The sequence below is a fragment of the Pelophylax lessonae genome, assembly GCF_965119305.1.
Source record: "Pelophylax lessonae genome assembly, chromosome: 10".
In the NCBI taxonomy this organism is placed as follows: Eukaryota; Metazoa; Chordata; class Amphibia; order Anura; family Ranidae; genus Pelophylax; species Pelophylax lessonae.
The window spans coordinates 163,068,008-163,212,186 of NC_138777.1; the positions used below are offsets into that span (position 1 = coordinate 163,068,008).

The following is a 144,179-nucleotide window of genomic DNA, read 5'->3' on the forward strand; positions in this document are numbered from 1 at the left end:
CTTGGTACATGTAAAAACAGTTAAGAAAATGAAGAAAATTATGAGAATTACAGGAGTACCAGGTAACAGTTAGATGAGAAAAAACTATTAAAAGATATATATATAAAAAAGAAAAAAATGATTAAATAAAACACAGCATACCCAAACCGCCTACCCCTAATGGGAACTATCTGTAAGCGGATTTGGTTACCGTGTACTAATGTTTATTAGGGATGGGACATTGGAACCAATTGATCTGAATTATAATGGAGATTTAGATATCACATTTCTTTGTGTAGCGGGGTTAAACATGCCTAAAGACACTGTTTGATATGTGGGAAGGAACTAGGCTCCCTCTAGTGGTAGCTGCATGGAATTTCCCGGGCTGTGACTTCCTTTTCACAAGATGAAGAAACTACATCCCCCAGGCTGCTTTGCAAGATCCAGGGTGCACGGCTGCACCGCACGGCACTATGGGGGAGGTTATTTAAAGGAAGAGAGAAGCGCGCGAAGGGGGGGGGCCTTTCTGCGCTGGACTCTGAGGAACCAGCGAGCGAGAGTGAAGGACTGACACTGGATATTGGGCCAGAGCCTTTTAGCCTGGAGGGACGACGTGGAACCGTCCCATCTCAAGCACGAGGCACATTCCTGGAGGTCATACTGCTGTTTGCCGAGACCGGAAGTCATCCGCCAGAAGGACCCCGCGCGGCTGGCATATAGCCAAAGGACTGAGACCGCAGTGGAAGCGCGCGAAGGAGAAACTTCTGTTGGTGAGAGGGCACATGCCCAATAACTGACTTTATCTGCTGAAGAGACAGTTTTATCTACAGATAGCGGTAGCGCAGCAGGAGGTGATAAAACCCCGGGGTTTATCACCATACTCTCTCAGGAGACTCATAGACAAACAATAAGGTCTGAAAAGGAGTCGCCAGAGGCTTATCTCTCTCGCAGAAGTTATTGCTCAGTTACGCAGACACCCTGCGGTGACAACTAACAGCTCGTTGTTTTTTCTCTCTTGATCTTTATTCCTAATCTGGATTACAAATGAGCTCTATTCAATAACCTTGCTAGCGAAGATCAACAAGAAAGAAGAGAACTCTGGGGGAGGGACTCAGATAGGCCCACCTACCTGGTACTGTGTCTAGCCTTAATGCAGGAGGAGTGTGGGGGTATTCTTTTACCTTTTTAAAGCTGTTTTAAATAACCTTTTATGGACTTGTATTGTATTGTATTGTATCTCCCCTATTCAATTTGATACATAGTAAACTAAGTTTGGTTAATTACAATCTTGTGCGTTGTTCCATTGTGTCACCCAGAAGGACTACTATTCAAGAAGGTAACAAGGTATTGTTGCATAGTGAAGTATTGTATTCCAACCTGTGTATCTATTTGATAGTCCAGTCCTATTCTGGGTCAGTTGTGCCTGAGGAGGGATCGAGCCAATTTGATTGGGTTGTTAGGCAGGGTGTAGACCCAATAATATAATCAGCAGCTCCTGCGGGGGTGGTGCTACACGTGGGGGCTCGTCCGGGATTTCTACAGTCCTGCAATACAACCCTCTCAGCCATAGAATCCCCTCCCACGCAGAAATGGATCCTGTCGCTGCTGCTGAGTGGTGCAAGGAAGAGAATGTCATAGTGGAAAATGGCCTGGTGGTTGAAATCAAGGGAGAAGCCTGGACTGAAGAAAAGCTCCTCCCTGTTTTGAGGGCACTATCCACAGACAGGAAATTTTGGGTGATTGACATGAAAACTGACACCACTGTCCCACACACGTATGCACTGTGTGAGTGGAGGAAGGGGGTCCCTGATTATTTCAACGGAAACAGTGTAAAAGCTACTGACCAAACAGAACTTTTCCTGATACATCCAGGAGTTCCTATTGCGGGTCCCTCATCCACCACCCCTGGGGTATCCAGCCAAGAAAAAGGTGTCCAAGAAGGGCATCCTGAGTCATCACCTTTGTCGACTTTTAGCTCAGAACTGTGTGTTGTTCTTGGGGAGATTGTGGCAAAATGTAGTAGGGACTCCTCGAGCTATTTGATGACTGGATATAGGAAGCTCCGGACATTCTCTGGGAAACAGCCTGTGCCTTCAGCAGAAGATGGGTTCGAAGAGTGGTTAGATACCGCCACTCAGGCTTTGGAGGAATGGGAGGTACCAGAACAGCACAAGAAGCAGAGAATCACAGAGAGTTTAAGGGGACCTGCATTAGAGGCTGTACGTAATCTAAAGCTTAGCAAGAAGAACTGCACTGCACAGGATTATTTGGACATTCTGCAAGATGTGTTTGGTCGGACGGAGAACGCGGCTGAACTTCTCTACCAGTTGGACCACTGTTATCAAGAAGAGGGGGAGAAGTTGTCCGAATTCATTAAACGTCTGGATAGGATTATCCACCAGATTCTGTTAAAGAAAGGAATAGACCACCGGAAAATAGATGAGACTCGTGCACGACAGGTTCTGAAAGGGGCTCAACCTTTAGATCCCATTGCCATACTGTTACGAACTCGTCGAGATGGCGGCATTCTAGAATACCCCGATCTGATTCGAATGGTCAGAGAGGAAGAGGTTATGTTGGACAACAAGAAGAAAAGTCGGCAGTTTGACTCAACTGCCCGGGTTGGAGTGATAAGTGTGGAAGAGGGTGACTCTCAAGTTGAACTTCTAAAGACCCAAGTGTCTCAGTTGATAGAAATGGTGTCCATCCTGACTGGTCAGGTATCCACTCTACCCAAGGGGAGTATATCGGAGAGGCCAGATGAACCTGTTAGTCTCAGCACAGATCCAGAGCCACGGCCTGCAAGATTGTTAACTTGTTTCAACTGCGGGGGAGTTGGGCATGTTAGAAGGGTATGTCCCAGCTCAGGAAATGCTGCCGCGAAACCTCGCGAGCCAGCGGGAAACTTCAGAGGACACCGGTGAAGGAGTCAACCGGGTGTCCGCCAGTCTTAAGGGACTCCAGAAGTGGTGCAGGATCAGGGAAACTGAGTCAGGGGGTCAGACCCAAATATAATACCCCCAGTTCTAGACTCCGGGTTACTGAGGGAAGGAAAGTCAATGCACGCCGGGTTCAGCGGGGGCCCAGATCAAGGAAGAAAAAGGAGAAGAGGGCCAGGGTACAGAGAACTGAATCAGACAACCAGGCTACATCAAGAGAATTCCCAACTAACTTGGTCGGGCCCTCCCCAGTGGTCTCGGTTCAGGTGGAAGGAATTTACACAAGAGCCCTCCTTGACACAGGGGCCCAGGTGACTCTTTTGTATAGAGACTTCTATGATAAATATCTTACCCATCTACCTTTGCAGAAGTTGGAAGATCTGGAGATATGGGGTATTGGGACCCAAAGTTTTCCCTATGACGGGTATCTGCCAATCAAGTTGACCTTTGATCCATCAGTGGCTGGTGAAGCGGAAACCTTCGACACCTTAGCGGTGGTCTGTCCTCGTCCACCAGGGGCCAACAAAAGCTCTCTCATCGTAGGAACAAACACTGACCTGGTAAGGCGCCTTCTGATACAACTGGTCCAGGGACAAGATGCTCAGGCGCCAAGGATCCATCCCATGCTACGGCAGGCCTACCAACGATTAGTGTTGGAGCAAGAGACCCCCGCAGAAGGAGTTGGACGACTCTGGAAGCTGGATAGAGCAGAAAAGGTCTTACAGCCAGGAGAGGTGGCCTGTTTTAAGGCTTCTGTTAAACTCACATGGCAACAGCCGGGTCCCTTCATTATCTTTGAATCAGGTCAAAAGGAGAGACAGAGAGGGATAGAAGTGATCCCTGAGGTGATCCCTTTGAAGGTGTTACAGGAAAACCGTGGAAGGGTTTTAGTGAGTGTCAGAAACACCTCTATTACACCAGTGAAGGTACCGGCCAGAGTGCTCCTGGGCCACGTCAACCCGGCTACCCCAGTTGCCCCCATTGATTTCAAAGAAAAGGAACAGGGTGAAGCGGTTATAGAGGAGCTTTGCTCTGGAAACACTGCCCTCCCGCCGGAATGGGTGAAGAGGGCCAAGGCACAACTTGCTCGATGTAGGGAAATATTCTCTAAGGACGAGTTTGACGTGGGATGTGCCAGGAGCGCTACTCATAAGATCCGCCTGAGTGAGGACAAGCCTTTCAGGGAGAGATTCCGGCGAGTCCCCTTAGGTGACTTAGAAGATCTACGTCAACAGCTGGCAGAGCTCAAAAAGATCGGGATTATCCGAGAATCCAGGAGCCCGTATGCTTCCCCGATAGTGGTAGTCCGGAAGAAAAATGGATCTTTGAGGCTTTGTATCGACTACCGAACGCTGAACAGAAGAACCATCCCAGACCAGTATACCACTCCTCGAATCGAAGATGCCCTACAGAGTCTGTCAGGGGCGAAGTGGTTCAGTGTGATGGACTTAAAGAGTGGGTATTATCAGATCCCCATGCACCCTGAAGATCGGGAGAAAACAGCCTTCATCACCCCTGTGGGGTTCTTTGAGTTCAATCGCATGCCTCAGGGGTTGTCCGGGGCCCCTGCTACCTTCCAAAGGCTGATGGAGAGGACCGTTGGAGATATGAATTTGATAGAGGTACTGGTATACTTGGATGATGTTATCGTGTTTGGCAGAACTTTAGAAGAACATGAGGAGAGGTTGGAAAAGGTCTTGAAGAGGCTACATGAAGAAGGTCTGAAACTTTCTCCTGAGAAGTGCCAATTCTATCAGTCCTCGGTCCATTACCTGGGCCATATCGTGTCTGAAGAAGGGGTGGCCACTGACCCGGACAAGCTGGATGCTGTTGCTTCCTGGCCGAGACCCACAAATGTGACCGAACTCCGGTCATTCTTGGGCTTTTGCTCCTATTACAGGAGGTTTGTGGAGGGGTTCGCCCAGATTGCCCGACCCCTAAATGAGCTCCTGAAGAATGAAGAAGATGATGTCCCTGAGTTGGTAAAGCCGGCGAAGTCCACCATAGGCCCCCGGAAGGCTAAGGAATCCATCCAGGATCAGTGGACCCCGGAATGCGAAGGGGCCTTTGTCCAGCTGAAGGAAACCCTAACCACTGCCCCTGTGTTGGCCTATGCGGACCCCACAAAACCATATGAACTGCATGTTGATGCCAGCCGAGATGGGCTGGGGGGGGTACTTTATCAGGAGCATGAGGGTCATCTGCGACCTGTTGCCTATGTGAGCAGAAGCCTATTGCCTGCTGAAAGGAATTATCCTACTCACAAACTTGAATTCTTGGCCTTGAAGTGGGCAGTGGTTGACAAATTGAAAGACTACCTGTACGGAGCTGAATTCATTGTCAAGACAGATAATAATCCCCTCACCTATCTGTTGACTACGGCCAAGCTGGATGCAACAGGACATCGATGGTTGGCTGCCCTCTCTAGCTTCAATTTTAGCCTGAAGTATCGGCCAGGAATCGGAAATAGGGATGCAGATGCCCTATCCAGAAGGTTGCATGTTCCACAGGAACCTGCGGAAGAATGGACTCATTTGGCTCCAGAAGGGGTGCGTGCCCTATATCAGGGAACTGAATTTCGATCCCGAGGAGGGTCAAGAGCAGAAGAGATTGGGGTTTCGGCTATCGGAGTACCCAAATGCTACTGCCAGGTGACCCAAGTTGAAGGGGAGGGTTTGCCCCGGCTGTCCAAAAGGGACTTGCGGAAGGAGCAGTTGGAAGACCCTTTGGGAAAACTTCTCTTGGAAGCTCTGGAGATCCAGAGCCCTGAGTTGCTTCTAACTGACTCCCCTCAGGGGGCCCGTCTGTTGCATAGAGAGTGGACCCGGTTACAGATCAGAGAAGGAGTGGCCTACCGGAGAGGTCCATCTGAAGATCTGGAGGAGAAGTGGCAACTGTTCTTACCAGCTAAATACAGAGAGGGAGTTCTGGCCGCTCTTCATGATAATCATGGCCATCTGGGGCCCGAAAGAACCTTTCAGCTTGTCAGGGACAGGTTCTACTGGCCTTGTATGAGGGCCGAAGTTGAAGGATACTGTCATTCTTGTGTCCGGTGTATACAGAGGAAGACTCTGCCACGTCAAGCAGCCCCAATGGGCCATCTACAAAGTCAGGGACCCATGGAGCTGGTGTGCATTGATTTCCTTTGCTTAGAGCCTGATCTGAGTGGCCAGGGGAATGTCCTTGTGGTAACAGACCATTTTACCAGATATGCTCAAGCATTCCCAACAAGGGATCAGAAGGCCTCAACGGTAGCCAAAGTTCTTGTAGAGAAGTTCTTTGTACATTATGGGTTACCACAACGCCTCCATTCTGATCAGGGAAGGGACTTTGAAAGCAGACTGATCAAGAGACTGTTAGATATGTTAGGCATTCAAAAGACTAGAACCACTCCCTACCATCCACAGGGGGATGCCCAGCCTGAACGATTTAACAGGACTCTTTTGGATATGTTGGGGACTTTGAGCTCAGAGAAGAAACAGCATTGGGGCAAGCACGTAGCTGCCATTGTGCATGCCTACAACAGCACTGTCAGTGATGCTACTGGATATTCCCCTTATCGGCTGATGTTTGGAAGGGAGGCTCGGTTGCCAGTGGATTTGGCCTTTGGCATTTCGCCTGATCATACCTCTTCAGCATCGCATAGAGGATATGTGGACCGACTGCGGAAGAGTCTGAAAGCGGCCTATGACAAGGCTCAGGCCACATCTGATCAACGTGGACTGCGGAATAAAAAAAATTTCGACCTAAAAGTTCGGATCCATGACCTGCAACCAGGGGACAGGGTTTTGTTGAGAAACTTGGGTGTCCCGGGAAAACACAAGTTGGCAGACCGCTGGAAGTCCCAACCTTATGTTATCTGCAAGCAACTGCCAAACCTTCCTGTGTACCAAATTCGGCCTGAAGGAAGTGTGGGTCCATTGAAGGCTTGGCATCGGAACCATTTGCTGCCTCTCTCTGAAGCGGTTCGTATGCCCCCTGTGGAAGACTTGTCAGAGGCCCCTTCGACTTCTCGCCGGTCCAGACCAGTTACCAGATCTCAGACGACGCTCCCAGATGAGGGAGAGGGAAGTTCTCCATCTGAAGATTTGGAAGATGAAGAGGAGGTACCCGACTGGTTGTGGTCATCTCAGTTGCCAGAACCCACACCTGCCTCCCTGTCTTCATCTGACTTGGCTGATAGAGGAGCCCTTCGGGCAGAAGCCCCTGAATTCATACCCTTTCATATGCTTCCAGAAGAAGCAGCTGAGGATGAAGATCCTGAGGAGGAGGTTGCACCCTTCTCTGAAGAAGAACTGACCTCTCTTGAACCATCAGGTTCCTCTGTGTTGGAACATGAGGAGGGGGACATTGAAGAATCCTCAGAAGTGCCTGATCCTAGCACCTCTGAGAGCATGCCTCCACGGGAACAGAGGGAAAGGAGAGTCATTCACCCACCTAAGAGACTGACCTATGATCAATTGGGTGAATGTTCGGAAGAAGCTGTTTTTACCTCCAAAAGATCTCCTGACCAGCCTAGTTCCTCCACTGTAGATTTGGTGGGGGACAACCCTAGCTCACCCCCAGGCACAACTGTACAAGCCACCCAAGTTTTGGGGGGTCTGTGAGAGATCATGAGAACAAAGTATTGAAGTAGAAAACGTTTGCATTTAAGTTTGTACATAAGGATATTGGGTTTGGCCATTATAATAAGCACAGTTTTTGATGTTCACAATTTGGTTTACTTTGTGAGTTAATGTTTGCGCACATTTTGTTGCTCTGACCTCACTATATGTTTTTTTCTCTTTCTCACCTTTTGATGTTTTTTTTTCAACACAAACTTTAAGATGTAAGTGTTTAAGAAATTGCAAAGGCACATGTGCTTTTTAAAGGAGCACTATATAAAAGCACTAGAAATCAGCACTATATTAACACTGTAGAAATCACTTATTTGTTTATTAATTGCACTTTATCGTTTTACTGTTGCACTGCTATTAGAATACAAAATTGGATGTATTCAGATTGACTTATTTCAGCAAAATGTTAATGTTTTTGTTGTATAATGCCAACCTATGCACTAGGGTACATACTGTTGACCTCTTTGGGGACCAAAGTTTCTCAAGTGGGGGGAGTGTGTAGCGGGGTTAAACATGCCTAAAGACACTGTTTGATATGTGGGAAGGAACTAGGCTCCCTCTAGTGGTAGCTGCATGGAATTTCCCGGGCTGTGACTTCCTTTTCACAAGATGAAGAAACTACATCCCCCAGGCTGCTTTGCAAGATCCAGGGTGCACGGCTGCACCGCACGGCACTATGGGGGAGGTTATTTAAAGGAAGAGAGAAGCGCGCGAAGGGGGGGGGGCTTTCTGCGCTGGACTCTGAGGAACCAGCGAGCGAGAGTGAAGGACTGACACTGGATATTGGGCCAGAGCCTTTTAGCCTGGAGGGACGACGTGGAACCGTCCCATCTCAAGCACGAGGCACATTCCTGGAGGTCATACTGCTGTTTGCCGAGACCGGAAGTCATCCGCCAGAAGGACCCCGCGCGGCTGGCATATAGCCAAAGGACTGAGACCGCAGTGGAAGCGCGCGAAGGAGAAACTTCTGTTGGTGAGAGGGCACATGCCCAATAACTGACTTTATCTGCTGAAGAGACAGTTTTATCTACAGATAGCGGTAGCGCAGCAGGAGGTGATAAAACCCCGGGGTTTATCACCATACTCTCTCAGGAGACTCATAGACAAACAATAAGGTCTGTAAAGGAGTCGCCAGAGGCTTATCTCTCTCGCAGAAGTTATTGCTCAGTTACGCAGACACCCTGCGGTGACAACTAACAGCTCGTTGTTTTTTCTCTCTTGATCTTTATTCCTAATCTGGATTACAAATGAGCTCTATTCAATAACCTTGCTAGCGAAGATCAACAAGAAAGAAGAGAACTCTGGGGGAGGGACTCAGATAGGCCCACCTACCTGGTACTGTGTCTAGCCTTAATGCAGGAGGAGTGTGGGGGTATTCTTTTACCTTTTTAAAGCTGTTTTAAATAACCTTTTATGGACTTGTATTGTATTGTATTGTATCTCCCCTATTCAATTTGATACATAGTAAACTAAGTTTGGTTAATTACAATCTTGTGCGTTGTTCCATTGTGTCACCCAGAAGGACTACTATTCAAGAAGGTAACAAGGTATTGTTGCATAGTGAAGTATTGTATTCCAACCTGTGTATCTATTTGATAGTCCAGTCCTATTCTGGGTCAGTTGTGCCTGAGGAGGGATCGAGCCAATTTGATTGGGTTGTTAGGCAGGGTGTAGACCCAATAATATAATCAGCAGCTCCTGCGGGGGTGGTGCTACATTTAGGTAAGTAGAAGCTCTTGGGTTGTTTAACCAAATTTGCCATTTCTTTTTAAATTTAAATTCATTAGTAGATGAATTTTTGTATGCTAAAAGCAGTGTTATTGTTCAAATTGTTAACTTAAAATTCCAATAAAAAATGACTTAAAAAAAAAAAACAAGGAATTACCTTTAAAGCAGTGGTGGGATTCAAAAATTTTAGTAACCAGTTCCGACTTTTCCAGCAGAATGACTAGCATGCCCCCCTTTCAATGCACACTGACCAGCGTGTGCCCTTTCAATGCACAGTGACCACAGCATTGCCCCCAATCATTGCAGAGTGCCCACAGCATTGCCCCCAATCATTGCAGAGTGCCCACAGCATTGCCCCCAATCATTGCAGAGTGCCCACAGCATTGCCCCCAATCATTGCAGAGTGCCACAGCATTGCCCCCAATCATTGCAGAGTGCCCACAGCATTGCCCCCAATCATTGCAGAGTGCCACAGCATTGTCCCCCAATCATTGCAGAGTGCCCACAGCATTGCCCCCAATCATTGCAGAGTGCCCACAGCATTGCCCCCAATCATTGCAGAGTGCCACAGCATTGCCCCCAATCATTGCAGAGTGCCCACAACATTGCCCCCAATCATTGCAGAGTGCCACAACATTGCCCCCAATCATTGCAGAGTGCCCACAGCATTGCCCCCAATCATTGCAGAGCGCCACAGCATTGCCCCCAATCATTGCAGAGTGCCCACAGCATTGCCCCCAATCATTGCAGAGTGCCCACAACATTGCCCCCAATCATTGCAGAGTGCCACAACATTGCCCCCAATCATTGCAGAGTGCCCACAGCATTGCCCCCAATCATTGCAGAGTGCCCACAGCAGGAGGACCCACTCCCTGATTGGCCAGGAGGAGGATCCGTGTGACAATAGTGAATTTTCATTCGCTATTGTCACAGAATGGGTGGGCTCGGGGCGCACTGCACTGCTCTGCTCCCCGGCCGTCACGGTCAGGCGCGCAGCTTAGAGGGAACAGCCGGTTCTGCGAACCGGTGTGAACCGGCTGAATCCCACCACTGCTTTAAAGTGATATTAAAGTCTCTCTCTTTTTTTTCATGTTATACCTACCTGCTCTGTGCAATGGTTTTGCACAGAGCAGCACCAATCCTCCTATTCTGGGGTCCCCCACAATATTATTATACAGATTTATATACCGCTGACAGTTTATGCAGTACTTTACAACATGGGGCAGACAGTACAGTTACAAGACAAGACAAGACAGTTTACTACACACAGTAAACTGCTTCTACCCCCCAGAATTGCCTCCTTTCCCGCTGCTGCTACACACATTAAACTGCTTCACTCCTACCCCCCCCCCCTCCGCACCAGCCACCACTATCACAGTAAACTGCTCCACTCCTAAAACCCCCCTCACTACACACAGTTAACTGCTCCACTCCAAAACACCTTACCCCACACTAGCCACCCCTACACGCAGTAAACTGCTCTGCTTGTAGGTGGATAGACTTTAACGCTTCCCCAGCTGAGAAAGTTTGTGGTATTTGTGTTTCCTGGTTCTTTTCTTGGCATGCCTTCCTGAGCCTGACCCACGAGTTCTGTGTATTTTAAAAGGAACAGTGGTATGTACCCAAGGGGCTCATGGACTCACACGCTCGCGAGAAGCTGTTGGTACCGTTGCATCCATCCTGTTGGGCTGCTGACTATGCTAAGTGTGGAATGTCAATTAAGGTACATCTGCCCTAAGAACCCTGCCTGAAGGACCTCTTGGGACCCGCAGTCCACCCTGAAGATACCAATCCTGGATATTACCATCATGGACTCTGCCAAGAATGGACTCTTTCCTGTGCAGGTATTCTGGGGCAGCCACAAGCCTGAGTTAGGGACTAGGGTGTTAGGGAGGCACTGCACTCTTTGTTGAACTATTGTGTTAACTTATTCTTCAGTAAAGTTTTTGAAACTCTGCCTTTGCCTGGTCTCAAGTTACTAAAGGAGAGTCATGCAAGTAGCCGGCACATATAGTTTATAGCTCTGGTCCTCGAGCACGTTGGGGTATGAAGAGAGCCGTAAAAGAGTTAATACAGTGTGAAGATACAGTGGTTACCAAGGGTAACAAAGGTTTCTTTAGCAGCCTGTCCTAAGTGTGTACATGTGGCAAGTGAGACAGCTTCTAGAAGGTGTAGTTGTTGTCAGCACTCTCTCCGCAAGCAGGTCCGCCTCCCATAGTACCAGGAGCAGATCAGCGCTGCAGGGGTCCCCAGCCTGTGCACAGGTATAGAAGAGGAAGAGTTAGGTGACGTGCATGCATGGAGTCAGCGCTAGATGCACTGCGGGGCTCCATACCATTATTGGGAGTGAGGTAATGGTGATATGCTGGACTGGTGGAGAGGGCAAGTTCTCTTTATGTCCCTCCTAATTAATTGCACAAATGACCGTAGTGCTGTACATTACATCAAGACAGTTTAATAGAGATCAGTCATCTGCTTTATGTAAATGTACCCCATGTGTAAGGCAGTGGCCCTATCCAAAGTGTCTAGCGTAGCCCAGAAGAACCCACACCGGGGCAGGCCTGTCTTAAAGATGTGACAACTCCCCTATCACCCTACCTTGCCTACATGCTACTAACCCCCCTGCTCCCACCAGCCTGCAGATTCTTGGTCTGTGAAAGGTCGCCCCTTTTTGATGACTCATTGCGCTCTATCTCAATCTTGGGATATGTGATGATGATACCCCAGGAGTCAGTGGGACTAAAACTACGTCATTCGCCTAGGTGATCAAAGGAAGAAATAGAGGGGGGATACTGAAGAATTAAGGTATTGAACTCAAAAAAATGTTTTATTTAATGTTTTAAGGTAAAAAAGCTTTAGCCTTTACAACCATTTTAAATAAAAACTATTATTTCAAAATAGAGTAACAAATGGAAAAACCTGCAACTATGAGCATAAAGCTGAACTCCTGGAAAGCTAACTGTCCTCCTTTGCAGTGGGGCTGTGCTTGCACTGCAGAGGTTAACTGCTTGTTTATGCCTATTGAACATGGAAAAGCAGATTTGCTTACCTGATCCTCTGCTCCTGTAGGCTTCTCTACAGTGCTAGACGGGTCCCTGAAGTCTCCTCTCCTCATACTCTGGCGGTCTAAGGTTCTTTGTCATCAAGGCCAATGCAGGGACCATAGCCAAGGCACAGAGAGAGAATCCACCAATGGAGCATGGGGGGAGTGCTGTGTGTCAACGGGAGCGGAGGATCAGTTAAGTAGAAATGCTCTCCCAGGCCTCCAGCCAGCTTCAGAACCCTTAACTTTCCACAGTGCCTGCCAGCTCCCATACAGCTCTTATAACCACCATTTAAAGCCTGCCACGAATATTACCATGGCACCGTACAGTGCTATTCTCACAGGAGGGGTAGCTATGTGTTGTGTTGTGTTAAAATTTAAGCAGCATGTTGCTTTCATTAGGCATCGATGTTTGTCAGCCACCTCCATTGATTTCAAAGGTAATGCTCTATACCTGCACCTTAACAGCACCTACAGCATTTAAAGCATGTTAACCACTTGCCGCCCGCCCGCCGTCAATTGACGGCGGAGCGGTGCGACCATTATCCTGGGAAGACGTCATATGACATGATCCCAGGAATGCAGGGCAGGCGCGCGATCGCGTGCGCGCCGCCCTACACTGCCGCTGTCGGGGTGTCCCCGGGACACCCCCCGTCACCGGCAGGGGGGAAACAGCCAATGGGCGTGGCTGTTTCCCACGTGATCGGCTGTGTTCCAATGACACAGCTGATCACAATGGAGGCGCCCGGGAGATGACCGCCCATGCGCGATCGGGAGCGCGCAGCGCGGTCATGTCGGTGGCACTGTGTTCCGTAGGAACACAGCTGTCACCGGCACTAGTAAACAGTCACTGACAGTGACTGTTTACTATGTGATCGGCTGTGAATCCATTCACAGCCGATCACAAAATGTAAACAAAGAGCAGTAACTCAGTGTTACTAGCTCTTCTCCCCTCATACAGTTTCCAGTATGAGGAGAGCAGAGCTAGAAATAGTGAGTTACTGCTCTGTACACCTGTACAAATGTAAAATCACAGTAAAATTACACTAATAAAGGTCCCCACACAGTCCTCAGCCCCCCCCCAATGTCACCTGTCACCCAACAGTCACCTCATCAGTGCCCAGAAATTGACACCCATAACGTTCACATTTGAGCGCAGCGATCGCGGGCAGAGTCACCGCGATTCTGCCCGCAATCCGGAAATCATTTCAAATTGCGGGACGCCTGTGCGTTGCCCGTGATTTGCAATAGCACCCCAAACGCTGTGCGATGTTGCCGCCATTTCCGCCTGCCGAATCGCGGTAACATCGCGCAAACATCGCATGACGCCCAAAAAAGATACAAGAGCTTCTTTGGGGCGTCATGCGTTGTTTGTGTGATGTTACCCCGATTCGGCAGGCGGAAATCGCAGCAACATCGCACAGCGTTTGGGGTGCTATTGCAAATCACGGGCAACGCACAGGTGTCCAGCGATTTGCAATGATTTCTGGATCGCGGGCAGAATCACAGTGATTCTGCCCACGATCCCTACGCTCACATGTGAACGTAGCCTAAAGTTCACCGGTCACCAGAGACTGCCATCAGTACCGCCGTGCACCATCGCCCGTCACCTGTCACCCATCAGTGACCATCGCCCGTCACCTGTCACCCCATAAATCACCGTCACCTGTCACCCCATCAGTCATCGTCACCTGTCACCCCATCAGTCATCGTCACCTGTCACCCTATCAATCATCGTCACTTGACACCCCATCAGTGATCGTCACTTGTCACCCCATCAATCATCGTCACATGTCACCCCGTCAGTGATTGTCATCTGTCACCCCATCAATCATCGTCACTTGTCACTTCATCAATCATCGTCACCTGTCACCTCATCAATCATCATCACCTGTCACCTCATCAATCATCGTCACCTGTCACCCCATCAGTCATCGTCACCTGTCACCCCATCAGTCACCTGTCACCCCATCAGTCATCGTCACCTGTCACCCCATCAGTCATCGTCACCTGTTTGCCATATACATGCAATCACTTACTGACCGCCTAACGACTATATGCGTCGGCCATTAAAAGCTAAATACTGGGGTTATGGCAGCAGATAGCTGCCATAACCCCGGTATTTTTTTAAACGGCGGGCGGTCGGCTTTCAGATAAGGGTGGTCCCAGTGGCGGATTCGCCGCGGAATTACCCTTACGGTGCAGGGGAAGAGGTGCCCCCCCCTCCTGCCGCGTCCCAGACGTTTTCCCAGCTTACCGGACCCGCCGGCAGCGGGGAAAACTATCCGGTCCCGGTGTTCCGTGAGAATTACCTACCCGTGAGAAAAACCTACCCCTCGTCACTTCCGGTTCACGGCACTGTATGGAATGCAGCGCTTACATTAAAACAGCGGGGCTGCAATACGAATCATCTCCGCTCGTGTGCCTGTCACTTCCTTGATCTCGGCAACTAAATATAAAAGCGGCGGCGGGTGTATGTAAACATAAATCACGGAGACGCCAGCCGCTTTTATATTTACTTGCAGAGATCAGGGAAGTGACAGGCACACGAGCGGAGATGACTCGTATTGCAGCCCCGCTGTTTTATTTAACCGCCGCGTGGGTAGGTTTTTTCAACGGTACACTGTGCTATTTCCATACTAGTGCGCATGCGCACTAGTCTGCTCCTCTGTTGTCCCTTTAGGTATCCGGCCCTGTGAGCATGCGCACTGCTGCGCTGCTCAGCTGTTCCTGGCCGGAAGTGACGGGGGGTAGGTAATTCTCACGGGGTAGGTAATTCTCACGGAACACCGGATCCTCAGAGACAGGAAGTCGAGTGAGGGCAAGATGGCCCTCACTCGACTCTATGGTCTTGGAGGACCGGAGCTACGTCAAAAGACCTAGCAACCGGTTTAAAGGGCCGCTTTTTTTTTTTGCTTTTTTTTTTTTCCTCTTTCAACAATTTTTTTTTTTTTTTTTGCTTTTTTAGTGTAGTTGTGAGGTGTGAGATCTTTTTGACCCCAGATCTCACAATAAAGAGGACCTGTCATGCCTATTTCTATTACAAGGGATGTTTACATTCCTTGTAATAGGAATAAAAATGATCAAAACATTTTTTTTTTAAACTGTGTAAAAATAAAAAAATAATAAATAAAATAAATAGGAAAAAAAAAATAAATTAAAGCGCCCTGTCCCCGTTAGCTCGCGTGCAGAAGCAAACGCATACGCAAGTCCCGCCCACATATGTAAACGGTGTTCAAACCATACATGTGAGGTATCTCCGCGATCGTTAGAGCAAGAGCAATCATTTGAGACCTAGACCTCCTCTGTAACTCTAAGCTAGTAACCTGCAGAAATTTTTAAAATGTTGCCTATGGGGATTTTTAAGTACCAATGTTTGGCGCCATTCTGTGAGCATGCGCAATTTTGAAGCATGACATGTTGGGTATCTAATTACTCGGCGTAACATTATCTTTCACATTATGGAAAAAAATTGGGCTAAATTTACTGTTTTCTTATTTTTTAGTTCAAAAAAGTGAATTTTTTTCAAAAAAATCGCATTTGGAAGACTGCTGCGCAAATATGGTGTGATAAAAAATATTGCAACGATCTCCATTTTATTCTCTAGGGTCTCTGCTAAAAAAAATATATAATGTTTGGGGATTCCAAGTAGTTTTCTAGCAAAAAAAATGATTTTAGCTTGTAAACACCAAGTGTCAAAAATAGGCCCAGTCTTAAAGTGGATAAATGGACAACTTTGTGTAAAGCGCTACTTGGATGTTAGGCCTATGTATGTGGCCAGGCTGTGAAAAAGTGTTACACATGTGGTATCGCCATACTCAGGAGGAATAGCAGAATGTATTTTGGGGTGGAATTTTTGCTATGTACATGCTATGTGTTAGAAATATTGCATAAATGGACAGCTTTGTGTAAAAAAAATGTGTTTTCATTTTCCTTCCACATTTTCCAAAAACTTGTGGAAAAAAATGACATATTCAAAAGACTCATTATGCCTCAAAAATTATACGTTGGGCTGTTTGCTTTCCAAAATGGGGTCATTTTATGGGGGTTTCCATTGTCCTGGTGCTCCAGGGCCTTCAAAAGTGCGATAGGTTGTCAGGAAATTATATGTGTAATTTATGCTCCTACAATGCCGGACGCTGCTACTTGGATGTTAGGCCTCTGTATGTGGCCAGGCTGTGAAAAAGTCTCACACATGTGGTATCGCCATACTCAGGAGGAGTAGTAGAATGTGTTTTGGGGTGTAGTTGCAAGTATACTTGTGCTGTGTGAGAGAAATAACCTGTTAATACGGCAATTTGTTAAAAAAAAAAAAAAAGAATCTTCATTTTGCAAAGCATTGTGGGAAAAAATTACAACTTCAAAAAACTCACCATGCCCCTTATTAAATACCTTGGAATGTCTACTTTCCAAAAAGGGGTCATTTGGGGGGTATTTGTACTTTCCTGACTTTTTAGTGTCTCAAGAAATGAGATAGGCCTTCAGTACATCTGGTGTGATCAAGTGTGATCAATTTTCAATGATTCGCACCATAGCTTGTGGACTCTGTAACTTTCACAAAGACCAAATAATATACACTTACTTAGGTTATTTTTACCAAAGATAAGTAGCAGTATAAATTTTGGCCAAAATTTGTGAAGAAAAATGACTAATTTGCAAAATTTTATGACAGAAACAAAGAAAAATGCGTTTTTTCACAATATTTTCAGTCTTTTTTTATTTATAGCACAAAAAATAAAAAACCCAGTATTGATCAAATACCATCAAAAGAAAGCTCTATTTGTGTGAAAAAAAGGACACAATTTTTGTATGGGTACAGTGTTGCATGACTGAGTATTTCTCAGTCAAAGTGTGAGAGCGCTGAAAGCTGAAAATCGGTCTGGGCAGGAAGGGGGTGAAAGTGCACTGTAGGCAAGTGGTTAATGAAGTATTTGTAAAGTGTTAACTGGGCATTGGAGGAGAGACAGTGGAGGCTCCTGTATCCCAGAATGCAATGAGAAACAATAGAAAACTAGGACAGAGCAGCTCCAGCCACTTCCTGTTTGTTCAGAGAAGCTGTGTGGTAACGCAATTTGCTTCTGTCTGCAGGCAAAATTATCAACCAGCCATCAGCACTGATAGTGGAAAAGCTTTTTGTGTCAACAAAGTTGAGCTGGACCAAGCCAAATGTCAAAGAGATCAAAGAATACAAAAATGTCTACTATCACACCACAACCTAACCACACCTCAATGTAGATCATTTCCTCCACATCACTTCCCTTTTTATAAACACAATGAAAATATGTTATAAGCACATCATAAACGCTGGAGGCACGTTAATGAGATTTGGTTCATTCTTCAAAATCAGCACACACGTGAACAAGCCTTTTTATACATTTATTCGGAGGTGTGAAAAGTGTTTAACACACGTGGTGAAAATTATTCTGCTGAAAATCTTCTCCAAAAAATAAGCAGGCCAATCCTAATTCCAAAATGCTAGTGTAGCACTTTCCCCTTGAGGACTGCTGAATTCTTCACCTTTTTTTGGGTCCCTCTGGGTTACCGTTAGCAACTGCACGCACAAACTTAACACTTTACTTTCCAGCTCAGTCAATGATCAGTCTAGAGGTTGTAGTTATTTTTGTTGTTTTATTTTAAATAGGGATGGAAGAAGGGATAGAGTGGGATACTCCAGAATTAAACTATTCACAGTTGATTAGGACTCCTATTTGAGGAAGCTGCAGATTCACCTTGCCACTAGATAAATTTAAGGTAAAGTCTATGTCATGAAACTTGATTGGACAACTATCTTCAGGGTACTCGCCTAGCACTCCCTTTCATTCCCCCAGTTGACACCCGTACTCTGATTACTCTACTCCGGGGTGGCTCCTTCACAGGTCAGGCCCTTAGACATGGTCCCCTGTACTCACGATACTGTTTTTCCAGGTTCTCCAGTGTCTCAACCCCTCTAGTCAGCTCTCCTGGACCTCTGGGTTCAGCTCCCTACTTCTGGTTCACTAGGCTGACTGCCTGTGACCATGTGCCACCAATGCAGAGGAGGAGACAGCCGTCACCCTACCTCTGGGACTCTGCTCACCAGCTAAAGACCCCAAGTACATGTGCTCCTGACTTTTATACCACACTCCAGAATGCACCGAGACAACCAGTCTGTGCCAATCACTGAGGCTGTATCAAAGCCTGTGTACCCATTGGTCAGGTTTTCTCTATTGTCCAATATGCCTCCCTATTGGACCAGTGTGAAACACTCCCTTAGACCAGATGAATCACACACTGAGCACTATGAGCAGACCTAACTCACAGATCCTGCTCTCTGTTAAGCAGAAGCAATATAGAATTCCTCTGCTGCTCCTCTGATAGGCAGACAGAGCCAAAACTATACTCACTCTCTAGCACCTACCTAGGAGTGTGCTACACTAGCAGGGGTAAGCTCGAGTCCCTGGTCTCAATAGGTAGCTAATTTAAATTCAGATTGGGCATTGGAATAGTAACTGAAGGAATAAGTTCCTAGTCATCCTAAGAAGAGCTTGAATACATGATCTCTAATCTCTGCTGCTGTTCATTATATCACTACAGCCCGCCTTTACAATCCCAGGCAAACTTAACAATTCTGTTATTTTGCCTTCTTTAGTGCTGCCTGTCGTATGTACAACAGTCTTCTCTGTCGAACTGGTATTTTGTTTTAGTTATCTACTTACACATCAGTTGTTGCCAGTGGTGCATGTCCAAGGACTTCCACTTAGGGAGTGTCATATAATAAAGATTATACCCTTTTTGGGGGTTCCTGGGGAAGGCTAGATAGTCCTTTGACCCTATACCTTGAAGAGTGCCACATATTGAAAAAACATACCTTCTTTTGGGGGTTTCTGGTAATGACTAGACGACCCATAGACCCCCATGCCGGGTCCTCCAGTGGCTGACACCCATAAGAGTTTGTTTGGATCACAGATCCCACTGGCCAGCCTCTACCTGATACCTTGCAACACCTGTCTTGCTGAATTTAGCATCAAGTAGCAAGATCATAAAGTCCAGGTATTTTTGAGACTTTTTGTTTATTTGGATGGTCCCTAAGCTCGTTAGCAAATTATAAAGCACCTAATTAGCTAATAGCATCATTGTCACCTTGAATACTGCCATCGCCACAGTACCATGAAAAATCCAAGCCCCTTTGGTGTTTTTCCCAACCCAAATCCCCTGGGTAGGTTTCCTTTAGATCAGTCCAAAGTATTCCTTTTCTTTGCTATCCATAGGGGCTCTAACTTTTCTACCTGGCTGAATGCTAACTGAAAGTAGTTTTTATTTGTCCTTCCTTCTAGAGAATGGGACAATACCCCTACATCTATTTTAAATTTACTTGCTCAAAAAAAAAAAAGATTTGATGTTAAGGTAACCTAGTGATCTGACCATAGCTATAAACTCTCTACAGACTCTCAAAAATCTAGTGCAAATCCCAACTTTGTGAAAGTCAGTGTTTGCATAGGGCTAAGGATTGTTTCCCCCATGTGACAATGCACGGCCCGATGATAGGTTAATGTATCATAGGAAAGGGGAGAATTGTTGATGTGTGCCCAATACCTTGAAGTACTATATTCTTCTAAGAGAGCAGACTCGGTATCCTGCATGCATTGCTTTGTCTTCTGCAGCCAGCTTACAGGTTCACACCTGAGTGTTTCTCAGCTCGCAAAACGCTCATCTCTGAAGTCTCAAAATGCCCAACAAGCAAAACCCCATTCAATTCAATGGCCCCTGTTCCCATATGAGTGTTTTTTCACCTGAAGCAAAATGCCTGAAGCTCAAAAAAGTACATGAGCTTCTTTTTTGGCAGATTACAAGCGTTTTTGTTAGATGTCAATGCCTGCTTCTAAACACCTGCAAAAATCGCCTGAAAAAAAACGCCTGAAAAACGCCAGAAAAACACCAGAAAAGACTATACACTGAGATGTAAATGAAGCCTAAAGTAGAAAATTACTTTTTATGCCCTTTGCTATAAATAACACATGACCCACAATACTTGTGCACAAGTTAAATTTAAACTGGTTGAAAACTCTTACATATACACAGTAAAGTGACTAGCATCAGATGATTTAAACAAATTAAACAAATCCTCCTACATAAGTTGTACCTGTTTATTGGCAATTTGGCAGTCATCCGTCCTTTACAGCCATTCAAAGTCCAGAATTTACACAGGATCTCTCAGCTCTGAAAAGCAGGGGGCGGGGATCTGAAGTCTCGCAGTGCAAGTCTAAGTCAGGAAAGCTATAAACCCTGGTTGGAGAAAGGGACACAACTGCCTTCACATAGTACATGAAGAACATGCAGAGCTGAGAATATCAGTCAAAGGCTGTGTGCTGGAGCTCTCCTCCCCCGTCACCTTTTTTTTACTCTCGGTATTGACAAAACCTGTCAGAAGTGACTCTTTCAGATAACAGAAAAATGAGGCAGCAGAGAGAAATTAGCTCAGTGCTTTTGCATAGAGAAAAGTACACAGTATGGAAAGTTGTGCTTTGTTTATTTGATGTCTGAGGTATATAATCCACTTAAATGAAATCACTAGTGTGGAAAAGCCATTTACGGTTGGTTATGCTTCACTACCCATTTAACTTTCTTTTCATGCCTGCTTATAAAGGCACTAAAGGAAATTGCAGAACATGCATTTATAGGTTGAGTGAATAAGCATGTACAGGTTGGGGCTAACAGGGAATCTTGCAAAAGTTTGATCCAATATAATCATGAGCACCATTATAAAATTGTATAAATACACAGAGTCCAGCACACTCCAAACGGCAACGAGACCTTGTCACTGATGCCTGGGGAAGAGGCCACTAGTGGCCTTGGAATATTTTGAATATTTGTTTTTAGATAAATTTGGTGTGCTGGTTGTATCCTGTATTGCATGATAAAACGAATCACATATAAAAATGATACAGATATGTGGTTGGGGTTAGCTGTAAAGCTGCGGCTTAAAGCGGAGTTCCGGGCACAAAATCAATCTTTTTTTTTTGTGCCTGTACGCTAGTTCTCCTTCACCTGAAAAGGAATTGGATAGTTAGGTTTTTTTTTTTTTTACTCACCTTGTAATTGAAGATCGAAAATACTCACCTTAGTGTACTTCCTCCCTCAGCGCCGCGGCTCCGCTGTCACTTCCTGTCTTGCGATGATTCCTGGGAGCTGAACGTCATCGCTCCCAGGAATCAATGCGACGGCACCGGCCCCGCTCGTCACTTCTGGGGCGACGCCACATTCCCCTGCTAAACAGCTTCTGGGCATGCCCAGAAGCTGTGGAGGAATGCGGCGCCGCACCGGAAGTGACGAGAGGGGCCGGTGCAGGCGCATTCTGGGAGAAGAGGACCGCGCCGGCTTCAGCTGCCCACAAGAGAGATGGCAACGCTGTGGAAGAAATTTTATAAGTGAGTTTTTCTTCTTGCAGGTAAGTGCGAACCAGGACAGATCAGAGGCTAGCCATTGTGGAATGTACTAGCCCTGACTGTCCCGGGGGTATGTTCACTGAAAAATATTTTCTGTGCCCGGAACTCCGCTTTAAAGTAAACAGGCAGGACAATGTTATTTCTTTTGATTTTCTTTTTCATTTAACCAATAGTCAGTAGTTAAAACTATACGTTGTTTTCCCAAAGCACTATAGACAGTAAGGGAAGACCAGAGATGTATAGTAACTAAGTAGAACTACTTCACTACTGTACTTAAGTACCGAAAGGCGGTATCTGTACTTTCCTGGAGTAGAATTTTTTTCTCCTACTTCCACTTTTACTTCACTACATTTTTTCGATGATTTCAATACTTCTACTCTGATATATTTTTTTTTTTTGTGCTGCATAGTTACTCGTTACAATTATAAAAATGACCACTGCCAGAACAGTAGATGGCAGGTTTCATGAAGTTAAAAAAAATGTGTATAATATCATGTGTAAATCAGCGCATACAAAAATAAATGCTACTGTATGTATAAATAAAATGGTCTACATATCTGCTGTTAAGGGGAAAGAGAACCTCCCCCAACCAAGGAGAGTCACAAGCGTACATAGACCTTTTTTCTGGTAAGAGGCTGATTTTGCTTTTTTCACTGGAAGTTGAGAGCACAGGTTTTGCAGTTTTGTTTCACTGGAAGAGTCTATTTGGATATTATTTTGCACTTACCTTCATCCGCCGGGTAAGGGGGAAATCCACAAGGTGGTGGGAGTCTGCACCTATTATTTGGAATAGCTCCTGTTTGATTCCTGCACCTTTGAAAATATATTTATCTTGTTTTGTCACATATATATGGTATTATGGCATTATATATATGGACTTTTTATTGACTTTGATTTCATACACTCTTCCTTTATTTCATTATTGGAATATATTGTTGTATATCACATTGGTTTATATATGATTTTGCGCACCAATAAGCTGTGGAGGAAAAAAAACATGCAGGGAAGAGAAGGAGGGATGCTTTAAAGGGGGAAGGGAGGGACATACTTTATCTGTTTTGTTTACAAAAAGTTACAGCCAAAGGAATTGTGATTGTCCTTTAGGGTAATCATTTGAAATAATAAAAAACAATATGATCTTCAAACTTTTGACTTCTTTCTTTAATAACTACATAACACAGTTTTTGTACTTGTACTTTTACTTTCAGTACTTGAGTAGCAAATTTTTTTTTAAAAAACTACTTGCAATACTTAAGTACAAAAAATGTTGAACACTTTAGTAGTTCTACTCAAGTCACTTTTTGATAGAGCACTTCCACTTCTACTCAAGTCATTTTTTGATCGAGCACTTGTACTTTTACTCAAGTATGGGTTTCGAGTACTTTATACAAGCGTGGGGAAGACACATCCAACACAATGCAATCCAGCTACAATGCAGGATTGACTTAGAGTTTGGTGCTACAGGAGTACCTCCTTAAACATCTGTCTGTATGACTCTTTAAAAATGGCTTTCCCAAAGGGATGCAGTGCTAGCAGAATGGTACACAAGGATGCAGACAAGTGGACAGCATCAAACATCCTTCCCCAACCAAGAGATGGTCTCAAGGAGGGTCCACAATTTTTCCCAAGCTATTGTTTTTCCTCTGGAACATGCTCATAAGTCTAAGACTATGCTTTCCCCAGCCAGTGGTAATCTACCCCTACCTCAAAAATTTCCATACTGTGTGCACGCCAAAATGAGCCAGCAGGTGCTATAAATAGCCTCTTTGAGTTCAAGATGGCTGCCCCAAACCTTGGGAAAGCTCTTTGTTCAATCATACACAGGCTCCCCCAATATGGCCACTGCAAACAGTGATTCAGTCCTCTGCAAGGTTTCCCCAGCACCAAATTTGAGCAACAATGTGATTGTTGTGTTCACTTCTGCCAGCTAATGCAGAGAGATGGGTACAGCGGAGGCTGCCAGTGCACCATCCCCTTACATATAGGCCCTCAGAGCTACATAAGAGTAGAAAGTATTTAAAGGATAGCTAACACCTCTTAGAACACAAAAAATGTGTAATAAAACTTTTTAGTTCTGTGTTGTTCAGGAAATCTTCTAAATCAGGGTTTGTTATTGCTTTAAAGTGCATCTCATTTATCGATTCTAGTGAATGGTGGAGATGCAGCTTTCCTATATTTTATAGAGAACAGATGCTTTTGTTAATGCATGCATTTTGTTACTAAAGGGATCAAAATTGTCAGGCAAAATACCCCATTAATTTTGATAGAATTCATCAAATACCCACACTGTTGCTAGGGAAACAGCACAAAGGATTTGATTAATTGCAAACAGTCAATGGCTGAAGCTTTAACTGGCTTACCTTTCATTTACAGCATGGCATCCCACAGGAAGGAATTGTCTGCTGAGCACAACATTTGACAAAAGCAAACAGAGGCCAAAAGAGTAAGATGCATACATAATATTCTTTTCCCTCTTCTGTTTGTTACTATGAATGCTATTTATATGAATAGTGTACAAGTAATCACTGGGTGTAGAATGTATCTGTGGTAGTGATGCTTATTTGTTCTGTTATTGTATATTTTAAGAGCTATATAAAATGATTACATAGTTCATTTATGTATTTTTTTACAAACACACCAGGATATAACATAATATAACATAGGCTTCCTAGCTTTAATATTGGTAAAGATGTCTTGTTTAGTAAGCCTGAGCCCTTCAATTTCTAGGCTGCAACCTAAGTGGAATAAATCATGTCATCGGTCATCGGTCTCACTGTATACTGTAGTGATTGACCAATATTGGTTTTTCGTTGCCGATGCCGATACCGATACCAATATTTTGGCAATTGAATATCAGTATATTTTTAGCACTTGACAGGTACTGTTATGGAGGGATCTGGGGGTCTAAAAGAACCCAATCCCCTCATCTGCCCTTAAAAGCATTCAAAATGCCAAGTTTGGCTGTTTTGAATGTAATATGTAGGATATCATGAGCACATGTATATAAACAATAATGGAGCCACATATTTATTATATCGTCGGGAACGTCGAAGTGAGAGCAATTCTAGGGCCATCATTTTGTAACATGCTGGTCAGAGCTTTTTATTTTTTATATTTGAACCTTTTTTTATATTGTACAGCTAGGAAAACGTATGTTGTATCTGTTATATTGTGTTGATTTATGAAAACCTTACATTTGGAAATGTACCATTGTTGCACTTTATTTATTGTTAGTTTATTTTTCTTTATTTTCTATAATAAACATTTTTTTTTGAACATAGTGTAGAGAAATTCTGTGACGAACACACATGTAATGTGGGCAGTGCCAGATGTAGGTGGGGCTTTGTGTGGATGTGGCATGAGTGTGGGCGGGGACACATGGGTCCCCATGATCTCTTATTGCCTGGGGGCCCCATGAGTTGTCAGTCCGCCCCTGGTGACAAACACGCATAGGGCAACCCATTCACTTCCCCACATGCGATACATAGAATTGCGTGAGAATCGCCCAAACGAAATAATGAGACGTAATGCGAGTTCCCGCTACAGGTAGTGTGTATGGTTCCTTAGTGAGTAGCAAAGCTCCTGGAATTGTACCTGATATGTATATGCATAATGGATAAGGAATAATTATTTGGCATGTGATTCTTTTATGACTGGATATTCCTTTTGAACATGTTACACTGAAATAAGCATATGGTGTTCCTAATCTGAGGAAAGACGTGATCTAAAGCTTGCTTATGGAACACATATTTTGATGTATGAGATGGATATTGCTTGTTAATTATTTAATTAACCACTTCAGCCCCGGAAGATTTTACCCCCTTCCTGACCAGGCCCTATTTTGCGATTTGGCACTGCGTTACTTTAACAGACAATTGTGCAGTCGTGCGACGCTGCACCCAAACAAAATTGACGTCCTTTTTTTCCCATAAATAGAGCTTTCTTTTGGTAGTATTTGATCACCTGTGCAATTTTTATTTTTTGCACTATAAACAAAAAAATGCGACAATTTTGAAAAAAAAAAATTGTATTTTTCACATTCTGCTATATGACATTCTCAAAAAAAATGTAAAAATCAATATTTTTTAACATTTTAGGCCAATTTGTTTTCTGCTACATATTTTTGGTAAAAAAAAATTGAATAAGCGTATTTTGATTGGTTTGTGCAAAAGTTATCGCGTCTACAAACTATGGGAAAGATTTATGTCATTTTTATTGTTTGTTTTTTTTTTACTAGTAATGGTGACGATCTGCAATTTTTTGCGGGACTGCGACATTGCAGCGGACAGATCAGACCCCTAACTGACATTTTTGACACTTTTGGGGGTACCAGTGACATTACTACAGTAATCAGTGCTAAAGATATGCACTGTTACTATAATAATGACACTGGCAGGGAAGGGGTTAACAGTATAGGTGATCAAGGGGTTAAATGTGACCCTAGGGGAGTGATTCTAACTGTATGGGGGTTGGGCTTCTGAAATGATCACAGAGACATGTGATCCTATATAGCAGGGTCACATGAGCTCTGTGATCATCCCAGGAAGAAGGACGGTCCTTCTCTCTCAGCGGGGTAAGATCGCGGGTGTCAGGCGACAATCTGAGCCACCTGACACATGCATCAGCTTCCCCGCTGACTAGCGGGGGCAGGGGCGCGCCGCCAGCAGCGCGCTCTCGCCCCCTAGACTCCCCAGAGCGAGCGCTGTACATGTACGGCGATTTGCCTGGGAAAGGCTGCATTTATAAATTAGTGGAGTGCGGCACCCTTGGATTATTTAATACATACTATATATTGTATATATACACAGTATATATATATATATATATATATATATATATATATATATATATATATATATATATATATATGTATATATATATAGTTATATACTGTAGTATTGGGACACCTGCCTTTACACGCACATGAACTTTAATGACAACCTAGTCTTTGTCCGTAGGGTTCAATATTGAGTTGGCCCACCCTTTGCAGCTATAACATCGTCAACTCTTCTGGGAAGGCCGTCCACAAGGTTTAGGAGTGTGTCTATGGGAATGTTTGACCATTCTTCCAGAAGCGCATTTGTGGGGTCAGGCACTAAAGTAGACAAACGACAAGGAATGGCCCTGACAGAAATAAATCCACTGATATCAAACGAATGTATAAGGTTGTTATACAATTGTAGATTCTAATGGTATATCATCTGTAGGGTAGGGTAGGGGAGCAGAAGCGGTCTCCAATATGCAACAGAAAAAGAATAGGACAGGCGCCTCTATGTGCAGACTGTATAAGAGTTTAATAAAACACACAACAACTAAAACTCACACTTGGAAAGATAGATTTAAACACATCTGTGTAGTGAAGCAACCGGTGATCAGTGACTGCAGTGGTCCACTCTGAACGCCGTCTCTGCTGGGTCTGTCACTTACTGGATGATAGGGAGATGGTAAGATGGCGGAGAACTGGTGGAGAGGGCTGGAATGCACTCTGGAACGCACTGCAAGCCCAATGACGTCACCGGCGTGCTAGTTCGTGATTCGCTTTGGAGCATGCGCACACAGGAGCAAATAGGTTCACGGTCCTTACTCACCTTGAGACAATGTGTTTTTCGAGGGCATGTCCCCCTTTATGAAGACTTCACTCAGCTGACTTATCTGATATGAGCGGCAGTGGGACTACTGTGCTTATTATAATGGTGGGTTGAGAGGCATTTCCTGGCTGTATATACGATTCTACAGGTGTATCGCACTTTCATCAGGGGCGTTTTATGAAATCAGTGGGCCTGTGTGCAAGATCATAAGTTGGACCCCATTTCTTGATGAAAAATTAACAAAACAAAACAGCTGTGTGCTTAGTGCAATTCAGGAAAAAGATGGGCATGGTTTTCATTGTGCCAGGGTTGTTGCTAGTATTCTTTTTTTTTTATTTTTACTTTTCCTTTATTTCTTTTTCTTATACCCAAAAGTGATAAATCGTATACAATTCAATATATCCATACATTCATATTACAAAAGAAAAAAAAAAAGAAATCCTTATTCCCTTCTCCCTCCCCAGCCCCTTCCCACACCCTTCCGCCTTTCCCCACTCCATATTTTACCAATTACTCTATCTCTTCTACCACCTTCCTTGTTTTCATACTCTCTCTCCTCCTCTTTCCACTTCTATTCACCCCTTATCTCCACATATTTCCTCGGTCTTTTAAATTCTACCCATTTTTCCCAGGTGGTGTTAAAACTCTCTGATTGATCTTCCTCACAGCTACTTAGATATTCTTTTTTATAAATATACCACTCCTTTATTATGGGAGTTTCTGGGTCTCAAAATTTTTTTGGTATTGCCCCCTTTGCAGTATTCATCAAATGGGGCACCACCGTGCTTCTGTATTGTTTTATTGGGCTGTTTGTTTTATGACATAGGCATACCCATGGGTCATCTTTGATCTCTATACTCGTGATCTCTTTTATATACTGTGCACTCTTTGCCAATACTCCCGTATCTTTGGGAACTCTCACCATATAAGCACCATTGTGCCCTTCTGATCACACCCTCTCCAATACAATGGGGATTTTTCTGATAGATATTTGTATGCTTTCACAGGCGTTATATACAGCCTAGCCAAACATTTATAGTTCATCTCTATCGAGTTTATATCTACCGCCGTATAGTGGACACCTCTCATAACTTTGCTTAATTGTTGCTCCTCCAAATGTGATCCCAATTATTTTTCCCTCTTTTCAGTGAGTTGCGGAATTCTCGGCTCCGCTATCTCCGTAAATATTTTTTATATCTGAGAAAAATTATGTTTTTACTTCGTCTGCGAATTACACAGACATTCAAATGGAAGGAGTCCCTCTTCTGACCTAATAGGCTGAGGTAATGTTGTTACGAAGTGTCTTAACTGGAGATACTGCCATTCATTCAAAATCATTCATTCCTTTTTGTGTTTAAAATCTTGATCTAAACATATCTTTCTCTTTTTCAATATATCCTTTATCTGTGCATTTTTATTAACTATCCGATCACCAAATTGTGTCCCATTTCCCAGTAAAATAAATATTGTACGCGTGAGTGTAATTTACGGTGAATTCTACTCCCATTTTGCTTGTCTATAAATTAAGTCCCAAACCCTAAATGCATTTCTAGTCAGCTCATGTGTATTTACATCCAACTTTCTGTAGTTATGTAGTATCCAAATGTTATCACCCAACCGTGTTTCGATTTTTACCCATGATTTATCACTTCTTGCTTTCCCCCACTCCACCAATCGTGATATTACTACGGCACTATAATACTTTTTAAAATCTGGTGCTGCTAATTCCCCTTGTGCTTTATCTTTATTTAGTGTTGAGAACTGTATTCTCGGTTTCTTGTTCTGCCATATAAACATTGAAATTATTGCTTTTAATGTTTTAAAGTAATTCTCTGGGATTTACTGTATATTGGTAACATTTGAAATTTATACAGAATTTTCGATTCTATCAACATTTTTACCATATTAATCCGTCCCATTCATGGGGGTGGTTTTATTGTTATTTTTTAATTTCTGCTCTAATTTTGTTCAATAATGGTATGTAGTTTGCTTGATATACATTTTTTGAGGATGAAGTTAAATTTATCCTTTCTCTTCTTCATGGACTCTATAATCTGCACCACTATTTTTGTCTACCTTTCAGATATTTTTACTATTTGTGCTTTCAAGATCTTTGTTTATTGTGCTTACCATGTTGATCGCATTGACATGTTATGTTTCTGTTATACCATGTTTCTTCAATAAACTTTTTGGAAAAAAAAAAAAATAAATAAATTTATCCTAAGATATATATATATATATATTTTTTTCTTATTTTTCCAAAAGCTTTATTTATCCCAAGATATTTTAACTCTTTATTTCCCCAGGTAAATGGGAATTCTCTTTGTAAGGCTAGTTCTTTCTTGTTCATATTTATGTTTAAGATTTCAGATTTTATTAATTTTTAAATGTAATAGTGCTCCATACCTTTTAATTTCTTTTATTAAGTTTGGTAATGTAATTTTTGGCTTGTATATATAAAACAAAATGTCATTGGCATATGCTGCAATTTTATGTTCCATATCTCCCATCTTTACCCCTCCTATGTCAGCGGTGTTCTGTATGTTTGCCAAAAGAGGCTCAAATGTCAACATGAATAAGAGTGGGAAAAGCAGACATACCTGATTTGTTCCATTATGCATCTCCAACGGTGCAGACAGAGTTCTATTAACCACTTCAGGTCCGGAAGGTTTTACCCCCTTCCTGACCAGAGCAACTTGGCACTGGTAATTGCGCGATCATGCAACGCTGTGCCCAAACAAAATTTGTATCCTTTTTTCCCACAAATAGAGCTTTCTTTTTGTGGTATTTGATCACCACTGGGATTTTTATTTTTTGCGATACAAACGGAAAAAGGTGATATTTTCTACATTTTGTTTTAAAAAAAATCCAATAAACTACATTTTTGTCATACATTTAGGCCAAAATGTATTTAGCCACATCTCTTGGGTAAAAAAAATTAAATAAGCGTATATTTATTGGTTTGCGCAAAAGTTATAGTGTCTAAAAACTATGGTCCATTGTTGTAAATTTACGCATCTTTTAGTTTATGACTGCCTATCACATTCCTTGAGGTGCTTAAATTGAAGGGCAATACAATCCCCCCAAATTACCCTTTTTTTAAAAGTAGACACCCCAAGGAATTTTCTGAGAGGTATGTTGAGCCCATTGAATATTTCATTTTTTTGTCACAAGTGATTGAAAAATGACAAAAAAAAATGTTTACACAATTTTTATTTATTTATTTATTTATTTTTTTACACATAGTTATCATTGGAATGATATATTGCTCACACATGCCATGGGTATATGTGGAATTACACCCCAAAATACATTCTGCTGCTTCCCCTGAGTACTGGGACACCACATGTGTGAGACTTTTTGGGAGCCTAGCCATGTACAGGACCCCGAAAACCAATCACTGCCTTTAGAATTTCAAAGGGCATAAACTGCTCATGTCACCTTCTCACTACCTATCACAGTTTCGGAGGCCCTGAAATTTCAAGATAGCACAACCCCCCCCCCCACCCAAAATTACCCCAGGAAAATTAGACACTCCAGGCTATTTGCTGAGAGGCATGTTGAGTCCATTGAATATTTTATATTTCGCCACAAGTTTCGTGAAAATTTCCAAAAAATTGTATTTATTTATTTTTTTACACCGCCCAAAACCCTTCCCAAAATGACTCAATTTTGGAAATTAGATACCCCAGACTATTTGCTAAGAGGCATGTTGAGTCCATGAAATATTTTATATTTTGCTATAAGTTTGGGGAACATGACGAAACTTTTTTTACATAAAGTTGTCATTTAAATGTTATATTACTCACACATGCCATGGCTATATGTGAAAATACACCCCAAAATGCATTCTGCTGCTTCTCCTGAGTACAGGAATACCACATGTGTGAGACTTTTTGGCAGTCTAGCTGCGTACAGGACCCCGAAAACCAATCACCCCCCCCCCCCAAAGTACCTCTTTATGGAAAGTAGAAACTCCAAGCTACAGTATTTGCTGAGAGGCATGTTGAGTATTTTACAGATCTCACTTTTTGTCACAAAGTTTTGGAAATTGAAAAAAGAAAAGATTTTCGCTTTCTTTCTTCATTTTCCAAAACAAAGGAGAGCTGAAAAAAACTCCCCATGCCTCTTCGAAAATACTTTGGGGTGTCTACTTTCCAAAAAGGGGTAGTTTGGGGGAGTTTGTGTTATCTTGACGTTTCAGGGCCTCCGAAACTGCGATATGTAGTGAGGAAATAAAATGAGCAATTTACTCTTTTAGAAAGCCTGAAGGCGGTAATTGGTTTTCGGTGTCCTATACTTGGCTAGGCTCCCAAAAAGTCTCACACAAGTGGTATCCCTGTACTCAGGAGAAGCAGCAGAATGTATTTTGGGATGTAATTCCAAAAATATCATTTAGTGACAACTTTGCGTTAAAAAAAGGAAAAAAATGTGTGATTTTCGCGAAACTTGTGGCACAACATAAAATATTCCATGGACTCAACATGCCTCTCTGTCATGGTCTTACCTTCTTGCTGTTCTCCTTCGTTTGACATGTGCTGGCGGCCATCTTGGTTTCTGGGTTTCTTGTAGCCTCCCACCCTGCGGCTCCTCCTTCCCACTGGGAGGAGCTGGATGCCTAGCTCATATATATAGGAGGTCTGTGGCTTCAGTTCCTTGCTTGGTCCTCCTGTGTTCAAATGCTTCTAGACTGCTGCTGCTTCTGGTCCCTGATCCTGGCTTCGTCTGACTACCCTGCTGGTTCCTGATCCTGGCTTCGTCTGACTACCCTGCTGGTTCCTGATCCTGGCTTCGTCTGACTACCCTGCTGGTTCCTGATCCCGGCTTCGTCTGACTACCCTCCTGGTTCCTGACCTCTGGCTTCGCAAGGACTCTGCCTCGGTTTCGCCATCCGTTTGGACTTCTGCTTTATAGCTTGATTTTCAATAAAGCCTTCTTATTTTCACTTATCTGTTGTTGTACGTCTGGTTCATGGTTCCGTGACATTAGGACCAAGCCATGAATTCTGACGGTACAGGGCCATCCTCGCTACCCACGCTGGTTGCCAGACTTGATCAGCAGGATCACCTGTTGGGTCGGTTCGCCGTGGCGTTGCAAACCCTGCTTGAACGCACGGCTCATTTCGCTCCCGTTGCCGATGGGTCGGTTGTCGCTCCTGGGCCCGCTCCTACTGCAGCTCCGGTTGTTGCGCCAGAGTCTACCCCGACACCTGTTGTTGCGCCTGCGGTGTTTCGGGGTATGATCGGTTCTGCCCCCCCTTCCACAGCGCTTTGGGGGAGAGCCAACTCAGTGCCGAGGTTTCCTTAACCAGGTGGGCATTTATTTCGAGTTGCTGCCACATGCCTTTCCTACTGAGAGATCAAAGGTGGGCTTCTTAATTTCGCTGCTCTCGGACAAGGCCTTGGCCTGGGCCAGCCCTTTATGGGAGAACAACAATCCGGTGGTTGCCGAGTTTTCCGGTTTTGTTGCTTCTCTTCGGAGGGTATTCGATGTGCCGGCTCGTTGTAAGGTTCTGGCACTCTCAGTGCCTCCTATCACATTTATTCCGGGTGATTTCCATCTACCTAGACAGAAGAAACACATATAGGTGTGTTTCCCTTTAAGGCTGAAGCTGTCATCACCCAGCGCCAGACTAGATGGCTATTTAGGGCGTCGGTTCTCACTCACATGTGTTCGTTCAAACACCAGTACCTGGATACTAATCTTGCTTGAAGCTTCCATGCTTGCAAGCTCTCCTCGCTGACGAACCTCGCTGCGCTGATCCCTGCATCCTGCTACTGGATCATCCGCATCTCCTGAGCGATCCTTCGGCTATCGCTATTAGTGCTAAGTACCCCACAGGGGAAATCTCTATAGACTTGTACTAGGCTTACACTATTTAGCTCTGCATAGCAAGGACTGTCTTTTACATCTGCATAACTAGATTGCTAGCTCTTGAGGCTACTGCTACTATTTCCTGCACTGGGTTGATCTCTCCTGTATGCACCTGCTACTCTGTCATCTGTTATCATACATGATCGCTAACCCTTCCTGCATCCATCTGCACTGTCTCACCTCAAGTGTCTGTCACCTACCACTTCCACTCAAACCTATCCCTAAGACCTTTATCATTGTCTTACCACATGTATATAAAGTCACACTAGGAACCAGCTTAATTACTGTGTGTATTTACTGGCTGAAATAAGACCTTCCATACATGATGAGTCATTGAGGTTGGGATTGGTATCTCAGCATATCTCCTACATGACTACTGACGTGGAACTACTTCTGCAGCTGAAAATCCACACCTTATAAGAAACTCAAGGAGCGTTACAGATTGAACGAACCTAAAAAATGGATTCAGCAGAAGTAGCCACTCAGGTGACACAATTAAAACAGCAGGTATCTGCGTTAATACACGCACTTGCTGAATTGAAAAACGACAATCAGGCTCTGTCGCAGCAGGTAATTAGACTGACACAACTTACCTCTGCACAGTCTCCTGAACCCACGATAAATCCCCCTTTGGTATTTACAGGCGATCGCAAAAAATTTCGCGAATTTAAAAACGCATGTGAGTTACTTTTTTTGCTAAAACCTCGTACCTACCTTACTGATCACATTAAGGTTTGTACTATTATTTCTTACCTATCAGGCGATCCTCGAGCCTGGGCAGATTCTCTTTTTGAAAAAAACGACCAGCTTCTCAACTCCTATGCCTTGTTCCTGGCAGAGCTCACTAGCCTATATGATGACCCCAATAGGCAGAGTACTGCCGATCTTCAGTTAAGATCCTTGAAACAAGGAAGAAGGCCTGTAGAAGACTTTGTCGCAGAATTCAAGAGATGGACCCTTGATTCAGGATGGAATGATGCATCTCTGAAAACCCAATTTAGGCTTGGCCTATCAGAAGCCGTCAAGGACGAGCTCGCCCGAGCAGAGATGCCAGAAACCCTGGATACATTGATACAACTCAGTATCACCATAGATAGAAGACTACGAGAAAGGAAGTCTGAAAAAATGGAAATGCCATTATCCAGTTCTTCTCAGAATTCAGCTATTGACCCCACTCCTAAACCCGCTCCAGGTAACCACAGACCCTGGCTACCTAAGGAAAAAAGGAGACCTAGTAGATATGGTGATCCTGCCTGGTCATGGTCCGAGCCTGCCTCAAACAGTCGACCTTGTCACTCTGACACATCCCATTTGGACCCTGATCCTACAGAGATGGATGAGGAGCCTATGGAGATTGGTGCCATACATGCTAGGTTGTCCTCACAAGAAAAAAGAGATCACAGGAGAATCTGTGGCCTTTGTTTTTATTGTGGTGAAGGGGGACATTTCATTACATTCTGCCCAACCAGACCCCATAGGCCTAAGGCTCTCCCAATGGAGGCCAGGCGAATCCGAAGGGTCTTCCCTGAAAAACAGCCTGGAAATTATCAAGGCTGTTGCCAGCCCTGTCCCCGTTCTATATCAGTGAAGGACACCCAGAAATTAACAAATATTGGAATAGATATTCCTTCAACTCCAGTGAACTTTATACCACGTTCAAAAAACCCTCCTGTACCACCTCCTGAGGATACTCCTATTTTTGCAAGCACATTTCTGGCTTCCGATGAAAATACAGAGATTCTTGCACCTGACTGCGTACGTGCTTCTAATGGCACGGTGGTATGTAGGAAGGATCTGAGGATGTTTGAAGAAGCATTGGTTGCTAGGTCTACTAGGATTACTTCGGATGGTTATGCGTCCGATTCTAGTGAGGGGTCCATGTAGCAGACACCCTAACAACAAGTGATCCGATTCTCATCGGTTACCAACCTGATCCGATTTTTATATCGGCAACAAGGGATCCGATTCTCATCGGCTACCAACCTGATCCGATTTTCATATCGGCAACAAGGGATCCGATTCTCAGATCGGTTACCAACCTTATCCGATTCTCGTATCGGCAACCAGTATTATCCGATTCTCATATCGGCAACCAATTTTTTTTTTCTTCCCGATTTTCATATCGGCAACCAGTCTTATCCGATTCTCGCATCGGAGACCAGTCTCATTCCGATTCTCATATCGGCAACAAAAAAAAAAGAGAAATTTTTTTTTTCCTTCCGATTTTCGCATCGGCAACCAGTCTCATGTGATTCTTATATCAACAACCAGCCTTAGAGGCCTTCCGGAGCCGGCCTTACGGGGGGGGGGTAATGTAAGGTTCTGGCACTCTCAGTGCCTCCTATCACATTTATTCCGGGTGATTTCCATCTACCTAGACAGAAGAAACACATATAGGTGTGTTTCCCTTTAAGGCTGAAGCTGTCATCACCCAGCGCCGGACTAGATGGCTATTTAGGGCGTCGGTTCTCACTCACATGTGTTCGTTCAAACACCAGTACCTGGATACTAATCTTGCTTGAAGCTTCCATGCTTGCAAGCTCTCCTCGCTGACGAACCTCGCTGCGCTGATCCCTGCATCCTGCTACTGGATCATCCGCATCTCCTGAGCGATCCTTCGGCTATCGCTATTAGTGCTAAGTACCCCACAGGGGAAATCTCTATAGACTTGTACTAGGCTTACACTATTTAGCTCTGCATAGCAAGGACTGTCTTTTACATCTGCATAACTAGATTGCTAGCTCTTGAGGCTACTGCTACTTTTTCCTGCACTGGGTTGATCTCTCCTGTATGCACCTGCTACTCTGTCATCTGTTATCATACATGATCGCTAACCCTTCCTGCATCCATCTGCACTGTCTCACCTCAAGTGTCTGTCACCTACCACTTCCACTCAAACCTATCCCTAAGACCTTTATCATTGTCTTACCACATGTATATAAAGTCACACTAGGAACCAGCTTAATTACTGTGTGTATTTACTGGCTGAAATAAGACCTTCCATACATGATGAGTCATTGAGGTTGGGATTGGTATCTCAGCATATCTCCTACATGACTACTGACGTGGAACTACTTCTGCAGCTGAAAATCCACACCTTATAAGAAACGCAAGGAGCGTTACACTCGTGCTGCCTCTGCTGCGAAGCTCCTTATGTCCATCAGACAGGGTTCACGATCCGTAGCTGAATACGCCATTGAGTTTCGTACCCTGGCAGCAGAGGTGGGCTGGAATAGTGAGGCTCTGGTCGCTGCTTTCTCTCATGGTCTCTCGGATGCCTTGAAGGATGAGGTTGCAGCTAAGGACCTACCAGTGGAGCTCGAGTCTCTTATTTCTTTCTTGATTTTGATTGACACCAGACTCAGGGAGAGACCTTCCTTTAAGGAGAGTCTGCGGAGGCCTCCTAACAGATTGGCGCCTACCTTTGCTGTCCCACCCGTGCCTCCCTCTCCTCCCACGCCTCCTGGGGATGACTTGGCTGGGGGTGAACCCATGCAGCTGGGCTTTGCTCGCCTGTCCGAGGGGGAGAGGGTACTCCGAAGACGCGAGGGTCGATGCATGTACTGTGGTCTCGGTGGGCATTTTCAGTTGGCATGTCCGAACCGTCCGGGAAACGCTCGCACCTGAGATCCTGTCGGGGGCAGATCTTGGGTGGAGTCTCCTCGTCCCCGGTTTCCCGTGTTGACAAACCACTGATCACTGTTGTCCTCTCCTGGGTCGGGGGCTCAGTGACGACCCAGGCGTTGGTGGACTCTGGTGCTGGTGGTTTGTTCATTGATAGTGTGTTCGCTGCCGCCAATTCCATTCCTTTGCAGGCCCGAGGATCTCCACTGGCTCTTGAGGCGATAGACAGCAGACCCCTTCTGCCGCCACACGTGACTCATGAGACCCTTCCAGTGGGGATAGCCATTGGTGCAGTTCACAGAGAGTCGGTCTGCTTCCAGGTTATTTCGTCTCCACACTACTCGGTGGTCTTGGGGTACCCCTGGCTCCAGAAGCATAATCCGACTTTCGATTGGAGATCGGCCGAGATCCTCTCGTGGTCACCGCAGTGTGGGGCTAGTTGCATCCATGGTCCTGTCAAGTTGCTGTGTACTTCCTCGGACTCTCTGTTGCCTCCTGAATACGAGGAGTACCGGGATGTATTCGATAAGGTGCGCGCGGTTGCCCTACCTCCGCACCGCCCATACGATTGTGCCATCGAGTTACAACCTGGTGCCGTTCCTCCTCGTGGCAAGGTCTATCCACTGTCGGTAGCGGAGAATGAGGCCATGGAGGAGTACGTGAAGGAGGCGCTTTCACGCGGACACATTCGCAAATCCTCGTCCCCGGCAGGGGCTGGATTTTTCTTTGTGAAAAAGAAGGGCGGTGAGTTGAGGCCTTGCATCGATTACAGGGGTCTCAATCGCATCACGATCAAGAACGCTTACCCGATACCCTTGATTTCCGAGCTGTTCGATCGCCTTAAAGGGGCCACGGTCTTTACCAAACTCGACCTGAGGGCGGCATATAACCTCGTAAGGATCAAGGCGGGCGATGAGTGGAAGACCGCGTTTAACACCAGGACCGGTCATTATGAATCCTTGGTTATGCCCTTTGGGTTGTGCAATGCGCCCGCAGTCTTTCAGGAATTCATTAACGATGTTTTCCGTGACCTGTTGCAGCAGTGTGTGGTGGTCTATTTGGATGACATCTTGGTATATTCTGAATCCATGGAGACCCACATTCTGGATGTCAGACGAGTGTTGCAACGGTTACGAGAGAACAAGCTGTTCGGTAAGCTTGAGAAATGCGAATTTCACCGATCCCAGGTAACCTTCTTAGGTTACATCATTTCCGCTGAGGGGTTCTCCATGGATCCTGAGAAGGTTTCGGCTGTCTTACAGTGGCCCCAGCCCAGTGGTCTTCGCTCCCTGCAGCGCTTTTTGGGCTTCGCCAATTATTATCGGAAGTTCATCAGGGACTTTTCCATGCTAGCCAAGCCTCTCACGGATCTGACCAGGAAGGGCAGTAATCCCCAGGTCTGGCCGCTCGAGGCCATCCGAGCTTTTGAGGCTCTAAAGTCCGCCTTTGTGTCGGCTCCGATTCTGTCGCATCCCAACCCTGGGTTGCCCTTTGTCCTCGAGGTGGACGCGTCTGAGACGGGAGTAGGCGCCCTTCTGTCTCAGCGTAGAACACCAGAGGGTCTCCTGCTTCCTTGTGGGTTTTACTCCCGGAAACTGTCTTCCGCGGAGTGCAACTATCAGATTGGTGACAGGGAGTTATTGGCCATCGTGCAGGCCCTTAAAGAATGGAGGCACTTGCTCGAGGGTTCGGTGGTTCCGGTCCTCATCCTGACGGACCACAAGAATCTGACCTACCTTTCTGAGGCCAAGAGATTGACACCACATCAGGCCAGATGGGCTCTGTTCTTGTCACGTTTTAATTACGTGGTCTCCTACCTACCCGTTCCAAGAACATCAGGGCGGATGCCTTATCACGGCAGTACTCCGACCTGTCCAGGGAGGAGTCGATTCTGACTTCGGTCATACCTCCGAATCAGATCCTGGTCGCCATTCGCACCAGCCTGACCTCTCCCCTGGGTGAGCAGATTTTGGCGGCTCAATCTGGTGCTCCCTCTGGGAGACCCAACGGCAGATGTTTTGTGCCTGAGGAGTTGCGCACTCGGTTGTTGCGAACCTACCATAACTCCAAGACCGCGGGGCATCCTGGAAAGAATCAGCTGTCCTGGGCTGTTTCACGTCTGTTCTGGTGGCCTTCCCTACGTTCCGACATCGCCGCATATGTAGCGGCATGCTCCGTTTGTGCCCAGAGTAAGTCCCCTCTGCACCTTCCGTTGGGCCTTCTGCAACCCATAGCCACCGGGGAGCGCCCATGGTCACACCTGGGGATGGATTTCATTGTGGACCTCCCTGCATCCCGAGGCAATACGGTCATTCTCATGATTGTGGATCGATTTTCCAAAATGTGCCACTGTGTTCCTCTCAAGAAGTTACCCTCTGCACAGGAGTTGGCCACGATTTTTGCCAGGGAGGTCTTCCGGTTGCACGGTCTGCCCAAGGAGATTGTGTCGGATCGGGGGAGTCAGTTTGTGTCCAGGTTCTGGCGCGCCTTTTGCTCCCAGTTGGGGATTCATCTCTCCTTCTCCTCTGCCTACCACCCTCAGTCCAATGGGGCCGCAGAACGATCCAATCAGGCCTTGGAGCAATTCCTTCGTTGCTATGTCTCCGATCACCAAGACAATTGGGTTGACCTCCTGCCTTGGGCTGAGTTTGCCAGGAACACGGCGGTGAACTCTTCCTCTGGGACTTCTACCTTCATGGCCAATTATGGGTTCCAACCTGCCGTGTTACCGGAGGTATTCTCTCCCCAGGATATTCCGGCTGTGGAGGATCACCTTTCCGTCCTACGTGCTTCTTGGGTACAGATCCAGAAGTCCCTTGAGGTCTCTGCGCAGCGCCAGAGACTCCAGGCTGATCGCAGACGAGCGCCTGCTCCTTCCTACCAGGCCGGAGACCGTGTATGGTTGTCCACCCGCAACCTCAACCTTCGAGTGCCCACTCCCAAGCTGGCGCCTCGCTTTGTTGGTCCCTTCCGAGTGCTTCGCAGGGTAAACCCGGTAGCCTATGCCCTTGCGCTTCCTCCTGGCATGCGGATCTCCAACGTGTTTCATGTCTCCCTGTTGAAGCCACTGGTGTGTAATCGTTTCAGTTCCTCGGTTCCTCGGCCCCGTCCGGTCCAAGTGGGTAATCGTGAGGAGTATGAGGTGAGCAATATCCTGGACTCACGCCTGGTCCGCGGTCGGGTGCAGTTTTTGGTTCATTGGCGTGGTTATGGTCCAGAGGAGCGTTCCTGGGTTCCCTCCGCAGATGTCCATGCTCCTGCCTTGCTCCGAGCCTTCCACGCACGCTTCCCTCAGAAACCGTTCTTTACTCCGCGGAGGAGGGGCCCTTGAGGGGGAGGTACTGTCATGGTCTTACCTTCTTGTTGTTCTCCTTCGTTTGACATGTGCTGGCGGCCATCTTGGTTTCTGGGTTTCTTGTAGCCTCCCACCCTGCGGCTCCTCCTTCCCACTGGGAGGAGCTGGATGCCTAGCTCATATATATAGGAGGTCTGTGGCTTCAGTTCCTTGCTTGGTCCTCCTGTGTTCACATGCTTCTAGACTGCTGCTGCTTCTGGTCCCTGATCCTGGCTTCGTCTGACTACCCTGCTGGTTCCTGATCCTGGCTTCGTCTGACTACCCTGCTGGTTCCTGATCCTGGCTTCGTCTGACTACCCTGCTGGTTCCTGATCCCGGCTTCGTCTGACTACCCTCCTGGTTCCTGACCTCTGGCTTCGCAAGGACTCTGCCTCGGTTTCGCCATCCGTTTGGACTTCTGCTTTATAGCTTGATTTTCAATAAAGCCTTCTTATTTTCACTTATCTGTTGTTGTACGTCTGGTTCATGGTTCCGTGACACTCTCAGCAAATAGCTTGGGGTGTATACTTTCCAGAAAGGGGTCATTTGGGAAAAGGGGGGGGGGTTGTCCTGGCATTTTATGTCAAATATTAGAATCTTATGCCACACATCATTTACTCTTCTAACCACTTGAAAACCAAGTCTGTTTGACAGTTTTTGTTTACATAAAAAAAATATATTTTTTTTGCTTGAAAATTACTTTGAACCCATAAACATATATATTTTTTTTTGGGAAAAATTTTTTTTTTTGAATTTTAATGCACAAAAACACACTAAATTATAAAATATAACCTTATGCCAAGTACATAGATACCAAACACAACAATGCTTTAAAATTGTGCACGTCCGTGTAGCAGCGACAAACTACATACATTTTTAAGAGCCTTCACAGGTTACCACTGGAGATTTACAGAGGAAGTCTACTGCTAGAATTATTGCCCTCGATCCGATGTTCACGATGATGCCTCACATGCATGGTGCGTTTGCCTTTGCACGCGAGCACGGGGGGCGGGGGGGGGGGGTTCGATCAGGAGTGGTTTCATTTTTTTTTTAATCATCTATTTTATCCCCTATGATAGCAATAGGTAGTCAATGGCGCTGTTTATATCCAGCGAAGCTGAAGTAATGAAATGCTTGTAACTTCCGGTTTCTTAGGCCAAAGAGATGATTGGAGCCATTCTGGCAGAATAACTGGATTATTAGGTTCCCCGGTGGGACAGGATAGCCCGTAAAAACCATGGAAGGTGGGGGGAGGGAGGAACGTCTCATCGCATTGCTTGTAAAAGCAGTCTAGCAGCTAATTAGCCCCTAGGATTGCTTTTACATGAAAGCCGAGCACCGGCTGAAGAAAAACGATACCAAGATGATGTCTAAACCTTCAAACATCATTCCTATATAACCACTCAAAATCCAGCAACATACCAGTACGTTGCTGGTCCTTGTTGGACATATATTGTAATGTTCTTTTTTTTTTCATGCAGCCTGTGGGATTAACAAAAAAAGAGAACCTAACATTCCCCCATTTACATCGATCGATTGGTGGTATGCCCTCATTAGAATACTGCTCTGCATTTACCCACTTCTAATGATGGGCATACATGCACTGTTCTTTTTTTTTTCGGGCAGCCTATGGGCTGTACGAAAAAAAAGGACCTAATAGATGTCTCTATTCACATCAATCAGTGTAAATGAAGGAATCTCTGCTAGGTAAAGTGAATAAAAATATATGCCGAAGCATAGGGGAGATCCGCCCTCTGTGTCCATCCCATGCCCTATGCTTCGGCATGTATGCTTTTTTTTTACCTGCAGTGGTGAAATCACCTCCTACAGTGCTGGAGTCACGGATTTATGTATCATGAGAGCAAACCCTGTTGCTGTTAAAATAAAAAAAATCAGTGCTGCAGCTGAATAGCGTACCTGCAAAGCAAACAATGGTTAACGATAAAACACAGTTTCAATAAAACATGAACTCAATAAAACAACTTTTTTTATTGCAATCTGTGTAAAAAAAAAGAGTAAACAATTATTTGGTGAAGCATAGGGGCAATCCGCTCCTATGTCCACCCCAGCCCCTATGCTTCACCAGATATGCTCTTTTTTTAAACTGTGGTGGTGAAATCACTTCCTAAAGGGCTGGAGTCGCTGATTTTACGTGTTGTGAGAGCAAACCCTGTTGATGTAAAAAAAAAGCAAATCAGTGCTGCAGCTGAATGGCGCACCTGCAAAGCAAACAATGGTTAACAATAAAACACAGTAACAGTACAGTAAAACAGTAGAATGACATACCTGCAAAGCAAACAATGATTAACAATAAAAGACAGTAAAAGTAAAACATTACAGTATAGCAAAAAATACAGTAAAACAGTAAGAACAATAAAAAGACAACTATTTTTGTCTTTTTTTTTTTTATGTTTTTTTTTGTCTTTTTTTTTACACTTTTATTGTAGCTATAAATGTTCCAGGTTAGGGTCTCTCAAAATGTGATAGCCATCTAACATCTTTCGAGACCCTGTGTGAAAGTGTGCCCTAGACTGTGCCGTGCTGTACCCTATACTAATACTCCACTAGTGTGTGGTAGCGACAGAAACAGTCATTGTTGCAGAGACCAGGTTGGCCAGGATAGGAGGGACAAAAAATAGTGGGTGTCACGCCTATATCCACATTTGCTACAGACACAGCATCTTTTGTGGGGTGCTCTTTGGGTAGGGGTACCAGGGAGAACATCTGGAAAAAAACTCTCATGCAGCTGGCTCACTGCATCTTGATTGGGAAATTGGGCCACAGCACCTTCTGGATACAGAAGGACTGTTATAATCTCTTCCTGGAATTTCAGGAAAGATCCACTTCTTCCTGATGCTTTGTATTCTACATAGAGTAAGCATTGAAAAGAGCCAATAGGAATCGTCATAGCAGAGGGATTTCTCACTTGATAGAGAGCCCAGAATGCTACGCGAAATCCGGGGACGGGGATGCTGACAGGACACCCTGGCGGGAGGCCCAGGTTCACCTGAGTTGCGGAGTCTAAGTGCTAGCTATGGTTCACCAGGGCTCCTGATGGTGGAGATGAATTTGGCTGCATGTTAGCACCATGTCGCGGTCCACAGGATTCCCCTAGCCAGGCAAAAGAGCAGGTCCAAGTCCAATAGCGGATAAACAGATCAGGGTAAGGCAAAAGCGTAGTCAAGACAAGCCGGGGTCAGGGCGGGTAGCAAGCAATCCAGGTCAAAGGTAAGCCGGGTCAGATGATCAAGAAACAGCAGGTACGGACACAGGAGACACAGGAAAGCTGAAGATTAAACAGCAAAGACTCAGTATGGCTGCTTCATTTAAATAGGCCGTTTGGCACCAATGGTAATTTGTGCGTGCATGCACACAAACATTTGCGAACGTGAGAGTGCTTCGTGGGAGCGCCTCTGCTTACGCACATGAGCATTGGTGTTTGCCAATTTGGGGCAGGAAGGTCACCAGTGCACCTGCGCACAGCAGTAAACCCCTGACAAGTATACACACACTTTTTTGTACCAGCGTTTGGCCTTACGGGCAACTAAGTACGGCCCCATCATCTTCATCTTCATCCTTGAAGTTCACCCCTCCCATTTTACAGTTGTAGTCGTGGCATATGAAGAATTGGGTCAGTGGACCAATATTATCGCAACATACTCTTTTTAGTAATACCCATGTTGAGGGATAGGCCCAGAAAGGTCTTAAATTCGGGAACCATTATAGGTTTCCAGCCGAATTGCCTGGCAAGAGTCGAATTTGGGTTTGTGGCAATAAATTGATTAGCATACAAATTGCTTAGGTCCACAATAGATCTGTACAGATCTTCGGTGAAAAACATTTCAAACAAATCAAGGGGAGTAAAATTGTCTGTTTCCACCTGAATTCTGGGTTGGCCAGTGAATGGGGGAAGTACGGGTGCTGCAGAACCTGTAGGCTGCCAATCAGGATTTGCAAGCACATCAGGAAGGGCACTATGGGCTCAAATTCTTGGTGACTGGGGGCCACTACTTGTGCTAGCCACCGCACCAGCTTCAACTGTACTAATGGGACTTGCCACTTCACCGAGTGATACTGCAGTGCTGGTTTATCTACGACCAGGGTGTACTAGGCCACTGGTGCTTGCCAGTTCACCAGAAGGTTGAGCGGCACTAGTACCAACACTCTGCTGCATACAACAATCATGTGGTTGTTGCACCTCAGGAACAGAAGAACAGGGTCAGGTACTACTGACCTTAGCAGGAACCTCTACTCCATTGTCAGAGCTATCTGTCAGGGTGCCGCTGCTCTCTACAGGTTCATATACTGAGCCTGATTCCGACAGTGAGGACTCCCCATCGCTCTCATCTGTCATGCTCAGTATCCTGTAGGCCTCTTCACTAGTGTACCTTACGTTTGACATTTTGTCCACTACATTTACAGGTACCTAGTGTGGCTCACAGGTAAAAAAGCACCTGGCTGTCGAGGACTGTTTAAACCAACCACTTCAAAAAATGAACTGCAAGTGCTAGCAGGATCAGGCCTGACTCTGTTAATGCTGTGGTTTTGTGTGCTGTGTATTGTAAGTGGCAGTGATCTATTGATACTGCACTTGTTTGGGTGGTCTGGGCAGAGGGGTTAAATGCAGGTGCTGGCAGATGTCAGGGCTGATCCTGCTAATGCTGCTTTTTGGGAACACTAAACTGTTGGGGATGCTAGTATAGTTCTGATCAGACCAAAGATATTGATCCATTCAGACACTATACTAGTAATGGAGGTATATAGTGTGTGTGTGTGTTAGCGTTACTGGCAATCAAAGGGTTAAAATCTGACGCTGTCTGGGATTGACCATAACTGACGCTGATGCTGACGCGAACTGGTGTCACCCCTGACACTAATACAGTGATCAGAAAAAAGATCTGTACACTTTACTAGTGACACTGTGACAGAGAGTGAAAGGGTTAACTGGGGGTGATCAGGGGGTTAAACCTTTATTAGGGAATATATGGAAGGTACCCTAAACCTACTGGGACTGCTGCTAACTTTAGCTGAAGCTAACTGGTGTCACCAGTGACACCAAATACAGTGATCAGTAAATTATCTGTATACTGTACATAGTGACACTGTGACAGGGAGTGAAATGGTTAACTGGGGGGGTGATCAGGGGGTGAAAAATGTGCATATGTGTACTGGTGTCAGTGTAGTGCTTGCGTACTCATGGTAGATGCTCTCTCCTCTCATGCTGAAACCGAAAAGGGCTCCAGGAGAGGAGATTGTGTCATTTCCTGTGCCTGTGTTTACATTACATAGGCACAGGAGGTTCTTCCATTGGTCGGAACCGATCACTAGGTCCAGGCCATAAATCATTGGCCTGGACCTGATGACTGATTGGTTCTGAACCGAAAAAGATTGCCGTGGGGTGTGCGTCACATACCTGTAGGTAATTTTGCGCAGCCGGGCCACCCTGCCGCAATATATATGCGGTGCGCTGTCCGGAACTGGTTAACCTTTACCGATGTAGTTGGATGTTTATATAATGTTTTAGTCTATTGGATCATCTTTGGGCCCATACCTACCACTTCTATTGTATTCATCATAAATCTCTAGTCTACCCTGTCAAATGCTTTTTCAGCATCTAGAAACAGGAGTAGCACTGGGGACCCCTCATCTCCCGCTTTTTGCATTAGGAGCAGAGTTCTTATCCTGTTATCCTTTCCTTCTCTCCCTAGAATAAATCTCGTTTGATCTACATGGATCCATTCGGCATCAACTCTTTTAGTCTGGTAGCTAAGATGTTTGCGTATAATTTTGTATCCGCATTTAATAATGCTATAGGTCTATAGCTGGAACACAAGGTATCATCCTTTCCCCTTTTTTGGTATCACTGTGACATCAGCCTGCAGTGATTCTTTACAGTTACAGCATGTAACTCTACAAATTTATCCTCGGGATCCAGATGAAGGTCCAGAAGAGCAAAAGGCAGAGTTTTACGAATACTGGAAGTATACTAACCTCTGGCATGTGTGGTATATGTAGGTGGCGTGATAGTAATGTCCTACCCATGGCTTCCTAAGACTAGGTATCCTGCTGCCAACTAAGTGCGTTTCTTGCAAGATACAGATATCCGGGCTATATTTTTTAAGAAAGTTAAAGAAAAAGACACAATTGATTTTGGAGTTTAACCCCCGGACATTCCAGGAGATTAGTGCCAGGGGGGCCATAGTGGTAGGGTAAAGAATTGTGGACATATCTGGGACTCTGCATCCAGATCCCCAAGGACGATCAAAGGGAGGGATTGGTGCAAGAACAAGCTGAATCTCAGCTCTAGCCCCATCAGCAACACCCCCCAAAAACACATATTACATATTCCTTCTAAAACCAAACTAAAACAAATGAAAAGCAGCAAAAAGAAAATGGTTGGGTACGCAAAATTACCCCCAACCCCGTCCCTCCCTGTGCATCCATTCCAACTCGAATGCCCTTGGATCGCCAAACTAAACATCATTAACAACCAATAGGGGGTGATGAACAATATTCAAGTAGGCAAAACCAATCAAGGCACAAAAGTAACTAGGTTTGTATCAGAGTTGTTGCCAACGGGGCTGAGTGCAAAGGATTATTATCAACGGGCCGAAGTCGGGGGCACCAACTTAGATTGTAAGCATCTCATTTAATAAAAATAAGGGGATATGGTAAACAAAGTCAACAAAAAAGAAAAAAAAAACAAAGGGGAAAAAACCCCCAAAGGCTTATTCAGGAAATAGAACCCCAAGGGGGAAGTCCAGTATAGCAGCATCCAGTCACATGAGGATTCAATGTAGGTAAGATAAATCGCAGCTGCAGGACAGTAAAGGAGTCGTTCAGAATTGAGTCAGGATATGAGGTCGCTCAGAGGTCAAGGAAAACAGCGACTTCTGTGTTAACTGGAAATGGGTGTAAGTACTGCCAGCTTCAGAGCATTCTACAGTTCGATATGTGATAAATAGATATCAAATTGTGCAGGCAGGCCTAGCCAGGCTAAGCTCAAGGAGAAAAAGAAAAGATAAACAGTATAGCAGTACTCACAGAGAGCCCTCCGGTGGGACAGCAGGAGAAATTAATGTCACCGATGGGGCAGAGTATTGATCCATTGAGCAGCCTCCTCAAGGGAAGTAAAGAACCTAACCATTTCACCATCAACCACAGGCAAGCGAGCTGGCAACAACATGCTGCAGTTAACTTCTCTAGTGTGGAGGGACTGTTTAACAGAATCAAAGGATTTCCAGAACTTCTGGGTGTCCACAGAGAGGTCCAGCAAGAACATAAGCCATGCGGCTTCATGGCGGATAATATCCATTTTTCGGGCCTCTCTGAGAACCAGATCACGATCTCTGAAATTCAATAGCCTAAAAATAAAGGTGGCGCCCCCGGGGTTCCGCTGGTGGGTGGCATCCTAGGGGCTCGTTCCACTGCAAACAAGGACGAGAAGGCCGCCTGGGGGAAGAGGGTACACAGTAGTCGCTCAGTAAAGGCCGAAGGCTCAGTGCCCTCTATTCCTTCTGATAAACCGAGAATGCGGAGGTTGTAGCACCGATTGCGATTTTCAGCATCTTCAGTCCTGGACTCAAGATTGCTGCAGAGGTTGAAGGGGTGGGAGGTCAGCCTGTCAATGCTCACTGCTCAGACCATACGCCACACTCTGCATCAAATTAGTCTGCATGGCAGTCGTCCTAAAAGGAAGCCTCTTCTAAATATAATGCACAAGAAAGCCCGCAAACAGTTTGCTGAAGACAAGCAGCCTAAGGACATGGATTACCAATCAGAGACCAAGATAAAATGATTTGATTCAGATGGTGTCAAGCGTGTGTGGCGTCAACCAGGTAAGGAGTACAGAGACAAGTGTATCTTGCCTACAGTCAAGCATGGTGGTGGGAGTGTCATGGTCTGGGGCTGCATGAGTGCTGCCGGCACTGGGGAGCTACAGTTCATTGAGGGAACCACGAATGCCAACATTTACTGTGACATACTGAAGCAGAGCATGATCCCCTCCCTTCAGAGACTGGGCCATACGGCAGTATTCCAACATGATAACGACCCCAAACACATCTTCAAGATGACCACTGCTTTGCTAAAGAAGCTGAGGGTAAAGGTGATGGACTGGCCAAGTATGTCTCCAGACCTAAACCCTATTGAGCATCTGTGGGGCATCCACAAACGGAAGGTGGAGGAACGCAAGGTCTCTAACATCCACCAGCTCTATGATGTCATCATGGAAGAGGAATCCAGTGGCAACCTGTAATGCTCCGTTGAAGTCCATGCCCAAAAATGTTAAGGCAGTGCTAGAAAATAAGGGTGGCCACACAAAATATTGATATGTGTTGAGTTAGTTTGAGGGGACAGCAAATTTACACTGTTATAAATGACACTGGCAGGGAAGGGATTAACTTTTACTGGTGATCAAGGGGTTAATGTATGCCTGGTGCTTACTAACGTGTGTGGGGGGGAGGGGACTATGTGACACAGGCACAGATCGCAGGTTCAGCTATGCCGTATCCTGCAATCTGACCCTGCCTGTCACTTAGGAGATCCGTCCGCTTGTGTAAACTTTTACACTCGATCCCCGAAGATTGGGGATCCCCTTGCCCGACTCCCGCTGTAACTGAATACAGCGGGAGCGAGCCTCCGGCGGTGCGCGCGTGCCGCCCACAAGGGGAGGAGTACATTGACGCTGGACGATAACAAACCACTTTGCTGCAGTAGTACCCATGTGAGCGGTCGGCAAGTTGTTAAAGTGCACGCATTACATCAAGAGAATGCAATAACTTTTCCTCCTCTGACTGAGGATCAGCAAAAAAGGGAGGTAGTACAATGTCCTGATTCAAATGAAAGGCGGACACCACTTTGGGCAAAAAACCTGGGTGTGGACGTAGAATCACCCTATCTAGATGAAAAATCAAGAATGGCTCTTTACAAGAAAGAGCTGCTAGTTCCGATACCCTTCTAGCCGAAGTTATTGCAATCAAAAAGACCAGTTTTCTGATCAAAAGAACCAGGGGAACCTGCCCCAGAGGTTCAAAAGGCTGTTTTTGCAAAACTGCCAGCACCAAATTTAAGTCTCAAGCAGTGGCAGCTGGTGCTCAAAATTTTTTTTTGGGGGGGCGCAAACAGAAAAATGTAATAGGCATTGCTTTGCGGCAAAAAAAGCTGTAAAAAATTGCGTGACTTTGAGGTCGCAAAAGTGTGAAAGGGGCCTTCAGTAAATAAGGTATAGTGTGTCCCCTTTCAATGCAGAGAGACCAGCATGTCCCCTTTAAATGCAGAGTGACCTGCGTGCCCCCTTTCAATGCAGAGAGACCAGCGTGCCCCCTTTCAATGCAGAGAGACCAGCGTGCTCCCTTTCAATACACAGTGACCAGCGTGCCCCCTTTCAATGCACAGTGACCAGCGTGCCCCCTTTCAATGCACAGTGACCAGCATGCCCCCTTTCAATGCACAGTGACCAGCATGCCCCCTTTCAATGCAGTGACCAGCATACATGCCCCCTTTCAATGCAGTGACCAGCATACATGCCCCCTTTCAATGCAGTGACCAGCATACATGCCCCCAATGTAGTGACCAGCATACATGCCCCCAATGCAGAGATCAGCGTGCGTGCCCCTTCAATACAGTGACCAACATACATGCCCCCTTTCAATGCAGTGACCAGCATACATTCCCCCAATACAGAGATCAGCGTGCATGCCCCCTTCAATGCAGTGGCCAGCATACATGCCCCCTTTCAATGCAGTGACCAGCATGCATGCCCCAAATGCAGAGATAAGCGTGCGTGCCCCCTTCAATGCAGTGACCAGCGTACATGCCCCCAATGCAGAGATCAGCGTGCGTGCCCCCTTTAATGCAGTGACCAGCATACATGACCCCAATGCAGAGATCAGCGTGCGTGCCCCCAATGCAGTGACCAGCATACATGCCCCCAATGCAGAGATCAGCGTGTGTGCCCCCTTCAAAGCAGTGACCGGCATACATGCCCCCAATGCAGAGATCAGCGTGCGTGCCCCCAATGCAGTGACCAGCATACATGCCCCCAATGCAAAGATCAGCGTGCGTGCCCCCAATGCAGTGACCAGCATGCATGCCCCCAATGCAGAGATCAGCGTGCGTGCCCCCTTCAATGCAGTGACCAGCGTACATTCCCCCAATACAGAGATCAGCGTGCGTGCCCCTTACATACCTGGAGCAGCAGCGGCGGCGGGCAGCTTCTCATCAGTGTCCCGGCGTTGGCTTCTCATCAGTCCCAGCGGCGCGTCTCCTCCAGTCCTCCTGCTCCTGCCTCCTCCTCGGCCAATGGCATGGGGTTTGCCTTGCGGCCAATCAGGACGCGCTTCCTGATTGGCCAGGAGGAGGATCAGTGTGGCATTAGCGAATTTTCATTCGCTATGTCACACAATGGGTGGGCTCGGGGCGCACTGCTCTGCGCCCTGGCTCCACCCTTTGCATCGCCCTATTAGAGCCTCTGGCTCTAATCAGGTGATTTAAAAAAAAACATTAAGCTCCATGCGTCCGACGCCCCTGCATGCAGATTAGGGGGCCGGACGCATACATGGGGGGGGGGGGGGGCGGCGCCCCTGCGCCCTCCATAGACCGGCCGCCACTGAATCACCGCCATTACAGTATAGCATCTTTAGCTGTATAAATTCCAGTATATATATCATAGCTTGCAAGGCCTTTCTTTAAGAGAATACAGTAGGTGCAAGTACTCCCCCCTTCTGAGTCACCCCTTGCCTCTGTTCCCTACCTACCACAGAGAACTATCCCTTAGCTTCACCCCCTACCCACCTCCCAGTACCACCCTTTTTAGAGAAAACAGAGCCAAGTATTTTGTGCTAGGTCATTTGTATGGAATGTGTTCATAATAACAAGAAAAGCACTAAAATAGATCACCTGCAGCCACCAACAATAGCCCCCCAGCAACAATAGATCCCCAGCAACAATGTATCCCTCCAGTTACGATAGACCCCAAGCAACAATAGATCCACTCCAGCAACAATAGACCCCTGCCAGCAGCAACTGATTTCCCAGCATTCAGCATGCATTGAACCTCCAGCAAGCAATGGTAGACCCCTAGAATATAACAAAAGAAACATCCTGGGCTGAGTGTGTCACAAATCAAAAAAATATTAGTAAAAATGAAAAAAGTCATTCCAACAAAAGATAGCCGCACTCACTGTATTTCACATAGTAATCCAAGGTGAACGCGTAAAAAAATGTGTTGCGCTTTCTAATAAAATATATAAACAATGCATATCGTAGTTCATGTGCTAATAAGTGAAAATGAATTCAAATGAATATAAATATATAAAATATAAAAATGAATTGATGAATTTATATAAAACATTAATATTTCCGGAAATTCATAAATAATGAAACAGATCTGTCCCAAAGAAAGTGCTGAAAAATTTAAGCTGCTCCACTTGTTCATCAGAAATCATCCGAAAATTCTTGTGCTTCCAGTGATCACAAGAACCTTGTTTTTTTTCAGGACTTTCCGTTTCATTCTTTATGAATTTTGGGATTATTTTTTTTATATATATATTCATTGATTCATCACTATGTTTATATTCAAATGAATTCATTTTAATTTATTAGAACAATAGACCCCTCCCTCAATAGTAGATCCTTCTCAGCAATAAGTGACCGCCCCCCTCCACCAATAATAGCTTTCCCACCAGCAACAATAAACCTGTCCCCCATGACAATAGATCCCCCCCCCCCCCGGGAACAATCACAACAATAACCCCCCCACCCAGCAACAATACATCTCCCAGCAGCCAGCATCAATATACCCTCCAGAACACCCCAGAACCCCTTGCCATTGCCTAAATTCAGTGCTAAAGGTCCTGGAACTACGTTTCCCCACGTTCCTGTTGAAAAAAAGCCCTGATAGTTTGTAGAGGCTATAACTTTTGCAAAGACCAATTAGTATACACCTATTATTATTATTATTTATTTTTGCCAAAAACATGTCGCAGAATAAATTTTGGTCTAAATTTGAGGAATTTTGATTATTTTTTTTTTATTAAATATGTTTTATAACAGGAATTATCAGTCTTTTTTTATTTATATAGTATAAAAAAAACAAGAAAAAAAGAAAACAGTGGTGATCAAATACCACCAAAAAAAAATTTACATTTGTGTGACAAAATAATATCAATTTTTTATGCGTATAGTGTGCATGACTGGGCAATTGCCAGTTAAAATGCACTGGTCATGAAGGGGGTAAAACCTTCTGGAGTTCAAGTGGTTAACCGGTTGCCGACCGCCGCACGACTATATACTGCGGCGGTCAGCCCGGCCAGGCAGAGTGACGTATCGGTACGTCACTCGCCTGTCACTGACTTGCGAGCCTACTGCGGGCGGGCGCGCGCCCGCCGAGGCGCGCGCCCGCCGCGGCTCGTTCACAGGCAAGTCAGTGCGTGTGACCGGCGGACTCGATGTCCGCCAGTCACACTGCGATCGCTCCTGTGAAGGGAGAAAGACAGAGCAGCTTGTGTAAACAAGCTGCCTGTCAGTTCTCCCTGTGTAAAAGTAAAGATCTGACCGTTCTACTATGTAGAACGGTTGATCTTTGCTTTTACACCAATAGGAATGTCCCTACACAGTAGAAAGCACGCCCCTAGGACACACTTAACCCCTCCCTGTCCAATAAAGTTAACCCCTTCCCTGCCAGTGTCATTTTTGCAGTAACAGTGCATATGTATAGCACTGATTACTGCAGTAATGTCACTGGTAACCCCAAAAGTGTCAAAAATGTCAGTCAAGGGTCCGATCTGTCCGCCGCAATGTCGCAGTACCGAAAAAAAAATCGCAGATCGCCGCCATTACGCGTTAAAAAAAAAAACACCAAAAATGACAAAAATCTTTCTCTTTGTTAGTAAACGCGATAACTTTTGCGCAAACCAATCAAAATACGCTTTTTGCGATTTTTTTTACCAAACATAGGTAGCATAAAACAAATTGGCCGAAAAATGTTAAAAAATTTTGATTTTTACTTTTTTTTTTGGGGAATTTCATATAAAAAAATGTGAAAAATATTGTTATTTTTGCAAAATTTACGCTCTTTTTTTGTTTATAGCGCGTGATCAAAAAATCGCACAGGTGATCAAATACCACCAAAAGAAAGCTCTGTTTGTGGGAAAAAAAGGACGTCAAATTCGTTTAGGTACAGCGTCGCACGACCGCGCAATTGTCCGTTAAAGTCACGCAGTAAAAAATCGCAAAAAAACCCCTGGTCCTTTAGCAGCCAAATCCTCCGGGGCTTAAGTGGTTAAAGCATAACTTTATCCAGAAAACAAGATAAAAATGAAGGGTTAAAAAAAAAAAAATACAATAACAAATCCAGGCTTTGCTGCAATATTCACTTACAATCCAAAGATTTCCCACACAGCACTATTTTTCTGTCACTAGATGTCCTCAGTTTGATGGCGAGCATCATTCAACCCACTTCTTCCAATCCCAAGGTCATTCTGGAGCGACCCCAGCCTGTGACTGAACAGTGAAAGGAGAAGCAGCACAATAATGAGATCATCTTTCTGTCACTCTGCAATCTTCTCTTTCAGCATGCTTCAATTTAACACATGAACTGATTGGCAACTTTTGCTGTTTCTTTCTGTCACACTCTAGCCCTGCAGATTTATAGCAGAGCACAACCCAATGCTGTAGCACTATTGCCAGCTGCATCGCTGGCATCAGTGTTTTGTAGGGGAAATGGAAAGAAAAGGGGGTTCAATAACCCCCTTTTATCTATGGGATAGTGACAGGTCTAGCTAAAGTAAACTAGAGCTAATTTGGCGGGCTTAGAGTGTGAGGAGACCTTGTTGCTGGGGTAGAAAAGGTCTGTAGCGCTCTGTTAGGTGAGAATAAGCACCAATCAGCTTAAGCCTGCACCTGCAGCTAGGGAGATTAGGTAGCATACCTGTTTCTTCCTGTACTTTCCCGCCTCAAGAGCTCGCCTCAGTGCTATTAAAGGGGACTCATCAGTGACTGGACCTCACATCACCTCACAGAAGTCAAGCAGTGCTGTTCTGCTGTTCCGTGCCTCAGGAATCCATTCAAGATGAGTTTTCTTTGGCGCCTCACTACGTGCAGGGGAAGAAGAAAGAGAAGCATGAATGCCACATTGTCTGGCCTTACCGTCTTCTGCGAGTCAAGCGGAGCCGCCGTGAGCCGTGTCTCATGTGTCACCTGCGCTGGAGCCATCTGCCGGACGGAGCCGCAGACCGGATGACGCGGCCGTCGGAAGAGGAAGAGCGTCATTCAACACCGGAGCCAGACGAGGAGTCGCGGTCGTCCGCGGAAGCGCGCAGGAGCGGCACCCCGGGGCCTTCTACAATCTGCCGGTGCGGCGTAGGAGAGACGCGCACCCCGCCGCTGATTCCCCCCACCCCGCAAGTGCCCGGTTAACATCCAGGCGGACCCTGCTCTCATCACCGGGTGGAAGAAGAGAGAGGCAGGACGACCTCCTCCAGTACCGGACGGCTGGCCGAGTCCCAGGCAGCTTCTGCTCAAGTCCCACAGACGCCAGAGCATCCCTCCCACCGAAGACCAGGTGAGGAAGCTAACCCCCTTCCTGTCAGTTTGCAGGGCTTCTTTCCTTTAGCTCCTGCCAGCTTGTTTTGCCATAGAGGATTTGCAGCAGCTGGGACTGACAGGAGCGGTGAGTCTTCCGCTTTGTCCTCCCCTGTTGTAATTTCAAAGCTGTTACGAGGTTTTATAAATGAATTTAAAGCGGAGTTCCACCCTGGGACATTTTTTTTTATAAAAATACCCCCGGGACAGTCAGGGCTAGTGCATTCCACAATGGCTAGCCTCAGATCTGCAAGAAGAAATACTTACCTTGAAAATGTATTGTCCAGCGCTGCCATCTCAGGTGTGGGCAGCTTGAAGCCAGAGCAATCCTCTTCTGTGTCCTCTTCCGTCTTCTTTGGGCCCACGATGCACTGCACCGGCCCCGCCGTCACTTCCGGTGCCGCAGCATCATCCCTGCACAGCTTCTGGGCATGCCCAGAAGCTGTTTAGCAAGGTATGACGGCGCTTGCACCGGAACTGACGCCGGGGTCGGTGCAGGCGCATTGATTCCTGGGAGCGATGATGTTCAGCTCCCAGGAATCATTGCAAAGCCAGGAAGTGACGAATCGCTGTGGCCGACAAGGGGAGGAAGAGGAAGTTAGGTGAGCATATTTTCTTCTAAACCAGGTAAGTAAAAAAAAAAAAAATTGCGATTATCCATTTGTTTTTCAGGTGACCCGGAGCGAGAAGATGGAGGTAAGTTTAATTTTAGGGTGGAACTCCGCTTTAAGCCCCCATTCACACTAAGGCGACCTGTGAGGCGACCTGGTCGCCTCACAGGTCGCCGTAGGTCGCCTTCCATAGGGAAGCTGCGGACCCGTTCTAATAGGAGCGACACAAGTCGCTCCGACTTAGAAAAAGGGTCCGGAGCTTCTTTGGGGCGACCCGGAGGCGACCACCCTAGACTTCAATGTTATGAAGTCCATAACGGCCGCTCCGAGGTCGTGGCGCGCTGCTCGCACCGCCACCTCGGAGGTCGCGGTGCGAAGTAGCGTCGCATGTATGTGAACGGGGGCTAAGTCTCTTGTGATTGTTTGTGGTACACTGCCTATGCCTGCTGCTGCTGCTGCTGCTTCAGCAGCCTCTAAATAAAAAAACAAAAAAAAACAAAATTAATTTCCCCTCTTGACACCTGGGCGCCATCTAGTGGCCCTTTGGCAATAGGCACATCAACGCCTGATTTAACTGAAATGTGTATATATAAAGCCTTTTGGAAATTACTTTTCTTTATTTTAGGTTTGTTAAATACAGAACATTAATTTTTTCTGTGTAGCACATTGAGAGCGATGTACTTTAGCACAAATAGAATTTACACCGTCAAATTACAAGGCCCTTGTAAAAAAAAATAAAAAATAAAAAAATAATTAAACAAAACATGCCTGTCTATGGGCAGCGTGGTATAACCTTACCTGTTCATTACACATGGCAGGGGGTGCTTTCCTGTATAGTGGTGTATATTGACTGTGCTTTATTGTTCCTCTCTCAATGGCAACAAATCAGCTCAGCTTAACCAAATTAACAGATTCTAGAGTGACTCGAGGACAGACTTTGGAAGTAGACTGCTGCATAAAAATGTAATACATTGATCGCAGTACTCTAGTTTATGTTCAGTATTCAGCATTTTTGTGTAGTGGTCTATGCTCATTGACAAAGTTTGCTAGGTCATGAGTACGTTAGTATAGTGGTAAGTATCCCTGCCTGTAATGCGGGAGACCAGAGTTCGGTTCCCTGATGGGGAGGCATACATTTTAGGCCCAACCATGATAACACCCATACCTACCAACTGTCCCGTTTTTCCCGGGACAATCCCGGCAAATAGGAGCCTGTCCCAGGTAATTTACATTGTCCCTGTTAATCAGGGACAATGTAAATCATTTAAAAAAAAAAAAATATATATATATATATATATATTTTTTTTTTATTTTGTGCCACACAGTGTCGCTCTCACCCCAGCTAGGTGTTGTAGTTCTGGCAGCAGGTTGTCTCTCTCTCTCTTTGCCCGCTCACTCATCCCGTCTGTCGCAAATTTAACGTGTCACCGGAGGCAGGGTGTCAGCATGGTGCGCTTTCCAAAATCCGCCAGCAGGGGGAGGCAGAGCACCTTCTGACAAGCTGGAGGCCTCACACTCCATTAATTACTACTATTAATAATGTTTTTTTATAGATATAATTTTTACACCTGTTAATTGATACATATATATAGTTTTCTAGCTCTAGATAAATGTGTGTACATATCCGTGTATGTGTATGTGTGCGCATATATATATATATATATATATATATATATATATATATATATATATTGCTCAAAAAAAATAAAACAGACCTCAATCCTCAATGGGAAAAATCTCATGCTGGATATCTATACTGGTATGGACTTGGTATGTGTTAGGATAATATGGACTGGGTAATGTGTTAGGATCTATACTGGTATGGACTATACTGGTATGGACTCTGTAATGTGTTAGGATCTATACTGGTATGGACTACACTGGTAAGGACTCTGTAATGTGTTAGGATGGTATGGACTGGGTAATGTGTTAGGATCTATACTGGTGTGAAATGGGTAATGTGTTAGGATCTATACTGGTATGGACTGGGTAATGTGTTAGGATCTATACTGGTATGGACTGGGTAATGTGTAGGATGGTATGGACTGGGTACTGTGTTAGGATCTATACTGGTATGGACTGGGTAATGTGTAGGATGGTATGGACTGGGTAATGTGTTAGAATCTATACTGGTATGGACTGGGTAATGTGTTAGGATCTATACTGGTATGGACTGGGTAATGTGTAGGATGGTATGGACTGGGTAATGTGTTACGATCTATACTGGTATGGACTGGGTAATGAGTGAGGATGGTATGGACTGGGTAATGTGTTAGGATCTATACTGGTATGGACTGGGTAATGTGTGAGGTCGAGGATAAATAAAGTGCAAGGTGTAAATAAGTACAATAAAACCTAATTATACCAGATAGTATAATCATACTTATTTACACCTTGCACTTTATTTATATTTTTGCTGGTCCTTTTGTTCATCCCACAGAAAAAGGAACCATATACATACCGGCTTGTTTCACCATTTGTCACCCCCCTTTAGGGAATCTTTCAATGATGTAATAAGCAAGGATTTAGCATCTATCCAATACTCCACTTTTATGCCCTGGCTGGTGGCAGAAACGGTCGTCAAGTCTGCTTTTCGTTTTCTGCCAGCTCATCCTGATTTATTTAACTCCTTAGGTTTTTTCTTTATGGACCGTTATTATTTTGACAGGTTCCCCCCCCCCCCCCCATGGGCTGCTTCCTTTCATGTTTTATTTTGAATGTTTTTTCATCTTTTTAAGGTGGGCCATTTACTATAAGTCCAAATTTAATGACTTTGTACATTATTTAGATGATTTTGTTTTAGGTCAGGGGGGATCTTCGGACTGTTTGCATCTATTATACCTATTTTTCGATCTGTGCGAGCATTTCAGCATTCCTATGGCGCAGGAGAAGACGGAATGGCTTTCTACATGCATCCAGTTTTTTTTTGTATTACCACCGACTTCATTCTGATGGAGTTCAGACTACCTCAGGCTGATGATGATCCGTAGGCGCTAGGTACGTTTGAGGAAGTACAATCGTTGTTAGGTTTGTTAGCTTTTGTATCCAGGACCATCCCTTCGGTAAATTGTTCGCTAGTAAATCGTATTCTGCCATCTCTAGTTTTAAATCTCCCACAGCTCATATCAGATTGTCTCTGTTGGTATGGGTTCAGTTTCTGATTTATTTTACGGTAGGTCTATTTGGCAGGAGGAATTTATCCTTGTAAAAGATTTTTGCTTTGTGGTTTCGCCACTATCTGGCGCACCTACTGGTGCGCTGAATCTTGGAACAGATGGGTGCAATTGGGTTGCGCTCGCAACAGTTTTCTCCTAGAATTTTTTCCCATAGTGGTTGCCCTAGAAATTTGGGGACATTACTTTAAGAATAGATGCATTATGGTGCGGACCGTTAATAGGGGAGTTATGTTCGCGTTAATTGTTTGCCCTCCAAATCGCCCCCGTGATCAAATTATTGAGGTGTCTCGTATCCAGATGTCTGTTTTTAAATATCTGGAGTAAGGCTACTTTGCCACGTCAGACCCCTTGTCTCGTCTACAGATGGAAAATATCTTTCAGCTGTTTCCCAATGTGGATCGGACGAGTTTTCGGTACCCTGCCAATCTGCGGAACATAGTTTGAGTCTCGTTTACAGCAATATATCTAAATTTCTAATCCCGGCTAATATGGCCGGATATCAGTCGGCATGGTCACTTTGACTGTCTCATTTGCTTTTCCTGGGGGAGCCGCAGGAGCGTTTTTTCTGCACTTTTGGTCTTACCATTTTGAATTTTATTTTGAAACAATACTCTTGGTCTCACATCAATAAGACAATAGCTGGTGTTTCCTTTTTTGGCAAATTTGCGTAATTATCCCCCCCTGTTCATCATTCTTCTCTGTCCGGCAGGTTTTAAAAGGCTACCGAAGGAGTTATTGGCGTCAGGATTCTAGGAAACCCGTTTCACCTAAACTTTTAGAAATGCTGTGTACAGCATCGGTGGCTGTCTGTTATTCATTCTATAAGTCGACTCTGTTTAAGGCGGCCTTTTTCTCTAACATTTTTTACTGCCCTGGGGATTTCGGAGCTTGTGCCTGATGGGAGGTATAAGGATTCGGTTTATTGCTATCGGATGTTTTGCTTTCAATGACTCAGTCAGTATTTATTGCGTGACTTTGAAAACCGACCAATTGGGTGTGGGTAAGTGGATACATCTACATAAGTACAAGGATTCTGTAATATGCCCTGTATTGCTATTTTAAAAATGTTTCTGCTGATTAGGTTCCCCGGCTCCGAAGCTTTTTTCATTTCTCAGTCAGGTAAACCTTTATCCAAGTTTAATTTTAATGCTGTGTTTAAAAAAAAAAAAAAAAAGTTTCTAAAGTGGTCATTACATTCATTTGGGATCGGCCCAGCTACTGCAGCTGCCAGGTTGGGCGTTGATGACTTTTTCATAAAAATTAGTAGATGAAAGTCGAGTGCTTACCTTTTCTTACATTCGCCCTAATTCTCTTTATTGATATTTTAGGACACAGGTTTTCAGTTTGGCTCGTTGGCCATTCATTCGTGCATTGGGCCCGGTCGAGAGCTAAAAGGAAGATTTATACTGAAAATGTTGGTCTGGATCCTCAGGATTTCAAGGTTCAATGGTTCAGTAAGCGGGGCGTGCACTGGTCTGAATTCATTTTAAAGTTTGTAGGTTATTGCAAGTCATTTACCCTCCGGATGTTCTTATGGTTCATCTGGGGGGTATTAACGTCAAAAGCTAAGTTAAATCTTTAGACTTAATTTTCAGAATTAGTGATGTTTTCCAATTCCTTGAGTTGTCCAATCCTCGGATGGTTTTGTTTTCTCTGAAATAATACCTAGGTTAGCATAGTTCCAGAACTCACATCTGAAACCATTGGGAAAGATCAGGAAGCAAATTAACAGGGCTTTAGAAAATTGTTAGGCAGCGCTGGGATTTTTTCCTTTAGACATATTGACCTAGAGGAAGGAATTAGCAGACTGGACAGAAGTGATGACACTCACTTATAACAGCTATTGGTCCAAATACTGTATCTTTAATGCTAATCGTGGCACTTGTGCCGAACGGGCCGCGCTGTGGGGTGGTGACAGGCGGGCGTGAGCCGCCTGTCTGGTGGATAATTGATTATTTATTTGTTTTAACCTGGGCCGTAGTGGCCGGGTTATTTTGAATGCTTTGAATTGATGTTTTCAAGTTAGAAGTGTTTTTTAAAACAAATAATAAACGGCCGCTGCCTTTTTATATCCAACAGTAAATGTGCAGTGTCATCATTTTAGTATAAGTTTTAGAGTATAAGAAGTCCTGTCTACTATCCCATGGAAAGAAAAGGGGGTTCAATAACCCCCTTTTATCTATGGGATAGTGACAGGTCTAGCTAAAGTAAACTAGAGCTAATTTGGCGGGCTTAGAGTGTGAGGAGACCTTGTTGCTGGGGTAGAAAAGGTCTGTAGCGCTCTGATAGGTGAGAATGAAATGCATGGCGGGTCATAGTACCTGCCATGCATGTATGGGGCCGTGGCAAGACCAAAAAAAAAAAAAAAAATGTGTGTGTAAAAAAATGTACTGTATAGAATATAAATATTGCTATTGGTCAAATTACAGATGACAGGATTGGTCAGTTAAAGCTAAAAGGCTATTGGTATTTAAAAAAAAAAAAAAAAATATTTACTGTATTGATTGGAGGAATTTCAATCCTGGAAGTGACAGTTATTCCCTATATAAGGGAGTGAATTAACGGTTTAAAATCAGTGGACAGGAGAGGACCAAGAAGTTCGTTAGCTGTTACCTGGTCATGGAGTCCCTTCTGCGAGAATTGCTGGAGAGAGCCCGTAGCGCGGTAGGCGAGGAGTGGGTGAAGAAATGCCTCTCCATTCCGGTGGATGCCTCCGTCTCTGCTGGTCCTCCGCCATCTTCGTCCCAGGCTTCTTGCGTGTTTCCGGCTCCTGTTGACCCCGGCGATGACGCGGCTTTCGATTGGCGGCCTTCGCGAATGGGATCGTCCGCCCCCGGTGACCTGGATGTGGTTAGCGGCAGTCGTCATTTCCGGGCGACGGCTTCCTCCGGGTCCCGGGATGGTAAATCACAGCGGATCAAGAGGAAGCCTAGCAGATTTGGTCCGGATGTGGTCTCATCGGCTCCGATCCCTGCAGTTAAGAAGAAGAGGGTCGTTGCAGGTAATTCTGGCGACTGTTTGTCCTCGGTCCCTGGTGGGGATAGTGTTTCTTTTTTACAGGTTTCAGTCTCTCCTGTTGTAGGTCGGCCGACTAGTACAGTTCTACCCGGTTCGGTACCGGCAGCGGTGGCCTCAGATTCCTCTTCTGCTAATGTTTCTCTCCCGGCTCCGGTCCAACGGCCTTCAAATAGCGGTGCTGCGGTCAGTGGTGACGCAGCCGTTGCAGGTGAGCACCCTGCTAATGCTATGTTAATCTCTGAATTTGTGCAAGTTATGTCTACTTTTTGTAAGAAATTTTCTAATCCAATGCTAACAAGCGATTCTGCCATAACAAGCGATGTGGGGATGTTAATGAGTTAAATGTTAATGAGTCTGAGGTTCCTGCCTCTCTGCAGGAGGTTTGGGGTAATGTTGCACTGGTGGATGTTTCTCCTTCTGATGCATACGTTGTAGATCCAGTTCCAGTAGCTCATCATGAGGCTTTTGCTGGTAATTGTGGAAAGGTACCTGAGATTGCTTTAAAGGAAGCTTTACCCTGTCCAGTATCTCCTTTAGGATTTCATCTTAAGGAGACGGTTAAAGAGAAAATTTTTAGAGGGGAGTATGTTGACATCCTGTCATTGCTTCCTGGCCTCAAGCTTTCGAAGTTTGACAATGATAAGACGGGCGAGGATAGATCCAGGGTAGCTCCCAGGACATTCCATAATTGGTTACAGGGTTTCTGTATTTATTCCAGTGTGCTGGGTGAAAAGAGACCAGAATTGTGTAGCGGGCTTTTCCAGCACTTGGATATAGTGCTGGAAGCATACAAGAATTTCCCTGGTTTAGGTTGGCTGGCTTATGACGAATCGTTCAGACAGAAGCTGTCCATCCATAAATCTTTGCAATGGGGTGTTAAAGACGTAGGATTATGGCTCAACTTGTTGTTGCCGCAGAAGCCTGCTTTTGTGCCGAAACCTCCTAATTCTGTTACTCATAGAAAAGGTGTTTGTTTTGGATTCAACGATGGCATGTGTAAATGGCCGCATGCTTGTAAATTCAGGCACGAGTGCTCGCATTGTGCTGGGGCTCATCCTGTATCTAAATGCTACAAAAAACAGGCTTCGCTTGGTAGTCAATCGAATGAGAAGCAAATTTTTCTTAAAGGCGGAAACTACAGTGAGCTTGGAAAAAATGCTCCCCTGGCTACGGGTTTACCCAAACCGTAGGTCCGCCGATATTTTGATTCAGGGTTTTTGTTTTGGTTTTTCTTTACCTTCCTTTTCAGGTACAGGTTGTGTAATTCACGACAATCTTCCTTCTGTGGCTGTGCATCCTGACGTCGTCCGGCACAAAATTGCTAAAGAGATTGCTAGCGGTAGGGTTGCAGGGCCTTTTTCTGCTCCCCCCTTTCCTAATTTTAGGGTCTCCCCACTAGGGGTCATAGCCAAGAAGGTGGATGGTGAATTTCGTTTGATACACCACCTGTCTTTCCCGTCAGGAGAATCATTGAATGACGAGATTGATACTGATTTATGTTCTGTGTCTTATGCTACATTTGACGATGCACTGTCCAAGATTAGAAAAGCAGGTTGCTCGGCCTTACTTGCTAAAGCTGACATAAAATCCGCTTTTCGACTGTTGCCCATTCATCCCAATGCTTTTGATTCTTTGGGTTTTTGTTTCGATGGAGAGTTCTTTTTTGACAAATGCTTGCCGATGGGGTGCTCCATCTCCTGTTATTATTTTGAATTATTCTCCACATTTTTGGAATGGGTAATTGTTAGCAAGTCGGGTCCAGATAGTGTACTTCATTATTTAGACGACTTTCTCTTTATTGGAAAGGCAGGGTCTTCCGATTGCATATCTTGTTTTAGGTACTTTGAAAATATTTGCTGCGAATTTGGTGTTCCATTGGCAGTCGAAAAATCAGTATATCCTACATCTTGCCTTGAATTTTTAGGTATTCAAATCGACACGACTGCCATGGTTTTTCGTCTACCTGATTCAAAAATATCTAAAATTCGTTTACTTTTGACTTTTGTTGTAGGTAAGAAGAAGGTCAGGTTGAAATTTATTCAATCTCTTCTAGGTTTACTCAACTTTGCATCAAGGGTCATGCCAATGGGCAGAGCCTTTACTAAACGGTTGTATAGGGCTATTTCCGGAGTCTCTTCCCCTAGTCATTTCATTTCTGTGTCGGCTGACATTAGAGATGATTTATTAATTTGGTTGCGATTTTTGGATTCTTTCAATGGCTACACCGTTTGGCAAGATTGTTTTTGCTCATCTTCTGCTTTAGATTTGTTCACTGATGCCTCCGGCTCGCACGGTTATGGCGTTTACTGGAACGGCCATTGGTCAGCTGCTACTTGGCCTGTCACATGGATAGATAAAGGTTTGACTGGTTGCATAGTTTTATTGGAATTGTTTCCAGTTCTGGTTGCATTGGAGATCTGGGGACTGCAATTTAGTAATAAGCGTATATTGTTACATTCCGACAATAAGGGAGTAGTATTTGCAATTAATTGCTTGTCCTCCAGGTCTCTTCCGGTCATTTCACTTCTTAGATATTTAGTTTTGTTATGTTTAAAACTCAATATATGGCTAAAAGCTAAATATATTCCCGGATTTTCCAACATTATTGCTGATTCTCTGTCTCGCCAGCAGATGGACCGTTTTCGGATTGCAGCTCCCGGCGCGGATCTATTGGGCATTTCATGCCCTTCTCACCTGTGGAATCTGGTCTGACAAAGGTTTCTTCTGCTATTTTCTCTTCCTTGGCTCCTTCTACATGGCGCTCGTACCACGCCGCGTGGCGTATGTGGTCTTTCTTTTTTGTTGGCAGTGATATTCGTAAATTTTCTTTTTCTGAAAAAAACGTTTTGTCCTTTTTGGAATATTTATTTAATAGACAATTTTCTTATTCCCATATTCTCAAGTCTTTAGCTGGTATTTCGTTTTTCGCGAAATTGCACGGTCACCGCTCATGTATGGAAATTTTCTCAGTGAAATTGGCTTTGAAGGGTTATCGCAAGTCTAATATTACCCCTGATAGAAGGCTTGCTGTTTCCCTTTCATTGTTGGAAAATTTGTGTGTGGCCTCCAATTCTGTTTGTTTTTCACATTATGAAGCTGTATTGTTGCAATGCGCTTTTTGCTTGTGCTTCTTCGGTGCATTTCGCATTTCGGAGCTGCTGGCGTCTAAATCATCTGCCATCGATGGTTTAAGATTCTCTGATGTTTCTGTTACCAGAGGTGTGCTTCGCGTTTTTTTGAGGCGAAGTAAAACGGATCAATTTGGTAAGGGGCATTGGATATCTCTGGGGCGATACGAAAATTCTAAAATTTGCGCTGTTCATCGGGTTGAGAGTTATTTGTTAGTCAGGCCTCTTCCATTTCTTCAATTTCTCATACATCAAAACGGTAGCCCACTGACGGTTTTTCAATTCAATTCTATTCTAAAGAAATGTTTAGTCCATTTGAATTTGGGCCATCTTCCGATTTCTGCTCATTCCTTCCGAATTGGCGCAGCTACCACTGCTGCTCAATTTGGTATGTCTGACGATTCTATTAGAAATATTGGTAGATGGCGTTCTTCTGCCTTCAAGTCATATGTCCGTCCTAATTCTTGTATTTAATTGCAGGTTCCCGCAAAATTATTTGGATCGTCGGACATTCGTTCGTTTTTTGGGCCCACAAGAGGGCAGAAGTTCGGGTTTATACTACAAATTTGGGTTTTTCATCATCCTCTGCTTCGCTATTCTGGTACGGTAGGCGTGGAATGCGTTGGCAGGACATCCGTTCTGTTTTTTATGAACTGTGTTTGATTTGGCCTTCCCCCGATGCGGTTATTATTCATCTTGGGGGGAATGATTTAGGCTCCCGAAAAAGCGTAGATTTGTTATTGCATATTAAATCTGATCTTATGCATTTGCAGTCTGTGTTTTCTGCTTGTATTTTTGTTTTTTCCGAAATTATACCCAGATTGTGTTGGTTTTCGGAAGAGCAATTCTTTTTGGAGAAAACACGTGTAAAGGTAAATAGGGCTATCTCTAAATTTATGTCCTCTATGGGGGGTTTTTCATTCAGACATGTGGATTTAGAAGGGGGTTTAAGGGGTTTTTATATATGGGATATGGTTCATTTGTCGGAAGTTGCAAATGACATTTTTAATCTGGACTTGCAATCGTGTATTGAAAGGGCTTTGGGCCTTGTGGTGGTGCCATGCTCGTAAGTTGAGCATGGCTTGTGGGTGTGTTTTTCTTGTATGGTGTCATACAAAGGGTGGTCTGAGTTTTTTGACTGGATCACAGTTATTGCTACGTTAATGTGTATGGTTAGTTCGAGCTTTGGGGCTGAACTAAAGTAATGTAGTTATTAAATATAGTTAATAAAGGGCCAGGGCCCATCATACCATTGCAAGTCCAGCATCGTTTTTGTCTTTATTTAATTATAAAGTAATATGTTTAAATTGTTCTGCATGCAGCACCATGAAATGCATGGCGGGTCATAGTACCTGCCATGCATGTATGGGGCCGTGGCAAGACCAAAAAAAAAAAAATGGTAAAAGGTGCAAGTGATGTTGGGACCGGCGCTACCACATAAATATTGTGTTTGTGCAATTCCATACACTGTATAATTCATATAAAACATATAAAAGTGCATATAGTGCTTAAACCAAAGTGCTGCGTGCTGTAAACCTTTTATATATTCGCATGGGCTGTGCTCAGTGTACCATATAAACACATGTATACATATAAAGTGCTGAGTGCTATTGATAACCACGTGTGTGATTGCGTGCTAAACAAAGTTTGGCGCCAGTGGGTGTACCACCAATTGCACCGTTGCTTACCGCACTCTTAGGATGGTGGCTCAGCACTCCCTGGTCACTAGAACAGAAAACAAGCCTCCATTGCGTAGTATATCCTTGTTAGGGTAAAACAACGTAGCATCCACTCACATTTAGGGAGTTCACTATCAGCTTGAGGTGTTCGCCGGGTCGCTTCCGCGTTCCACCAGCTCAAACCACCGTTCCCGGAAGTGACGTACTGACGTACGCAAACCACGCCCTACGCGTTTCGTCATACGACGTCATCTGGAGCGGCATCTGGACGCTCCAGATGACGTCGTATGACGAAACGCGTAGGGCGTGGTTTGCGTACGTCAGTACGTCACTTCCGGGAACGGTGGTTTGAGCTGGTGGAACGCGGAAGCGACCCGGCGAACACCTCAAGCTGATAGTGAACTCCCTAAATGTGAGTGGATGCTACGTTGTTTTACCCTAACAAGGATATACTACGCAATGGAGGCTTGTTTTCTGTTCTAGTGACCAGGGAGTGCTGAGCCACCATCCTAAGAGTGCGGTAAGCAACGGTGCAATTGGTGGTACACCCACTGGCGCCAAACTTTGTTTAGCACGCAATCACACACGTGGTTATCAATAGCACTCAGCACTTTATATGTATACATGTGTTTATATGGTACACTGAGCACAGCCCATGCGAATATATAAAAGGTTTACAGCACGCAGCACTTTGGTTTAAGCACTATATGCACTTTTATATGTTTTATATGAATTATACAGTGTATGGAATTGCACAAACACAATATTTATGTGGTAGCGCCGGTCCCAACATCACTTGCACCTTTTACCATTTTACTACCTCAGTGGTAGGTTGGGGGCAGCTTACACCACCATTTTTTAGTCCAAAAAGTACTGAAAACTCCATAGCGCTGGTATTTTAAACCCTTTTCTTAAAAAAAAAAAAATGTGTGTGTAAAAAAATGTACTGTATAGAATATAAATATTGCTATTGGTCAAATTACAGATGACAGGATTGGTCAGTTAAAGCTAAAAGGCTATTGGTATTTAAAAAAAAAAAAAAAAAAAAAAATATTTACTGTATTGATTGGAGGAATTTCAATCCTGGAAGTGACAGTTATTCCCTATATAAGGGAGTGAATTAACGGTTTAAAATCAGTGGACAGGAGAGGACCAAGAAGTTCGTCCCTCCCGCCCTCCCTATGTTCATAGTGTTATGAATGGGTGTGTTTTTCTTGTATGGTGTCATACAAAGGGTGGTCTGAGTTTTTTGACTGGATCACAGTTATTGCTACGTTAATGTGTATGGTTAGTTCGAGCTTTGGGGCTGAACTAAAGTAATGTAGTTATTAAATATAGTTAATAAAGGGCCAGGGCCCATCATACCATTGCAAGTCCAGCATCGTTTTTGTCTTTATTTAATTATAAAGTAATATGTTTAAATTGTTCTGCATGTGGCACCATAAGCCCCAATCAGCTTAAGCCTGCCCCTGTAGCTAGGGAGATTAGGTAGCATACCTGTTTCTTCCTGTACTTTCCTGCCTCAAGAGCTCGCCTCAGCGCTATTAAAGGGGACTCATCAGTGACTGGACCTCACATCACCTCACAGAAGTCAAGCAGTGCTGTTCCCCTCCCCCCTCCCCTTTTTTTTGTCGCGGCCAGTATTATTATTTGTAGGGTCACCTTTGCATAATGCAGAGGGGGACGATATTCTATTGGTTTTGTTTAATGATATGTTTTGATTTAAGTTTGGATAATTGATTTATGGATTATTTATTTGTTTTAACCTGGGCCGTAGTGGCCGGGTTATTTTGAATGCTTTGAATTGATGTTTTCAAGTTACAAGTGTTTTTTAAAACAAATAATAAACGGCCGCGGCCTTTTTATATCCAACAGTAAATGTGCAGTGCAGGGGCGGACTGACCATTCGGGCACTCGGGCACTGCCCGAGGGCCCGGAGTCAGTGGGGCCCCATGAGAGGCTCAGTCCGCCCCTGTATGTGCCCACAGCTTAACATGCAGGATAGAGGAGGGTTATGCTCTGAGGAGGCAGTGAGCTTTAGCATCCGTGCCGGCAGTTGATGCAGCTGTATGAGAGGACCCAGTGCTGGCTGGGATCAGAGAGCGATCATGGAGCAATGAGGATGATAGCAGTGACAGGCGCTTTGGCCACCTCTCCCCCGGGGAATTCAGCAGAGAGGCGGGGCCACAGTATGCATCCCTGCCAGTGGGGACAGCCGATGAGAGAGCTGGAAACTGCAGAGTGCACATGGAGTGAAGTCATCTCGGACCTGCATGGTGTGCAGCAGCAGGTCAGTGTGTAATCACAGCAGTTTAGTGTTGTGTCTATAATCACCAGCCAGGCTTAGTGTTCCTTCTTGCCCAGTACCCATCTACAGGTGCTATTTCCTAGTGCACACTGATATCTACTGTATACACTGAGTACTGCTCAGTGTACAGATATCAGTGTTATAAATAGGGAATAGTTATATTCCTTATATGTTACACTGATATCTATATACTGAGTGTTATTCCCTATATACAGTATAACACTTGGGAAAAAATAGTTAGTTTTATTCCTGCGATATGGATCTGTGAAGCACAAAAATCTAGCTGCTGCCCCCACTGCAACTAACCACCAGAGGTCATCTGGTTATAGGGTATTAAATATGGGTGGGTGTTGGCACTGCTAGTATTAAATATATGTGAAAAGATGACTAAACCTTAGTACAAGTGCAGTGGTGGTTGTATTCATATATGTGTACAAAAGATTAAACATGTGAAAAGTGCTGGTGCAATATATATTTTAAAATAATTCAATAAATTCTCCCCAGTGCTAAAGTCCAAGAATGTAAAGGCAACTAGGTGCAGTGTGCCTAGAAGGTAACTACTGTGCAAAGTCGCATATCAGTGAATATTGCACATAAACAAAAAACATGAAAAACATAGAATCCCTCCGTGTGTGGGGCATTCTCTTCCTTAAAGAGGTTGTAAACCCACTTTAAAGTCTTTTACCTATAGGTAAGCCTATATTAAGGCTTATCTATAGGTGCTACAAATATCTCCTAAACATGCACCATTTAGGAGATATTTACAGTGCATGCAGCCGATAACGTCATCGGCACATGCGCTCTGAAGGAACGGCCACCCATCCCGTTCCTTCAGAGCCCTATGCCGTGAACGGCGGTTCCCGCACTCATGCGTGGGAGGGATGTAATCGCACCTCCGGCCAGTCAAATGTCCGGAGGACGCGAACAAGGAAGCAGGACAGCCGGACGTGTCGGACGTCCTGTCGTTGAGCGGGCGACACTGCGGGGTCTTAGTTTAAGGTAAGTACTTCATAATGAGCTAGCATGTGATGAATACTAGCTCATTATACCTTTGCCTTTACAGGTTTTTTTTTTATTCTCATTTTTATTTTTTTTTTGAGGGTTTACTTCCTCTTTTAAAGCGTATGTGATTCTCAAGGTAATAAATAGTCCATACAGTAGTGCTTGGTGACATAAAGTTCATCAAAGTCCCAGAAGAAATCTCTTGTGCTGTGACCGCTCCCTGTGAACTCACTCGTGACCCCCTTGGGGTTACTCTCACCAGATTGCAGGCCCCTTTGCAGGGGCAAACAGCCTTATGTGCATGCTTCTCAGGAATTAGTCCTCTGCCTTCAATAGGAGATGGTGAGCCTCTTTGCAGGTTATACAGACCCGTGTGTTTACCCCACTTAAACGGTTCCACTACCCTCATTTCCTTGCGGTAGTTTTAGCCCCTCATGGATAAATAGAAGAATCCTCCATAGTGCAGTATTATCAAACAATATTTACTTATTATTATATAATTATATTATTTCATATTTATTAAATAAATCGTGCACTTACAGTTTCAGATTGAAACTGTTTACCCCTGCAAAGGGGCCTGCAATCTGGCGAGAGTAACTCCAAGGGGGTCATGAGTGAGTTCATGGGGAGCTGTCACAGCATAGGAAATTTCTTCTGGGACTTTGATGAACTTTATGTTAATTTATTGAATTATTTTAAAATATATATTGCACCAGCACTTTTTACATATTTAATCTTTTGTACACATATATGAATACAACCACCACTGCACTTGTACTAAGGTTTAGTCATCTTTTCACATATATTGTGAAAAAATTATGGACTATTTATTGCCTTGAGAATCACATACGCTTTTAAGGAAGAAAATACCCCACACACGGAGGGTTTCTATGTTTTTCATGTTTTTTGTTTTTTTTGTTTATGTGCAATATTCACTGATTTGCAAATTTGCACAGTAGTTACCTTCTAGGCACACTGCACCTAGTCACCTTTACATTCTTGGATTTTAGCACTGGGGAGAATTTATTGAATTATTTTAAAATATATATTGCACCAGCACTTTTCACATATTTAATCTTTTGTACACATACAGTGCTTTGCGAAAGTATTCGGCCCCCTTGAACTTTGTGACCTTTTGCCACATTTCAGGCTTCAAACATAAAGATATAAAACTGTAATTTATTGTGAAGAATCAACAACAAGTGGGACACAATCATGAAGTGGAACGAAATTTATTGGATATTTCAAACTTTTTTAACAAATAAAAACTGAAAAATTGGGCGTGCAAAATTATTCAGCCCCCTTAAGTTAATACTTTGTAGCGCCACCTTTTGCCGCGATTACAGCTGTATGTCACTTGGGGTATGTCTCTATCAGTTTTGCACATCGAGAGACTGAAATTTTTGCCCATTCCTCCTTGAAATTTTTGCCCATTCCTCCTTGCAAAACAGCTCAAGCTCAGTGAGGTTGGATGGAGAGCGTTTGTGAACAGCAGTTTTCAGTTCTTTCCACAGATTCTCGATTGGATTCAGGTCTGGACTTTGACTTGGCCATTCTAACACCTGGATATGTTTATTTGTGAACCATTCCATTGTAGATTTTGCTTTATGTTTTGGATCATTGTCTTGTTGGAAGACAAATCTCCGTCGCAGTCTCAGGTCTTTTGCAGACTCCATCGGGTTTTCTTCCAGAATGGTCCTGTATTTGGCTCCATCCATCTTCCCATCAATTTTAACCATCTTCCCTGTCCCTGCTGAAGAAAAGCAGGCCCAAACCATGATGCTGCCACCACCATGTTTGACAGTAGGGATGGTGTGTTCAGGGTGATGAGCTGTGTTGCTTTTAAGCCGAACATAACGTTTTGCATTGTTGCCAAAAAGTTAGATTTTGGTTTCATCTGACCAGAGCACCTTCCTCCACATGTTTGGTGTGTCTCCCAGGTGGCTTGTGGCAAACTTTAAACGACACTTTTTATGGATATCTTTAAGAAATGGCTTTCTTCTTGCCACTCTTCCATAAAGGCCAGATTTGTGCAGTATATGACTGATTGTTGTCCTATGGACAGAGTCTCCCACCTCAGCTGTAGATCTCTGCAGTTCATCCAGAGTGATCATGGGCCTCTTGGCTGCATCTCTGATCAGTCTTCTCCTTGTATGAGCTGAAAGTTTAGAGGGACGGCCAGGTCTTCGTAGATTTGCAGTGGTCTGATACTCCTTCCATTTCAATATTATCGCTTGCACAGTGCTCCTTGGGATGTTTAAAGCTTGGGAAATCTTTTTGTATCCAGATCCGGCTTTAAACTTCTCCACAACAGTATCTCGGACCTGCCTGGTGTTTTCCTTGTTCTTCATGATGCTCTCTGCGCTTTAAACGGACCTCTGAGACTATCACAGTGCAGGTGCATTTATATGGAGACTTGATTACACACAGGTGGATTCTATTTATCATCATTAGTCATTTAGGTCAACACTGAACTTCTGGAGAGAGTTTGCTGCACTGGAAGTAAAGGGGCTGAATAATTTTGCACGCCCAATTTTTAAGTTTTTTATTTGTTAACAAAGTTTGAAATATCCAATACATTTCGTTCCACATCATGATTGTGTCCCACTTGTTGTTGATTCTTCACAAAAAAATACAGTTTTATATCTTTATGTTTGAAGCCTGAAATGTGGCAAAAGGTCGCAAAGTTCAAGGGGGCCGAATACTTTCGCAAGGCACTGTATATGAATACAACCACCACTGCACTTGTACTAAGATTTAGTCATCTTTTCACATATATTTAATACTAGCAGCGCCAACACCCACCCATATTTAATACCCTACAGTATAACACTGACATCCATACACTTTGGCAGGGAGAATGCTCCTCAAATTGGTGGTCAGTGGAAAGAATGCTCCTCAAATTGGTGGTCAGCTCTCTCACTGACCCGTCCGCAGGGGAAGGAGGAGGGGACAGAAATGCTGACATACCTCGCTTAGGCAAGGTATGACAGAAGTGGGGACAGGGTACCTTGAAAACACAGGTATCCGCTCACCCCCGAAGGTGCCAAGTGTGGCACCGGAAGGGGGTGGGGGAGAGGAATTAGATAAGCATAGTTTCCACTTTTGAGTGGAACTCTGCTTTCATTTTGGAAATGTACCACTGTTGTACTTTCTTTAATGTAAGTTTATTTTTCTTTATTTTATATAATAAACATTTATTTTAAGCATAGTGTAGAGAAATTCTGTGACGAATGCATGTAGTGTGGGCAGGGCAATATGTAAGTGGGGCTTTGTGTGGGTGAGGACACAGGGGGCCCCATGATCTCCTATTGCCCGGGGGCCCCATGAGTTGTCAGTCCACCCCTATTGCAGTGTCATCATTTTAGTATAAGTTTTAGAGTATAAGAAATCCTGTCTACTATCCCACACATTTCCGCTACAAAATTGCCTGTCTAACATCAGTCTAATTGTAAAATAAAGGCTTGTTTATACATGCAGCTTTACTGATGCCCCTCTGAAAAGTGATCTGTGGTGGATCCTAACATTCCTAACACTCCTAACATATCCAAATGATTGGAAATGGCTATAAGGCACTTTCCAGAAAATGAATATGAAACGTGTAACATTTTTTAGCTTAATATCAGAATACGTTGCTGAACTCAGCAACATAACTCCTTTTGATGGCACACAGTACATTGCCCTATTTATCTCAAGTAGTGTCAGGTGAGTGTGTTTCTTCCAGGAATAATTGATCAAACACTGGATGGACCTCCTTAACCATTATGGCCTCATGCACTCTGGCAGTTTTGCCATCTCTCCTAGATGTCTTTCTTTCTGCAGCAGACAAAAAAAAAAAAAACACTTGTAAATGCGTGTAATGAGTTAGGTGCAACTTGTGCTTGGGTGTTAATTCATTTAATTGTCCGGAATAATTTATTCTTTACATTTACATAAATTAATACTCAAGCACTAAATGCACCTAATGTTATCGTGTGTTTAGATGCGTTTACATGCATCAAGTGTTTTTTCTGTTGAAACGCTTCTGCTTCTGAACACGCTGGTAGTGTTTTTTTTCTGCCCCTATGTGTGCATGGACACCAAGATTAACATGCAGGAGTGTTTAGAGGCAGAAAAAAAGAAATGCTGGACGACCCTAACAGCCACATTAACCTCGTAATGACCGCATTATAGCCGAAAGACAGCTACAGCATGGCTCTATTGTTCTGAGAGAGCATCCTCCCAGAGCCACACCCCCTGCGCATCCCCTGGGGCACGCAGGGACACAGCTGATCACAGATCGCTGCAAGGGGCCAATCGCAGCGGCCCATTACAATTTGATCAGCTGTAAACAGACTTGCCGATTATCAGCAGTCATTTCCTCACGCACTGTCACAGCGTGAGAAAAGGAGGGCCATAACTGGCAGTTCTGACAGGGCACATTTACACCGATTATCCGTGCAGCCCCATCAGTGCCAATCAGTGCTGCCTATTAGTTTATCAAAAAACAGAACATCGACATTCTGGTGTCCATAAAAGAAGACATTAATCATCCACAGGCAATCAAAGAGTAATTAATAGTATTATATAGCATATTCATGAAATACGTGCAGGACAGATAAGACACCAATAGGAGTCTAAGCAACATTGTATATGCAATCAGGTTGTAGCATTACTAGAAATATATTGCAGAAACCTCACTTTAACCAATCCCACCAGGCTTAAGCCTAGAGTATCGATCCCAGGGGGCCCATTGCCTTTCATATTTACCTGGACAACCTCTATGTTGGTACACTTATCTTTCAAAAAGAAGAGTATTGCCCATATGGGTCACCCATTGTTTAACTGAGCGGGGATCAGAGAATTTCCAAAATATTAGAAGTGTTTTGTGGGCCTAAAAAAGAGCACACAAAATAGCCACTCTAGTCAATTCCTCTGGCAAGAGGAACTGAGGTTTGAAAGACTCTATTGAGGGTGGTTAAAACCGCTAGACAGTAGTTGTGTCGTTTCAGGCAGCACCAAAGAAGATGGATTAGGTCTCCCCTGGCATATTTACACTTACAACATAGTGGATCTGGCAGCAGACCCATTTTGTGTAGTTTATAGGGTGTGTGATGGGTTCTCCGCAGGATGTATAGTTGGGGCAGTCTTTGTGAATTATTCATGGAACTAGCGGGCACTGACTCAGGGGCGTAACTACAGGGGTTGCAGGGGTTGCAGTTGCAACCGGGCCCCATGCTCTAGGGGGCCCTGTGCGGCTCCCCTGTACACCTGGATAGGAGGAGTGGCGGGGGCAGCATGTAGAGAAACCACTGCCCTCCTTTTTCCTCCTGTAGCTGCAGGAGGAAAATGGAGGAGATTGGTTCCTCTGTATGCTGCCCCCGCCACTCCTCCTATCCAGTTCACTTGTGTTCTGCTGTCTCTGGGCCCCTGTGTGCTCCCCTGGTCCCCCCCCCTACTGTGCTGCCCCCCCCCCCCACTGAGCTCTCTACCCTCTCCTGCCGGCTGCTGCAAGGGTTGGGTCACAATAGAGAGCCAGGAAGGGGTCGGTAAATATGTTATTTACCAGCTCCTTCCTTTTTCTGAATGGACAGAGTCATAGTCAGTCACATTGTAAAAAAATAAAATAAAATGATAAAAAGTAATACAATTAAAATACCAAAAAAAATAAAAACGACTGACACCAGTGGGTGAACTTCCAGGATCACAAGGGTCACACTTGCGACCGGGCCCTGGCATTCCACCACCATGGGGAGGCCCCAAGATGGCAGGAAGGGGGCCCACTGCAGAACTTGTGAAAGGGTCCCGCTGTGGGACCGTAACAAAGGGCCCCGCAACGAGAGTAAAGGGCCCCAGGATTAGTGGGAAGAGTCCCAGGCTTGAAGGGAAGGGCCCCGGCCAGGTGTCCAGGGGGCCCTTCATGGTTTCCTGCATCGGGGCCCTGAAGGTTCTAGTTACGCCTTTGCACTGATTGTAGGGCCTCCTCCGATTGATCCCCAGTAAGTGGACCTAAATCTGCCTCCCATTTCTGAAGGGCCTTATTAGGATAGTTATCAAGAAAGGGGGCTATTAACATACTGTAGCATTGAGAGATAAGACCTTTAGAAGTCTCAGTAGTTAAGAGCATATTAAAAATTGGAGTCGGTGACAGGCCCCAATCCCCAATCCCCAATCCGCATTACTTTCCTGGGCTCTGATTGCATGCTGTAGTTGTAAGTAATAAAAGTGCATGTAAGGAGGGGAATCTCGCTTAAAATACTGTGAAGGGGAGCAGAGTCCTATTCTGAAAAATATGCGATAGAAGCGTTACCCCCCAAGGCCTTCCACCTAGATCTCTGCTGTAACTTGGTATTTTCTTGTATGAGGCATTACACCAAATAGGACTGTATTTCGTGAAGCCTGCCACCTGTTGTAGTTGTCTAGCTTTGTTCCACGACTTTTGTATAAGGCTATATGTGGGGAAGCATTTATGGGATTTGGCAAAAGCCTGCTACTCAAGGCCCTCTGGGACCGAGTCAGCTCCCATAAATGTGAGCATAATATGTGTAGCAGAAGTTTTTGAGGTGTGGAGGGTGGACTGGGGAGGAGGAAAGGTACCTACAAGATGCTGTAACTGAGCAGCTATGTAATATAACCATTGGTTAGGGAGCTCTAGACCGCCTCTATGCTTGGGGTATTGCAGTTGCTCCAGACTAATTCTAGGCGGGCGATTATTCCAAATCAAGGAGCCGTAAATTGAGTTAACTATTCGGAATGTTCTAAGAGGGATCACTACGGGGGAGTTATGCAGCATGTACAGCAACTGGGGTATGAGAATCATTTTAATAAGGTTAGTTCTACCTGCCACTGATAGTTTCAGCAGGGGCGTAACTACTGGGGTTGCAGGGGTTGCAGTTGCAACCGGGCCCCATGCTTCAGGGGGCCCTGTGCGGCTCCCCTGTACACCTGGATAGGAGGGGCGGCAGGGGCAGCATGTAGAGAAATCACTGCCCTCCTTTTTTCTCCTGTAGCTGCAGGAGGAAAATGGAGGAGATTGGTTCCTCTGTATGCTGCCCCCGCCACTCCTCCTATCCAGTTCACTTGTGTTCTGCTGTCTCTGGGCCCCTGTGTGCTCCCCTGGTCCCCCCCCTACTGTGCTGCCCCCCCCTACTGTGCTCCCTACCCTCTCCTGCCGGCTGCTGCAGGGGATGTGTCACAATAGAGAACCAGGAATGGGTTGGTAAATATGTAATTTACCAGCCAGCTCCTTCCTTTTCTGAATGGACAGAGTCATAGTCAGTGACATTGTAAAAAAATAAAATAAAATGATAAAAAATAATACAATTAAAATACCAAAAAAATAAAAATGACTGACACCAGTGGGTGACCTTCCAGGATCGCAAAGGTCACACTTGCAACTGGGCCCTGGCATTCCACCACTGTGGGGAGGCCACAACATGGCAGGAAGGTGGCCAACTGCAGAACTTGTGAAAGGGTCCTGCTGCGGGACCGTAATAAAGGGCCCCGCAACGAGAGTAAAGGGCCCCAGGATCAGTGGGAAGAGTCCCAGGCTTGAAGGGAAAGGCCCCGGCCAGGGGTCCAGGGGACCCTTCATGGTTTCCTGCACCGGGGCCCTGAAGGTTCTAGTTACGCTTCTGAGTTTCAGGCTACTCCAGATATCGACTTTGCTGCCAAATGTGCACCCCCTTTTTCTAAAGCATAGGGACAATCAGTGGTAGTGGGGAAATATGGATTCCCAAATATTTGAAGGACGAAGCTATGGGGATAGGAAAAGGTGAGGAGACCAGCTATCCCGATCTGCAGTCCAGGGGAAGTAAAACTGATTTTTGCACAATTAATGGTGAGACCAGAAAAGTGACCAAAGGTGGTTACCGTATGCATGACCGCATCTAAAGATAAAGTTGTGTCTCCCAAAAAGATCAGCATGTCATTTGCATACAACATGATTTTCTCATGGAGATCACACGCTAAAAGCCTGTGATATCTGGATAGGAGTGGATCAGGGCAGCCAGGGACTTGATGGCCAAAGCAAATTGCAGTGGGGAAAGGGGCACCCCTGCCTTGTACCCTTACCCAAATCAAAAGTGTGTGAGATCCTATCAGAATTTCTAATGGATGCCTTCGGAGCATTATACAATATTTATACCCATAGGATGATCTTTATGCCAAAACCAAATTTGGACAAAACTGCCCACAAATATTGCCATTAGATACTGTCAAATGCTTTGTTGGTGTCTAGGGATAGTAAGGTGCGGTGACCCATATTTTCCACTGGCGTTTGTATATTTAGGAACAGCCATCTGAGGTTAAGTGCTGTAGACTTGAGTGGCATGAAGCCCTCTTGGTCCGAGTGAATGATGGATACAACAGCCTTATTCAAGGGGAGAGCCAGCACTTTAGCCAGGATTTTTATGTCACTTTGCAACAAGGAAATCGGCCTATATGAGCTTGGATCTAACAGTTCCTTACCAGATTTTAGGAGTAAAACGATAGTGGCTTGAGACATTGAGGGTGGGAGACAGTGAGTATCATAGGAAGCATTGAAAACGTTTAGTAATTGTGGTTGGATAAGTGCCCCATAGGGATACCGTCATCCCTAGGAGCTTTACAGGTGAGGAAGGAAGCGGCCACCTTCTGTAACTCATCTAGTGTCAATGTGGAGTCAAGTTTGGCTCAGTGGCAACGAAACAGTGTAGGCAATGTTATATTTTGAACAGTGGCGGCCTGTCCATTAGGGGCACAGGGGCGCCCCCCCCCCCCCCCCATCCAGCCCCCTAATCTACATGCAGGGCGGCGGATCATGCATGGATTCCAATAGGGGATTTTTTTTTTTAAGCAAGTGATTAGAGCCAGAGGCTCTAATAGGCTTCAAAAAAGGGTGGGCTCAGGGGTGCAGAGTACTGCCTCCTAAGCCCACCCAGTTGTATGGCAATAGATAATAAATATTCACTATTGTCACACTGGTACGGCTCACAGCCAATCAGGAAGAGGGTTGTGAGATCCCTTTCCCGATTGGCCAAAGGGAGAAGCAATCTTACTGGTCACTGGCCAGGAAGAGGGAGGAGACACACAGCTGAAGGATAAGTACAGCGGCTCAGCCATCCAGCACTCCCCGGCTCGGACAGGAGGAAGGAGGAGGTAAAGGAGGCAGGCCATTCGGGGGGGGGGGGGGGGGAATATAGTGTGTTGTTTTGCCTGCCTGTCTGCCGGGCGGCCGTCCTTCCGTTGGGAAGGGAAAGGGTAGGGAAGGAGGGGGGGTGCGTTGGTTTGCCCCCCCCCCCCCCGAATTACGGAGCACCAGCCGCCACTGGTTTTGAAGGTAAGTGTTCAGGTCTGCCCCAGAGTACTGACAGTGTTGCCTGTCCATGCCCATCAGTGCTGCTCATCAGTGCAATCTATCAGTGCCCATCAATGCCGCCTATCAGTGCCCATCAGTGCTGCCTCATCAGTGCCGCTTCATCAGCGCACATCCGTGAGGAAGAAAAATTGCTTATTTGCTAAATTTTTATAACAGAAACTTTAATTTTAAAACAGAAAAGAAAAATGTTTTATTTTCAATATTTTCTGTCTTTTTTCATTTGTTTGTCAAAAAATAAAAAACCCACAGGTGATTAAATACCACCAAAAGAAAGCTCTATCTGTTTAAAAAAAAATGATAAAAATTTAATTTGGGTAAAATGTTGCATGACTGCGCCATTGTCATTCAAAATGTGACAGCCCTGAAAGCTGAAAGTCGGCTTAGGCAGAAAGAGGGTGAAAGTGCCCAGTATTGAAGTAGTCAAAAATTTCCAGTGTGCATGAGGAATTCATTTAAAGTAAATTTAACCACTTCCGGACTGCCCACTGCAGTTTTACGTTGGTACTTTGGCGTTAAATACTGGTGTTTTATTACAGGGCGGGCTGTCGTCTTTCACATAAAAGTGATCCAAGCGGCAGGTTCACCACAGAATCACCTTTTTGGGTGGCGGGAGAGGTGCCCCGCATCTTACCGGTTGTTTTCTCCGCTTACCGGAGCTGTCGGTAGCGGGGAAAATGATCCAGTCCGTCCATTTCCAAGGGAAGGAAGTCGAGTGAGGGCAAGATGTCTCCCACTCGACTCTATGGCCTTGGAGGACCGGAGCAACGTTATACGTCACGTCTTTCCAACGGCCTAAAAGGGCCCATTTTTTTTCATGCTGAAAATAAATTACTTTAACCACTTGCCGAATGACCGCCGCATATATACTGCGGCAGACTGGCTCGGCTGCGCGAACTGACATAGAGGTACATCGGTAAACAGAAGCAGTCCTGGGGGCGAGCGTGCGCCACCGCTGGCGTGCGCTCGCAGCCTATAGGGCAGCAGGGATGCCGATGTACGGGACTGAAGTCACTGATTGCCGCCGGGCACCTGCAATCGCTCCCTGCTGAGAGAGAACACTGGTCAGCTGTTGTAAACACAGCTGATCGTTGTTCTCTCTGAAATGATCTCAGAGCGCCTGTGATCCTCCTATATAGGATCACGGGTCTCTATGGTCATTTCACAAGTCCCCCCCCCCACAGTTAGAAAACACTCCCCTAGGTTCACACTTAAACTTTTGATCACCCCTAGGTAAACCCCTTCCCTACCAGTGTCATTATTACAGTAACAGTGCATATTATTAGCACTGATTACTGTAGTAATGTCACTGGTCCCCCAAAAACTGTCAAAAATGTAGTTAGGGGTCCCATCTGTCCGCCGCAATGTCGCAGTTCCACATTAAAAATCGCAAATCACTGCCATTACTAGTAAAAAAATAAAAATGGTATAACTCTTTCCCCTAGTTTGTAGATGCGATGAACCAATCAAAATACGCTTATTGCAATTTTTTTTATTTACCAAAAATATGTAGCGGAATACAAATTGGCCTAACAAGGATGAAAAATTTTGATTTTGAAATTTTTTTTTTTGGAATGTTATATAGCAGAATGTGAAAAATATTGTTTTTTTTTTTTTTTCTTCAGAATTGTTGCTTTTTTTTGTTTATAGCGCAAAAAAAAAAAAAAAAAATCGCACAGGAGATCAAATACCACCAAAATAAAGCTCTATTTATGGGAAAAAAAGGACATCAATTTTATTTAGGTACAGCATCGCACGACAGCGCAATTGTCTGGTAAAATAACGCGGTGCCGAATCGCAAAAAATGGCCTGGTCATTAAGGGGGCAAATCCTTCTGGTCCAGAACTGGTTAAAGAGGACCTTTCCTGCCTATTTATATTACAAGGGATGTTTACATTCCTTGTAATCGGAAAAAAATCGACCAAAAAAACATTTTTAAAGGGACAGTGTAAAAATAAAAGGTAAAATAAATAAGAAATAAATAATAATACTTTAAAGCGCCCCGTCCCTCCGAGCTCGCAAACAGAAGCGAACACATACGCAAATCGTGCCCACATATGTAAATGGTGTTTAACCACTTGCCGACCAGTCACTGGGACTGTACTGCGGCAAAGTGGCTCGATTCCGTCCAGCGACGTAGACCTACGTCGCTGGACTCCCCCCCTTCTGGGCGGCGCTCGCGCGCCGCCGGAGGCTCGCCCCCGCTGTGTTCAGTCACAGCGGGAGTCGGGCCAGGGGAGGAGCAGCGGCGATCGCCGCCGATCTTCCCCGATCGTCGGGGAATCGAGTCTGGAGATCCGCCCACTTGTGTAAACAAAGCGGGCGGATCTCCTAAGTGACAAACAGAGACAGATTGCAGGGTTCAGCATAACATGCGATCTGTCCCTGTGTCACTCAGTCACCTCCCCCCACACACGTTAGTAAGCACCAGGCATACATTAACCCCTCCCTCTCCAATAAAGTTAACCCCTTCCCTGCCAGTGTCATTTTTACAGTAACAGTGCATATATATAGCACTGATTACTGCAGTAATGTCACTGGTACCCCCAAAAGTGTCAAAAATGTCAGTCAAGGGTCCGATCTGTCCGCCGCAATGTCGAAGTCCCGCAAAAAAATCGCAGATCACCGCCATTACTCGTTAAAAAAAAAAACACCAAAAATGACATAAATCTTTCCCTTAGTTAGTAAACGCAATAACTTTCGCGCAAACCAATCAAAATAGGCTTATTGTGAATTTTTTTTTTACCAAACATAGGTAGCAGACAACAAATTGGCCAAAAATTTTAAAAAATTTAAATTTTTACATTTTTTTGGGGGGGAATTTTATATAAAAAAATGTGAAAAATATTGTTATTTTTTCAAAATTTACGCTCTTTTTTTGTTTATAGCACAAAAAGTAAAAATTGCACAGGTGATCAAATACCACCAAAAGAAAGCTCTGTTTGTGGGAAAAAAAGGACGTAAATTTCGTTTGGGTACGGCATCGCACGACCGCGCAATTGTCAGTTAAAGTCGCACAGTGCCGAATCGCAAAAAGTGGCCCAGATGTAAGATAGCAAAATCCTCCGGTGGTAAAGTGGTTAAACTACACATTTGAGGTATTGCTGCCACCGTTAGAGAGAGGGCAATAATTCTAGCCTCAGGTCTCCTATGTAGCTCTAAACTGGTAACCTGTAGAAATGTTTATAGCGTCACCTATGGAGATTTTTATGTGCCAATGTTTGTCGCCATTCCATAAGCATACGCATATTTTGATGCATGATATGCTGGGTATTTATTTACTCGGCGTTACATTTTCTTTCACATTATAGAAAAAAATTGGGTTAACTTTACTGTTTTTTTATTTTTTAATTAAAAAAAGTGTATTTTTTCCTAAAAAAAAATGCGATTGTAAAACTGCTGCGCAAATACAGTGTGACAAAATATATTGCAACGATCTTCATTTTATTTTCTAGGGTCTCTGCTAAAAAAAAAATATAATGTTTGGGGTTTCTAAGTAATTTTCTTGCAAAAAATATTGATTAACTTGTAAACAACAAGTGTCAGAAATAGGCCTGGTCCTTAAGTGGTTAAAAAAATCTATTATTAGAGACTGCTGTAGTGTCAGCTGCTAGGTGTGTAAGGTGCAGTATCTGTCAATCATTTCAGTGCTCCTGGTGACAGATGTGATGATCTGTAGGATACTGTATACATGGCTGTCATATCTAGGTACACATCTGGCCAAGCCCCATCTCCATCCAGTGTGTCCAGCTGCTTGGTGGTGTACAGGATTTCCTGAGCTCTCCCAGCCTGTGACGTTGCACACCTCCCTTTCTCTGCCTTCTCCCCCTCCTCCCCATGTTCTCCAGCTTCCACTCTCTCTCCATCAGCTGCAGGAGCAGGTTAGTCCTTTTTGCTTTACAATTACTGATCTGCCTGTCAATGTCTAGGTTTCCATCCTCCATCTTTCTGGTCTCATTCCTTCTTCTGATTGTTCTTTTATTTAGATGTCTTCCATTGCTCTCCTTTACCTCTCCCCTGTCCTCCCCTCCTCCTCCTCCTTCTCATCTCTGCATCTGGCTTTCTCTTTGTATTTCTCCATTTCCCTCACCTTGCATTCCTGCCTGCTTCATGCCCTCTCCTCCCTCCTTCTGTCACTGCAACCCCCATCTGTGGGATTAAATCTGCTCTTCTGGATGGATTTCTGCATCCCTGGCCATCCTGCTCAGGATCTTCCATTTTATGTGCTGTACCCCATGCTGCATTGGAGCCCATCGCTCTCTATGCACTGTATAGTTTTCATCACATGATCATCCTCCTACTGACACCCTTCTTGTACTGCTCATCTATAGCCCCATTTTTATTTATTGTCATTGCTGTCATTTCACATCCTATAAATAAACAATTCCTGGGTACGATATCTCCTCTCCAGCCCCATCCTTCCTACAGTTCCATATATCTCAATGTAATTGATTTGGCTCCCTTCTGCCGAATAAATCTGCTTGGCTTCCCCTGTGCTCTGTTTTCCTGGATTCTCATCTCTTCCATTTCTTCCCAGGTTAGGCTTTTTTTTTAATTGCGGTTTTTCTTTTCAGCGCTTCGGTGGATTCCTGAAAAAAAAAAATGCACATGCCATGTATACCAGATTTATGATGAACATGGTCTGTAATGTGAATTATTGTATATCAAGGTGTCCTAAGCTCACCACCCCTGTTACAATTTATGTTGTATAAGGGCCTGCCTAATTGGTTACAGATTTATTGAATAGTTAAAGTCCAACTCCAGGAAACCTGAAAAATCTCCCTTGCAGTTCCTGTACTGTAAGGGTTAACTGCTCAATAAGTCTAGGGACTAAAAACTATAGAATGTTCCCCTCTGATCCAGGGGGGCACTGTCCCTTAGCCTTCTCGTGTCCAATGCAGGGACCCTTGCATTAGTCTTGATGGCATCAAGAGAAGGCACTGCGGGGACCAGTCTAAGGAGAGGATCGAGTAAGTAAATTTACTTTTCATGCCCCCTAGATCTAAACGAGCAGTTAACCCTTGCAGTGTTGGCACAGCCCCATTGCAAGGGAGAATTTTCACATTTCCTGGAGTTCAGCTTTAAGGTGACCATACACTAAACTAGCCTTTTTCAACCAGGGTGCCGTGGCACTCTGGTGTGTCTCCTGGGTTCTTCAGGGGTGCCTTGGCAAAATGGTAACATATTGCTACAGGTTTTTACTTTGTAGAATTACAACTCTGGGCACTGTGCTGGTCAAGCCACTGGCACCCTGACAACCCTGGGCACTGTGCGGGTCAAGCCACTGGCACCCTGACAACCCTGGGCACTGTGCGGGTCAAGCCACTGGCACCCTGACAACCCTGGGCACTGTGTGGGTCAAGCCACTGGCACCCTGACAACCCTGGGCACTGTGCGGGTCAAGCCACTGGCACCCTGACAACCCTCGGCACTGTGCGGGTCAAGCCATTGGCACCCTGACAACCCTGGGCACTGTGCGGGTCAAGCCACTGGCACCCTGACAACCCTCTGCACTGTGCGGGTCAAGCCACTGGCACCCTGACAACCCTGGGCACTGTGCGGGTCAAGCCACTGGCACCCTGACAACCCTCTGCACTGTGCGGGTCAAGCCATTGGCACCCTGACAACCCTGTGCACGTCAAGCCACTGGCACCCTGACAACCCTGTGCACGTCAAGCCACTGGCACCCTGACAACCCTGGGCACTGTGCGGGTCAAGCCACTGGCACCCTGACAACCCTGGGCACTGTGCGGGTCAAGCCACTGGCTTCCTGACAACCCTGGGCACTGTGCGGGTCAAGCCACTGGCACCCTGACAACCAGTGACATCACTGGTTGATAAGGAGATTGACGGGGGTGCTTGCACATCATCCTTATTTACTCCTCTTTATCCCTCCCCATCAGCACTGGGGTCACATTAGCAAATAGAAGAAGAGAAACTGAGGGAGAAGAGAAACCCTAGAATACTAGTCCATACCAGTTTGCAATAGTGGAGGAATAAATCACTTCTAATGTTGGATGGCCCATGTGTATGGATGTTGCTGCCTTATATAAAATATTATTTTAGGTTTTTTTTGTACATTTTGGAATGAAGTGCGTCGAGATTGTGCAGAATTGTTAAGGGTGGCACAACTGAAAAAAGGTTGAGAAACACTGCACTAAACAACCTGAATGTACAATCTCCTTTCAATCAGATGGCCAAGACGGCCATACATAGATCGAAATTCGGCCGGTTCAGTAAGCTGGTTGTACAAAAGTCAATCTACCAACAACCAGCCTGCCGAGATTTTCCTGATCGATCATTACCACCGGCTATAGCGGGCAACACTGATCATTGTATTCTGACGTCGGGGAGCCATGTCAGAACACAATGTCATAGTGGGAGGATTTCCCCATCCACATTGAATATGTGGATGGGGCAATCGGTTATTTTTTTGTTTTTGCTGAACTCACTGGTTGAGCAAAAAATAAAATGATGAATGTATGGACTGGTTTAGGGCCTTACTGATTGGATACAAATGGAATTGGTTGTTTGGGTAATCCTCATATTAGATAGTTTTGGTAAGTGATTGTACAATCAGATTGTATAGTATTTGGCCAGCCTAAAGTTTATTGTGCAGAGATAAGTTTGCAATGTACATGGTGACCTTTAAGCCTGGTACACACCATGAGTGTTTTTATGTCCAACCCAGCGGGCAGCACTATGTGAAGTAAGAACAACGATCTCCCCCGCTGAGCTATTGTGTTCTGACAGGGGGACGGCTGCTGGTTTTCCAGCATGCTCATCTGACAGAAGCCGGCCAAATGTCCTTCTGTTGGACAGACCATCATACACTGACATACACCCCGGATGTTTTTCTTGAACCGGCAAATGTCTCCCGACATGTGGACCATCATGTGTACCATCATGTGTACCTGGCTTTAGGCCTGAAGTTCTTCACTTATCACAATCCTTCTACCTTTCTAACCTTGTCTATATTCTATAAAATATGTTTTTGTCTTCAGAAAGGCCAGAAGTGTTATCTGGTGCAAATTTTACAACTTGGCATCCGCTCAGGAGTGATGAGGAGTTTCCAAAATGATACAAAAAAAAAGTACAAGTTGTAGGAAGAAAGTCGGGTTACATTCAGGGAGTGCTTGTTATCTAGACAGATTCTTGGAAAATAGAGATATGTCAGCCTTGAGATGGATTTTATAGGTGAACTGCTAGATGAAAAACCCACTGTAAAGCTGACCATACACAGAGCAAAATTCCTGATGAACCAGCGGAAATTTGAGCCAGGTGTGGCCCTGTCAGCTTCCTCTGCCCGATATCATTCACATTGAAAGTTAAAGGACCCAGGCTGAAAATCATTGGCCAAACAGCAACTGCATCCAGTTAGATGCAGCTACTGTTTGGATATTCTGACAGGCACCAGTGCTGGCTCTCAGAATAAAATAGTCGGTGGTGGAGAATCATGCATGCACGCTGTTTACTGTGGATGGGCAAATCAATAGCTTTCTCTTGTTCAGCTTGTGGGGCTGAACAGAAATCTTACAATGTGTGGCCAGCCGAAGATTTAACATAGAAAAACTTCAGAAGACAAATGTCCAATGACTTTCTGAATGGCAAGCTACTTGATTGGGATTGGTAATGGCATTGAATATTATCAGTCAAGTGTTGGGCGGAAGTGCACACTTTTGTGCGTTACAAGTAATGTGTAGTAACGCACATAACATGCGGTGTTACATTATAGTATCTCCTCTCCCTTTCTATCAAACTCAAAGGTCACTGGAGGCTCAGGCGGCATGATGCGTGAGAGGATAGCTTTCACCGTCTCCTCGAGATCCTCCGGTCCGGTCGCCTCTGGGATCCCCCGGAGCCGCAGGTTATTGCGGCGGCTCCGGTTCTCGATGTCCTCCATCCGGAGCTGGTGAGTAGCGAGGGCTGCACCGCGGGACGCTTGGGTTTGCTCCAGCGCGGCCACCCTGGATTGTAGCTTACTGACCTCCGATTCTCCCGCCGTCAGTCGCCCGTCTAGCTGGGCCATCTCGCCGCCCAGTTGTTGAAAGTCCCTCTTATGTTGTTCAGCCACCTGGGCCACGATGGACTCCATGTCCGCCCTGGTAGGCAAGGCCCTAAGGAGAGCCCATAGTTCGGCAGTATCTCCAATCGGCACGGTCGGCGAGGGCAGGGATGCAGATACGGGGCCAGCCGCGGCCATAGCGGATGGGGTAGGCAGAGATGAGGAGTTTAGTCCCGGAGAGGAGGCGGCCGGCGACCCCAGGCCACCACGCAGCGTCAGCTGCAAGGCCCGCGGCGGCAGACTGGCGGAATCCGGAAAGAAGGCACGAATAGGGGCAGCCGAGACAGTCCGGGAGGTCGATGCAGACGCCGGCTTCGTCTTCCTCTTTTTATGGACGCTCATAGCAGCTAAATTAAGCAGTTAAAGGCCGAGAAGGGAGGCTGGAGAGCGGGAGCACCAGGAGAAAGCTTCCTCACACCGCCATGTCCAAGCCACGCCCCTCCTCTCCCTTTCTATCCTTTATATCACATGTGTCAAACACAAGGCCCGCGGGCCAAAACCGGCCCTCAGGGCCATTTCTTGTAGCCCTCGCACCTCTCCTGCAGCTGCAGAACAGCTCCAACCCTCCTCCAGACCCTGTGCTATCTGCTTTCCAGCACTGCCTCTAGCTTCTTCCCACCAGAAGCACAAGGTACGGGTGGTGCACTGTAATGTAAGGGAGGATGGGGGACTCATCTTCTGATGGTGGGGAGGCTCCTGACGTCTTATGTAATGGTAGGGCATGCTCTGGACATCTAGTCTTACAAATACAACTGGCCCTTTTGAAGGCAATCATATTGCTGATGTGGCCCTTGATTAAATTGAGTTTGATACCCCTGTATATGGTTCTTTTATCTCAATATGCCGTGACGCGTGTAACATGCATTACTGCTTTTCAGTGCCATTCATTTTGAATGGCACCCCAGTACACCAAGGCAATGTGTATTGGTATATGATTTACTTTGAATGTGAAACGCACTTTAATGCACCACAAAGATGTTAATGGGCCCCTAAAGTGAGACAGGGTTCACTAACAGTAGATATTTTTTGGTGGACAAGTATATGTAAACCCAATTGCTATGACCTCATATATTTTTACATTTTTTGGCTTTCTTTAAAATAATACCCGGTGATCCTGCCATGAAATTCCATGTTCAGTCATTTCCTGTTTTAGGGAGTAAACACTTTTTCCTGGTCTCCCATTTGCCTTGTCACATGGGCTTCTGATGGAGGATGAGTCTAGCTCCAGGGAGGAGCTGAGGATCGGGTAAGTATTTTTTTTGTTCCCCTAGACCAGTGCTCTCATAACTGAGGCCCTTTACCTGCTCTTATCTGGCCCTTGGGCACTATTACATCCAAGGACACCAACAATGGGGCACAATTCCTCCCACTGACACCATGGATGGAGCACAATTTCTTCTATTGACACCAATGATGGGGCACAATTCCCCCCACTGACACCAAGGATGGAGCACAGTTTCCCCCACTGACACCAAAGATGGGGTACTATTCCTCTTACTGACACCAATGATTAGGCACAATTCCTCCTATTGACACCAAGGATGGTACACAATTCTACCCACTGACACCAGTGCTGGGGTACGATTCCTTCCATTGACACCAATGATTGTACACAGTTCTTCCTACTGACACCAACAATGGGGCACAATTCCTTCCATTGACACCATGGATGGGGCACAATTCCTCCCATTGACACCAAGGATGGCACACAATTCTACCCACTGACACCAGTGCTGGGGCACAATTCCTTCCATTGACACCAATGATTGTACACAATTCCTCCTACTGACACCAACAATAGGGCACAATTCCTTCCATTGACACCAAGGATGGGGCACAATTCCTCCCATTGACACCAAGGATGGCACACAATTCTACCCACTGACACCAGTGCTGGGGTACAATTCCTTCCATTGACACCAATGATTGTACACAGTTCTTCCTACTGACACCAACAATGGGGCACAATTCCTTCCATTGACACCAAGGATGGGGCACAATTCCTCCCATTGACACCAAGGATGGCACACAATTCTACCCACTGACACCAGTGCTGGGGCACAATTCCTTCCATTGACACCAATGATTGTACACAATTCCTCCTACTTACACCAACAATGGGGCATTATTCCTCCCACTGACACGGACAATGTGGCACAATTCCTCACCCTGAAACCAACAATGGAACACTATTCCTCCCAGTGATATCAATGACAGGGCACAGTTCCTCTCAATGATACCAATGATATGGCACAATTCCTTTCATTGACACCAATGATAGGACACAATTCCTCCCACAGATACCAGTGATGGGGCATAATTCTTGCCACTAGCACCAATAAAGGGGCACAATTTCTCCCACTGACAAGAACAATGGGGCACTATTCCTCCCACTGACACCAAAGATAGAACACTATTCCTTCCAATGACACCAACAACGGGGCACATTTCCTCCCACTTACACCAACGATAGGACACTATTCCTCCCAATGACACCAGAAATGGTGCACAGTTCCTCTCTTTAACACCAACAACGTGGTATAATTCCTTCCAATGACATCAACGATAGGATACTATTCCTCTCAATGACAATAACCATGGGGCACTATTCATCCCACTGACACCAAAGATGAGGCATTGATTATGCCCACTGACACCAAGACATTTTCTACTCCCATTAGCCACAGCCTGGCTCCTCTAAAGTCTGAAGGACAGAAAACTGGCCTTTTGTTTAGAAAGTTTGGAGACCTTTGCTGTAGATCCACTGCAAGGGATAATTTTTTAGTTGGCTAGAGTTGGGCTTTAAAAAATCATCATTTTTATATATATATATTTTTATGATGAACAGTACTTTAGCTAACTAAATATTATTCACTTATGGCTTACATTTACTTCTAACATGTCACAAGAGAAAAATAAAGCTGTGAAAAGCTCCAAGTTGAAACAATCAGTGGGTCTAGATATACAGTAGTTCACTGAAGTTTAAAGGAATTTTCAACAAATCAAGCTTGGCCCTGCCAAGGTCACTGCGGATACCCGTCAAATTAAAAGATTAATTGGGGGGAGGCGTGGCCTAGCTAGACAATACAAGAAAAGTCCAGATTTTCATATACTGTAACTTCTGCTTCCTATCTCTCTGGATCTACTAATCATTTTCAGCTTCTTCTAATGCATCCTTGTCATCATAAGCTCATTTTTGGCTTAGAGAGTAGAGAAAAGAGGATTGGGTTATTTATTCATTCTTGTAAACCGTAGTGGCAGGAGCAATATTTATATATATATATATATATATATATATATATATATATATACACACACAGTATTCACAAAAGTGAGTACACCCCTCACATTTTTGTAAATATTTTATTATACCTTTTCATGTGATAACACTGAAGAAATTACACTTTGCTACAATGTAAAGTAATGAGTGTATAGCTTGTATAGCAAAGTAAATTTGCTGTCCCCTCAAAATAACTCAACACACAGCCATTAAAGAGGAAGTAAACCCTCCTCAGGAAGTTGTACCTATAGGTAAGCCTATATTAAGGCTTACCTATAGGTACTGTAAATATCTCCTAAACATGTACCGTTTAGGAGATATTTACCTTTAATGCAGCCAGTGACGTCACTGGCGCATGCGCTCTGAAGGAACGGCAGATCGTGCCGTTCCTTCAGAGCCCCGTGCCGTGACCGTCGGCTCCCGCGCGCGTGCGCGGGAGTGACGTCACCGCGGCTCCGGCCAATCAGATGGCCGGATGCCGCGATCCCGGAAGACGGGCGACTATACATGTCGCCCGTCATACAGGTAAGCGGACGGCACGGCGGGGGCTCGTTCTAAGGTAAGTATTTCATAATGAGCTAGTATGCGATGCATACTAGCTCATTATGGGTTTCTCTTTCAGGTTGTAAAGAAGACAAAAAAAAAATTTCTTGGTGTACAACCTCTTTAATGTCTAAACCGCTGGCAACAAAAGTGAGTGCACCCTAAGTCAAAATGTCCATATTGGGCCCAAAGTGACAATATTTTGTGTGACCACCATTATTTTCCAGCAGTGCCCTAACCCTCTTGGGCAGGTTGCCACTGGAGTCCTCTTCCACTCCTCCATGATGACATTGCAGAGCTGGTGGATGTTAGAGACCTTGCGCTCCTCCACCTTCTGTTTCAGGATGCCCCATGGATGCTCAATAGGGTTTAGGTCTGGAGACATGCTTGGCCAGTCCATCACCTTTACCCTCAGCTTCTTTAGCAAGGCAGTTGTTGCCTTGGAGGTGTGTTTGGGGGTCATTATCATTTTGAAATACTGCCCTGGGGCCCAGTCCCAAATGGAGGGGATCATGCTCTGCTTCGGTATGTCACAGTACATGTTGGCATTCATGGTTCCCTCAATGAACTGTAGCTCCCCAGTGCTGGCAGCACTCATGCAGCCCCAGACCATGACACTCCCACCACCATGCTTGACTGTAGGCAAGACACACTTGACTTTGCACTCCTCACCTGGTTACCGCCACACATGCTTGACACCATCTGAACCAAATACGTTTATCTTGGTCTCATCAGACCACACGACATGGTTCCAGTAATCCATGTCCTTAGTCTGCTTGTCTTCAGCAAAATGTTTGCGGGCTTTCTTGTGAATCATCTTTAGAAGAGGCTTTCTTCTGGGTCGACAGCCATGCAGACCAATTTGATGCAGTGTGCGGCTTATGGTCTGAGCACTGACAGGCTGACCCTTCAACCTCTACAGCAATGCTGGCAGCACTCATATATGTATTTCCCAAAGACAACCTCTGGATATGACGCTGAGCACGTGCACTCAACTTCTTTGGTCGATCATGGCGAGGCCTGTTTTGAGTGAAACCTGTCCTGTTAAACCGCTGTATGGTCTTGGCCACCGTGCTGCAGCTCAGTTTCAGGGTCTTGACAATCTTCTTATAGCCTAGGCCAACTTTATGTAGAACAACAATTATTTTTTTCAGATCCTAAGAGAGTTCTTTGCCATAAAGTGCCAGTGACCAGTATGAGAAAATAAGACCAAATGTAACACACCTGCTCCTCATTCACACCTGAAACCTTGTAACACTAATGAGTCACATGACACCGGGGAGGGAAAATGGCTAATTGAGCCCAATTTGGACATTGTCACTTAGGGGTGTACTCACTTTGGTTGCCAGAGGTTTAGACATTAATGGCTGTGTGTTGAGTTATTTTGAGGGGACAGCAAATTTACACTGTTATTCAAGCTGTACACTCACTACTTTACATTGTAGCAAAGTGTCATTTCTTCAGTGTTGTCACATGAAAAGATATTATCAAATATTTCGAAAAATGTGAGGGGTGTACTCACTTTTATGGGATACTGTGTATATATATATATATATATATATATACAGTATATATATATATATAGACACACTATTGTATATATACTCCCAGAAACCTTGCCTTGTAAAACAACCCAATCAGTTTAAAGGATAAGTTCACCTTTTGTAATATGTTACATGTTACACTTATATGTTACAGATGCACTGGCCCCTGCTCCCCTGATCCCTGATCCCCAGTTCTGACTGTTAGCGGGGATCTTCTCTCCCCTACTAGCTGTCACAATCTGCAAAAAAATCACATTGCCCAGCCTCGCCATCCATGTACAGTGTTCTGTAATTGGGAAAACTACAAGGTCCAACAGTCTTTGCGCTGTTGGCTTGTAGTTCTCAATGAGCTGCCACGGCGCTGTTGAGCGCTATGGTAGTTCAAGTCTTTTTTTAATGCAAAAAAAAAAACATGTGCATTTATTTTTATTTTTTTTGGAAACGTGAACTTATACTTTAAAACAGAAATGAAAAGCAAAATGTTTGTGTAGATATAGATAGATATTATAAAAAAATGTTTGCTAAATCTGACAGAAATGTAGCTGTCTAATGGTTGGGGTCAGGGGGCTGCTGGTAATTGTCCAGCTATTGATAAATAAATAATTTTTCCTAACATATAGTATGTCTGAATTTTTTTTTTTATAATTGCTTGATTTCCCTTGTTCTACAGCATACACTGTGGTGCAGGGGAGGCTGGTGCTTCATGGGCTGGGGGGGGGGAGGCAGACCACACCAGCTCGCTCACACACCATACCATCTCATCCCCCCGCCCCTGTCACCTGCTCGCTCACCCTGGACTGAAGTGGAGAGCAGGCGGCAGCGGCTTCCCCCAGCGGCAGCGGCTTCCCCTGCGTCTCCTCCCTCCTCCTCCTCCTTGGCCAATAGCATGGCCTCTCCTTTCTGCCAATCGGGAAACGGGTCTCAGGACCTGCTTCCTGATTGGCTGGGAGGAGGATCCGTGTGATAATAGCGACTATTCATTCACTATTTGTTACACAACTGGGTAGGCTCGGGCCACAGAGCCCACCCTTTTTTGAAGCCTAATCACAGGCTTCAAAAAAACAAAAATAACCCCCATTGGAATCCAATGCGTCCGGCACCCTGCATGTAGATTAGGGGGCCGGACGCATGGATGGGGGGGCAGCGCCCCTGTGCCCCTAATGCACCAGCCGCCACTGCTGTGGTGCTCTACGTTCTAGGTCTTGTTACTTTTGTAATCTCCTTGTAGAAAAAAGGCACATTCTGTGATTCACTGCAAAGACATTTCTTTGTGGCTTTATATTAGCAGGCCTATTTATAGTGGTCATAAACCTCTGAAATGAAAAATGAACAAAGCATATCCCTCTATTCTTTGTAATTGTCTCAATCCAAAGCACCTCGTGTGATTCCTACCTGTCATCTCTTCCTGCTATCTGCATGAGTCACTTCTGACAAGTAATTCAGACACCTCAGAATCCAGCATATAGAAGGTGATTGACAGCGTCAACTGTGCATGTTTCCCTAAATACTTTGTAGAGTGGGGTGTGTTCTTTCTCTCCACTCAGTTCTCAGATTACACTCAGCTCCCTGCTCTGTGCTGTGTGAGGTCAGATCATCATCCCCTGATTGCTAGAGCTCAGAAATTCTGTGTAAAATGTGTACTTGAGGAGGCTGCAGATAAACATGTACAACTTATGTAGGAGGATTTTTTTAATCTCCTTGTTTCATTGGAGGCTAGTCATTTCACTGGGTATACTGTATGTAAGGTTTTACAGCCACTTTAACTTCCTCCCATCCGCGCTATAGCCGAAGTACGGCTGCAGCGCGGACTCACATTTTCGGGAGGCCGTCTTTAAACGGCCTCCCAGACACAGGCTCCCCGGGGGCTCCCGCGAGCGCGCATCAGGGAAAATCTGTGTCGGCCGCGTCCCTTGGACACAGCCAATCACAGATCGTGGTGAATGGCCAATCACAGCGGCCATTCACCACGTGATCGGACCGTCCAATGAGAGATGATCTCATATGTAAACATATGAGATCATCTCTCATCGCCAGCTCTCCTTCCTCACACAGAGACTGCATGTCAAAAACCGGTACCCGTTCCCCCCTCCCCCCTGAAAGGTGCCAAATGTGGCACCAGAGGGGGGGGGAGGAAGAAAATGAGCGGAAGTTCCACATTTGGGTGGAACTCCGCTTTAAACTTTGACAATAAAACCTGGAAGCTGATTGGTTTTTATGCAGCGCTGCACCAGATTTTGCACTCTTCAGTTTTAGTAAATCAACCCCTGTATGTTTCCTGACACCCAGAGCTGTCAATATTTAAAATCATGGTGGTAATGAGAGGGGGATATTTCCTAAACCACAACTAACTTCCTGTTATGAATCACATAGAAACAACTATATATGTTGTTTTTCTGCTTTTTGCCAGCTTTTACAGAGGGACCCATCCACCCCTTAGCATTTTAAAACTGCAAATGGTTTATGGTCACACTTTCCAAAGAAATCACTGGACTCCAGGACAGGTAAGTGTCCTAATATTAAAAGTCAGCAGCTACAGTATGTGTAGCTGCTGACTTTTAATTTTTGGAGGAGGGGGGCGGAACTCCACTTTAACTGAACAAGCTGATTTGCTACCATGCACGGCTGCACCAGATTCTATGTGCACCAATTTTAGTAAATCCTCCTCATTATTTGATTATACAGTGTCATTTCTTTGTGGTATAGTAAGGGTCCGTGTACACGGGACGATGGAAATGGTCGTTTAGGAGCAGTTGGGCGTTTTTTTAAGAAGCCCCTGAACCCATCTACATTTTATCTTATCTGTCCATGTACACCAGGTCGTTTACAGACATTTGCAGGCAGTTGCATTCAGGGACTTTTTTTAGAACGCAATTATTTGCGTTTGAACATGTGTTTCCCGGCGTTTCAAACGCACAAACGCGTCCGAACGCGTCTGAACGCGTCCGAACGCGTCTGAACGCGATGACCCGCGTTTAGCGTTCGCGTTTTTCCATTTTAAAGGGGAATAATTTTTTTGACCTCTAGGAACGCTTCTAAACGCAAACGCCCGCAAACGCCGCTAAACGCCCGCTAAACGCGGGTACAAACGCGACTGAACGGACGTTTCAAACGTCCTAAAAATTTCAGCATTCAAAGGGACTTTTAACAACGTCCCGTGTACATGGAGCCTAAGAACCCATTCACATCTGACCATTATGTAAATTGAAGCTCCAAACACTCAACATCCAAAATTCAATGGTTTTCGGTTGTGCCTGACCATAGTTTCACTTGAAGGCTGTAGCTCAATAAGGTAAATTATCTTCTTCTTACCACTTCAGCCCCAGAAGGTTTTACCCCCTTAATGACCAGGCCATTTATTGCGATTCGGTACCGCATTGCTTTAACTAACAATTGCGCGGTCATGCGACGCTGTACCCAAATACAATTGATGTCCTTTTTTTTCCCACAAATAAAGATTTCTTTTGGTTATATTTGATCACCTCTGCGGTTTTTAGATTTTGCACTATAAACAAAAAAAACAGCGACAATTTTGAAAAAAATAACAATATTTTTTTCTTTCTGCTATAAAACATTCCCAATAAAATTTTTTTAAAAAAATTTATTTTTTTTATCAGTTATGCCAATTTGTATTCTACCACATATTTTTGATTTAAAAAAAAAAATCCCAAAAAGCGTATATTAATTGGTTTACGCAAAAGTTTTAGCGTTTACAATCTGAGGGATAGATTTTTAGACTTTTTATTTTTTTTATTAGCAATGGCGGTGATTTTTAGTGGGACTGCGTCAAATCTAACACTAAGTGACACTTTTTGGGGACCAGTGACACCAATACAGTGATTAGTGCTAAATAATATGCACTGCTACTGTATAAATGACACTGGAAGGGAAGGGGTTAATACTGGGGGTGATCAAGGGGTTAAGTGTGCTCCTAAATTGTGCCTACTAACTGTGGGGGGAAGGGCTTTGTGACAGGCTCACAGAGATCAGTGTTTCAGCTTTAGCTGAGACACAGGATCCCATTGTGCCTGTCTGCCAGGAGAGCCGCTTGCCTTGTTAAATAGGCAGGCGGCTCTCCTGTCACTTCCCTGAAGAATGCGGGAGGCCAGCGGCAATCGCGCCCGCTCCTCCTGCGGTCTGGCTTCTGCTGTGTCTAATCACAGCGGGAGCGGCTCCGGCGGCGCGCATGCCGCCGAGACCACATGCACATAATCATAAACAATATTTGTCCTAACCAATCATGTCAAGCACCAACACCCCAGTAAATATATTTATATAATGTACAAGAGGGAAAAGCGGGGCTTTCCTGGTGCTAGTCTACCCCACTCAGTGTAACAACATTTACAAAAAAATTGTTTTTAAAACATTTAATTTAATCATATCAAAAATATATTAAAATTCAATCCAACACATGATTGATTTATATATCATTATACAACAGTACAATGCAATAGACAGAGATACTACGTATCTTAGGTTTTTTTCCCCAGTAACTAGCTTTTCATGGGCTAAAAGTAATAATAAAAAAACACTGAAGCCTGAGAGCCCATTCACATTGAGGCGACACGACTTCGGGGGGCGACCTGTGAAGTCGCGTGCACCGCTGTGCACCGCAACTTCGGCGCGACTTGCAGAGACTTCACATAATGGAAGTCTATGCAAGTCGCTCCGAGGTCGTCCCAAAGTAGTACAGGACCCTTTTTCTAAGTCGGAGTGACTTGTGTCGCTCCTATTAGAACGGGTCCTGTACTACTCAATGGACCGCGACATACCGCGACTTGTCAGGCTGACCAAGTCGCCTGACAAGTCGCGCTAATGTGAATGGGCTCTGAGTCTCCTGCAAAAACACTTAGAATGCCTGTAAATTGCTGGAGAAAAAAAAAGTGATAGATCTCAGCTCAAGTGTAAATGCAGTCTAAGAAATGACAAGAAAGTGAAAAAGAGTCAGCCCACCAACTCGCAAAAATGTTTCTGTGAAGGCCGTGACCTTTTTTGCAAGTCTGGGCCTGATATTTGCATGTCTGTCTAGCCTAACAAAAACTATAAACAGAGTATTCCAACACAGAAGCATAGCTCCCAACTGTCCCTGATTTCGAGGGACTGTCCCTGATTTCGAGGGACTGTCCCTGATTTTGAACAAAGTTCCTCTGTCTCCCTTTCCTCCTCATTTGTCCCTCATTTCGGTCGAATCTATATAGTTGTATATAAAATGCACTATTTATCTTTCAAAAAGTGTTTCCCCAGTGCTAAACCTTTCATTCAATTTCTAAATTGCTGCATTTGTAAATGTCAAAAGCCAATAAAAAGGAATAATATTGGTTAAAAAAAAAAAAAAAAAAAAAACACTTGTAGATTTAATTAATCTTTATTTTGTATAATTCTCCTTTTAAGGTGGCGTGGCAGGGGGTGTGTCCTATGCCTACATACGTTCGCTTATAGGTGTCCCTCATTCCCATTTCAAAAAGTTGGGGGTTATGCAGAAATAACTTTCAAAAAATACCTGTGTTGGAATATTTTCTTTTGAATGTTTGTTGCCATCAAATCTATAGTTCTAGATTTACATTGACCAGCAAAGCAGCCAGTTATTTCAGATATATAGTAAAAATAATAAGACAAGGGCCCTATGTCTGCACTTTCCTATGACTGGCACCTATTTATTTATGAAGAAACCCTGCAGCCAGAGTAAGGCCCTTTTCACACCGGGGGGGGACTGTGGCTGCCATCATTGCTCAGCAGGGGATCTGCCAGGGGATCTCCACTGAGCAGGTGGAGGATGTGTTCGCTGTGCTTATCCCGAGTGGACACAGACAAACTGCTTTCCTCTGTCCATTTACACATCACTGCCATCCAATCCGATCCACTGGACTATCTGTTTTTGGTGGATCGGGTCAGATTGGATGTAGGCGGGTGTAAACTGACACATTTCTGTTTACACCGGCCACTCCATAGAGAAGAATGGAGGTTCTAATCGGGTCTGCCTGTAAGTTTTTCAGGATCGGAACGTCCATGTGAAAGGGGCCTTAGGAAGCCGTGGCCTGCCTTGCAAACATTACATACAAGTGGTAAGTTACATATAAAATTGTTCCACTGCAGTCCTAGCCTGCGCAAAGCTGACAGTCCTTTACCCTGTTTGTCCTGTTACAGCGCCCAGGTATATCTGCAAAAACTGGCCAGGGTCTTCCATCACAGGAGTGAGCTTTTTCTCTGATTCAAACCCCCTTTGTGTTCTTCCTCTCTCCTAATGCAGTAGCTCTGAGCTCAGCCTGTAATGGTGGAGGTAAGCAATAACGACTAGGCCATCACTTAGTAACGTCCTAGCAATGTCCTGGGAGTATTTCAGTTAGGCTTTAAGAGGTACACAAATGGCCTACACCTATAGTAAGGGCATTATTTAACTTTAGTCAGAGCTGCACAGTTTGTTTTTATCTACAGGCACCCCTTATCTGCATTGGCAGTTTTTGAGAACGAGAGTCCTTTCACAGTGAGGCGCTTAAAAACTGTCCATAAAACGATGTGCGCTTTTGCAGCGCTGCAAGGCGTTTTTGAGGCTTTAGCGGTGCATTTTTTTTTTAAGTGGCTCAAAAACTGCTTCAAGAACCACTTTTAGGCGCTTTTGAAGCGCTTTTCATGTGCTTTTGAATCGCTTCCCATTCATTTAAATGGACAGGGGTGGTTTTGAGGCACTTTTTATTAGCACTCCAAAGATGCTGCTTGCAAGATTTTTTTCACTGCCCCACCAGTGCACCGCCCCAGTGTGAAAGCATTTATTGAGTTTAATGGTAATAGGTTTTTGGGAGCTTTTCAGGTGCTTTTGGCGCCAAAGCATTTGAAAAGCACCTCAGTGTGAAAGGGCTGTAAAGGTGAACTATGAACTAGTCCTTTAATGCAGATGTATCAGACTCAATTTCATTGTGGGCGGCATGGCCCCTTGTAGTCTCCATTAAGAGAGCGTGTGAAAAGTGGACAAGGCAGATGAAACATTGAGGATAGACTGTTGTTGGCTTTATATACACTTTAAAGTGGTAGTAAACTCTGTTTTACCACTTATACCTACAGGTAAGCCTATAATAAGACTTACTTGTAGGACATAGTCATAGTGCATGCCAATGGTTCCGTCAGCGGTCCATGCACTCTAAAGGTCTGGCATATCGCGCCGGACATCCAGAGCCCATGCCATAAACGGCGGCGCTTATGTAGCCAGAGGCCAAGTACCCCGAAGGAAGATCGGGTGAAGATGAAAGCCCTCTCAGCGATGACAGCGTGTCGCTGGAGGGCTTCGTTTTAAGGTAAGTCTCCCATAATGAGCTAGTATGCAATGCATACTAGCACATTACCTTGCAGGGGAATTTTTGTTTTTCTTCAACTGCAGTTTACTACTGTTTTAAATTGTTGTAATTCTGCAGTTTTACCTGTAAAAGCTTTGCTTCATTTTAAAGGCCCCCTGGGCTCTGAAATTTGCTTCCATGTCAACTACCTAACATGATATTATCAGACACAGGGTTTGGAATTTGTTTACATTCCTCTTTACTACGAGGCTTGGTTATGGTCCATTTACACTGGATACATTGGGCAGCCTTGCCTAATGCAGTCCCAAACTCATAAACAAAGCAAAAAGCCTTGTCCCCTATCATGGCAGTTGACCCCACCATGCTGCTTTGACATCTTGACATTGCACACCAGCGTCTATGCTATAGTGTATGCTGCTGGTGTGAATAAGCTCTTAAAATGATACTAAACACACACTGTTTAATTTATGGTCCCTTATTCTGCACATGGATGATTGCATAGTAATTATTTTAATTAAAAAACCCTTTTCCCAATCAATATACAGCTGTCACATGACCCAGCTCTTTCCCAGCCTGTTGCAGGGAAACATAAGCAGGAGGAGCTTCTAGTCCTAGTCACATGTTCAAAAAAAAAAAAAAACAGCCTTTGAGATACAAGTAAAAATAAATAAATAATATCAATAAACTGTTTTAAATAGTAATTAAAAAATATTTTTATATCAAAACTTTATTATTTTTTGGCAACATGGTGTGGGTGGATTTTAGCCGGTCACAGGCTGTGTCATGCCCCTCCAGCCTGTGTCTTAGAATAAGAGGGAGGTGAAGCCTCCATTAATCTACATGTAATATCCTGCCCCCATTGTGTTTAGCTAGTTAGTGGGCATGGAGGAGGAGGGATTGAGTGGGTTGTCATTTACCACTGTGTATACACCCACACGTGTGACTTTATAGTCACATGGGCTGCTCAGATGTGATAGGGAGGAAATGCTTAGCATAGAATCTCACTTAAAACCTGAAAACACCGCTCTGCAAAATCCCTAGCTGAATTGGGGACTTGGACAGAAAGGGGAGATAGAAAACAGCAGGATCAACCAGGTTTTTTGCAGAATACAGAAAATGAATTTCATAGTGAGTGAGTATGAACAACATGTAATACACTATTTATTGATGTTTTTTATGTTGTGGGTTTAGTGACACTTTAAGTGATGCTGTCATGTGCACTCAATAACCAATGAAAAGACACTTATCAAGAAAAATAGCAGCACGATTACACACATATCAGGCTACTTGTCCTAATCAGAGCTTATGTGAAGCATAAACACTCCAAAACTTCCATCAGCACAATCACAATGACTGCAGCGAGAGGGCCCCACATTTATGGGGTATGTCCCCTTTATGGATTCTGATGCAGGGGACAATCCCCACAAATGTGTCAATCCAGGATGTGTGTTGAGGTCACAGTTTTTAGGCTGGTTGGAGTTACAAAGTCCTAATGCTTGTACATTGTCGAAACTTTGCCATTGCACTTTGCATTTGGACTTTGGGATTTTGAGACAGATAAGCTTTTTTTCCAGTATTCAATTGTGAGTGTTTTAAGCCACTTTAAAAAAAAAAAAAAAGTAGCTTTACATGCTTCCTGAGGCTAAGGTGCTCTGATGTGTGTTTATGTTTTTTGTGATTTTGCCATGGCTGGACACGGAAGGATGTTGCCAGGGTACTGCATTCTTTGAATAAGCCAGTGGGTGGTCAGCCCCATTGGAGTTCTGAAATCTCTTGAGTGGACTCATGTAAAACTGCTGAAAAATAATCATAAGTGACATTCAGATGTTTACCTCGGTGGTTAATGAATTGTCCTTTCTATAGCTAGCTTGCCTTCACCAGGCAAAAAGATGCTATTATACATCTGATAAGTATTGGCCATGCAGATTTGTGTGCTCTATTTCAATTAGACTCATTAAATTGAATTTGTAAACCCACATATGTATTTGATTAATACATTTTATTCTTTTATCCAGATATTTTCAAGCTTTTTCGGATACAGATCTGGAAAAATGAGGAACATGAACAAAAAGACCAGTTAATAGACACCTAGCAAGATCAAAGCAAGTCAGGCCAATTCTTGGTCTGTGAAGGAGTATAATCTCATATTTTATCTCATCCACTTGTCAGACGGTAAAAAGAAACTGTGGGCTTTGCTTTATTAAGCCAGGAACTTTTTATGACTTTTATATTTTCCTGCCCTCATCTTGTCCAAAATATTTTGTACTGCCTTGAAGAGGCTGAAACCGAAACTGCAGATTTTGTTGACGGCAGCTGGCACAGAGGATATACACAATGAATGAGGAATGTGGTCTACTGGGTCGAGACCTCTCCAAGATGACTGATGAAGAAATGCTGTCTCACAGCAAGGAGGAACTTGTCAGGAAGTTAAGAGAAGAGGAAGCAGAAAAAATGGCAGCTCTTATTCAAAGGGGTCGTCTTATAAAAGAGGTCAACCGTCAGCTGCAAGGCCACTTGACAGAGATTCGTGAGTTAAAACAAGTTAACCATCGTCTTCAGGAAGAGAATAGAGAGCTGAAAGACCTCTGCTGCTTCTTGGATGATGACAGATTAAAAAGCAAGAAACTAGCTAGTGAGTGGCAATTATTTGGCTATCATGCAGCTAAAGTCTTAAGGGAAGACTTGGGTGGGTACCTTAAAAAACTGTCTGAACTAGAGAGGCGGCAGGATGAGCTTGTGAGGGAAAACACATGCCTTTCTGAAGTTTTTCTGGCTCTAGAAGAAGATGGGGCCACCATAAGGCACCATGCTAGCCCTGTGGCTTCATCAGAGCTTAGTCTTTTACCCTGTGGACCACGAGACTTAGGCGACGGGAGCTCCAGTACAGGCAGTGTCGGGAGTCCAGACCAGCTGCATGTTGTTTGTTCACCTGATGACTGAAAGGGGTTTGGCATACCATTTTGTTGAATGTATATGGCTGTGAATGACAAAGACTCTTGGCCTTCAAAAGGGATTCATAAGGCCACCGATAGGGTGGGGGGGAATCTGGGAATAACAGCTTGGTCTTTTTACCCATACACTCTTTTTCGTGTAAATATTGTACACACAAAAACCTGAAGCCATGTATTCTTTTCTGTAAATAAGCTGATGAACAAATACAGTATACGTACACGACTGTCAGTTAGTACAGTTTCTGCTCTCGGTCGCTGTATATATACAGGTAATAGATAGTACACATTCTACCTTGTCAAAGATCCCTGTAGGTATACATGGGAAAAACAGTACAATCTCTTCTCACAATAAGTGATCTCTGTATGTATACAGGCAAACCATTGTACAATGTCTCTGTATGCATACAGGTGAGTGATAGTTCAGTGTCTGCTCCCATTCACTGATCTCTGTATATTTACAGATAAAATAGTTACATATTCTCTCTACATACATTTTATAGTCTCAGAATATAGTTCTGATGTATCTGAGGTGTGTGTTTTTAATTGCTCATCATATTTCCACATGTTGCTGCTGTTTTGGCAGCTATGCATTTAAATATGTCACAACAATCCTCATCTCCCACTGTACAACAAAATGTACCTGTGTTATTTTCAGTAATAGCCATGACATGGCATCAGTGACACTGACAATGATCTGGTGTGGTGTAAATGGTTGTCTCTGACCAGCAGGGGAGGTGCCTAAAGGTAAAGGGTGATCATACATGGAATAATCTTTGCAAACAATGGCTGAAATTATACCATGTATGGGTTTCCTATGGGGTAATAATGAGTGCTCCTGACTATCATAGGTCAGTGGTCCTCAACCCTGGCCTACAGGGCCCACTATCAGGCCAGGTTTGCAAGATAACTGAAATACATCCCAGGTGATATAATTTGCTGCTCAGTGATTGCAGTACTCTAGTCTGCATCTCCCCAAGGTAATACTTAAAATCTGGCCTGTTAGTGGGCCCTGAGGACCGAGGTGAGGACCACTGTCATAGGTGACCGTGCATCCCCTGTTGGCTGAATTGAGAATATATTTATGTATAGCTGTGATAAATGTGAATCCCAGCACCACAGTGATGGGGAAAAGAATTGGCAGATGTCTCACTGTCTTTTTTTGTTGGTGAGACATGTTCTTGTCTTTGTGCATTGCCAGCCAAATAGATAAGAAATGTCATTGACAGGAAGGCTTCTTTAAAAACATGGAAATGACTGACTGCATTATCTCTGCTCCTTTACTTTTAAGAACAATTAAGGAAATGTGGTGTTGACCAGATAAACCTACAGCTGGCTATATAGGGTTGGTTCACACTTGTGAAGAGAGCTGGTTATTCTTCATAAGCAATGTGCAGCTCTCCACAAGGGCACACAGAAAATAATGGTGTGCCCTGTTCGCAATAACTTGTATCTAATAAATTGCAACATGTCTGCATTTTGCACATCACTCTGCAAGTCTCTGTGCAATCCTGTGAGCTGCCGTGCACAGAAATGAATGGAATGTCTCTTTGTGACATTCTATTAAAGTTTAGGGAAAAAAAAGGGAAATAGTGCCTTGCATTGTAAAAGCACAAGGCACTGCCCCCCTTTGCTGGCAGCTGCGATCACTACCCGCAGAGAAAAACTTAACGATTTTCTCTGCAGGTAATGTGAACCTACCCTCAGAGTTACATGAAATGATATAGCCTAGGCACATATGTGGCATTGGACTTGCAGGTTTAGTATATGTGTAATTCCAGATATCTAACAAACTCTTATGCTGCAAAGGAATAAAATTATGCTCTATAAGTCTTACTTCGTGCCAAGATTCTGCAGGTACCTAAAACCTTAGCATTATGCGGTCTGTCGTGACTAGGGCTGTAAAAAATCCAGGTGCCAGAACTGGGTCATGTCATCTCCGAGATTTCAATTTTTTCCTTTTGGGTGGTCAATATGTTAGCACTACATGCCTTTTCAGTATACGTGCTATAATAACTCACTTTGCCTGGCATGGAGCTCTCCTAAGCAGGCAATGCATGAGAGGATAGAGACAATAAAAACTGACAGCGCTCAGGGGCTATTAAGAATTGGTAATGGAAAATGGAAGCAAGGATTCACACTAGGTATTGGCAATTTATTCATAACATGTAAAAAGATTTGTGTTCCAACTGATGCAAGAAAATGTTACTCCACTGAAAGTGGCTAGGGCAACGATGGATGAATAGGTCCTGGATGGGATAAGCCGTGGAGAAGCGCCAAATGCCATGGCTGCAAAGATGACACTAACTGCAGGAGAACCCAAGCCGGACCTCACCGGCGCAAATGGATGCCGTCACTGGAGCACCTGGGCGGAAGCATGATACCTGGAAGAAGGAAACCACAACCAGCGCGTGGATTGCATGCATCCCTGTTGCCGTGATTATGCGTTTTGCACGCATGTGCTTTTTCAAGTCACGGGATTGAGGACAACCAGAGATTTTAAGTCCAATGTGGGGGAGGGGAGTGGGCAGAGCTTTTGTTATTCTGAAGAAATCCCTGTTTGCTCCTCTGTGGCTTTGTCAGACATCCTTGCTTCTATTTTCCCTTACCAGTTCTTATTAGCCCCTGGGTACTGTCAGTTTTTGTTGTCTCCTTACTTCCAGCATTTGATCCAATGCCATTGGACAGCAGCACAATGGAGCTGTGATTACAACATTGTGCTTTTGCTGCACACATACTCCTAAGTGGGGGACTTACATCAAATAATGCCTGGAACTTAGTCTTTTTAATGCATTCAATTGCCAGTTTTGATCTATGATCCAGTGAGCAGTGCATCTTTGGCTGATCACTCAACTAAGCCAAAAAATGTAAACAAAAATTATTTACCGGTGGACCTCAATATGTAATAAATGTACCTCTTACGGGGTCTAGGGTCCTTCTGTTTGCCACTGTGAAGCACAGGTGAATATTAAGAGGTCAGGGTTATTGAATGTACCATAGCAGTTTTTGTATTCAGAGGCTCCCTGCCCAGAAGGAGGTGTGTATATGGCAGAATAAAGGGATAGTTAGGTAAGGGCTGAGTTTAGGGATACGTTAGTGTAAGGCTTAAGTGTTTTAGGCATTAAAGCTGAACTCTGGGATGCTCCAAAACTTTATCCTAAACTTAACTTCCCCAGCCACAACAAAATTTAGCTGTTTTTTAATCTTACATCTTTTAGCTTAAATCGATCTTTTCTTTTACAGAGATTTTATTAAAGTTTTTCCAATATAACAAGAGAAATAAAGCAGTACAGAAACTAAATGTGCACTTAAAATATCAGTACACATTGTACAAATATTTCTTCCTAAATGCCAAATGAGAGTGGCAACAGTCTAATACTGTAGCAGAAAAGGGGAAAAACAGGACTTACAGAACATCAATTTGTAAGAATAGGGGGAGCATCAAAGACAAAAAGGTCATGTGCGCAAAAAAATGCCAAGAAAAACATTTATTTTAGGTGGCCATGGCCTACCCTGTTCATCTGGAGCCTACAGGAGCTCAACAATAAGGGAGGGAAGCACAAAAGGCTGCAGAGAAAACAGAGAAAGAAAGGGAGCAGGAGAGGGAAGGGAAATAGAGAAGGGTACCCTAGTTTTTTTTTAAGCTGTACCACGTGCAACCTTTGCAGATCTTAAAATCGGGAGGTCATTTGTGAGGGTGGGAAGTGGTCCATTCAGGGCTGCCAAATCTGTTGGAATTTGTCATACTTGTCCTCAAGGATCGCTGTCAGTCTTTCCTTGATGATCGTACCATGAACCCGGTTCTTAACCTCTTCAAAGCTAAAAAGCGGTGTCTTCCAAGACCGTGCTATAGTTTGCTTCGTCACCAAAAAATTGTGATTAGAGTACATTCCCGATGGGTAGCGTCTGTGATAGCTTTATGTAAATGTACCTCCCATGGGTTTCTCCGTAAATTTACCTGGAGAACTGTTTTGACCAATGTGTACACCCTAATCCATAACCTCCAGACTTTAGGACATGTCCAACATATATGTTTCATATCGCCCAAATCTGGGCAACCTCAGAATTAAATCTAGCTTTTAAATAGTTGTGATGTTATCCGTTTACTTTCACAGTGCAAGTAAGACCAGTCGCTACGAGATGGGATTAGTTAGTCACCCAATGTCCCATCAACTGCCTGAGTAAATTATATTGCACTGAGAAATTAGCTTTGTGTTGGGTGGAACTGTGGGCATTGATAGTTGTGTAGCTTGCTAATCACGCCTGGCAGGCATGGATCAAAGGGTCATACTGGAGTTCCTTGACCTGTCAATTACCCGATGCAGGCAATGATGGGTGGGATAGACTAGGAGTCTGAGAAACCAAGGTCTGCCCAGTTCAGCAAGTGCTGACATAATTACACCACTGCTCATGTAAAAGAACTAAATAAGGACAGTTATAAGACCTATGGACCTGGAAAAGTAGAGATCATGGGATACCAGTCCTACGAACAGGAAGTTCATCAGAGTGAGCCATGGAAAGCAGAGAATAAGAAAATGATTATTCAGTGGCTGTAGCACTGTCAGAAAAAAAGCACTCTATATTGATGCAGGGTAAGACATGACATTTACAAAAGTACATTAAGATTTCTGACCGGAGTTAAGTGTTAAGTGTTGGAGGGATAAACGATAAAGCAGAACTAAACCCTTTCATCTTTTACAGCCAAAGAAGCTGCCATCTTAGCAGTTTAATCAGCAGTTGCCTTGGTGCTGCACAAGTGATCAGTTATAACAGCAGCCATTTGATGGCATGACCGTGTGGTTGAGAACACACATGCACATCATAGGTTGAACTGGATGGACTGATGTCTTTTTTTCGACCTCACTGACTATGTAACACAAGCGACTATGACATTTATCATTTACAGCTTGCTTTGAATGTAACTGCTATGGGAAACAGCTAAATCAATGTGTTTCCTTCTGATTCAAGGCCTTTTAAGGGTTCCTTTAAAAACGGATCTAAACTGATCGAATTAATGGTGTTAAATTCCTGGCATGCGGGCAATCCTAACTATCACATTTGCCTGTGCTCTCAATCAGACTTTCAAACCATCAAATAGCTGGCCTTATAACTTATCACATGTGCAACACTTTGGCAGCTGCAGTTTAAACCGAAGATAAGATGGCGACTTCCATGGCTGAAAGGATAGGATGATTTAGGACCGCCTTAAGTGCTAGGGGAGGATTAAAGCAGTACTAAACCCAAATGTTATATATTGCAGCATACCAATTCAGTTGCAGTGGCTGAATTGATGTAATTTTTAGGCTTTTTTTCCCTTTATTTTCACCCTCTGATGAACACGGACAGGGGTGCTTAGAATGGTCAGCTTTTATTTATTTATGTAAAATGTTATCCCAAAAAGAAAAAAGTAATTGTTTAATAAATGTTAGCTGGAGTTCGGCTTTAGATTCGTCCATCTAAATCTGCTGCTACATTTTAACAATGCTGTTGTTATAGGATGGATCTATTGATGGACCAGCAGGTTGAGCTGGGCCATGTTCATATCTTCTCAGGTTTTTTCATAATTTCTTGACATCTTATTAACATTACCACTTATGTGATACTTAAGCTTGCTACACATTATACAATTTTCTTGTACAATTTTTCTTTAGATTTACCAAAACCATATAATATGAGGTCACACCTAAACACTTTCAATTTGTATAAGCAATCAGGAAGGCTCTTGCACGACATAGTTGAAGGTAAATTAAAGGAAACTGAACAAGAAAATTGTACAATGTGTAGTCAGCTTAACACTCTTAACATGGATATTGATCTCTGTCACATCTTTCATTCCCACTCCTACACCTCTCCTCCCCCGCTTTCTCCTATCCCCTTCTCAACAGATTCCTTCCTTTCATGTATTAAGAAATGTCACACCGTAGCTACCTGTATCTCATATACTTTTTGAAAACCTATAAAATAGGGAGTTATCTTAACAATGCTGCTGTCCAAGGGTGGCTCCATTGCTATTTCATATGGCGCTTTTCCACTTTATGGAACCGAACGGTTCGGCTCGCTTTTGTGCTTTTCCACTGCTGGTACCGCATGGTACGGTGTAGGAACGGTTTGGTACGGTACGGCGGCGCTTTTCCACTGCATGGAACCGAACGGTACGGCTCTCAAAAACAGTACCTACTCGATTGTGGTTCCAAGAGGTACCATACCCGGTACCATATCCCACAATCCCTTGCATGCAGTCACTACTAGCCACTGATTGGTCAGAGAATCCCACCCAACCCGTTGTTATCCCACCCACTTAACTTTAGTACTACTTTAGTGGAAAAGCAAACCATACCGTACCGTACCGTACCGTACCGAACCGTTCCAACACCGTACCATGCGGTACCAGTAGTGGAAAAGCAAACCGGGCCAAGCAGGGCCGAGTAGAGCCGAGCCGGTACTTGCAGTGGAAAAGTGCCAATAGAATGGTGACACCCTAAGACTGGAACTGTGTTACTGGCTAGATCAGATCACCAGATGAAAATAAAGGAAAAAAAAGGCATAGAAATGAAAACAAATGCAGCCACCACATTTAAGTACTGCTAAGCTGCAATATAATCCATTTTTGTTTTTAGGTTTGGTACTGCTTTAGGTTTGTTTTTGTTCTTACTGCAGTTTTTTGTGGTTCTTGATACTGAGAGACCCACTCAAAAAATGCCAAGGAATGGCCACTCAAGCCCAGAACCAAAATATTATCTACACACTTTTTGAGAATCTTGAGATAAACTGTCATATACCAAAAGTACACAATAAATATGTGCTGTAATAGGGGGTGCATTATGGTATTGAGCAGGAAATTGTAATCTTCACCAAAGGGACATGACCCATGCTTTGAGCCTGTATTTTTTCAGCTCCCATGATTAAAATGGAAAAGTCTCCTTTGTAAAAGAAAAAAGGAAGAAAGAAAAGCATCTGTTTCCTACAGCAAAGAGAAGCAGAACATGGCTGGTTGCTATGGCAACACAGACACTTCTCTACTTTTCTTTACTCCAGGTTTTATAAATCCGGCTCTTTATGTATGTAAAAAGCAGAGTTCAACTTTGTTACCTGTTAATTATTCTCTGTAGATAAAACGTGTATAAAAGCTTACTTTCTGCACACTTTACACGCATTTAAATAAATATATATTTGGGAATTTATTAAGTGACTACGTTTTAGTAAAAACGTGATTTGTGTTCCTGGTAATTGATTAACAGTGAATGTATGATATTAAGAAATGCGGAAGCACTTTATGGAAATTTAGCCTGCCACTCTCCTTTGCAGTGCCCTCAAGAAGAGATATACGGTAACAGGGTAACCACATTTACATACAGGATGACGGTTTTTTGCCTGTTTGAAAAATGTCTTTCTTTAAATTACTACTTTGCCTTCTCACATACGTGTTCCTCTGTCACGTCACACCCTTTTCCTCTCTCATTGTTTGAGGCTTGTCTTCGGAATTATTAATAGAAAATCAGGAAATGCAGAGACCCCAGCCAGGCTGTCTACACTCTACAACCATGTATAAATTGCATTCCTGCTGATAACTTTAAAGTCAAAATCATTTCTAAATTTTGGGAAAAAAAGAAGGGTTTTTTGGTAGTCAATGTATTTTTTAGGCTTATAGAAAGAAACTTAGAAATGAAACCCAATCACTAAAGTCTTATATAAGCTTTAAAATGAATGTAATTACGAAATGTCTTTTTAAGCATGCAGCTTTTGTTAAATAATACCTGGTGAACATGGTCCTTTTTTTCAGGCACTTCACATTCTGGAGTGACAACTGTCCCCCCCATTGTGCCTCTGTTACTCTGTTAGATGTGCCCCTGGTGATGACTACAAGATGCTGTATTAACACATATTTTACAGACATGGTCTGCTGTTGATACTATGAGGAAGTTGGTCCTCAGTAGGGATGAGCTTGGATTCAGTCCAAACTCATTTTCACCTGAACCCGGAAGGAAGCTGTCAGTGTCAGCCCAACCAGTTGCAGTTTGGCATTTCCTGCCTGTAACTGCATGAACACAAAGGGGTGGGGATTCTCTTGATATCTTTACCTAAAATGGTCATCATTCATAGTTACATAGTTACATAGTAGGTGAGGTTGAATAAAGACAATAGTCCATCCAGTTCAACCTGTGTAGGTGTGTGTGGCAGTAATCATCTCACATAGCCCTGAATGTTCTGATCCTTGAGATGTACATCTAAGAGTCTTTTGAAAGCCACCATACTACCCGCAGAAACCACCTCTTGTGGTAGAGAATTCCACAATCTTGTAGCCCTAACAGTAAAGAACCCCCCACGTTACCTGCGGTTAAAACACTTCTCCTCTAATCGCATTGTGTGCCCTCGAGTCCTCATGCAATCCCTTCGACTGAACAGCTTATTTTCTAAGCTGAGATCCCCATTGAGATATTTAAAAATTGCTATCATGTCCCCCCTCAGGCGTCTTTTTTCAATTCAATGATGTCAGGAACATTCTCGGCTCTTTATGTTAATGCAGCTGTAGGGCAGAGATTGCCTCACCTGCAGCTGAGTGGGCCAGAACAGACAGCTTCCTTCTGGGTTTGGCTGAACATGAATTTGAACTAATCCCAGGCTTCTCCATAGTACTAAACAATGATATGCAGCTGATGCTGATGGTGCATACATGTAGAACGTGGCTGAAAGATAAGATGCATAACAACATGAAAAAAATTTCAAAATAATAAAACCTAATTAATACAATACAGGACACAGGCTAGTTTCTCACAAACCCTTGGTTATAAGCTGCTAACTTTAGTTGATTGAACACTGGAAAAACTTTTGGAATCCCTCCTCTTGGGTGAACCCCTAAAACCCTACCCTACCCCACTCCATGAAAACCACAGTTTTTTATAGTGTCCTGTAGGGGATGGACCTACCTTTATAGAGAAGTTTCTATGCTCAACTAGTTTGTGTTTACTTTCGAGTTCTTCAACCAATCTCTTCACTGCTTTCTACTAAAATGGAAGCACTGCTTCTGGATCAGTGTAACCTCATGGAACTGTCCCCAAATCCTGTGCTGTGGGGATGGCCTGTCATGTTGCTTTGGGCACTGGATCCTGCTTAAGCGCTCATTTCAGCACTTAGTGAAACACGTGTAATTAGCTGGAGGGTGCTATACAGGTCTAGGACAGTGGCCTATTCCTATAGTTTCCAGAACCAGAAGACAACCTACAGGTGTATGGCCACCATGATGGGAGAAGCCTGGATCTATACAGGAATGTGAAAAGGTAAGACAGGTTGGTCCTGTTATTGGACTGTTACTTCAGCCTTATTGCAAGTATTAGATTTAATATCTTCACTACTTGCAATACACTTATTAGTGTCTCCTTAATAATATTCATTATTCAATTAACCTAGCAGGCAGGAATTTGTTTTTGATTTTCATTTGTTGAGTGTTTAAACTTTGAAACTTGGTGGTAAAAATTCCACTTTCAGAGCTTAGTCTTAGGTAGATGACCAGGTGTTACATCACACAACAGGTAACATTATTACAATCAGCTTCTACCTGAACCCCGTAACGTACTCAGGCACTTCCTCCTGTCCTTTTGCCATGAAGACGCTTGACACTTGATTTGCTGAGTACCCCTCTCTGGACACACCTTTATCTGTGAGTACCTCAAAGGGAAAACCCTCACTAAGAGCAATGAAGGAAACCAGGTACAAAGGCAAAAGTTCAGGGAAACATCTGTTCTGTCGATGGCCTGCAAAGCATTCAAAGTGCTCAGAGTGAAATTGCTTCCCTTGCTGGACGTTGTATTGACACCAGTTTCAATCCAGTTCTAGCTCTATCTCTCTATCTCAGGCAAGCAACAGCTATGACTATGGCAGATTTCTCTGCAACTATGTTAGAATTTCTCAGACAACTAATGACCTTATTATCTCAGACATCACTGTCCAGAGCCCAACAATTCCAGGCTTCTTCTCCACCTCCACCTTCTCTAGCTGAGTTGGACATTGAGGTAGACATTGAACAATTTAAACAAAACAGTGTTAGAAGATGTTCCTTCATTCAAGAATTCTACAGACAGAAAATTTGAGATGCTTTTAAAGGCTCTATTTGTGTTTGAAAGTCCAGCCCTGTAACCAGCTATTATTACAACCTCTGTTTGTCAAATAACTGCTAACTGGACTAAGACAATAGATGCTCAACGAGATCCTCTGTTTCAGGATTGAATTCTGGTGGATGGTACCCAGGGTTGCCATTTCAGATGTGTTTTTCCTGATGCATTACCTGAAAAAATACAAACAGATGAATTGCAAAAATGTAATGTGGTAAGGACAGTATAACATTTTCAGCTCCAGTACAAAGTAAGTGGTGCTTTCAAACTTTTCTTACCAGTTCTGTTGTCACTAGATACTCCTTTGAAGTATTTTCAGCCTCAGGCTCCTTTTTTCATTGACTGGCAATTCTGTAAATACCAAAAGCCCTTACACATACTGAGACTCCCCTGCGATATAGCATGCCCCTGGTCATTCAAAGCAGTATCAGCAATTGTTTTTGCAGAGCCTTGTTTTATGGAGCCTGAGTGTGCAAGGATGACACCCTAACTAGTTTTCTTATGATGAAAAAGAAAGAGGTGTAACTGCTCTAGTTCTTAGGGGCTCTTTATACTTCTCTACTTCAAACTAGGACTAAAGACAAAACTTTTTTTCCATTTTGAAAAGAGTAAAGGATTTTTTTAACCCCTGTCAGTTTTTTCGTCATCTGTGTCCCATTGGGAAGATTTCCCTTCATGACCTGTCCCATTGCCAAAACAGAAAATAAGAGGAAGTCCTTCAAAAGCGAGGCAATCCCAGGTTGTCACCGGGGTCACCAGAGCTAGTGTACTCATTGGATAATTTACCATCTATTTCCATATATTCCATGTACCCAAAATTTGTGATTTCACTTTCACTATCAGAGAAAACAATAAACAGAACACATAGAGAGGGTGATTGTCCCTTACAGGGTTCTAATATCTCTACACTCCATTCAGAACAATGGACAAAACCAAATGCCCCTACCGGCTCCCAATATTACTAGAGCTTGGGAGCTATCTATGACAGCTTGGTCACTGTGCTGCACAGAAACCCCAGGTGCTCAGGGCTGCAAACGTATGGCATTTAAGTGTTAGAGCAGCCCACTTAGCCATGGCACATATGCGTTACATGGGCGGCAAAGGTTAGGTTTATTCACCTAAAGTACAAGGGGTATGCTGTAGAATTGCTTTCAGTGGTATATTTTTCATGTATACATTTTGCATTTTGTAATTTTGTTTTAAAATCCAACTGTATGTAGTGTACCTGCACTTCCTAGAAAGTGATCCCACCATGGGAGAGAACAGTAGTAACTGTAAAATACATATACTGTACATATTCTATGTAAGGGCCCTTATTTGGAGGCTGTTCCTACTAATCTGACTCTGGACCTGTCTCGCTTCTTCTTGGATGGGATAGGCCTCTACTTGTCATTGGAGAAACTGCACCCATATTGTGTCACACAACTCCTGGCCTAAAACTCGCCCATACACATATTTCCCGGCCAGAGGCATGTTATTCGGATGGAGGGAATGTCCAGTCTAGTTGCATAACACAACATCCTGACAGAAGTCTCCAGTGCAGAACAATATACCTCTATTACATGAATTCCTGTCGGTTATCTCTTAGTGCAGAACACTCAATACAGCCCCAATGTACCTTTACAGCCATCTTTGTTCACACTTAGGTGTTCCCTCCTTACACATAGGGTGCTTCTACATGGGCCCCGGGGCCATCCACAGGACCTAGTAGATGAAGGTCAGGCAGAGCAACGTTTCTCCATCTGTCCCCAATGAGGGCTCATATAAATGGGCACTATCTCCACCCACAACATTAATATGGGGGGGGGGGGGCTACATATAAAGGGGCACTAACAACTGACAACACATACATTTTATTGAATAGAGCTGCACAGAGAAGCCCCCTCTCCCCCTGGAAAACAATCAGAAAACACACAAAAAATAACCTATGAAATAATAAAAGTATGAAATAAAAAAAATGAATGTTGTATGAAGACCTGACCTGCTCATTCAGAGCTCCACTGTCATGGGTCTCCAGGAGGCCTCAGAGGCTTAGCTTGTAGGACTTTTCAAGGACACCAACCTCTGCGCCATACATGCCAAAAGGATCACCATCATACACAAAGACATACTGCTGGCATGCAGGATTTCCAGGCTATGGGGAATAAACCCTGTCAAGTGGGAGAAGGTCATATGTTTCTCCATACCCAGCTCTGACAGAGGCAAGAGCTTTGAAGAAATCCTGGCAAGGCTAGTATCAGGGTTTGGGTAAGGTGGGGGGGGGGGGGCGCTGCTTTACAAAGACAATGTCACTTCTCCCTGGCAAGGTGACAGATGGGTTGATTTACTAAAACTGAAAATAATTATATCATTTTTTTTTTATATAGGAAAAGGGGTGGGGGGGGGGGGGGAGAGTCCAAAGAGACATTGGGATTGATTTACTAAAACTGGAGAGTGCAAAATCGGGTTCAGCTCTGCATACAAACTAATCAGCTTTCAGTTTTTATTTTTTTTGTCAAAGCTTAAATTGAACAAGCTGAAGTTAGAAGCTGATTGGCCACCATGCACAGCTGCACCAGATTTTGTGCTCTGCAGTTTTAGTAAATCAATCCCAATGTCTCTTTGGTCTCCCCACCCCTTTCCCAATAAAAAAAAAAAATGATTACCAGTTTCTTCTCACCCTCTCCATATTCCAGCGCTGTCCTTAGCTTCTTTGTCTAGCGCTGGCGGTTCTCTTAGGACAAAATGAGAGTCATGTCACTCTGTTCATTTCCTGTGATCCCAGCCTTGAGTTCTACTTATCCACTTGCTGACCAGCTGTCCGCCGCAATGTCACAGTCCCGCTAAAAATTGCTGATCGCCGGCATTACTAGTAATTGAAAAATTAAAATGCCATAAATCTTTCCCCTAGTTTGTAGATGCGATAAATTTTGTGCAAAACTTATTGGGATTTTTTTTTTTTACCAAAAGTATGTGGCAGAATAAAATGATGAACATTTTTGATTTTTACATTTTTTTATTGGTAATGTTATATAGCAGAAAGTGAAAAATATTGTTTTTTTTTTCAAAATTTTCAAATTTTTTTGTTTATAGCGCAAAAATAAAAATCGCAGAGGTGATCAAATACCACCAAAAGAAAGCTCTATTTGTTGGGAAAAAAAGGAAATCAAGTTTATTTGGGTACAGTGCTGCACGACTGCGCAATTGTCCGTTAAAGTAACGCAGTGCCGAATCGCAAAAAATGGCCTGGTCATTAAGGGGGAAAATCTTCCGGTCCAAAGGGGTTAAAGAGGGAGAAATATGGCTGTTATTAAGGCTGAGTTCACACTTATGAGAATTGGATGCAGGTTTCCCCAGATCCAATTCGCATGACAGGAGACTGTGACCGCCTCTCAATGGAGCCGGTTCAAACATCTCTGGGTGGCCACAGAGCGCACTGCAGAAGGGGCCTGTGCGTGTTTGGCTCCATTTCAGGTCTAAATTCAGGCAAAAATTCAGACCTGATTCACCCCCTGCTGCGAGCCGCTCAGCGAATAGTGAACCCGGCCTGAATCAAATCTGTTATTATCTCTAATTGCTAGAAATAGGCTTTCAGATACATACTAGCTACTGTTAGATGTTATTTGGTAGCTTAAACAACTAATAATAATCAGCGCAACCTCTAATTCACCAAATAAAATTAATATATCAAAATTAATATTGTGTGGAGGGAAAAAAACCTGTATATAAATACTGGCACCGTCCCCTAATAGAATAAAAAGAATAAAAAGTGCAAAGTATATTCCAGGTCTCAGAGACACTGGACATTGGGGATTTGAGTGTGCCCAAAGAGACAAGCTAAAAATAGCTAAAAACCATACGTTTTATTTGGTGACAAGATTAAAATGACAAACAAATGTTATACATTAAAATTACTACATGTGTACATGTAATCATACAATACAAGTATTTGAATATTGGATGATCCCAAAAAGGGGGTATGAATCGACGCATTTCACCCACAATACGAGCTTCTTTAGGATCTGATTTACAATATGCATGAGCCTTAAATAAGTAAATAATATATGGTAAGTATCAATTTTTTAATATAAACAAATGAAATAAAACAGATATTACATATACTGGATATACACACAGTGGATTACAAATTAAATATAGGGAAAAGAAAAGAGAACAGGCAAAGAGAGTAATAAAAAAAAGGGGGGGGGGAGGAACGGGAAAGAGGGAGGGGAAGACAAGGATGGGAAGGAAAAGGGGGGAGGGGAGGGAAAAGAAAGGAATGTGAGGGACTATTCTGGGTCAGCAAAAGGGGGGGAGAAGGAAGAACCATATGTATAGTCATAAAGCCTACCTACAAGAAATGTCCACAGAGCATGTATGCAAGGGAATATCCTATTAACCTCTATCTTGGAAGGATAGCGGGACCTCAAATATAGAATCAAATGTAATGTTGGATCTGAGTGTTGAAGATATGAGTAAGGACACCAACAATAAAGTAAAAATCTGGTGAACATAATCAAATAGATAGAAATTAAGAGGGGAAATGGAACAGAACCCTAAATATTTAAGTGTGTGTGGATGCGTCCACATGAAGAGAGCGTGCCAGAAATAAGTATATAGAACCAACACTAACCAAACATATAGTAATCAAGAATCAAAATAGCCAATTCCTATAATTATATTAGATTTACCAGTAATAACCACATGTTTATCACAGACAAAGGGTAAAGTGAAGTTTAACTGATAATCCCTACACAAATGGAATCAGATACAAAAGAGTCCAACATTCATATCCAAGATGGCATAACCTCCCTCTTTCCCGTTCCTCCCCCCCCCCACCCTCTTTTTTTTTCTCTCTTTGCCTGTTCTCTTCTCTTTTCCCTCATCTTTGGTATATTTAATTTGTAATCCAATGCGTGTATATCCATTTTATGTAATATCTGTTTTATTTCATATTGAAAATTGATACTTACTGTATATTGTTTACTTATTATAAGGCTCATACATATTGGAAATCGGATCCTGAAGAAGCTTGTATTGTGGGCGAAACGCGTCGATCCATACCCCCTTTTCAGGATCATCCAATATCCAAATACTTGTATTGTATGATTACATGTAAGCATGTAGTAATTTTAACATACAACATTGGTTTGTAATTTTAATATTGTCAACAAATAAAACTTAGGCCCCTTTCACAATTTTTTTGCCGCGATTTTAATGCGATTTTGACTGGACTTGAAGTAATGCCTATGTCTTTGGACCTCAAATTGCATTAAAATCGGCCCAAAGTAGTGCAGGGACTACTTTGAAGTCATTGCAACTTGAAGTCACATAGATATGAATGGTACACATTGAAAATCATGGAGTACGACTTGTCATGTGACTTTGCAGTCCCAAGTCCCAGGACAATTCGCACAAGTGTGAAAGGGGCCTTATGGTTTTTAGCTTGTCTCTTTGGGCACACTCAAATCCCCAATTTCCAGTGTCTCTTTGATACATGGAATATACTTTGCACTTCTTAAGAATATCAAAATATTAAACACAAAAATAAACAAACAAGTTGCCGCTAACAAAAGTGTTTTCACCTCACTCTTTGAATTATTAAACTCAATATTAGTGTAGTGTGTCCTGTGTCTCCAGAGCCTCATCTGTCCCAGGGCTTCTGTTCCTCAACCTGGCAAACCCATCTACCCCTCTTACCTTATCGCAGGGGCTGTTTGGAACCGCTCACTCGACCTTGCCCATTGGCCACTGATAACTAGGTCATTGAGGCCCGCAGTCACCTTGGCTGCCTCCTGAACACCCAGGGAGCCATCCATCCAGGCGAAGATATCCTCCTACACAGTGGTCTCCCCTGCTGCCTGGCTCTCCTGCAGATGTCATCAAAGAACAGGTCCACCAAATCTGCCACACCAATTCGGCTTCCGTCAAACCTGTCCTCACGGCCTGACACAACCATGTTCAGAAAGGTCCAGGCACTGCTGGCTGAGCTAGAAATGGAATGCGGAGAGACCCTGGTGGAGGCATAGTCAGCTCCACCACCTCAGAATTGTACAGCTACGATCCTAGCATCAATTAGGCAGAGTAAAACCTCTTTCCTTTTGCATATAGATCGCCTCACTAAAGAGTGTAACCTTATACAGAATGACCTAGACAAAATAGGGTGGAGGCTGCCCGAAACTGAATCTACAATTTCAGCCACTGAAGATCCTACTGCCAACCACGCCACCACCATAGCAGATTTGCAATGTACAGTGCAAGTCCTTGTTGCAAACTCAGATGACGCTGAAAATAGGCTAAGGCGCAATAACATCCAGATCCTAGGTCTCCATGAAGGAGATGAAGGCAACCGTCCTGCGGAATTCACAGAGGAGTTTTTTAAGTCCCTCCTAGGCCTCACGGAAAAAACTTTCCTACCTATGTGGTCAAAATAGCCCACCAAGTGCCCATGGGTCATGTTGTCACGGGACCAATCCTAGACCCTTTTTGGTCCACTTTCTCAATTACCAAGATCAGGACAGGATCCTTTCGGAAGCTCGATAGTCCAATACAAAAAACGCCTCTGTTCTACTTTTCCCAGATTTCTCGGCTGAATTGCAGCAGAAGAGGAAAACCTTTAACAAAGTCCGCAGAAGGCTTTGGGATAAAAAGATTAATTACAGCATGCTCTACCCCAGCTGCCTCCGGAGCGGTTTGCTTCTTGGATACTCCTGCAGATGCCGATGATTGGCTGACCACCTTGCGGTAAGAACTACATCTGACCTGGGACTCAGTTCTACACCTTTTATGGTGCATCGTGAATGTCTGGCACTATTATCCACCCCTCTATTCCTTCTGTCATTCACAAGCCTGATGTGCCAATCACTTCCCCTCCTGGTGCGGGGATTGGACTGTGTACTACGATCCATTTAATTTATGGGGGTCCCAATAGCATGGGGTGACCTTCTTGAAAATCCTTGGGTCCCCCCCACCCTCCTGAGTGGCTACTTTTAATACCCTATGTCCACTTCGCAGTACCTTGCCTCCTGGATTTACCAGGTACACAGATCTTTTCATAGCTTGACTTTAAATTCTCATACTACTTTTCCTATATTATTGGAGCTACCTCATGTGCAAATTTGAGCCTACGCCACACCCTCCCTCAAAGTTTTTGCTTTTTTGGTGGCAACAGAAGAAGTAGAACTGCTGCTCGACACCTCCCTGGAGTAACTTCGAGAAGAAGGCTTTGTTAATTGTTACGGGTATAAAACTGACTGGAACTGTTGTTTGGGTCCCCCAGTCAGTAGGGAGTTTTTATTTTGTTGGGTTTACAGGTCAATAGGATGTTTTACTATGTTTAGTAAGTGGCAACCACTTCTACCCTGCTTCATTGGTTTTCCTCAACCTGGTATTTCTGTCCTTCCACACTTCCACAGTACTGCTTATTCCACTGAGTATGGCAGTCCTCTCTCTGGCTTGGAATACCGGCTTCCTCTGCCTCCTGTCCTTGTACATATTACTTATCAATGAATACTTTTATCCTATCCCACTGCTTATTCACAAGCTTGCTCTAGAGCTTAAACTAGTGTCATGGAACATTAGAGGCCCTAAATAATACATTGAGGCGGTCTCTCGTGTTAAAACTCCATAATAGGGATAAGCTTTGAGTTTGAGTTGAGGCTAAGTTCGTTCGTCGAATGACGAACAAATATGCCTCTTCGCGGGAAATTCGAGATTCCCATAATGCACGTGCAGCACGTTATGTTATTGCCCAAAGCATGCACCCTGACCTCATGCTTTGGCCAATCAAATGATCTCTGCGATGATTGGACTAAAGGCAGGCTGCCTTTAGCCAATCATGGCTCAGGGGCCAAATACACTCCCCACACTACATAAAGGCTGCTCGCGCAGCCGCAGCGTGTAGTGTCATTGTGCAAGCGATGAGACAGGGAGAGGCACGCGTGTGAGGCAGGGAGCGAGTAGCTTTTTTTGGTGTTTGTCAGACAGTGCAGAGACATTGCTAGCAGTGTAGGGAGGGCCAGGAACGTGTGTCAGGCAGGGAAGAGATTTCTTTCTTTACATCATATCAGACAGTGCAGTGCCAGTGAGTGATTCATTCCTAGCAGTGTAGGGAGGGCCAGGTACGTGTTTCAGGCAGGGAAAGATTTCTTTCTTTACATCAGATATTAGTGAGAGTATTGTTGATTGGTCAGTTGTAGAAAATTCTATAAGCATCACAGTCCTAAAGGATTATAGATTACATCAGATATTAGTCAGAGTATTGTTCATTGGTCAGTTGTGGAAAATGCTATAAGCATCACAGACATATAGGATTATAGATTACATCAGATATATAGGATTATAGATTACATCAGATATCAGTCAGAGTATTGTTCATTGGTCAGTTGTGGAAAATTATATAAGCATCACATACCTATAGGATTATAGTTTACATCAGATATCAGTCAGAGTATTGTTCAATGGTCAGTTGTGTAAAATTATATAAGCATCACAGATCTATAGGATTATAGATTACATCAGATATCAGCCAGAGTATTGTTCATTGGTCAGTTGTGGAAAATTCTATAACCATCACAGATCATCCTTCTATAGGATTAAAGATTACATCAGATATCAGTCAGAGTATTGTTCATCGGTCAGCTGTGGAAAATTCTATAAGCATCACAGACATATAGGATTATAGATTACATCAGATATCAGTCAGAGTATTGTTCATTGGTCAGTTGTGGAAAATTATATAAGCATCACATACCTATAGGATTATAGTTTACATCAGATATCAGTCAGAGTATTGTTCATTGGTCAGTTGTGGAAAATTATATAAGCATCACAGACCTATACGATTATAGATTACATCAGATATCAGTCAGAGTATTGTTCATTGGTCAGTTGTGGAAAATTATATAAGCATCACAGACCTATAGGATTATAGATTACATTAGATATCAGCCAGAGTATTGTTCATTGGTCAGTTGTGGAAAATTATATAAGCATCACAGACCTATAGGTTTATAGATTACATCAGCTATCAGTCAGAGTATTGTTCATTGGTCAGTTGTTGAAAATTCTATAAGCATCACAGATCATCCATCTATAGAATTATAGATTACATCAGATATCAGTCAGAGTATTGTTCATTGGTCAGTTGCGGAAAATTCTATAAGCATCACAGATCATCCATCTATACGATTATAGATTACATCAGATATCAGTCAGAGTATTGTTCATTGGTCAGTTGTGGAAAATTCTATAAGCATCACAGACCTTTAGGATTATAGATTACATCAGATATCAGTTAGAATATTGTTTATTGGTCAGTTGTGGAAAATTCTATAAGCATCGCAGACCTATAGGATTATAGATTATATCAGATATCAGTCAGAGTATTGTTCATTGGTCAGTTGTGGAAAATTCTATAAGGATCACAGATCATCCATCTATAGGATTATAGATTACATCAGATATTAGTCATAGTATTGTTCATTGGTCAGTTGTGGAAAATTCTATAAGCTTCAATGATCATCCGTCTATAGGATTATAGTTTACATCAGATATCAGTCAGAGTATTGTTCATTGGTCAGTTGTGGAAAATTCTATTAGCATCACAGACCTATAGGATTATAGATTACATCAGATATCAGTTAGAGTATTGTTCATTGGTCAGTTGTGGAAAATTCTATAAGCATCGCAGACCTATAGGATTATAGATTACATCAGATATCAGTCAGAGTATTGTTCATTGGTCAGTTGTGGAAAATTCTATTAGCATCACAGACCTATAGGATTATAGATTACATCAGATATCAGTCAGAGTATTGTTCATTGGTCAGTTGTGGAAAATTCTATAAGCATCACAGATCATCCAGCTATAGGATTATAGATTACATCAGATATCAGTCAGAGTATTGTTCATTGGTCAGTTGTGGAAAATTCTATAAGCATCACAGATCATCCAGCTATAGGATTATAGATTACATCAGTTATCAGTCAGAGTATTGTTAATTGGTCAGTTGTGGAAAAATCTATAAGCATCACAGATCTATAGGATTATAGATTACATCAAATATCAGTCAGAGTATTGTTCATTGGTAAGTTGTGGAAAATTCTCTAAGCATCACAGATCATCCATCTATAGAATTATAGATTACATCAGATATCAGTCAGAGTATTGTTCATTGGTCAGTTGCGGAAAATTCTATAAGCATCACAGATCATCCATCTATACGATTATAGATTACATCAGATATCAGTCAGAGTATTGTTCATTGGTCAGTTGTGGAAAATTCTATAAGCATCACAGACCTTTAGGATTATAGATTACATCAGATATCAGTTAGAATATTGTTTATTGGTCAGTTGTGGAAAATTCTATAAGCATCGCAGACCTATAGGATTATAGATTATATCAGATATCAGTCAGAGTATTGTTCATTGGTCAGTTGTGGAAAATTCTATAAGGATCACAGATCATCCATCTATAGGATTATAGATTACATCAGATATTAGTCATAGTATTGTTCATTGGTCAGTTGTGGAAAATTCTATAAGCTTCAATGATCATCCGTCTATAGGATTATAGTTTACATCAGATATCAGTCAGAGTATTGTTCATTGGTCAGTTGTGGAAAATTCTATTAGCATCACAGACCTATAGGATTATAGATTACATCAGATATCAGTTAGAGTATTGTTCATTGGTCAGTTGTGGAAAATTCTATAAGCATCGCAGACCTATAGGATTATAGATTACATCAGATATCAGTCAGAGTATTGTTCATTGGTCAGTTGTGGAAAATTCTATTAGCATCACAGACCTATAGGATTATAGATTACATCAGATATCAGTCAGAGTATTGTTCATTGGTCAGTTGTGGAAAATTCTATAAGCATCACAGATCATCCAGCTATAGGATTATAGATTACATCAGATATCAGTCAGAGTATTGTTCATTGGTCAGTTGTGGAAAATTCTATAAGCATCACAGATCATCCAGCTATAGGATTATAGATTACATCAGTTATCAGTCAGAGTATTGTTAATTGGTCAGTTGTGGAAAAATCTATAAGCATCACAGATCTATAGGATTATAGATTACATCAGATATCAGTCAGAGTATTGTTCATTGGTAAGTTGTGGAAAATTCTCTAAGCATCACAGATCATACATCTATAGGATTATAGATTACATCAGATATCAGTCATATTATTGTTCATTGGTCAGTTGTGGAAAATTCTATAAGCATCACAGATCATCCATCTATAGGATAATAGATTACAAAGGTTGTTATGATACTTGTAATGTACATAGATCACCCATAGGGGAATGCATTTTTCTTAACAAAAGTGGAGTTACGCTTTATTGTGTATATATACCACCGCCTTTTTCCCCTAGGACACTTTTCAGGAGAAATTGGCACCTCTACAGGTCTCTCGAACTATATGAGCTGGGGATTTTAATAATGTTTTAGATGTCGCCTTGGATTCCTCCAATCCCCAGCTTATCTACAACCCAGACTTGACGCATTGGGCCCAGGCGTTTGATCTTACGGGGGTTTAAACACCCTCAGGAGCATATCTTTTCACACCTCTCTACCTCCCACAGATCTGGCTCCCGGATAGGTCTAGCATTTGGCTCTAAACATGTGTTGCTGTCAGCAAGAGGGGCTACATACCTATCTGCAGGCATTTTTGACCGTTCTGGCTTAGAACTTCCCCTTGACCTTGGGGATCCAGGGAACCCGGGTTGCTGGCATTTAGATCCCAAATGGCTGTTTCATGATAAGGTCCAGGAGTTGTTATCTGATCAAATAGCCCAATATTGGAAAATAAATGCTCAATCTGCCACTCCTCAGATGGTATGGGACGCGTTTAAAGCCTTTATACGTGGCCAATATGTCTCTGCAATTAAGTCTACGAGAGAAGACTATGCTGCTCATACTGCCACTCTAGTGCAACTGGAAGCCACAGCGGCTTCGGTGTTTGCAAATTCCCCCCGCCCAGTCTTGTGTTACTGCCCTGGCGGAGCATCTGTTTGAATCAGGAGACAAAAATGGAAAGCTCTTGGCTAACTTGGTGGCTGATTCACGTCAGCAGACAGTTATTTCCGAGATGCTGTCTGCTTTTTGGATGCTGGTCTCTTATCCATCTCTAATCTTGCAGGAATTTCACTGGTATTTTTAATCACTTTATCTCATTCCATCCCCTCCCCTCAAAAACCTTGTCGAAGATGATGCGGACATGTTAGATAAGGAAATTTCTGTCTGTCTAATTTCTGGCTATCCAATCTCTTTCCCCCAACAAAACTCCAGAACCTGATGGCTTGCCCGGGGACTGGTATAAGCTATATGACAAAAAATTGGCCCCTAGACTCTACCATATAGTGTTGGCCACAAGGTTGATGAAACTCCTACACACAATAGTCAGTACCAATCTGACTGGCTTTATGCCAGAAAAATCGACTGACATTAATCTTCGTAGAGTCTTAATGCACAATCAAATCCATTCATCTGAGTCAGCCTCCCGAGTTATGGTTATTCTGGACATGGAGAAAGCATTTGACTCAGTAGACTGGATCTACATGGCTGCAGTCCTTGAAGTCATTGGATTTGGGTCGAACTTTCGTAAATGGATCAAAGTACCATATGGGGGGACCTCTCCAAACCCTTTGATATTGGCAGAGGGGACGTGACAAGGGTGCCCGCTTTCACCAGCCCTGTTTTCTGGAGACTATGGCACAAGCTATAGGTAGGGCTCCCCTGGTAAAGGGCATACAGGTGGGCTCCATAACTGAAAAAGTGGCGTTGTACACTGATAGTTTAGTTCTGTTCCTCAATGACCCAGGTTCCTCGCTAAGAGAATCCCTAGCACTGATTTCTTCCTTCTTCCCCCTGTCTGGTCTGAAGGTGAACTAGGAGAAGTCCCAAATTCTACCAATAGACGATGGTGCACAGACAGTTGCTGACACTGCTCTACCATTGAAATGGACATCCTCCACCAAGTACCTGGGTATAGTGGGCTCCTCCAAGGCATCTGGGTATTGTTCTCTGAATCTTCTGCCCGTATTGCAAATGGCAAAGCATCGTATGAAAACTTGGGAACATCTCCCTCTTTTTCTTATTGGAAAAATGAATCTAACTATGATGAAGCTGCTCCCCTCCTTCCTATTTATTCTGCACCATGCTCCAGTGTGGATTCCGCAGAAATACTTCCATCAATTTGACTTTGCATTCATCTTTTTTTTGTGGGGGTCTCGGCAGCCCAGATTTCGTCTATTAACACTACAGAGGCGCTGGACCCAGAGGGGGCTGGCTTGCCTGGACTTACATGCCTATTACATTGGTGCCCAACTTTCTCATACCCATAACTGGCTAGTGGCTGACGAGACCAACGCTGCAGTGGGAATTGGAAGCAGCTTATTTAGGCTTCTATGAAGCCCCATGCAATCTGTTATACAGAGGTATCTTAGCCCCCTTCTGCATCACACAGTCCATTAAGGTAATTATTAAGGCCTGGTGTTTGAAACTTCCTATGTACTCCCATTTTAGATTGCTTTATATGCCCCTGTGGTTAAATCCCACTCTTGCGGAATTTGCTTCCTTTCTCAATCCCAATGTTTTGGCCTCTAAAGGCATTAAATACCTTAGTCAAGTCTGTGAAGGAGGTGCTCTTAAAACCTTCGATACTCTGAAAGAGCAATACAATCTCCCTAAAGTATATCTGTTTTGATACCTCCAACTGTGGCACGCATTTCAAAAGCATTTTGGTAATCAACCAGTTGCCCTGGTTGCTTCAGGAATCGAGTCTTTACTGCAAGATGATGCCCTCAGGAAACCACTATAAACTATATATAAGAGCCTACTACCAACTATTCATGAGGGTATTCATGCTGTTTCCAACTGTAAAAGTTCTGTAACCTCTATATCTGTACCGTTATCTGTTCATGTTTGTATCTTGGGGCTGATACACCTTTTGGCCATGTCCAGAGCCATGAAAACATTCATAGGCTTGCTACCGTTTTACACACGTAAGGCCATTCTTTCAAAATGGAAGTCCCCGCAGGCACCTACAAGTGATCTCTGGAAGCGCTTAGTTAATGCAGCAATCCCATTATATAAGTTTACTTAGGAAGCAAGGGGTTGCCGCAAAAAATTCTCGAAGGTCTGGGATATTTGGATAGCCTCTACTTACATGGACGTATCTAATGATACACCGGACTAATTCAGGAAGGCTATTATTTTCCTGCTGGAAGTATCGTCATTTCATCTATGACATTTTCCCTTTTTTTCATTACTAAAATTTGCACTGCATGCCAAAGGGTAATGGTTGCCTTGTATTAGGTTGTTATTGTATGTTCTTTTTTATGTTGTTACCTAAGTTTGGGTATGCCCAATAGGGTTTGTTTTGCGTTATATATTTAAATGTGTATAAGAGATATATTGTGTATAAGAGATATATTGTATATATTTTTAATATTCTTTAGCAATTTTATTTTTGTCATAACGTGAGGTGAGCAGCCAGTCTAATACTGGTGAAGGATTGCACGGGGCACTTTAAGGAAAGTTATTTTCACTTTTTCAAGCACGGAGGTGGAAGATTTATCGACTAATGATTAATACTTTTTGAGCATATATTTTTGAATCATATGGACACCTAATATTGTTATTTTTCTACATTGAAGATATTATGTAAACTTTATCACACTGATTGGATATAAGATGTTTTTGCACTTGCACTTTATATAGATTTATATGAATGTGGCGCTACACTAATATTGAGTTTATTAATTGACAGCTTATTCCTGACAATCTACCATTGAAAGGCTGCTTGAGCATTATGTATTCTTCAGCATAGTTTTTTGTATTCTTTAGCAATTTTATTTTTGTCATAACGTGAGGTGAGCAGCCAGTCTAATACTGGTGAAGGATTGCACGGGTACTTTAAGTAAAGTTATTTTCACTTTTTCAAGCACTGAGGTGAAAGATTTATCGACTAATGATTAATACTTTTTGAGCGTATATTTTTTAATCATATGCACACCTAATATTGTTATTTTTCTACATTGATGATATTATGTAAACTTTATCACACTGATTGGATATGAGATGTTTTTGCACTTGCACTTTATATAGATTTATATGAATGTTGCGCTACACTAATATTGAGATTATTAATTGACAGCTTATACCTGGCAATCTACCATTGAGGATTATGTATTCTTCAGTGTAGATTTTGTATTCTTTATTGCACTGCACTTCCAGTGTTCTCCAGTGTCTGTCATTTTTTTTTTAGGTGATCAACAGGTCATTGGGTTGGGTGAAGCAGCTTTATGTAACTCTGTGATGAGCAATGTCTGACAATGCAGCAACCCGTGGTAGGATACCTTGGGGCTAGTTGTAATGAATCAGCATATATGCACTGGGGAACAGACTACTCTTCATTTGTATAATGTGTCAAGTTGCTTGGCCAACCTGTGACACAGAATGGGTTTCAAAGCAAGAACATACAATATGGATTGTTAGATCTTTGGATTGGGTGAGGAATGTGTAACTAAAGATCCCAGGATCATGGCACAGAACTTAATATATGATTAATATATGATTACACTCATGTCACCTTGCTGAAAATATCTAGCAATACTATAATTCTTCTATGAACTGTCTTCTTAATTTACACATAACTGTAAAGAAGGCTACAAATAAAGTGTTCAAAACTAGAGGATACGTATTAGAGATTGCAATAGTCTCTCATCTGAGCTGCATGTTCCAGGGATATCATCTTATTCACATTGATGCTAAGCAGATACTTAAAGCAGAGTTCCACCCAAAAGTGGAACTTTTGCTCATTTGCTTCCCCCCCCTTCCGGTTCCACATTTGGTACCTTTTGACAGGTACCCTTCCCCACTTCCGGGAGACGGCGCTGCGGGGCTGTCCCTCGGAAGTTTGGCCCCTTCCTCCTTCCCCCGCCGTCGAGCCAATCTTCATGCGCATTAGGGACCCGCCTGTGAAGCCGCAAGGCTTCACTGCCAAGTTTAAAAGAAGAAAATATAACTGCGCTAACTACTAAGAAACACAGCAGCAACTTAAATTGTGACAAGCAAATAGGTAAGTGTAAGGGCTAAGTTGCGCTAGCGGGTACAAAATCCACAAATAAATGTCAGATAAAGCACACTAATGATAGTCCACAGTAATGACAAGTCCGTGTCCAAAATGAGAAAGGCACAGTCCAAAAATGAGTAATTCCAATGGTGGATGGTTAAACCAACATTCAAATCTCCTTACCGGAAAGCAGAATGGAGTTCGCCCAAAAACTCTAGTCAGATTTAAACCTCAGCCTTCAGTCAATATGATCAGAAGTCCTCACATCCACCGGTGATGGTCATATGTAAAGATAAATAGACAATCCATAGCGTAATACTGTTGAATGCTATTTCATCACCCAGAGGAGTGCACACCGTCACCAGATGGTTAATAGTAGGAAACACCAGTGACCTTAAGTCCCAAATGCTTACCAGATATTAAAGGTAATGATTGGAAATAGAAGCACCACACAGAGCCCTTTCCCTACACCACTGCCTCTTACCAGATATAAATTAGTGAGAGCCACACAAACTGTCATCCAATCCCCAGAGCCAGTAGCTCTAATGGTCCTTCCAAGTTATGTCAGACTCTCCCAGAAACATGGGTTAAACCACTCTCTCCAGAAGCCAATCCACGGAGCAGATGTCACCAGGAGAAAAACTCTATTGCTGACTCGATCATGTATCATAGAGGGTCATACTCTCCTAGATAGGTGCTAGGAAAAAAGCATTGTTATGCTCCATCTGCTTATCAGGGAAGCCTGATCTGTTAGTCATGCCTGTTGCATGTTCCCAGGTGTGAGTCACTTGGTCTTAGGGAGTGTCCCCACTGTATCCAATAGGGGAGCCTATTGGACTGTGGAGGAAACCTGGCCAGTGGCAAACTGGCTTTTGTGGCAGTTCCAGTGGGAGGGCACTACCGCAGTGCATCCTGGGATTGACCATAAAAGCCAAGGGCACATGGGACATAGCATCTTTGGCGAGAAGCCAGGTCCCAGGAGGAGGGTGACGGCTGTCTCTCCTCCTGCTATCTGAGGAAGGTGGTCACAGGCAGTCGGCCTAGTGAGCCAGGTGTGGAGCTGAGCCTGAAGGATCCTGGAAAGCTAACGGTGGAGCTGCTGGCAGAGTCATCTGGGAAAAACAGTGTCCATGAGTACCAGGGGGCTTGCCACGGGGTCCGCCCAGGAAGGGGGACCACTCCAGGGAAGTCAGAGGATAGAAGATCAGCTCACACTGTATGCAAGAGTAAAGGGGGTGCCAAGTAGAACCCTGAAGAGTAGGGGTAAAGGGGTGCCAAGCAGGGTCCTGAAGTGTAATTCACTATACAGTTCACTTATAAAATACTTCACTACAGTGGCAATGTGAAGCAGCGGCCTTGCCGCAGTCAACTTAGTTAGAAAGCCTAAAATTGTGCATAGTTCATCCAGTTGGAGTATCTCACTCATCCCTTCTCCTATCCAATAAAATCAACAAAAAACACATCCCCTGGACTGTTTTCTGGCTGAATTGCTAAGTTGTTGCTATGGGTAACCCAGGGGAACTCGCTTCAAGCAGCTCCCCAGGGAGTAGTGCTACATAAATTACTTTATAGCAGCAACAGCACTTCAAACTAAACTACTTTTTTTGGATTCATTTCTGTAAAAAATGAGTAATTTTCTAAGCAGAGACACCTGTGTAATGACTGCAGAGTGCAGATAATCTTCATTAGGCATCCACAAATATCTTAACTGCATGCAGGAGGTTAATGCAAACAATACAATGTAGTTGATATTGAAGTATTTAAGTAGATCTATCTACAAACCTGGAGGTTCCAACGCTTTCCATTGTAAAATAATAGCTTTTTTTTTAGCATAACAAAGGGAACCTGAGCAATGATTTTTGGGATTCTCCTCTGCAAAAACAAGTACCTGGCAGAGGCACAAATGTTAGGTAAGGTCAATTTCTCTTCTCTGAATGTAGTGACTGCAGTCCAGAACTGCCACACCTCTGGGCAGGTCCATATCATGTGAAAAAAGTGTAAAGCTGGAATTGGAGGCATCATGCAGAGGGGATGTCTACCCCCTATTCACCCAGATTCCTTTTAAATGGCAACTTTTCATGTTTGACTGTAAAGTACACTGAGGCCCCATTTATACTAAGATGCATAAACATCAGGTGTCGTGCAAATGTAATTTTTTTTTTTGCACTACATGCATAGGGCAGCCCATTTAATCCAACAGGCTGCTTTACACGTGACAAACGGAGGAAAGTAGCTCGTGCACCTTTCTGAGCTTCAAGCCTTGTGCATTTTGCCATTTTTTGCTTAAAAAAAGTGAGTTTGCTTCCATTTGGTGTACTATTACCACTAAATGGCACCACAAGCACAATACATATTTATTGTGCATATAGTGAATGCAATTTTGCACACAATCACCCAGCTGCTATAGTGTCAGTGCAGCCTTAAAACTAAATAAATTAGGTTCTCAATACATTTACATTTAATTGACATAGGTATGATTTATATAATTTATATTTAGCTGATCATATGTGTATATTTACAAATGAAGAACACATAATAGGTTTTTTAAAAGTTTACTACAGAAAAGAGTCATCTGGTGTTACTGAAGTTGTAAAAATGGAAGGCATTTTTCTTGAAGAAGTAACTACACAAATGATGAGTACATAAGTAAGATTTTCATACTTTGTGATAACACCACAGTATTGTTGAAAGGCTTTTTAACACTGTGGGCAGCAATTTCTTCCCATATATTTCTAGATTGTAAGCTCTAACGAGCAGGGCCCTCTAAATCCTCCTGTATTGAATTGTATTGTAACTGTATTGTCTTCCCTTATATTGTAAAGGGCTGCGCAAACTGTCGGCGCTATATAAATCCTGTATTATAATAATAATATATTAATAGCGTTAGTTTTCCAGTACTGTGTTTGGTAATATGTGAATATACTTAGGGCTTATAGATGTCAGAATTCATATTGTCCACTAGGTGTCACTGTCCTGAAAGCAGTCGTAAAAGTCTAAAAGCCACTCTGTAGAGTTTATTATTACAGATAAATTGTCAATCACTGTTTATTATTTTTATTATTTTTAGTATTATTTTTATTAGTATATGTAAACTTCATGCTTTAGCAAAATTTAGTCACTACAATGCATCTCTGCATTTAAAGCAACTTTTTTTTTTTAGTTTTGTACAGAGTGCAGAGGGATTACAACATTTATTAGATTTATATTGCTGTCTATATTAATAATCTGTTTCTCCTGTTCACAGTTATCACTGTAGCAAGGTTTTCAGGCCTGTGGCCTGATGTGGGTCTGCCATTGTTCCCAGTTACCTCTCCAGCCCATGTGAGCTGCGACCCTGGGTGTGAGAACTGAGACGTTGACAACTCCGGCATCTTTGTTTTGTGGTTTTATTGTAGATAAGGGGATGGGAGAAGGGAATGAGTGGGATACTCCTTAGGCTCAACTAAATACACTTGGGACTTTATCCAGGAAAAATGTCTGTTAGCGCTGCCTTGACGCCAGCTGACGCTAGCCAACGCTCACTGACTCTCAGAACACACTGCAACTTGATAGAAGTGCTGAATCCTCGACTTTAAGTCCAGAAGATCCAGGACTGTGGATTAGAGAACTACTGACACTGCAGTACTGCAAAGTCACTGGCTACTTCCCCCCCCCAGCCTTGCAATGGCTTGAGGTAGTTTGTTGTAGGTTTCTGTATGGCTGCAACTTTCAACTGACACTTTGTACAATTCTGCAGATGCCCCCTTTAACCTTGAACTCTTCAGGGTTCACTGACTCTGTACCCCCTCAGCAACTTCAGAGTTCTCAACATAGGTACCACCTTTCCTCAGCTAGCTGGCACTGGATCCTAGAACCTCTTCCGGAGTGGTCCCCTCTGACTTTAGGCAGACCCCCAGGGGCAATCCTCAGTACTCACGACCTGTGTAGGCTTTCCTGAGACTGGACCCCTCTTGCTCTCCGCAGGTTCTCAGGACACCGGATCCCCTCAGCTCAACTCAGCACTCTCTGGATTCTCAGGCGACACCCCGAGACATCCTCTTCCTCAAACAGGAGAAGAGACAGCCGTTTTCTCCCTCCTGGGACTCTGCTCCCGCCAAAGACATTGTGTCACGCACTTTCCCCAAACTTATATCCACTCCCAGAATCCTTTGCGGCATAATCTGCCTCCTAGGGTAGCTACAAGCTTGAATGTGTCCCCTGATTGGGCTTCCTCCACTACCCTATGAGAAGCCTCTCATAGGAGCCAGTGGGGAGACTTCCCTAACTAACAGAAATCACGGCCCTGCTGTTAGGCAGGCAAGGCCCACTATACATTTACCTAGCACCTAACTGTAGGGTGCTACATCACTAAAAGTGAATGAAAAATGAAAATCCCATATTTGGGGTCATCACCAGAATAAGAATAGAAGTGAAATCTGCCAATGGGGACATTAGTTCTAGTGACTGCCTGGGATTTCCCCTAACCTTGGAGGGGTTTTCTCTCCCTTCCTGTTTTGGCTTATCTAACAGGAAATAAAGGGAAATCTTCCCAATGGGACACAGCTGGCAAGGAAAATCAGGCAGGATATAAAACCTTTCTATATTGTATCAAAAATTGCCTTTAGTTTTCCTTTAATAGTCATAAGCCATAAGTCATATAGCACCTTTATATTTTAAAATAAAAGTCACAATTCAACTTTTTAAATTTGAAATTAAGATAAAATTTGCACTGCCCAAGGTTTCTGTGATGATGAATGGATCCGCACTCACACATACTTTAAAGTATGTCTAACATTTTAGTTATTTTCGAGTAGCAAAAGGCTCCTCTGTCTGGTCTTTATTTTTTGTCATTGCCTGTTAGATTATTCATCCTCTTTGTTCATCCTGGTGACCACAGTCACCTCATCAGAAAGTGATGTGAAATCCAATATTTTACAGTAGTCACCAGAACAGAAGTGGAAATCATCTAAAGGAGGACCTACAGTATCTGGATGACAACATTCAAGAGTGTATTTCTTCTCACTTTGTAGACATTTTCTCTCACTTTCTTTTATACACTTCAAAAAGAATTATTAAAAAACAAAAGGAGGAGCATTGATTATACAGGTTTGAATACTTATCATGCTAGCTCCACCCACTAGGTAAATCGGATTTGTAATTTGGTAAACCAACCACTGGTGTGGAATCACCTAATATGGTCCATTAAATTTGCTGGTAAAAACTGCCCACTACTGTCTGAGTTTGTAAATGCCTGTAAATATATTATGTATTCACTTCCTTCCAGGGGAGTTGGCTTTGAATCCCTGGAAGAAGAAAGTGGGAGAGAGAGAAAGACTCAGCCACATGTCCTGTCCATGATGCTAAATCTTGGACCAGAAGAGAATATTATACACTACTATGGAGGGACTAAAGTGTAAAGCAGATGACTCTAAGGCCCTGTTCACACCTGAGTGTTTTTCAGCTCGTAAAACGCTCATCTCTGAAGTCTCAAAATGCCTTACAAGCAAAATCCTATTCATTTCAATGACCCCGTTCACACATGTCGCCTGAAGCTCAAAAAAGTACATGAGCTTCTTTTTTGGCAGATTACAAGCGTTTTTGTTAGATGTCAATGCCTGCTTCCAAACACCTGCAAACAACGCCTGAAAACGATACGCTCAGGTGTGAATGGAGCCTAAGTTTCAGCGCAACACCACAGTTCCTGCCTGTGAGAAGTCCCATTTCAGGCTGGTCGAAAAACAGTTGAAAGATACTCCTGTGACCGCTGATCTTGTCTTCAGGTCTCCGATAGGAATATGGACACCGCATCATCCTCAGGGGCCCCTGCAACTGGACTTTGCTGCAGAATTTATCTAGAGGTATCTCTATGAATAACTGTATATACTAGAGTAAATGTGCACAATTCCACCAGGACTCCTATCAGGCCCTTTTCTGAAAATACCTGTTTATAAATTAGATGTATGTACTGTTATTAATCTCTTCTTATATAAACCTTGTGTTATTTCTATATTGATGTGTATCTACACTGAACAAAATGATAAACGCAACACTTTTATTTTTGCCCCAATTTTTCCCTGAGCTGAACTCAAAGAGCTAAGACTTTTTCTATGTACACAAAAGGCCTATTTCTCTCAAATATTGTTCACAAATCTGTCTAAATCTGTGTTAGTCAGCACTTCTCTTTTGCTGAGATAATCCATCCACCTCACAGGTGTGGCATATCAAGATGCTGATTAGACAGCAGGATTATTGTACCGGTGTGCCTTAGGCTGGCCACAATAAAAGGCCACTTTAAGTGCCGGTTCACACTAACACGGCACGACTTCGGGGGCGACCTGTGAAGTCGCGTGCACCGCGACTTCGGCGCGACTTGCACGGACTTCATATAATGAATGTCTATGCAAGTTGCTCCGATGTCGCCCCGAAGTAGTACAGGAACCTTTTTCTAAGTCGGAGCGACTTGAGTCGCTCCTATTAGAACGGTTCCCGTAGCACACAATGGACCGCGACTTGTCAGGCTGACCAGTCGCCTGACAAGTCGCGGTAGTGTGAATGGGGTCTAAAATGTGCAGTTTTATCACACAGCACAATGCCACAGATGTTACAAGTTTTGAGGGAGTGCGCAATTGGCATGCTGACTGCAGGAATGTCCGCCAGAGCTGTTTCCTGTGAAATTATTATTAATTTCTCCACCATACCATAAGCCATCACCAAAGGTGTTTCAGATAATTTGGCAAAACATCCAACCGGCCTCACAGCCGCAGACCACGTGTAATCACACCAGCCCAAGACCTCCACATCCAGCATCTTCACCTCCAAGATCATCTGAGACCAGCCACCCGGACAGCTGCTGCAAAAATCGTTTTGCATAACCAAAGAATTTCTGCACAAACTGTCATAAACCGTCTTAGGGAAGCTCATCCACGATGCTTGTCGTCCTCATCAGGGTTTCAACCCGACTGCAGTTTGTCATCCTAATCAACTTGAATGGGCAAATGCTCACATTCAATGGCGTTTGGCACTTTGAAGAGGTGTTCTCTTCACGAATGAATCCCGGATTTCACTGTACAGGGCAGATGGTGGCAGACAGCGTGTATGGTGTTGTATGGGTGAGCAGTTTGCTGATGTCAACATTGTGGATCGAGTGGCCCATGGTGGCGGTGGGGTTATGGTATGGGCAGGCGTATGTTATGGACAACGAACACAAGTGCATTTTTTTTTTTTTTTATGGCATTTGGAATGCACAGACATACCATGATGAGATCCTGAGGACTATTGTTGTGCCAATCATCCATGACCATAACCTCATGGTGCAGCATGATAATGCACGGCCCCATGTTGCAAGGATCTGTACACAATTCCTGGAAGCTGAAAACATCCCAGTTCTTGCATGGCCATCATACTCACCGGAAATGTCACCCATTGAGCATGTTTGGGATGCTCTCGGCGTATATGACAGCGTGTTCCAGGTCCTGGTAAAATCCAGCAACTTCGCACAGCCATTGAAGAGGAGTGGACCAACATTCCACAGGCCACAATCAACAACCTGATCAACTCTATGTGAAGGAGATGTGTTGCACTGTGTGAGGCAAATAGTGGTCACACCAGATACTGACTGGTTTTCGGACCCCCCCCCAATCAGAGCCGCTGATAGGGGGGGACCACCAGCCCTCTTGTAGGGGGCCCGAGCTCACAGGGGGGCCCACACAGAGAGAGGGATTAGTGATGGACAAGAAATACAGAAATCTTCCTCCAGCACCTGAATCTGATCTGTCCCTCTCCCTGCTATCAGCTTTTATCTGTTGAGAAAGAGACAGTTGTCCCTCACTAATCCCCCTCCCTTGTGTGGGCCCCCCCTTACCAGCACTTAAGGGCCCTTTCACACGGGCGCTCCGTATGTCCGCAAATCATCCTATTTTTTTGAGGATGATTTGCGGACATAATGTAAGTCTATGGCATTGCGGATGTCAGCGGAATACCATCCGCTGACATCCGATTTTCCTCCTGTCAGTTCTGTTCCGTTTTTTGGAACAGAAAAAATCCTATTCTTGTTCCGTTCAAAAAACGGAAAGGAAGGAAAATCGGATGTCAGCGGTGTCATCCGCTGACATCCGCAATCCCCCATAGACTTACATTAGGTCCGCATATCATCCGCAAACGGATGGGATGATATGCGGACCTACGGAGCGGATGACAGAAATGTCATCCGCTCCGTGAAAAAAAAAAAGTCCCGCAGCGGACCTTTCACACGAAAAAGCCCGTGTGAAAGAGCCCTATCTCTGCTCAGGAGTTTATTTGTAAATTGTAACTTTGTTTCTCTCTCTCTCTGTCTCTCTGATCACTGAGCTCCAACTGCCCGGCCTGTATATTTTTCTCATCTCATCTTCTTTTTTATTTAACATAGTTTTTTTTTAGATTTAGCAGGAATTATGCGAGTTATGTTATATTTGTGTCTGATAATAGTGATTTTGTTGTAATTTTAGCTAAATATATCTTTAATATTTTCTTGGGGGGGCCCTGCCAGGTAGTCTGTACGGGGCCCCGCGATTTCTAACAGCAGCCCTGCCCCCAATACAGTAAAACTGCACATTTTGGAGTGGCCTTTTATTGTGGCCAGCCTAAGGCACACCTGTGCAATAATAATGCGGTCTAATCAGCATCTTGTTATGCCACACCTGTGAGGTGGACGGATTATCTCGGCAAAGGAGAAGTGCTCACTAACACAGATGTAGACAGATTTGTGAACAATATTTGAGAGAAATAGGCCTTTTGTGTACATAGAAAAAGTCTTTAGAACTTTGAATTCCGCTCATGACAAATGGGGGCAAAAACAAAAGTGTTAAGTTTATAATTTTGTTCAGTATATATGCTTATGGCTAATATTATATGCTGATTGCAGTAAGGCCCCGTTCACACTGGGGCGATCCGACTTCCCGGGGCGACCTCCGAGGTCGCGGTGCGAGCAGCGCGCCGCGACCTCGGAGCGGCCGGCACGGAATTCATAACATTGAAGTCTATGACGGTCGCTCCGGGTCGCCCCAAAGAAGCTCCGGACCCTTTTTCTAAGTCGGAGCGACTTGTGTCGCTCCTATTAGAACGGGTCCACAGCTTCCCTGTGGAAGGCAACCTACGGCGACCTGTGAGGCGACCAGGTCGCCTCACAGGTCGCCCCAGTGTGAACGGGGACTAATTCTTCTGCTTCCAATTACTTTGAATATGTTATTGATTATTTTCCCAGGAAGGGAATCCTCTCTGTTTACAGAGGCATTGTCCTGGGTAGAGGCACTGCCAACTCTTCCACATAGTGAAGGCTTTCTAATCACATTCAGGCTATGTTCACACTTGTGTGATGCAGGAAGCAGCTCGATTTGTGTGGGGGTCCCAAGCATTGTACCTGAAATGCCGGAGGTTCACACTGACAAACCGCTGTGGGTTTCAATGTAAAGTTAATGACACCCACAGATTGGTTCGCAGATCACAGTGCGAACTGTAAAATGGTGCAGGAATTGAATCGCATAGCTGTGAACACCCATGCGATCTGATTCCAAAAAAAGGGTCCTGTTTGTCCTGTCCCTACAGTTTGTATGGCTGAATTTGCATCGCACAGACAATGCATGTGATCTGCACAGCAATGTCGTGCAAATCAATTGCGATGTCTGGCCTCGCACAAGTGTGAACCCAGCCTAAAAGGAAGTGCAGGTAACTTTCCACAAACCAAAGATTGTACACATAATTATGTTCTCACATCTTCGAGTCATAAGACCCAATACTTCTGGCTGAACAATGCTCCTTACCGTGACACATCCTGTGCAAGAGAGTTCATACCACCCAAGGCTAGCTTTTGTCTGCTCTTAATCAGCCTAAAAGTGATTCAGTTTTAATTCTACAAACTTTCCCTAGTTTTGGAAGCAACTAATCCATGTATATTTTATACAAGAACTGATTTTTAGAGCTGCAAACTGTAACAAGTTTTCAGCTTTAAAATAAGTGCACTCCTGTGACCCACAGGGGAAGTGTGACCAAAAGTCCTTTGGTCGTGTACCATTTAGTTTACTGCATATGCTGCCAATGACGTCATCGGCACATGCACTCTGAAGGAATGGCCACCTGTGCCTTTTCTCCAGAGCTCCGTGCCGTGACTGGCAGCTTCCATGTGCGTGCGCGGAAGTGACATTACGTGTCTCCGGCCAGTCACACAGCCAGAGTCTGCGGACCTGGAAGGAAGACGGGGGAAGATGGATGCGGCCTCCAGCGGTGACAACGAGGGCTTTGTTTGCAGGTAAGTTTCACATAATGTGCTAGTATGCGATGCATACTAGCACATTATACCTTTAATTTGCAGATCAGGGAAAAAAAAAGCCAGCACTTTACTTCCTCTTTAAGGTAAACCACACAACTACAGCCCCCTAAAGATGTGAACTAGGCACACAGTAAAAAAAAAAAAAACACTTGGGCCACTTTCATACGGCCTGTTATTTGGCCTGTCAGTTTTTCAGGCGGACCTGATTGGGCCATCCATTACCCTCTATGAATTGGCGGGTGTCAACGGACATGTGTCTATTGACACACCCACCATTACTCAAACCTATCTGCTAAAAACAGACAAATGGGGTTCTGTTCCCAGATTGGATGGCCATCAGTTGTAAACCCACAGGCAGTCCATTTCCATCCGATCCACCCATAGAGGAGAACGGGCTGTGTCTGCAAGTCACTCGCCTGCTATGCAGGGGAATCACTGGACAGATTCCTCGCTGAGCAGGTGGATTCAAACTGAGCCCGTCCGGCGTGTAAGGGGCTTTACAGTCATTTTCCTGGCATTACACAATGGTTAACTCTGTCCTCTGCTGAACTTTCCAGGAAGTTAAAATGTTCCAGTCCCACCCTAGCAGGGATGTTCTGTAACTAGATACTCCTACTCCTGGTGGGCTCATTCGAAGGCGCGGCGATAGGTCAGAAAAGCTTAATTACGCTTAACATTGGTAATCAATTTTGCATTTTCCTGACATCTCAATGGCATCAAACACAGGAAATAACTACCACAGATTGGGTGGGATGCAATAAATTCTTCTGTAGTGAGTCTAGTCAAATCTACACAGTATTGAGACAGGAACGTGTTTGGCAATGACCATGCAGGTATTTTTGGACAATGTAATCGGTGGCACTACAGACATGGACAATGTCTGTAGTGCCACCCATTACATGGACACACTGCAGTTGAGTGTGCAGCCACTCATGTACATAGTTACATAGTTACATAGTTAGTGAGGCTGAAAAAAGACACAAGTCCATCCAGTTCAACCTATGATGTGTGTGTGTGTGTTTGCTTTTAACCGTACATTGTATACCCCTGTATGTTGTGGTCTTTAAGGTGTCCATCCAATAGTTTTTTGAAACTATCAATGCTCCCCGCTGATACGACTGCTTGCGGAAGAGAATTCCACATCCTTACCGCTCTTACAGTGAAGAACCCCTTACGCACTTTAAGGTTAAACCGCCTTTCCTCAAGTTTTAGTGAGTGGCCACGTGTCTTATTGTATCTCCTTTCTCTGAATAGTTTGTTCCTTATGCTAGGGTCGCCAGTACAGTATTTGTACATTGATATCATATCCCCCCTCAATCGTCTCTTCTCCAGAGAGAATAAGTTCAGTGCTTGTAGTCTTTCCTCATAGCTGATGTCCTCCATTCCCCTAATTATTTTTGTTGCCCTTCTCTGGACTTTCTCCAGTTCCAGCACATCCTTCCTGAGGACCGGTGCCCAGAACTGGACAGCATACTCCAGATGTGGCCGGACCAGAGTCTTGTAGAGTGGAAGAATAATCTCTTTATTTCTGGAGTGAATCCCCTTTTTTATACAACCCAGTATTCTGTTGGCTTTGCTTGCAGCGGCTTGGCATTGCATGCCACTTCCACGCCTGTTGTCTACCGGTACCCCCAGGTCCCTTTCCATCCTAGACTCACCCAGAGGTTCCCCCCCTAGTGAGTAGCTTGCTTTCTGGTTTCTGGCCCCCAAGTGCATTACTTTACATTTTTCTACATTAAATCTCATCTGCCATGTAGTTGCCCACCCCGTTATTTTGTTCAGGTCTGCTTGCAAGATTTCCACATCCTGCATAGAAGATATTGGCATGCCTAATTTAGTATCATCTGCAAATACTGAGATTGTACTAGATATCCCCTCCTCTAGATCATTTATGAATAAATTAAACAGGATTGGTCCCAGGACAGAACCCTGGGGGACCCCACTTTCCACACCCGCCCAATCAGAGTACTCCCCATTAATCACCACCCTCTGGACTCTCCCCTGGAGCCAGTTCTCTATCCAGGTACTCACCTTATGGTCCATACCTACCTTCCTTAGTTTGTACAGTAAGCGTTTGTGGGGAACGGTGTCAAAGGCCTTTGCAAAGTCCAGATACACCACATCCACAGGCTTACCTTTATCTAAGTGGCAGCTCACTTCATCGTAGAAGGTTAATAAATTGGTTTGGCATGAACGATTTTTCATGAATCCATGCTGATTACTACTTATAATACCGTTTTCATTACCAAAGTCTTGTATGTGGTCCCTTATCATCCCCTCCAAAATTTTGCAGACTACTGATGTTAGGCTGACCGGCCTATAGTTACCCGGGATATATCTCGGCCCCTTTTTAAATATTGGTACCACGTTGGCTTTTTTCCAATCAGCTGGCACCATACCTGTCTGTAAACTATCCTTAAAGATCAAGAATAATGGTCTGGCAATCACCTGGCTGAGCTCATTAAGAACCCTTGGGTGCAAGCCATCCGGTCCCGGGGATTTATTTATGTTAAGTTTCTCTAGTTTAGCTCTAAGTCTATCCTCTGTTAGCCATGGCGGCACTTCCTGAGGTGTATTATTTAGTTCGGCCTTACAAGCGGGGTTCGTGTAGCCCCCCGATTCCTTTGTGAAGACTGAAGAAAAGAAATAATTTAACTCTTCCGCCTTTTCTCTGTCCTCAGTGGCCATTTTTCCTTTATCATCTTTTATGGGGCCAATGTGTTCTGGCCTCGCTTTCTTACTGTTTATATACTTAAAGAACTTCTTGGGGTTCTTTTTACTCTCCTCCGCTATATGTCTCCCGTGTTCTATTTTAGCCGCCCTGATTTCATCTTTACATTTCTTATTACACTCTTTGTAGTGCTTAAATGCTGCCAATGACCCCTCAGTCTTGTATTTTTTGAAGGCCTTTTCTTTAGCTCTAATATACATTTTTATGTTGGAGTTTAGCCACCCAGGGTTTAGTTTTGCTCTTTTAAATTTATTTCCCTGTGTAATGCACTGGCCCACCCCCTTGTTAAGTATGCTCTTGAAGCACTCCCATTTTTCCTCCGTGTTCTTTGTTCCCAGGGTTCTATCCCATTTGATATTTTCTAGCAGCGAGCGCAGTTTAGGGAAATTGGCTCTTTTGAAATTCAGTGTCCTTATATTACCCTTGTGTTTCCTATTACTGTAATTAATACTGAAACCAATTGACCTATGGTCACTGTTCCCTAAGTTGTCCCGTATTTCTATATCCGTGAGCAGGTCTGTATTGTTGGTAATCAGTAGGTCAAGTACCGCATTGTTTCTTGTCGGTGCATTCACCATCTGACCCATGAAATTGTCCTGCAAAACATTTAGGAACTGCCGAGCCTTGGCTGAATGCGCGGTTCCTTCTGCCCAGTCTATATCAGGATAATTAAAGTCCCCCATTATAATGACATTTCCCATCCTTGCTGCCAATCCTATCTGTAACATGAGGTCCACCTCACCCTCCTCCCTCTGGTTTGGGGGCCTATAGCATACGCCCAATATTACCTTCCCCACCGTGCCTTCCCTTTGAAGCTCTACCCATAGGGATTCTGCCTCGTCCATAGCTCCATTATTAATATCATCCCTCATATTTACCTGTATACTGTTCTTAATATACAAACATACCCCTCCCCCTTTTATACCCTCTCTATCTCTGCGATAAAGGGAATACCCCTGAATGGTCGCCATCCAGTCATGAGAGCTGTCAAACCAAGTCTCAGTTTACCCCACAAAATCTAAGTCCTCCTCAAACATCAGCAGCTCCAGCTCTCCCATCTTGTTGGCCAGGCTTCTGGCATTGGTATATAAGCCTCGTAATTTTGATGTTTTTAGGCTGCTCTCTTGATTTTTCCCCGTACCCACCCTGGGTATAGGAGCTCCGAACACCCTACCGCTAATGCCCCCATTTCTGCCCTCTGAAACTTGCTTTCCACTGGCTAATTCTACATCTGTACCCTCCCCCCCATTCCCTAGTTTAAAAGCCCCTCTAACTTTTTGGCCATCCTCGCACCCAGTACGGCTGCACCCACCCCATTTAGGTGCAATCCGTCCCTACCAAAGAGCCGGTGACCGACTGAGAAGTCGGCCCAGTTCTCCAGGAACCCGAAACCCTCCTTACTACACCAGCTCCTCAGCCACTCGTTAACTTCCCTAATCTCCCGCTGCCTCTCTGGTGTGGCTCGAGGTACAGGTAGTATTTCGGAAAATACTACCTTGGAGGTCCTAGTCCTCAACTTAGCGCCTAAGTCCCTGAAATCGTTTAGGACTCTCTGTCTTCCTCTGCCTATGTCATTGGTACCCACGTGTACCATGACAGCTGGGTCTTCCCCAGCCCCACCCAATAATCTGTTCACCCGATCCGCGATGTGCCGAACCCGAGCGCCCGGCAAACAACAGACTGTTCGGCGCACATGGTCTTTGTCACAGATTACACTGTCTGCCCTTCTAATAATTGAGTCCCCTACCACCAGCACCTGTCTTTCCTTTCCCTTTCTCCCGGCCTCACTGGAGAAGTTCTTCCCCTGGCAGCTAGGGGCGTCGCTCTGCTCCAGCAATGCTGGTCCCTGACTGGTTTCCTCAACATCACACAATGGGGCGTATCTATTGGGGTGCTCCAGCCCAGGATCAGCCTCCTTGACTTGTCCCCTTCTACCCCTCCTAACTGTCACCCCTCTGCTCTGCTCTGATGCCTGCACCTCCGATACTCCGCCCACCTCTGTGCAGACCCCTGTCTGCACCTGATTGGTACAATCCTGGCTCTCCTCCAGTATGGACATTCGTCTCAGTGTTGCCAGCTGCTTCCCTAGATTCAGGACCTGAGCTTCCAGGGAAGCAACGTGCTCACATGACCGAGGAACGCATACATATCACAAGATGTACACCGAGTCGCATCTCCACACCCGCCGGGCATTGTACCTACTATCTAATCTAATGGGGATTCAGCGATTTAAGTCTATCCTATGTGGCTATTTCCTGGCTTCCTAACGCTACCTTCTCACCTTCTGGTATTCCGCTCCACTCCCTTGACACCGGTCAGTCACCCAACACTCACAATCTC

General features: G+C 44.0%; 1 protein-coding gene across 2 annotated transcripts; it reads left to right on the top strand.

The window, feature by feature from the left end:
- Positions 1-24,050: 24,050 nt before the first annotated feature.
- Positions 24,051-102,707, top strand: CCDC85B (coiled-coil domain containing 85B). Of its 2 annotated transcripts, none has more exons than XM_082270816.1 (2): positions 24,051-24,170; positions 101,717-102,707. In XM_082270816.1, the coding sequence occupies exon 2, from the start codon at positions 102,036-102,038 to the stop codon at positions 102,639-102,641; it is 606 nt and encodes a 201-aa protein (XP_082126942.1). In that variant the 5' UTR covers positions 24,051-24,170; positions 101,717-102,035; the 3' UTR covers positions 102,642-102,707. The 2 variants fall into 2 exon arrangements, with proteins under 2 accessions (XP_082126942.1, XP_082126941.1); XM_082270815.1 differs by lacking the exon at positions 24,051-24,170 and adding an exon at positions 82,778-82,867.
- The last annotated feature ends 41,472 nt before the right edge of the window (positions 102,708-144,179 follow it).

Bases quoted from the DNA above. Each gene is read 5' to 3' on its own strand.
- CCDC85B (XM_082270816.1), top strand. From the start codon at position 102,036: ATGAATGAGGAATGTGGTCTACTGGGTCGAGACCTCTCCAAGATGACT.